A 106,744-nucleotide genomic window follows, 5' to 3' on the forward strand; every position below is an offset into this window, starting at 1 on the left:
GTTTGTAACCTCTACAGAGTCGCGTGTGGAATAAACAAGAGGTAGAAAAAGGCCCCGCTCGCGCACACATACAGTACACACTCGGAATGCCAAAGCTCTTTAAGTGCTCTTTACGCGGCTGCTACGCATTGCTATTTCTGGATTTAGATCTTCCAGCTGTTCGCCGGACATGTATCTCTTTCACAAGTTTTCAGATTGAGGGTCGGCGTTGCTGGGAAGTTTCAGACCGGAGCGCGAGAGAAACGCGCGTGGTGAGGAGGGGGAGTCAGTTGTTGACGGTTCGGTAGCCAAGAGACCAACTGCAAGCAACTGACATGAGTCTGTGCGCTATCCGACCCAGCCCAACCTCCTCTCCCTTCAGTGACAACCACGGGGAAATCCCAAAAAGATCACCAAATCCTTCTGAAATATACTCATGTAATGAGCAAAGAGCGCTTTAATTAGACTAGATTCTGATGCATTCGTGGAGCATGCAGCCGTGTAATTTACAACGGCCCATCTTTCACAAGCATCGATGCTTGTTATCTTTAATTCATCCAGTGATGCAGTCCAACCTTCTCGCCAACAAAGAAAAAGCGAAACTCCATCATGCACAGAGCTCAGTTTAAAACACAATTACCTGAGAGTAGTCGTTTGGCAAGCACCTTTCCGTATTGGGATTCTTGACTTCAAAGGAAAACAGAGAGGAGTCCTCCTGAAATCCGTCGGATAATGAGGGTTTGAGAAGAGAGAGGAACTCATCTTGTCCCGGTACGAGCGCAGCGCTCATCGCAAGAAGCGTAGTGGCCATAAACCCGTGGATGTGACGGAGAGAGCGTCCGTAAAATGTGTTTTGATAGACGTGGAGTAAAGGGAGATGAGTGTGTGTGGTGCATGGAATGACACCCGTGCTTGTATATGCGTGCGCGCTTTCGGTTCTAATGTCCCGTTTTGCCTCGCTCCGCTCCTGGGGCTCCGGCATATATTTATGAACGCTGACGGGGCGGGGCGTGTCTGTCAGGGATTGAGAAAGTGAGACGGCTACACCTTACTACAAACCCGTGAAAACGGAGGGCTAGCCTTAAATCTGTCAAGCCTTATACATGTTTTCTCGGTATTAGAATGACATGATGGCTGTGGAGGATAGTCTATAAACAACAGAGCTGGGAAAAAATCACTGAATGTAAAGATTATTGTGAATTTAAAGGATATTTTGTGACAACTGCTTTCAACCTTGTTAACCGATGTTTGCCCGCACGTCTGCTGTTACTGTTTACAAAGCTGGAAATTAGATCTTATTTAGGCTACTAATTGTAAATGTCCCCAAATAGAAAATACATTTCGTAAAACCATAAAACAAAAAAGTAAACATATCATGGCAAGTAAAAATATCCACCAGCAGCAGGCGAAATCAATGAAATGAATCAATAATCTGAAGCTCTCTGCCGCTGTTCGATCTTGTCGGACATTCAAGCCTGCCGCGCGTAACATTAAGATGACACAAATAAGCGCGCAATGCTGCTGCGATTATAGGTATGCACGCGCTACTCTATCTTTATCAACAGCGTGTCTCGCGTCTTACGGACCAAAACGGAAGGATACGTATGAAGGTAAAATAGTGCCTAAATGATTTGCATGCGCAGAGTAAAAATTGTAAAAGCGTAAATTATGTTGCAAGCGTGATAGAACAATCTGCATGCACAGAGTAAGATTTGTGAAAGCGTAAATCAAATTGCAAGCGTAAAAATAAATTGTATGTGCATAGAACGTTTCATAAAGGTGTAAATCAAGTTGCAAGCATAAGAAAAAAATATTAGCAATACTTTAATGCTTTGCATAAGTGTAATTCATGTGTTGCGAATCTGTAATTGCGTATATTAACACAAAGTAAATTTGGTGTGTATTCTTCTGACTTCCTTTTTTTTTCCCGCACTTACACTTTTGGCACTGTTTTTGTGCCTAAACATGGCCAAAAACATTTCAAACCTGCAATCAGCGATATGCAAGCATAGAAAGGGTGCAGTGAACAGCTAAACGTATTGACCGCATAGAATCAGTCTGTATGTGTAAAATAAACTACTGTAAACGTGTAAATGACTTGTGTTTGTGGCATAAATATTTTCCAGAAATAGTCAGATATACACTGTTCTGTCTTCCCTTTGTTGCACTCACACTTTTGGCATGAATTTCTCTATGAAAAGACTTTTGCAAGCGCAAGGGGGAAGACGGGTCTACCTGCTTCTAGTAACCAGTCAAATTAGGTTTTCGTTGACCAGTTTACTCTGACCTGATTGGTTTAATAACATGACAGACCGCTTCTTCATATGGCTCAGTGTTGTTCCTCTGGGTCTCTCTTCTCTCTTAAATAATAAACAATCAATCAGTTTTGCTGTTCATTACACCCTTTCTATACTTGCATATCGCTGATTGCAGGTTTGAAATGTTTTTGGCCATGTTTAGGCACAAAAACAGTGCCAAAAGTGTAAGCGCGAAAAAAAGGAAGTCAGAAGAATACACACCAAATTTACTTTGTGTTAATATGCAATTACAGATTCACAACACATGAATTACACTTATGTAAAGCATTAAAGTATTGCTAATATTTTTTTTTCTTTGCTTGCAACTTGATTTACACCTTTACAAAACGTTCTGTGTGCATGCAATTTATTTTTACGCTTGCAATTTGATTTACGCTTTCACAGATCTTACTCTGTGCATGCAAATAATTTAGGCACTATTTTACCTTCATAATACGGATCTTATTACCATCAAGTGATACATCCAGATATTTCATACAGAATTAAAAACTAAAACAGGTTGTAGGCCTATATTGTACTACTGCATATGGTTTGCTCATACCATCTTTTGTTAATTGAGCTAAAAACCTTAAATCATTTAAAATGCAATAGAAACAAGAACAAATTCACATGCTTCCATAAACAGAATAAAATTATTTATGGCTATGAAACAAATATACATAGTTTAGAGTTCACATTCTTGATAGCTACATAATAAAAATAAAAAAATAAACTGTGTAACTAGTTATGTAATAGGTTCTCTATAACAAACATACTTTTATCAGTGATTGCATGACAAGAAGCATCCTAACACTCTTAAACCAGCAGAACAAGTCTCTTATTTGGTTTTCCGTTTGAGTTTTCGGTACCACTCTGGAACCTCTTTATTGGTCTGTAAAAAGAAAAGAAAAAAAATCAGTTAACATACAGAATTCCTTGGACTTTGCTTGAGTAAATAATTTATCAAACTTGTAAAAAGTTAGGGTATTGCCACAAGTAAACAGCAAGCCAAATAAAAATGGAGATGAAATGTATCAGTAGTTCATAATATCTCTACAATGTGTCTCTTCTTTGTCCACAGAGAATACATTGTTTGTCATGCAATAGTGTTTAAAAGGCTCTTTTCATGGCCAGCCAGGTAAAACTTACAAACACATGGGGTTTTGGTCCGTCGTTGTTTTGCTCCTCAGTTGAGCTTTTTAACAATCTGGGTCTGTGAACTGCTGTAGTGGTACCATCTGTCTTGAGACCACCATGCTGCTGTGAGCGCATGCTGATCAGGACTTGTTTCATCACAGACAGTTCCTGCAACAGGTAAGAACAAATCAGTGGTAGCCTGATGGTTAAAGATTTCAGCTGATTTAACCCAGAACATGGCCCGGTAGCACAACCCCCTCCCCAAATGCATACCATCCATACCTCTGTGAGTTTTATATTTGTATTTTTTTACTTTTACTTAAAAAGTAATTTGTAGCTTGTTATTTAGCACTTTTTTTTTTTTCTTTTTTTTAAATAATAATAATAAAAAGAAAACCTCTTGGGGGTTCATGTACCCATTATTGTACCTCACTTAGAGGTGCAGTGGTAATAGGATGAAGTGGAATCTTTGTAATTTTTCCAATTCACGGGGTGTCATGTGAATACCTCAGGCAAACAACTCTACTGTAAATACATGTACTTCAAAATTGAAGGAAACGCCCTTTAACAACAAAGCATATTTTCACTACTCCAAAGTCATTGTATGCGTAATAAAGTTCTGGGAATGGATAAAAGTTACTTAAAATGCTGGTGCTTACCGCTGACTAAAAGATGGAGAGTAAAGAAAAAAATGCCCAGTATCCCATAATTTTTGAATAAGAAATATTTGTAGCATTATAGACCAGAGGATGTAACGTGGTCTGAAAACAGTGAAGATACAACATCACTTTATTGTCAAAGACAGCTCTGAGCTTTAAATATTCAAAATAAATAAATAAATAAATAATAATATATTTACAGTTGCAAACAAAATTATTCAACCCCCCTGACCAGCAATACATTCTGGTGATGTGAATTAAAACACATCAACTAAACCTCAGTAAACAGTCGAAGCAAGTTTTTAATACACATTTGAGTGATTTTGAGAACAAAGAGTTCAGTTTACCCAAATTTTAAAAGAAAAAATAACTAATTCTCTCCACAAATGTCATGTCAAAAATATTCAACCCCCAAAGTCAATCATTTGTGGAGCATCCTTTATCCTGAATAACAGCAAATAAATGTTTCAGGTAAATGTTCTCAGGCTTCGGACACCTCTCTATTAGAATTTTTACACATTTATCATGAGCAAAGGCTTCCAGCTTATTGACATTCTTTGGTTTCTGTGCTGCCACTGCTTCCTTGAAATCCCAACAAAGGTTTGCAATGGGATTTTAATGATGAACTGAAAGGGCCATTTAAGGACATTCCACGACCTATCCCTAAACCAGATTTTGGACAACTTGGATGTATCCTTGGTGTTTTTGTCTTGCTGGAAAGTCCAGTGATCCCTGAGCTTCAGTTTACACACTGAAGGCATCATATTTTTCATGCCAAAATGGCCTGATACCTGAAAGAATCCATGGTGTCAGTCACATAGTCAGGATAGCCATTTCCTGCAGCCACAAAACACCCCCATAACAGGACTGACCCACCTCCATGCTTGACTGTGGGGATGGTGTCGTTCTTGTCATCACCTTGTCATCTTACTCCAGACATACTGCTGACCCATGGGTCTAAAACTCATTTTCAGTTTAGTGTCATACATCTATAAAACCTTCTTCCAGGACTCCATATGTATTTCCTAATTACTTCTTGAATATTCAAATCAACATTTCCCTTGGTGAAGTTTTGCTTTCTTCTACACCCCAAGAAGGTTGCTGTTGTACCATATTTAAAAAATGTATGAATGATGCTGCCAACTTTGTCTATTGGAAATTGAAGTGCCTTGGAAATGTACTTTTGGCCACAACCTTTCTTGTGTAATGAAATAATCTCCTCTATTAGCTTTTGAGACAGCTTATTTTTAATTGCATTTTTTGCATAGAAATACATTTTTGCTGACAACGCTAAACTTAAATTTTAAAACTTAAAAAAATGCCATTGCAGATTGATGACTTAATTTTGTTTTAAAACAATTACTTGTGTAGCCTTACATATTTAAGAAACAGCTACATGCAATAGGGGTTGAATAATTATGACATGGCTGTATTTTAAAAAAATCCTGCTATTTAGAAATATTAGGTTATATATTCACACTATGACTTTGAATGTGTCACTCAACTGATTTAGATGTAAAGTTTTAAAATTCCAGGTCATCAGAAAAGCTTACCTTTGTAAATCTTTACTGTCTTGGGGGGGTTGAATAATTATATATATATATATATATATATATATATATATATATATATATATATATATATATATATATAAAATTTAAAAAATAATCTGAATATTATAATAACTGCATAAAACTAAATTAAATCGCAGTGAACTTTTGATAAATTTAACTAACTGTAATTAAGAAAATAATAAATATTTAATTAATTAAAGGGGCATTCAGTTGTTCTCAAGCTAGCGTTAGCTTTGCTCATCTTTGTGTACTTTAAGTACCGATACAACAGTGGTGTTAGCCCCCGCCAGCTTTGGAATATCATTTGCATCTGGAAAATGTCGTTTGAGGTAATGTCGAGTTTGAGGTAATTTCTAAAGTTATTTATTACTACTGTAATTAATTCAGAATTCAAGCAAACAGACTTCTACAGTTAAGGACAGATTATTATTATTCCCTCATATCAATAATCTTTGAGACTGTCTATGTTTCATGTTATTTATAAAGACAGTTATTACCTTTATTAGAGAACTGCTTAGAGGGAAATAAACCTAAATTATCTAGCGATACAGTAAAGGAAAGATTAGAATGGTTTTTGATGATCAAATTTAGCATGTCCATGAATTCTGTATTTGAAGAACTCTTTTTGTTCCCAAGCAAACCAACATCATTGTTTACTCAAAATCCACAACAATCGATGTGCCAAGCTACTAAATGAATGAAGACGTATGCCATTTCAAAGAGGTGGGTGTAGATGGGCCTCCCTTACTATAGCTGTGATAACAAAGAAAATAAAATTACATGTTGCATTCCGGTTGCATTTGTAAACACAGATGAAAACTGTCCAATACTAACATACACCGACCACCTGCCTAATATTGTTTAGGTCCCCCTCGTGCACCCAAAACAGCGGCAATTATTCTGAGATGATATTCTTCTCTACACAATTGCACAGAGCGGTTATCTGAGTTACCGTAGACTTTGTCAGTTCGAACCAGACTGGCCATTCTCTGTTGACCTCTCTCATCAACAAGGCATTTCCATCTGCAGAACTGTTGTGTGTAAAAATCTCAGGAGATCAGCAGTTACAGAAATACTCAAACCAGCCCGTCTGGCACCAACAATCATCCATGCGATTACATAATCAGACAATCATGTGGCAGCAGTGCAGTGCATTAAAATCATGCAGATATGGGTCATTATTAATGTTCACATCAACCATCAGAATGGGGGGAAAAAATTATCTCAGTGATTTGGACCGTGGCATGATTGTAGGTGCCAGATGGGCTGGTTTGAGTATTTCTGTAACTGCTGATCTCCTGGGATTTTCAACAGTCTCTAGAATTTACTCCGAATGGTGCAAAAACAATAAACATCCAGTGAGAGGCATTTCTGCAGATGGAAACGCTTTGTTGATGAGAGAGGTCAACAGAGAATGGCCAGACTGGTTCGAACTGACAAATTTTACGGTAACTCAGATAACTGCTCTGTACAATTGTGGTGAGAAGTATAGCATCTCAGAATGCTATTCTGAGATGCGGGTTGGTGCTGTTTTGGCAGCACGAGGGGGACCTACACAATATTAGGCAGGTGGTTTTAATGTTGTGGCTGATCGGTGTACGTTGACTACACATGTAATTTTAAAAAGTTTGAGGAAAACTTGTATGAGTTTTCTGTAAATTCCACTGATACTATTTTAGAGAGTGGTCTCAACAGTTAATAATGTCTTACCTGTCCAACAAAAAAAAAAGCAACATCGGCATCACTACTTGTGTTTTTCTCCGTCATCAAATCTTTCCACTTGTGTATGCCATACCGATGTTTACTCCAGATTTTTTGCCTTTGCCAGTCTTTCTGTCTTCTTGCTTCTGACCTTTTCGCTTCTTCGGCAGTACAGCTACTGAATCTCCCATTGTCTCCGCCGCTACAGCACGATAATAAGTATGTTCCATTGTATTCTTTTTGCTCTTCGCATCACCAAACAACACTGTGCTAAGCATAGCCAAGCATATCTACATAGGCGGTAGCCAATGAGAATGAGGATTTTCTTCTTCAACGTTTAGTGAAACACAGCGGGCCATGTCATTTCAAAATTGTGAAACACATTGAAGGGGTGACCCGCACCATGTATAATAGAAACGCTTTTTACAGAAAACTATTATGAGTACAGTCTTCATCTCATGTGAGTGTATACCATTCAGCTCACTCTTCACAAAAACACAATTCATTTATAAACGTGTAAAACATTTTAAATTAGCCCAAATTACTGAATGCACCTTTAATTAAAGATTTATTATTATACAATTCTTATGATATTTTTATTATTTCATTTAATTTGTTATAATGTCACAGATCTGGTCGGTACATAACATTTCTTGTTAATGACTGATCTGGTTTTGTACTGTAGAGTTATAATTAATCCAAATACAGCTACTTGTTGACAACTGTGTATTAATGAGTTAATTTATGTTTATGATTCTTGTTCAACCACAGTCTTGTCTCAACTACAACTTATCAGCAATTTGTGGCTGCATTGAAGAAAAATCCCTTCATGCTTTTACCTGACTTGTGTGAATATATTAAATGTGTTTAGTGAAAAAAAGAGTTCACAGCAAAAGTGCAAAATCGTGTTCCAACATGCTGCTAAAATCATGGATGGCATAAGCCTTTAATGAAGAAAAGTAGAGGATATACACTTCATCTGTCTCACAAATACCGATTAAGTGATTCAAGGTTTGAAGCTATTTTACACAAAAGTGCCTCATTTTATTTTTCTCCTGTAAACTAACTGACCTGTATTGCTCTCAGAGTGCAACACTATCTCTAAAAAAAAAAAAAAAGTGGAAAAGTATAATGAGTCCGATAATGAAAGTTTGGAAGAACAAGCTGATCGACCCGAAACACCTTCGCAAGCACAACTTGAGCAGGACGTTTCACAGTTGTAAGTTTTAATTTTGTAGCTTTCTTACAAGTACACTGTTGATTATTGTGAACCTAACAAAGCTTCAAGTAAAAGACACATAGTACATCTAAGTTAGTCATCTTTTGCTGGAATGGGTGTAGCCGAACTTTTTTTTGCCAGATATATGAACGGAGAACAGAGGCCTACTCCCGGTTAGTGAGCAAGTTAACCGTGGACTACCGTGGATAGCAGCCGTAACATTAAAGCTTATAATTATATAATTATATAAGACTCTTGAGATTGACCATTTTGTTACACAGTTTTAGGAAAAGCCGGCCCACCGCTGAATAGTAAACCCTTACCAAAACAATAACATTACATAGTAAGTTAGCCGAGCACTACCGTGGATTGCAGATTACCGTTTGTAAAAATAAATCCATCTCCACACTTTACACTATTCATGATAGTAAGAACGACAAACACTCTGCAAAATGTACACAATTGTGGTAAAAGAGGGCCCACAGCTGATTAGCAAACCTATTTCAACACAATAACATTAGCTAGCAGGTTAGCAGAGGCCTACAGCTGTGCACTGGGTGTACACCGTAGCTACAACACAAAACTCCGCATTTGAACTCTCGGTAGCAGATAAATCCACAAATAATCAAGCATACTTACAGGTTGTGATCCTAAAGCGCCAGATTGTCCCAACAAAGTGGGAACTGCACCATCTTTCAGAAGTAACCATCTTGAAAATCCACCATTGGTTGTGGTTGTACTGCTAAATAATTAAAATAAATTGTAACCACTGATTCTTCAATTTTTCTGCCTTTGGAAGTCCAAACAAAGAGGTTTTGCTTTCTCAGTGAAGAAAACAGCACCTTCTCGACATAGTGACAACACTAACCCAACTCATGCTTGCCTTGACTATAACTATCTTTGTTTGAGGGCAGGCCAAAGTAGCACTTAGTCGTGCATTATGCAAATGTGTTACATAGTGATGTAGATACTTTATGTAAGAAATGGCTGGACTATAATCCAGCCATTTCTTGTAGTTCTTGAACAGTGTTGTCTGTGGGAGAGAATAACCCCCTTTTGCGTGGACTTTGTGCTTTGTAACTTTGCAAACCTTTTACATGCACAAACAGCTATATTACACACTAAAGGAAAGGTAAAATCCCAAAAAGCATAATAGGGCCTCTTTAAATCATCTTATTTGTGAACGGTTACTATTCATGCATAGGAAAGTAATCTAAAATATCTCCTGCTAGCACATGGCACTCCACTTCAGCAGTGAATGTAGATCAGCCCAATGCATACTCAGTCCGAGTCATTCAATATTTCTATTTATCACTGCATGGCCATATGCGCTGGCATGCAAAAAAGCGCCAGAGAGGAGCAGCTGTCTGTGAGGATTGCATGCTTTCTGCCAACATGCCACTGGAAGTTGTGAAGTCGGCACAGTGTGTGCCAGCAGAATTTGGTTGAAAATAGCTGCAGATTTCACCAGCGCTTCATCAGTTACGCCCTGCCCTTAACATCCTGAGAGTTCAGAATGTCAGAAGAGGTGTAATGTACCTTCACATACCTTTCAATAGAGCAGAAATAGGCTCACACCATTCATTTAATACAAACACAGCTAAAAAATAAATACCTAAAATTTGTAAATCCAACCTAAATTAATTAAATTACCACAAGTGTAATTTCATGCACAGACTGCTGGTTTGGTAATTCATGTCTTTCAAAACACAAAATTCAAAACCCATGGGTCAAGTAGATTTGACTTCACACATCAGTTCCCCACAATGAGGCAATCTACTAGCTGACTGTCAGCAAAAAACCACAAACTACAAGGCTAATACTAATCTGACGATTTGAGCATGGGAAACAGTTGACCTGAGACACCTGAGAGACAGGATTTTCTAGTTAGTTAATGTATCTCTGAAACTTCAAGGAAAGTGCTTGTCAGAAGATGTACAGAAATATAAAGAGCATCCTAAACACAAAGTTGAGGCATACATGGATTAACTGCATGAGTCGCAGCTTCTTAATTTGCCTAAGAGCCATTTAAAAAAGGGATTACTTGTTTAGACAGTAAATTTGACATGATGTGACCACTGCTTGAAATTACAGTCTCAGGTGACTGGATGACAATGAAAGACGACACATCTAAACTACTAGACTGTGTGTTTGTCTTTCTATTGTATGTGAGAATTTCCTTCTCACACTCTCATGTGGACACCTTTAATGGACAATGTAAATGTTAAAATTGTAATACCTGACCTAAGCTGAAAAGCACAGAGTCTGATTACATAGTGGTCACTCACTCTCAAATGGCAAAAAGTGTGGTGTACTCAATTCCTGTAGAAAACTAAATATGCCTTAAAACATTTTAAATTATAACTTATAATAGTATAACAGTATAAATGATCATATTATTAATATTTACAATTATTCACATTTTGAAAGAGCATGAAAACATCACTCACGTCACTGCTCTAAAATGTGGAGTTGAGATTTTTTTTTTCCCCATTTTAACCAAAAAATTAAAAGTAGCAAAAAATATTCATACGTTTAAATAATTAAGAAAAAGTAATAAAATAATATGTAATAATTTACATGGAATCGTCATGAATGTCACGTGAAACAACAAATTTTAATGTCACTGGTGTTACCACAATAAAAATAAAAACACCAAAAGAATAAAAACAATTAAATTGTTTGGTCACACTTTTAGTTAATGTAGGGCCTTATGAAATAGGTTTTATTTTATTTTTCCAAATTCCAATTGATTTGTTTCCAAAATCTGTGTTTTCCTTATTTTAAAGTTTAATCAAATTGTATCATCAAATTGTCTTCATAGAAATTTAATCAAATGATAACAGAACCATTATTTTTCATTATTACCATTGGATTATTTTTATCAGATGAAGTGCCTCTATACAGATCCTTACAGCACAATCCAAAACACAACATTACATTTTTTGTTGTTGTTGTCAAATACAGTGCTGCATCACAATACTAATGAAAGCACCAATTAACATATTTATTCAATACAACAGCATACTTGCTTGTGAGATCTTGCTTAAATATAATGAAATTATTATTTATATTATTATTATTATTATTATTATTAATATCATTACTACATTGAATAAAGCTTTTTTATTTTGGCGGAAAAGCAAATAAAGGACTTTTAGTTTGTATGTTTTTAATGGCAGCTACTGACCTCTGGATAAGAAAAAGGCAAAACACATTTATTATTTAAGTCCTCCAATTATTTAGTGTAATGGAAGTAAGGTAGGTTTAAACACTGTTAAAGTATTGTTAAATTACTTTTTTTGAGAATAAAAAAAAAAAAAAAAAACCTAATAAAACTTTGCCTTTTTCTTATCCAGAGGTCAGTAGCTGTCATTAAAAACATACAAACTAAAAGTCCTTTATTTGCTTTTCCACCAATTCAGTTACAATTATTCAATGTAGTAATAATAATAATAATATATAAATAATAATTACATTATATTTAAGCAATATCTCACAAGCAAGTGAACTTTCATAAGGACAAGTACAATTTAGAATGAAAGGGTTTAAAGCCTGGACTTCCATGAGTTATAGACAAATTATTGAGAAAGTTTTTTCTCCTGTTCTAGTCCACTCCTGTTCTGACTGGCCATGTTTGCCTTCAGATATTCAAGGAGATGACTGAAATCATTAGGCCTGCATCCTTATTCAGATATTATGTCCAAACAAGTGCATGCAGTTACAGTCTCGAGTTTAGCTTTATCACTTTTTGTGGAATGGGGGATTTTGGCTTGTGAAAATGCTGAATGGCTAGTGACTTTAGAACAGCACTAGCCACAGTTACCGGTGAGCCAAGAAGTTAATGTCAAGCCTTGCTTAAAAGTAGTCAGGTACAGCAGAGTGTCAAATAGATGTAAATAACAGAAAACTCGTAATGAAATTCTTTTTTTTTAATTTTTTATTTGTAACTAAAATCTAATATATATAATAATGTATATTCCCTTATTGTTCCCTAGTTGATGCTAATTTAATTACATAGATAGCAGATTAAAAAATGTTTTAATGAATTGATCATATTCTAGTATTTTACATAAAACAATGACAGTGACAAGACACAAGACAGTGTGTTTTTTTTTTAAGGTTAGAAAAAAAAAGTGCCACAATTAAGGTAAAAATGCCCCTTAATAAAACAGCTGATTTCCGACACCGACCGAGTAATGAGTGGTGACAAACAGCGTGAGAAGTCTTCTCCATCTTTTAGGTAGTAGGTATTTAGCCCAAAGTATGCAATATGATAGTCCATTTTTACAGAATTACCTACAACCCTTCAAATAAAACCAATCTGAAATCAACGACTAGGGTGACCAGATGACCATGACAAAAAAATCGGGACCTATTATCATCTGGCCCTCCCCAGTTTTTGGCTTCAAGCACATGAGTAAACTTTTCTAATGGGCTGACAGACAGCAGCAGAGGTGGGAGGGGGTGATAATTATGGGGCAAAGTTTAGCACAGTGAAAAAAAAAAACCCCAGCTGATTTTGAGACTGCGGGAATGAACGATTCTCTCATTATCCATTGCAAGTTTTTCAATACAGGAAAAGCACGAAGCACAGCAACGATCATTTTCGTAAAACATTAGGCTAAGACTGATTATTGGGTCAAAAGACGTCCCGACTGTAACTCCGTCAGGACGTGAGACACAACTCGTAAAATTGGGACGTCTGGTCACCCAACCAATGACTGACAAACGAATCACATACACCTATTATATATATATATATGCTTTGAATCAGCATGATTTATATTTATCAGCACAAATTCATAGTTAAAAAACAATGTACATTGTATTTTGCAATTGTCACTTGAGCTATGCATAAGCCAAGAACATACATATAAATGTAGACAGGAACCATTGCAACCATTGTTACAAAACAATGGAAATGCTTTTACAAAGACTCCACCTTTTCTTTAAAAAATAAAAGCTTTGTAACTGTCTCAAGTGTTGTTTCGTCGATGACCGGATGTATCCCTAAATCCGTAATCTGTGTCCCTTTTTATAAAACATGACGCACTAAATGACTTTGACGATACAATAAATGTGTGAAGATTTACTTCCACCCTTACCTCACTTCCTCTTTAAACCGTGTCAGATGCTCTTTCGATGTGTGGATTTGAGTGTCTCTTTGCCGCACGGTCTCAATCAGGTAGCTGTGTGGCTGCTGGGCCTGCTGATGAAGCTGGTTTGCCGCCTCCAACTGGAAGACATAAAATAATCAACACAGACAGATCAGCCATTTTTGGGTGACCTATTAACTTAGTTAAAAATAATTCACAAAAGCAAATAAGAAGGATTTAGCTAAATTATATTTATTTATTGTTAAATACATGAACTGGTTATGCTCAATGAAAGAATTAATCTAAAGAACTGTCCTTTTACCAAGCAATCATTAATCTCATCTTTGTTTCACCAAAATATACAATAAATTCTCATTATAATGTCAAGCCATCAGTCAGTGACTGTCAAGGAAGATAAGATGGACCAGTTCACAGGTAGGATCTTGCTATCTTTAGAAGCATATCTGTGCAGCAGTGGCAGGGTGGGGCTCTTAAAGTCTGCATGCAACAATAGGTTGCAGCTGTGTGGGTGGCTAAGTGAGCAATCTACAGGATTTTTGTAAAGAAAACTTGGTTTTCTTGCTCAGTGTATTACAAAGAAATTCAAAGTGCCAATCAGTCATGTCTGACATAGTAAAGGTCTGTTTGCTAACAGCGGAGGCCACCTTCATGGTAAACTCATTAACATTGCTTAACAGCTCCTCCAATTGGCTGAGGTTAAGCCAGAGTGTGCGTCTGATAGGGCAAAAGAAAAGGGTGATTACTTCAGTCCTGCTTTTTTTTTTTTTTGTGCTGCAAGAAAGTGAAAGAGATGAAACATGCGTCTGGGGAACGTGATGTGTGCAAACACGGTACAAGAGCCAAATACAATACATCAACACAGAGATGTTTCAGGGCTTTGTGAGAACACCAGGCATGACAGTTATGGTCTGCTTTAATCTTTTCGTGAGTATTTTAAATACCCTCACCTCACGTTATGTCATTTTTAGGCTGGTGTGCCAGACAAACAGATCACACAATAAAACCATTCAGTACTTTATATTCTTACCCACCTAATAAGACAATGTATAAATATCACCATTTAAAGAGTCGATCTTCTATATATTTATTCTTGAATCAATTAACTCTTAAGTCGAGAACAGCATGTACCAGGGTTAAAATGTGGTGAAAAAGGGCAGAGAGGAACAAGCATAGACTTGTGGTGCGTCTGTAGAAAAAGTTGATCCTAACTAATCCGAAGACTCTCTCTGTCTCTTATTTACAGGATTTACAACATATCACTTTCTATAGACAGTCAATTTTCGACAGTAAATTTTTGCCAACTGTATTTGTCATGAATTTTGACTACTTTAGTTCACACATAGATGGCAATTTGAGAAATCTCTACAAACCCTCCCCTGACCTCTTGAAGAGGGAGGGTAATGACCTGACCAAGTGGATAAATCAACTTCTTACCTTGGTGGAACTTTGTAGATGTAATCAAAATCATTATTTTAGCAAAATATAATTTTGGTCTCTTTTCAAAAGGGACTTGAGCAGGAGTAGTTCTTTGTTTGGAACATTAAGGATATAATTTTGATGTTATTTGAGCAACTTAAATAGAAATATTATTAATGTTATAAGGATTTTTTAGACTTTCTCAGGGTTAAACCCAGTTATCCTGTGTGACTTACATGAAGCAATGTTTATTCGAATTGGCCACTCTATAAAACCATTTATTTTTTTATGATTGACAATTTTTATTGATAATACATTTGTTCAGAATCAACAATTTCACCCCTTATATTATCAACAACTACATTTATCACAAAACCATAGAGCATGGGCTAAGTCTCCATCCTCAGTTGTGCATCACCAGCATTATGGTGTGTTTTTTGAACCAAGTCTAAACAATCTAGAAGGAGTCCAGTAGAAACGATGCAGGATCTTGAACTATAAAACCATTTCTTGAATGTAGCTCTCAAGTCAAATCAGTCTGTAGCTGAGCCACACAAATCCAAAACTATGCGAGTAGGATATGGGTAGAAGCATTATTGAGAGCTCTATAAAGAGATGGTGTGACTTTGAATTGCAAGTATGGAATAATGAAATTTTAACTTCTGGCATCGGCTTTGTATCATAATGTCCAGATAACAAATTTAACACCAGAAATTCACTATGATCTTATTTTACACTGTACTTGGTCCTGGACTCCTGCCCTAAAGAATATAGATTTTGCAAGAGGTACTGTATGCAACATCATTGTCTTTCCAGTAGGCCTAGATATCTAGGTATGTAACACTTCTCAGTGGAAGGAGGAGGCGAAAAGCAGATTTCCTGGTTCAGGTAAGCATTTTATTCTCCTTACTGCAGCAAATGCACTCGTTCAGGGCTCTTACACTGTTCAATGACTCTAAAAATACACAAACTACTTCACAAAAATAAACTCTTAACTCAATAATAAACTCTTGGCTTCACAATTGGCTCTCTGGTGCCCAGGCTCTCTCTCTCGTCTACCTGCGGTGTGGCTCTATTTATGCCGCTCTCCCTGTGCTCACTGAAATTAGAGACAGGTTTTAGACATAATTTAACTAAGGTGTAAGCGCCCTTACCGCTTTCTCTCTCTCTGGAGAGATGCTTGACCACTCCCCCGCTGCCACATATCCCCACCGCCCGACTCAGGCCGGGGCGGCATCCGGCCTGCCTACCACACACCCCCCCCCCCCATTCCTGGAAAGGAATGATAAAGTCGGCGACAGCCATCTGCGCTCCCGGTCTGTGGAAAACCTTGAACTTAAACGGCTGAAGAGCCAGATACCAATGGGTGATCTGGGCATTGGTATCTTTCATGCGGTGGAGCCACTGGAGTGGGGCGTGATCGGAACAGAGGGTGAAGGCCCGCCCCAACAGGTAGTATCGGAGAGTGAGGACCGCCCACTTGATGGCGAGACACTCCTTTTCCACTGTGCTTTACTTAGTTTCCCTAAACGAGAGCTTACGGCTAATGTACACCACCGGGCACTCCTCCCCTTCCACCACCTGGGAGAGCACGGCCCCCAGCCCCCTGTCTGAAGCATCTGTCTGTAAAACAAAAGGGAGAGAGAAGTCAGGTGAATGTAAAAGCGGCCCCCCGCAAAGTGCGGCTTTAACTTGCGAGAACGCCAGCTGACACTGCTCCGTCCATTGGACCGAGTCTGGAGCTCCCTTTTTAGTGAGATCAGTCAGCGGGTTGGTGATGTCCGAATAATTAGGAATGAACCTTCTATAATAGCCAGCCAGCCCCAGGAACTGTCTCACCCCCTTTTTGGTCTTGGGCCTCGGGCAGGTCGCAATCGCCACTGTCTTATCAATTTGGGGACGCACCTGCCCGTGGCCCAAGTGGAACCCCAGATACCGTACCTCCACCTGCCCAATCGCGCACTTCTTTGGGTTCGCTGTGAGTCCCGCTCAGCGCAGCGATCTCAGAACCGCCCTCAGATGTTGCATGTGCCGCTGCCAATCATTGCTATAAATGAAGATGTCATCTAAATAGGCAGCGGCGTAAGCTGAATGCGGTCTGAGGATTCGGTCCATGAGACTCTGAAACATAGCCGGGGCTCCAAACAAACCGAACGGAAGTGTCACAAATTGGTGTAATCCAAACGGTGTGGAGAAGGCAGTTTTCTCACGGGAAATTGGTGTCAAGAGGATCTGCCAATAACCCTTCGTCAAATCCAATGTCAAATAAAATCGAGCAGTGCCCAACCGATCGAGCAACTCATCAACGCGAGGCATTGGATACACATCAAATTTAGACACCGCGTTGACTTTCCTATAATCCACACTGAACCGTACAGACCCGTCGCTCTTAAGCACTAGCACAACTGAGCTGGACCAATCACTGAGTGATTCTTCTATTACCCCCATATCGAGCATTGCATCCAATTCTTCCTGAACGATTTTCTTCTTGTGTTCGGGTAATCTATAGGGGCAGCTACGTTCCACGACACCTGGCTCGGTCTCGACGTGGTGATGAATGAGGTTTGTACGTCCCGGTAGAGGGGAGAACACATCCGCAAACTCCTGTTGCAACCTAGCAACCTCCACGAGTTGACTCGGTGAGAGGTGGTCTCCGCAAGTGACCGGGGTGAACTGCTTATGTTTTGAACTCACCTCCGGTCCGAGCTCCGCCTTCTCGGGAACTACCATAGCCAACGTCACGGGAACCGCCTCCCTCCACAATTTCAGGAGATTGAGGTGGTATATTTGACGTGCGCCCCCTCTATCGGTTCGTTTAACCTCAAAATCGAGATCTCCCACTCGTCGTGTGACCTCAAAGGGTCCTTGCCACTTGGCGAGTAATTTAGAGCTCGATGTGGGAAGCAATACAAGCACTTTATATCCCGGTGCAAATTCCCTTAGCTGAGTTCCCCTGTCATACAGTCAGCACTGTTGTTCTTGAGCTTGGAGCAAATTCTCCTGTGTTAGCTGCCCCAAAGTGTGGAGTTTTGCTCTAAGATCAAGAACGTATTGAATTTCATTTTTACTGTTTGAAGGTCCCTCCTCCCAGGCCTCTCGTAATACATCAAGCACACTGCGTGGGTGTCGCCCATACAGTAGCTCGAATGGGGAGAAGCCAGTGGAGGCTTGCGGGACCTCTTGTACTGCAAATAACAGGGGGTCGAGCCATTTATCCCAATTTCTAGCATCGTTGTGCACGAACTTACGAATCATGTTTTTGAGGGTTTTATTAAATCATTCCACCAGGCCATCCGTTTGAGGATGGTATATGCTGGTGCGAATCGATTTAATACTTAACAACTCGTACAGTTCGCGTAGTGTCCATGACATAAATGTTGTGCCCTGATCGGTGAGGATTTCTTTCGGAATCCCCATCCGGGAGATTATTTTGAAGAGTGCCTCCGCAACACTGCGTGCTGAGATGTTGTGAAGAGGCACTGCTTCCGGATATCGCGTTGCATAGTCCACTAGGACCAATACAAAGTGATGTCCGTGTGCTGACCATTCTAATGGCCCGACGAGGTCCATTCCAATTCTCTCAAAGGGGACCTCGATCAAAGGAAGAGGGCGCAATGGCGCTTTTGGGGTGGCCGGTGGGTTAACCAGCTGGCATTTGTGGCATGCCGCACACCATCTGCGGACATCGCCGCCAATGCCCGGCCAATAGAAATGGGCTATTAGACGGTTCAGTGTCTTCCTTTCTCCCAAGTGACCTGCCATGGGATTATAATGAGCCGCCTGGAATACCATTTTCCGACGGCTCCTTGGAATCAAAAGTTGGGTTGTATCCTCTTTAGTCTGAGCGTCCTATGTCACTCTATACAACCGCTCATTTATAATCACAAAATAGGGGTATGAAAGGGCGATCTCCGGCTGGAGTCGTTGACCATCGATGACTCTCACTTGGTCGAAGGCGTGTTTGAGGGTTTCGTCTCGCGACTGCTCCAAAGGGAAATCCCCCTCAGGGAATTCCCTGAGAAGGGGAGGGGCTGCAGCCTCTCCCCCTCTCTCGTCATTATGACGTGGAGCTGTCGAGGATGGCCCCGGCTCCGCCTCCCCTGCCAGAGCATCGCACATTGCACATCTCCCTAACTTCATACAGGACCCATCTGCACAAATTCCCTTTAATAAAGCTCTAAAATCAGGCCAATCAGTCCCCAAAATCAGCGGATGAGTGAGGCGGGAACTAACCGCGGCCTCCACTCTATGCTTTTTCCCCTGGAATTTAATCGTCAGGGTCACCACTGGATACTTGTGAATATCCCCGTGCACACATTTCACCCTCACCGTTTTAGTTGTGTCCAATGCCTCAGGTTGAACCAAGCGTTGGTGGATAGTGGTTTGATTACACCCGGTGTCCACCAACGCTTGATGAGTACCCCCCTTGACACTTACTGGTATCCGGTACGCTCCGGCTCGGTCGGGGGCAGCCTGTGGGAGGTCAGAGACCTGCACCACCATCCCCGGGTCCCCGCACCTCCAGCAGGCTGGCCCAGGCACTATGCCCGCACTTGCGTCGGCTGAGGGGGAGAGCGGCAGGACATCGGGATAGGGGAAGGTGTCGGCTCCCACACCTGGGGAATTGGTCTCAGTGGCTGAAGTCCTCCTTGTCTGCGTGGGGCAGGAACGGGACCTGGAGTGAGAGCAGAATGAGAGGAGATAGGGGAGGGGAATGAGACAGGGGGAAGAGAGAGAGAGTGGGAGGGCTCTTCCGCCCTCAGGATCGCCGCCATGTGGTCCTCCACAAGCCTGATGGCTTCCTCCAGTGACGCCGGGCAGTGGCACTGGACCCACTCTGCCATCCCTTTTGGCAGTTGATGTATTAATTGCTCCAGTACCACCTGGTCGATGATCCCGTCGACACCGCGGTCCCCCGCTAGCAACCATCTTCGGCAGGCATCATGGAGTCATTGGGCAAAGGCAAACGGGCGGTCGGAGTTCTCCAGCTTCAGGCTCAGGAAGAGTTGACGACTTTCTTCCGGACTCCGACCAACCCGTTGCAGGATGGCTTTCTTTAAGTCTCCGTAAGCCAGGAGGCTCGTCGTGGTAGTTGTTGAGCCACGAGCTGGGCTTCCCTGGACAGCAGCGGTATGAGTAGGGCCGCCCACTGGCCGAGCGGCCAGCCCCAGATCTCGGCGGTGTGCTCGAAGAGATCCAGGAACACCTCTGGGTCGTCCACCGCCCCCATCCGGGGTCACGGCTGGGGATGCCTCCTGGCTGAGGAGGCTCCGGATCGCCTGTCGGTCCTCTGCTTGAGCACGCATAAGCTCCACAAACCGGCGGTCTTGATCTTGCTGGAGCTCAAGCAGGGATTGCTGGTGGCTCCGATGCAAGCCAGCGAGGGCTTGGAGGATCTCAGCCAACTGGGAGGACAATACGGGGCGACTTCTGTCCATCTTCAAACCTTTTTCCCGGGTTTCGACACCAGTGTAACACTTTTCAGTGGAAGGAGGAGGCGAGAAGCAGATTTCAAATCAAATCAAATCACTTTATTGTCACAAAGCCATATACACAAGTGCAATGGTGTGTGAAATTCTTGGGTGCAGTTCTGATCAACATAGCAGTCGTGACAGTGATGAGACGGTACCAATTTACAATAACATCAAATTAACAGCACAATTTAATCATCTGATATACACATAATTACACTCAACAATATACAAATAATAACATACACTGTACAGTATACAATACGCACTATATAGATGCACATTATTCAATAAAAATAAAAATATATAAAAAAGTATATATAGTATATATAGAATGTACAGTATTGTACTGTACTGACATTCAGGCTGTCAGCTGATAGTCAGTTGTTAAGAGAGAATATAATATAATAATAATATAATTTATGACAGTCCGGTGTGAGATATAAGTGTAAGGGTAATAAAGTGCAGTGCTGATGTATTTTGATTGTGGGAGATCAAGAGTTCAGAAGTCTGATTGCTTGGGGGAAGAAGCTGTCATGGAGTCGGCTGGTGCGGGTCCTGGTGCTGCGATACCGCCTACCTGATGGTAGCAGTGAGAACAGCCCATGGCTTGGGTGGCTGGAGTCTCTGATGATCTTCCGAGCTTTTTTCACACACCGCCTTGTATATATTTCCTGGAGGGAGGGAAGCTCACCTCCGATGATGTGTCTGGCAGTTCGCACCACCCTTTGCAGTGCTTTGCGGTTGTGGGCGGTGCTATTGCCGTGCCAGGCGGAGATGCAGCCAGTCAGGATGCTCTCTAGAGTGCAGGTGTAGAACCGTGTGAGGATGTGGCGGTTCATTCCAAACTTCCTCAGCCATCTCAGGAAGAAGAGGCGCTGATGAGCCTTCTTCACAACGACTTCAGTGTGGATGAACCATGTGAGTTCCTCAGTGATGTGGACACCCAGGAACTTGAAGCTGCTGACTCTCTCCACTGGTGCTCCATTGATGGTGATGGGACTGTGTTCTCTGTCTTTTCTTCTGAAGTCCACCACAAGCTACTTTGTCTTACTGACGGTGAGGGAGAGGTTGTGCTCCTGACACCAGAGTGTCAGAGTGTGTCAGAGTTTCATCATTGTCAGTGATCAGACCTACCACCGTCGTGTCATCAGCAAACTTAATGATGGCGTTGGAGCTATGTGTTGCCACACAGTCATGTGTGTACAAGGAATACAGTAGTGGGCTGAGAACACAGCCCTGCGGGGCTCCAGTGTTGAGGGTCAGTGATGAGGAGATGTTGCTGCCTATTCTAACCACCTGGCGTCTGCTTGACAGGAAGTCCAGGATCCAGCGGCACAGCGAGCTGTTTAAGCCCAGAGCCCGGAGTTTCTCATCTAGCTTGGAGGGCACTATGGTGTTGAATGCTGAGCTGTAGTCTACAAACAGCATTCTCACATAAGTGTTCTTTTTTTCAGGTGGGAGAGAGCAGTGTGTATTGTAGATGCAATGGCATCATCAGTGGAGCGGTTGTTGCAGTAAGCAAACTGCAATGGGTCAAGAGAGAGAGGCAGCACAGAGCAGATGTAATCTCTGATTAGTCTCTCAAAGCATTTGCTGATGATGGGGGTCAGAGCAACAGGACGCCAGTCATTTAAGCAAGTTATTTTTTATTGCTTTGGAACAGGCACAATGGTGGATGTTTTAAAGCATGTGGGGACTACAGACAAAGAGAGGGAAAGGTTAAAAATGTCTGTAAAAACACCAGCCAGCTGGTTCGCGCATGCTCTGATGACGCGGCCCGGAATGCCATCTGGGCCCGTGGCTTTGTGGATATTCACCCGTCGGAAGGATCGGGTTACATCCGCTATAGAGACGGAGAGTGAACTAACCTCTGTAGCTTCAGCCGCGAGAGCTCTCTCCGCGAGGGTGGTGTTATTTCCCTCAAAACGAGCATAAAAAGTATTTAGCTCATCCAGGAGAGAGGCAGCGGTGTTCATGGTGGAGTTTTTATTCTAAGTCCGTGATGATGTTAATTCCCTGCCACATGCTTCTAGAGTTGGTGGTGTTAAAATGTCCTTCAATCTTGCTCCTGTACTGGCGTTTTGCAGTTCTGATAGTTTTTCGGAGGGCATAACTGGCTTGTTTATGCTCCTCCGCATTCCCGGAATTAAAAGCGGAGGTCCGCACATTAAGTGCCGTGCGAACATCGTTATTTATCCATGGTTTCTGATTCGGATAGATCCATATTGTTCTGGTCAGAACCACGTCCTCCACGCACTTTTTGATAAAAAACATTACGCTATCAGCGTAAAGCTCGATGTCGTCATCAGAGGCGGACCGGAACATCTCCCAGTCCGTGTGATCAAAACAGTCTTGTAGCGTAGAATCTGATTGGTCCGACCAGCACTGGATCGTTCTGAGGGTGGGTGCTTCCTGTTTCAGTTTCTGCCTGTAAGCGGGCAGAAGCAGAATGGAAGAATGGTCCGATTTGCCAAATGGTGGGCGGGGGAGGGATTTGTAGCCATCCCGGAAGGGAGAGTAGCAATGGTCCAAAACCCGATCCCCTCGTGTGCTGAAACTAATGTGCTGGTGGTATTTTGGTGCGACTGATTTTAAACTGGCTTTATTAAAGTCCCCGGTCACAATGAACGCGGCCTCAGGGTGTGCGGTTTCCTGCTCACTTATACTCTCATACAGTTCCTTGAGTGCCCGGTCTGTGTCGGCTTGTGGGGGAATGTACACAGCTGTGATAATGACCGCTGTGAATTCCCTCGGTAGCCAGAATGGTCGACACAGAAGCATAAGAAACTCCAGATCAGGAGAGCAGAAAGACTTGACAGAATGTACATTCCTCTGATCACACAGGATTTGTTGATCATAAAACATATACCACCTCCTCTGCTTTTACCTGAGAGGTCTTTGGCTCTGTCCGCTCGGTGCACAGAGAACCCCGTGGGTTCGATGGCTGAGTCTGGAATCTCCGCAGACATCCAAGTTTCTGTAAGGCAGGTAATGCAGCAGTCCCTTGTATTTCGTTGGAAAGAGATCCGCGCTTTCAGCTCGCAGAGCTTGTTATCCAGAGACTGAACATTTGCCAGTAGAATAGTGGGTAGCGGGGGTCGATTTGCGTGGCGTCTTACTCTGATGAGAACGCCGGCTCTGTTTCCCCTTTTCCTTTTGCGTTTCCGCGGCCATGCTGCCCAGACAATGGGCTCCGCTTGCGTGTTTGTAAACAGCGGGTCGGCATTGAGAAATTTGCCGTGGGGCGATGGCAATTGCATTGCATTAATTGCATTGTAAATTGCTAAAATACATTTTAGATGACAATCAAATTCAGTTGGTCGTTAAAAGTTGCTGGACAAATATGCAGGACATAATGCAGTTGTGATGACAATGCTTTAGATTAGATGATTGTTCAAAATAGCCTACTGAATATCAAGAATATATCATATGTAAACCCTGATAATACACTGCATACATTTTTCTGTAATAGCTGTGCACACAGCATATACACATAGATGGATGGTCCTTATCCTAAGACTGAAAGTTTCCCTCACTACTTGGTGCAGGTTGCCAGCTTGAACAGGGCCATGACGATTTGCTTTCGGGTCAGAACCGGTAGTAACCTGCGATAGGCGCAACATCATGAGGACCAATATTACAGTCCTATCAGAAGGGCAACTGCTCCCTTTTGATTGCAATTCCTCCTCTTCTGATTGCATTTATTTGTGAAATTAAAATGACAGTAAGCTGGCTAATTTCAATGAATTGTCTCAACACTCTCCCCATTTTACAAAGACTTTGGAGGGAAAAAATTAGGGACATCTGGAAGGTGAATAGGTACACAATTAGCAATATATACACATTTCTGTATCGAAACAGCTTAAGGGCAGATTTCTTTAGCGATAAACCAAAACTTATGTGACAAAGTGCATGACGTCATCACGCACAAATTTTGCAAAAAAATGTTTACGCATTTTCACTTTGTCGATAACAAAATAGTGCGAAAAGTGGATGGAAACAAGGTTTATCAGACCTGCCCAAAAAAGATAAATTAGGCAGGTCTGATAAACCTAGTTTCCATCCACTTTTCGTGCTGTTTTGTTATCGACAAAGTGAAAATGAACCTATTAGATCTTGTGTCCCAGTATGGGGTGAGGATGAGTACTTTCTCGAGGCAGTCAGGTAAGCCCTTAAATGGGAGGAATTTATCACAGCCGGTGCCTCGGAAGACTTCCCAGACTCATCCCAACCCGAGGACGAGGGCACTCCACACACAGAGGTGGACGCCTCGGCCATTGCCCCCGCACCTCAAAGGAAGAAGAGGAGAAGGGAGCACAGCCTATTGGCTGATTCCACCACTACCGACCACCAGTAGATGGCAGCCATTCCTGCTGCTGACCACCAGGAGGCGAAGGCTGTCACAGCAGCTTCCCTCCGCCCGGAGGGAAATTTATATCTTATTTGCTTTATGATATGTCTGCATAACCATACAGTATATGCTACCTAAATCACTATCTTTCCTCCTTTTTCTACATTGAATTAGATTTATTTTTATGTAATGTGTAGTGTAAAAAAAAAAAAAAGAAGAAAAAAAGTTCCTACTCTTGATTCCTGCATCAAAGGACTCACAATCAGTGAAGGTGATGGATTGATTTAATAATGTCTACTGAGTCTAAAGGGTTTATAGTTTTCTTTTAAGGACAGTGCAAATCTAAGTGTATAGGCACCTTGACAATGTAATCTAATCCATGGGTTTGGGTTAGTCTGAAAGAAAATAAATGACTCTGATTTTGCAGTGAGTCTGTGATTAACTTGCAGTATGTTCCAGTCACATGCAAATCATAGAAAATAGTATGCATGTTATCACAAATACTACACAATTTGATGTGTAAACTAAACATTTAGCGTATTTATCATAGGCAATATATCATATCTATGTAATAAGCAGCTGATGTGCTTTTAATCACCCACTGAAACCAATAACGTGTTCTTACTGATGACTAACAGCTCAAAAGTGCAAGGGCTGGACCATTTAGTAGCTTCTGTACATTTTAACAAGTCATTATTAAACTGGTATTTAATTTAGATGTGTATAGTGCCAAAACTGAGAAATGTCAAAAAAAAAAGTTTTTTATATAAATATGTTCAGTAGGTGAAAAACCAAAAGTTTGTCAGTGGTAAGAATAAGGGTTGCTGCACAGTTTGAAAAATCTAATTGAATGCTTTTTAAAACCTGCCTTCTAAGACCTTTTACTCAAACAGGCTCTGGCAAGGCTTTCGAACTTTGACTAGGCCTTAGAGCTTATAACATACTGTTTGACAACCAAATAAACAGGACAACCAAAAGCAAATAAGCTAAAAGCTGGACTTTTTGGGTACGTTCACACAGTCAGTGTTTGGGATTGACAACTGTATTTACTTACAGGTGAGTCTTGAATTGTCCCATTCATACAACAGTGTATAGTAGCAGCTTAAATGCTGTCTGTATGAACGAAAATCTGAAGTCACGTCCGTATTCTAACAGCTCTAACCATAGTGACAGTGGCTAAAGATGGCGATGTCCATAACACCGGCATGTCTTATCACAATTATTAAATAAATGCATCCAATCGAGGTGCAAGCTCATCCATCAAATCAAAATTAACCGACAGGAGCTTTGAATTATATTTAACCGCGGCACGCGTGCAGAGCGTAGCTTTTTTGTCGCACATCTTTGGATGACATGCAGCCCATTTTCTCTGTCTCCGTGAGTTAACAAAACCCCACATGAAACACACGACCCACACATGTACAGTGCAGCGTGTCACTCACTGTACATGATATATCTAACAACTAGTTGTCCAGTACGATTCAGTTCACACAGCACAAGGTTTGCTGAGAATGCGGTTGTGAGACCTGATAATAACCCTCCTGTGTGTGAATGTAACCATATTAAGCACTCAAAACTGGTCTGACAACTGTATTCTGCTGCTGTGTGAACGCAGCCATTCTGTCACTGTTTACTCACGCTCATGTAGTCCTGTATGATTCTCGTTTGCTTTCCATGCAAGCTTTCTTTTATTAAATGGAGTGATACCAAGTTTGCCTAAATATGTGGATTTGTGTAAAGTTAAAATATAGATATTGTGTGATTAGCCTACACAAAATCGTAACTCCTTAATAAAGTAGTAGTTCAATTCTAGTTATAACTTATTGACATACAGCCTAACTATCTATGACAAGGGTCGGCAACCTTTTTGACATGGAGTGCCATTTTTTATTTTCCTGGTCAATGGCTGTGCCGATAAACTCCCTTCCCAAATTATTTTTTTTCATTACAAATGATATTATCAGCATAATTATTATATAATCATGATCCTGCATGTGAATTTTCACAGAGCATCTTGTGAAAGTGCTTTAATGAAAGAAAACCTGTCCTTTTGTACAAAATGAGTTAACAGTTAATGTCACAAATTTGTGTAGGGCTTTACTGGTTGTTTAGATCAGTGTTACTATCAGAAATAATTAATAATTATTTCTGTAGTTAGTAATTAATATTTAAATTAATTAATTGGATCTAACTCATTAAAACCTCATATGGGGCTCCAGTAAATGTAGTGTGCTACGTTTAGAAGCAAGTTTGGTTATTAGCAATAATTAATAATTATCAAAGATAATTACTAATTATTAAAATCAATAGAACATTGATGAGAATCAATGTTAGCTTTTTTAATCCTTTAAAATCAACAATTATCAAAGATAATCGTTAATTGTTAACATCGATGAAACGTTAATTAAAATTAACACTAGCTTATTGATCATTCAAATTCAACAATCATCAAAAATAATTATTAATTATCAAAAATCAATAGAATATTAATTAGGATTAACATTGACGGGGCACCACCCTGGAATTAGGGACTAATAACCAAATAGTAAAACAATCTCAATATTAGATTGTTTTCTTAGGAAAATCGACATCCGAAGAATATCGATTTTCGAATAAAAAAAAAAACAATGAGTGAAGGTTTGAATCCGAGCACTGACATCCCGTCAGCATGACACAGGCGTATGCAAAACAAACCAAAACACTTCTCTTTGTAATATAAACAAAGTTTATTTATGCAGTAATATCAATTAATAATTAATACAATGCAGTCAATAAACTTCCGACTTACAACTACAAACTAAACAGTGATATGATTAGACATGGAAATCAAAATAATCCTATAACACATAAGGTGTGTGTGTGACAGTGTGTGTGTGTGTGTGTGTGTGTGTGTGTGTGTGATTAGTAAGAGAGAGAGAGAGAGAGAGAGAGAGATGATAAAGTGACAGCCCTAAAGCCGATTTCGCGATAGTGGGAGAGAAAGCAGCTGTGTTCATCACTCAGAGACGTGGTTTTACGAGCGGGGCTCGTAAAAGTCCTGCGTTATTTGACTCTTTAATGGATGAACTCAGTTTCTGTCTCACCCGCGATGGCGAAATTGCACAATCCAATTTGGTTGGACCACAATACAGCAAAACAAATTTAAGATAATTAATACCCTGAGTATTAATAATGAGCGGACATGGCGGTCCGTAAACTGTACAAGCAAAAACCTTGAAACACAAGAATAACACGCTATAATATTCTATCTCTGCCCAGACATAAACCTCTTAATTGAATCGCATGAGGACACAGGTAGAATGTGTTTTCCTCCATCCTTTAACTCTGACCCGGTTCCTTGAGGCTCGGGTGATGACGGGAGGCCGTTTCCTCGCTCTATCGGCGGACGGTATGGCTGTTTATTGTCGGCGGGTGGTACGGCTGTTCATTCTCGGCGGGCTGGCGGAGAACTCAGAAATGTCGACTTGATTGAAGATGGAAGAGAAATCTTTAATCTCTTCACTTCTGTAGGCAAACGGATGAAGATGCAAATTGCTCGGCGGTCTCCTTCGGATCCGTTAGAGTGTTCGGTTGAACACAGAGTAATCTCAACTCGTCCAGCGAGATGGAGATTGTATGGCCACAGTTTCAAGTCGGACATTACTTCCTTGTGCCACGAGGTTGTACCTGAGAGCAGCAAAAAAGCTACGTCTATATTCGGTGAACGAAGTCGCTGGAAGAGAATTCTGGAAGCATTTCAGAGGTATTTCAACTCCTGATGATGTCATGTTTGAGGGACGTTCTGTTGTGTGCCTCATCCAATAGGAGTTGAGAGTTCGATCCTTTAGTGAGCAAGGCTTCATGGATTTGTAGTCTGTTTTGGACTCCCTTTGTTTGATTTTGGCGCGATTTTTATCAGTAAAATTTACGACATGGAATGTGTGGGCTTGAGTTAGGTTTTTACGACTGTATTAGGCCTGCCTTTGTCTTCTATCTGAATACATGAGGCCCAACATTTGCTTATTTGATTACTGATCACGAAATTGTGTGGAATCTTAAATATTTCTTATACTATGTCATACATTTTACTAAATCACACAGAGCTGGGTAATCACTAGCACGCAAGCAACAACGAGAGAAGAGCAGGCTATTTTATGTATATGAAGTTTTTCGCACCTGCATTCCAGTTTACATTTTGATGTAATCCTTCCTCATGATCACGCAGCGTTTTCATCACAATGGGAGGCTAAACAAAAAGTTAAAATGTGACGAGACTCGTGATGCGCGTGCAGTCCATTCGCGCATCACAAGCCGATCAACAAGTTGATCATTTAGCCCTTTTCGGTGAATCACACCTGCAAAATCCTAAAACTGTATTTCCAGGTTTAATTTATATTTTTAATAGACTCAGATTTTTGAACCCCATGATGTGGGTTTATGTTTTCTCTTTTAATCATTTAATGTAGTTTTGAATGTGACTATGGTTTAATGAGGGTGTAGGCTACCTGTATGCTGGGTTGGAAATCTCAAGGATTAATAGTGGTGTTTTCCTTATTACATCACGCGTTGTTCTGAAAGCAAAAAGAAACAAATGAAACACGGAATGGGGGCTGTCATCCGCTCATCCTGACCGAAGCAAAGCGGGTGTGTTTACTCGCACGATTGACCAAAAGTGAAGGGCTGTCATGATTTGCAAATGGCTTGCACGCTTTGCACGAGTCTGTTGAGTATACTGCAGTCTCGTCACATTTTAACTTTTTGTTTATCCTCCCATTCAGCTCATAACAACACGCTACGTGATCATGAGGAAGGATTACATCAAGATGTAGATTGGAATGCAGGCGCGGAATTTATATAAATAAAATAGTCCAATCCTCTCTCACCGTTGCAGGCCTGCCACTGATTACCCCTCCGCGTGCCATGGGTTGTGACCCCTGATCTATGATTTTACAATTAGACGTAAATCATCATCTTAAAATGTAATGCCTTGTAGAAAAAGAAATATACATTTAAGACATTTTATGACCTTAATTTTTAAAGATTCTGTTTTCATAAGTTTTAAGACTTTTTAATGATCTCTGTAAGAGTAAACTCTATTTTTCTTTTAATATTGACAAAATTATATTGTGCTTTACCCTTGCTGTTTGCATTGACATAAATTATGTGATCATCTAAAATGTAGCTGTTAACATGAAAAACATTTTACTATTTTAAGTTAAGAACAGGCTACAAATGTCTCTAGTCTTTACTAGAGTTGAGTAGAGATATAACCATATGAATCAATCCATGTACAGCATTAGGCTGGAGTTTGTAAAGCACTATTTTAGATGAAAGGGAAAGCTGATCCTTCTGGTAGCCTAAAGCCAGTAGAACTTTCTGCTGTGTATTAAAACCACACAATTGTACAAATTAACAAAAATACTGGAAGGCCCTAAAAGTGTTTCTAAATCCAAATATAACACAAAAATTATTTAAATAAAGAGAACTCGAAAACAAAGAACAGACACTGTGCCAAGTTAAATGTAAACCCTGTTCTCCATCTTATTTCTGAAAGGTTCCAAAGTTTCAACATGTTCCTCAAACTCTAGGGAAATATTTTCTTCCTTAGAGAATTTTGTTTTTTGTAAGCTTTGGCCCAGAGCTAACAAGAAGACATATGCAAATAAAACAGATCTGGAGTGAAACTGAAAACTGAAAGGTAATTAAGCATTAGAACAGACTGTGTGTATCACTGTTTACAAGGAAATAAGCAATTTAAAAACTTCACCTTTTCAGTGAGAATTATAGCTTCAGAATTTGCTGTAATTAGTGGCCATTTGTAGACAAAGCATGGTGGATGTATGCATATGGATGAATAGTGTTTACCTTAAAATCCAAGGTCATGCAGACTTTTCTTTAATTGCTTTTATTATTTATGGACGATGGATGGACGGACGAATGGACGGATGGGAAGGGATGGGATTGGATGGAGATTCCATTTTTGTAAGCATCTGATGTTTTTATATTTTGTTTATTTCATGCAATTACAAGTGAAAATGTGACAAAAAACACAGTTTACAAATTCTAAACTCTGTGCTTTTTTCTTAGGTCTTTTATATTTTTGGTGTGTGAGTGTAACAATATTAGTTGTATTCTAATCGAGACCATTCGATCTGTATGATGTTTTGACTGTATGTTTGACAGTATGATGTACAGAAAATGATCATTTTGCATAAGTTATGAAAACTTAACTTATTTGTCAGCAACACCAATTTTGTTTTGGACAAGCAAGTAGTTATCAATTAATTTGATGTTTTTCTACAGCACAGAGTGTCAAATGTAAGCCAAAATATGTATTTATTAATTTTTATGCAACATGTACATATTTTGATGAACTCATTTTTAATGCTACCATAATTTAATAAATACTTTTAAATCCACAAATTGCATTTGCCTTTGCTTATTTATGAAATTTATAGTTATTTTAGAAATGAAGGAACTTTCTCTCAATATAATACTAGCACTTGGCTGTGTACTCACAGAACAACACAGACACACCAACACAGATCTATAAATGCAAACCACTGCGTTGGCTACTATGCGGAGCCTACTGTGTGGGTTTGGCACAGAAGTATAAATCGGCCTCTAGGATGAAAACTTATATTAAAACATTTTATTGCTTGTTGCTTAAATGCATAACATGTGGTTAGGACACAGTGCAACACAGAGCAAGGACCAGTGCAAACCTAGTCTACTCAATGGTGAGACATAATTAAAACTAATTTATTTACCTCTCACACTTAGTAAGAAAAATGAAGCAAACAAATCGATTTGTCTGTTTCTTATGCTTAAGCATAACATTTACGGTTTGCACCGACTATTGTTTGTATTGTCTGCTCTCTTTAATACAGATGTGCTTTCAGCATTTTCCAAAGCCTTCCTCAGAGCAGGTTTTAGAGCATTCAGAGCATTGTGCAAAAAGTGAAACTTAGCACCTGTTCAGAGATTTGACTGCTGTGCGCTGTCTGTCTGTCCAGGTCTCTCCAAAGCAGTTTGTTCTGTTTCTCCAGCTGCAGAACACTGTGTGCCAAGTAAACACTACACACACACATTCAGAAACCTATGATTAGACTCATACAGACATAAAAACATCATCAATAAACACAAAGATGAGCTTCTGGTTTTCAAAGAGGAGTGACCTCCTAAGACTTCACCTTTGCTTCAGTCTTCTCTTGGCCGTTATTGGAATGTTTGCACCATAACCATATGAAAACAGCACCCTCTCTGCTTCATCTTCATTTTCCACAAAAAAAAAAAAAAAAGGAGGAAAAAAAAGTGTGTTTAAGAGTAAGCATGTCTTTTAGACCACCCAACTCGCAACATGGCCAGAAGGGAGAGCACTACAAGGACACTAAACAATGTTCTATCTTCTTACAATGCATAGGGAGGTGTGTATATAAATGATGTGGTTTTTAAACAATAAGGCCTAGGGACTCGACCAGGAGCATGCTATTACAACCAAATAAACATTCAAGAGTGTGAACCAAAATTACATGCAATTTGGGAGAAAAGAAAGTAAAAAGACAGAGGGGTTTGACTTGAAGCACAATCTTGTTATAAAGGCCTGCATGCAGTACCAACCTGCATTCCTTTCTCTTGACATTCTTTTGATGTTAGATCTTTGTGGATTTTAATGTGGATTTGAGCATATTCGCTTAATCAATACTTAAGCAGATGGTTTTCAAAACCTGTTGTTAACCTACTTAAAAACCTGGCTTGATCGGTTTTTCACATCACCTTAGCTCAGTGTCAGCATATTCAGTAACGTTCCAAAGAGGGTTGTTTAAGGACAGGGCCCTAAGGGTATTTTGTCAAAGAATCTTTAGGTCTGATAAAGTGTGGCATTATGAACATGCAAAACTGTTTAGCTGTGGAAAAACAGACATGCAACATATTTAACATGGTTTAAATTCAATGGCTGTGATAATTAATTTAATGATAATGGCTTTTTTGTGGTAAAATAGTAAGTACATTGCACTTATGTGGTTTTAGCAGAAGAAAGTTTCACAAATAGTTATAAAACAGATTCTTCAACAGCACTCATTTGACCTTCTGCCTTAATTCTGGGAGCTTTTCGACATTTCCTTTATAGACAAAATAGTGAGAGGACAAGAAATATCAGAGAGAAGATAGGGGAACGAGATAAGAAAACAAAAGACAGTGTTCTCTTTTCAAGGCACATTTTTACAGGATATTTCCAGGACATTTTATGTGCCCTACAAGTGTAATATTAAGCAAAAACACATGCGTCCATTTAAATCGAGCTTTTATTTTGGTGTTTCTGTGTTTTTGACGGTAGTGTCTCACCTCCAGATAAGTAGTTGGCTACATGGCCAAGTGTGATTATTAATCCCTGTAAAGCTGTGATTTAATTAAATAAATACATAGTCTGTATGTGCTGCGCACTTCAGAGTATTCTACTCTACATCATCTCACACACACAAGAGCGCTCGTGATATTCATGATGAGGCGTTTTCAGTGTATGAGCGGCCGGCTTCACACATTAATTTTTAAGCGTGTATCACTTGCAGATTGTATATTTATTCAATTAAATCATAGATTTTTGCAGTTTAATTATCACACTAGGACAAATCACAGTTTTAATTTGATTAATTGTGAATTCAAACATTCATTTCCATCCAAATATGTCATATTCCATGACATTCTGTGTTTCATAGCAAATGCCATTTGTGAATTTGTTCTCAAAAAAATCAGTGGTCAGACAGTCAATGTTTATAACTCAAATGTTTTTGTGGTTAACACAACAGCAATGTTGGAATGAAAAAAAATATCTTATTTTGTACTATATCAATACTTAAAACTATTTTAAGCAGAGATGAGCACAAAATGTATGTGACAGGGATTTGTTCAAGACAGTTAACCGTTGGCGTTGTTTCACAATACGCAGTCACTGGCATTGACAAAACGATACAAATGTGTATTTGAGTTCTGACCATTACCATATTTTTGTACATGTAACAAAAACCTTGTTAGCAAAGCAGTTAAACAGTTCGCTTATACTTAAATATTTTCCAGGACAAATACTTATTTTCCAGGACATTTCAGTATTTTTATTTTCCATGACTGGAAAACTGTACTGCAAAATTCCAGGTTTTCCAGGACGCATACGAACCCTGAAAATGACTATAATCTACATCTCCTGAATTAGCAACATGATTCAATGTGTTTGGAGTATGTGTGCTAACCGTTATATCACAGCTTTGACCTCATTAATTGTACAGAATCATTTTTGCAGAAAAAAGACCCCAACGACACATAATATATGGAAGATCTGGATGAAACCTAACAGACCATGCAAATGCAGATCACAACCAACCCCCTCCCCCACTTTTTTTTTTTTTTTACACGGATCATTGCATCGATCTCAAACCACTGGTGATCAGGAACCACCACAACAACAACAATTACGTGAGGGATTCACATCGATCTCAAACCCCCGCTGATCAAAAACCACCACCACAACAACAACAAACAATTGCGGTAAGTCATGGCATCCACTCATATTATCGTTTCGTGAAGTGAGGGATTCACACGTGATGAATGTAAGGAATTAGTCAGGCTATCTGAGAAGGTTTATGAGTTAGAGACACACATCCGAATGCTGGCGGAGGACAGTGAGAAAGAGAAGCTGGTAGAAACTGTTTCAGATGCAGAAAGCACAGCAAGCAACACACACACTTTGGTTCCGGCTATAGAACCCCTGCAGCTGGGCATTTGGGTGATGTCTCGGTAGCATACTCGACACCACTAGGGCAAAGCGACACCACTCTCCCATTCCTGTTAGGATTTCCAATCGATTCTCCCCACTCAGTGATGCACCCACTGAGAATCATGTTGAAAGTGCCCTTGTTATTGGTGACTCTATTGTAAGGAACATGGAAATAGAGACTCCAGCCACTATTGTTAAATGTATTTAATGTTCCAGAGCGTCTGACATCAGATCAAATTTACAAGTGCTGGCTAATGCTAAATGTAGATTTTCTAAGATTGTTATTCATGTTGGCACTAACAATGTCTGGCTTCGCCAGTTAGAGATCACTAAAGATAATGTTAAAGAGGTGTGTAACCTTGCAAAAATGATGTCAGACACTGTAATATGCTCTAGCACCCTCCCTGCTCGTCATGGTGATGAGGTTTATAGTAGATTAGTGTCACTGAATGGCTGGATGTCTGAGTGGTGTCCGGAGAATAGCACAGGATTCATAGACAATTGAAAGAGTTTTTGGGGAAGACTTGATCTGCTAAAGAGAGACAGACCCCATCTCTCCAGGGAAGGTACCGCTCTCCTCTCTAGTAATATGGCTCATAATCTTCATAGTGATAATATTTGACTAATTGGGACCCAGGTCAGGAAGCAGACAAACTGGCTAATCCAAAAATCTGCTAGCTGTCTTGAGACATCACACAGGTTACATAAACTACAACACATAGAGAATGAATCACCTATACAGTATATCACATAGAGACTGTCTGTTCCCCAAACTACCAAACAAGATTAAGTCATTTAAAAAATGTTTTTTATTGATGTCAAACTTGAAAATAACAAGATAAACACCATATAAAGGTAGGGCTACTAAACATTAGATCACTTTCATCCAAACCACTAATTGTAAATGAAATTATTAAAGATCATAGTTTGGATTTGCTCTGTTTGACTGAAACCTGGATTAAAACAGATGAATATAATTTAAATGAGTATACTCCCTCAGGTTATTGTTATAAACATGAGCCTCATCTGAAAGGTTGAGGAGGAGGTGTTGCTACAATTTACAGTGCTATTTTCAATGTTACTCAAAGGTCTGGATATAAGTTTAATTATATTGAACTGATAATGCTTAATGTGACATCGTCAGATATAAATAAGAAATCTTTGTAATCTTTTGTTCTTGCAACAGTATATAGACCACCAGGGCCATATTCTGAATTCCTTTGAGAATTTGCTGATTTTCTGTCAGATCTAGTGGTTGCTGTGGATAGAACTTTAATCGTTGTTGACTTCAACATCCACATAGATAACGAAAATGATACACTGGGATTAGCATTTATTGATATTCTCAACTCTGTTGGGGTTAGACAAAATGTGACAGGTCCAGCCCATAGGCAAAATCATACACTAGATCTAATTTTGCCATATGGAATTGATGTTGATAATAGAAATTCTGCCGCAGAGTGATGATTTCTCAAATCATTGCCTCGTCTCTTGTATGCAGCGCTTAGCAAAGGTAACTCAATCTACGCAACATAATCATTCAGGTAGAACTATTCTTTCAACTACTAAAGATAGCTTCACTAATAATCTTCCAGACTTGTCTCAAATACTCAGTATGCCAAAAAGTTCAGAAGAACTTGATGTTGTCACAGAAAATACAGATAATGCCTTCTCTAGAACCCTAGATATTGTCGCCCCCCTTTGATTAAAGAATGTTAAAGAGAAAGATGCCGTACCATGGTACAATTATCACAGTCATGCCCTTAAGAGAGCAGCTCAGAAAATTGAGTGTATGTAGAAGAATACAAAATTAGATTACAAATTTTTGCTCTAAAAACTGCCAAGTCTGCATATTTGAGTAAACTCATAGAAAATAACCACAACAATCCTAGGTGTTTAGTCAGCACTGTGGTTAAATTGGTTAGAAGTAACACTTCTATTAAACCAGATATTCAATCGCAGCATAGTAGTAATGACTTTATGAATTCTTTACTGATAAAATCTAAATCGAAAACAAAATTGGAATTATGCCTCCGTCTGCCACAGCACCCCAGAAGACTAAAATTATTCCCTATGAGCAACTTCAATCCTTCGCTATTATAGGTCAGGAAGAGCTAACAAAAATGATCAAAACATCAAAATCAACAACATGTTTACTATATTGCCAAAAGTATTCGCTCATCTGCCTTTAGACGCATGTGAACTTAAGTGACATCCCATTCTTAATCCATAGGGTTTAATATGATCTCGGCCCACCCTTTGCAGCTATAACAGCTTCAACTCTTCTGGGAAGGCTTTCCACAAGGTTTAGGAGTGTGTTTATGGGAATTTTTGACCATTCTTCCAGAAGTGCATTTGTGAGGTCAGACACTGATGTTGGACGAGAAGGCCTGGCTCGCAGTCTTCGCTCTAATTCATCCCAAAGGTGCTCTATCGGGTTGAGGTCAGGACTCTGTGCAGGCCAGTCAAGTTCTTCCACACCAAACTCGCTCATCCATGTCTTTATGGACCTTGCTTTGTGCACTGGTGCGCAGTCATGTTGGAAAAGGAAGGGGCCATCCCCAAACTGTTCCCACAAAGTTGGGAGCATGGAATTGTCCAAAATCTCTTGGTATGCTGAAGCATTCAGAGTTCCTTTCACTGGAACTAAGGGGCCAAGCCCAGCTCCTGAAAAACAACCCCACACCATAATCCCCCCTCCACCAAATTTCACAGTTGGCACAATGCAGTCAGACAAGTACTGTTCTCCCGGCAACCACCAAACCCAGACTCGTCCATCAGATTGCCAGATGGAGAAGTGTGATTCATCACTCCAGAGAACGCGTCTCCACTGCTCTAGAGTCCAGTGGCTGCGTGCTTTACACCACTGCATCCGACGCTTTGCATTGCACTTGGTGATGTATGGCTTGATGCAGCTGCTTGGCCATGGAAACCCATTCCATGAAGCTCTCTACGCACTGTTCTTGAGCTAATCTGAAGGCCACATGAACTTTGGAGGTCTGTAGCGATTGACTCTGCAGAAAGTTGGCGACCTCTGCGCACTATGCGCCTCAGCATCTGCTGACCTTGCTCTGTCATTTTACGTGGCCTACCACTTCGTGGCTGAGTTGCTGTCATTCCCAATCGCTTCCACTTTGTTATAATACCACTGACAGTTGACTGTGGAATATTTAGTAGCGAGGAAATTTCACGACTGGACTTGTTGCACAGGTGGCATCCTATCACAGTACCACACTGGAATTCACTGAGCTCCTGAGAGTGGCCCATTCTTTCACAAATGTTTGTAGAAGCAGTCTGCATGCCTAGGTGCTTCATTTTATACACCTGTGGCCATGGAAGTGATTGGAACACCTGAATTCAATTATTTGGATGGGTGAGCGAATACTTTTGGCAATATAGTAAACATGTATGTTATACCCAATATCGACTAAACTCCTAAAAGTTTCCTGTAATCTCAGAACCTCTTCTTAATGTTATTAACTCCTCATTATCCTTAGGGCATGTCCCAAGAAATGTTAAACTGGTAGTTATCAAACCGCTTATCATGAAACTACAGTTTGATCCAGGATAATTGGCTAATAATAGACATATTTAAAAATCTCCCATTTATGTCGAAAATACTAGAAAAGGTAGTGTCCTCCCAACTATGTTCATTTTTACAGAGAAATTGTATATATGAAGAATTTCAGTAAGGATTTAGGCCCCATCATAGAACAGAGACTGCACTTATCAGAGTTACAAATGACTTGCTCTTATCATCTGATCACGGCTGCATTTCCCTTCTAGTGCTTTTAGATCTTAGAGCTGCCTTCGACACCATAGATAATGACATTCTCTTGGATAGGCTTGAAAATGATGTTGGCATTTGTGGACAGGCATTAGCTTGGTTTAAGTCCTATCTCTCTGACCGCTACCTCTTTGTCTGTGTAAATGAGGAACTTTCTGATCAAATTAAAGTTAAGTATGGAGTGCCACAGGGATCAGTTTTAGGGACTCTGCTTTTCTCCCTATATATTCTCTCCCTGGGAGACATTATCAGGAACCATGGAATTAGTTTTCACTGTAATGCCGACGATACCCAACTTTATATTTCTTCGAATCCCAATGAAATTTCACAATTTTCCAAATTAACAGAATGTATAAATGATATCAAAGAGTGGATGGCTAGAAATGTCCTTCTACTCAATTCCAATAAAAATCAAGTACTAATTATTGGAACAAAAATGGAAAAAAAATAAAATAAAAAAATAAGACGTTAAAATCAGGGACCAAAATGTCGAAAACATTTTTTTAGCAGAACGTAACCGAAAACCGGAACAAAGTGAGTTTCAGTTGTTCCGGAGTGAAAAGTTATTTTTAAATGCTGGTAACCAGTTATAACTGGTTAATTTTGTTCAGATAATTTTTTCATGAAACTAAAGGCCAAAGGGTTTATCACAGTAAATTTTTGGAACTACATCACTTCATGTTGCCCGAAAAAATGAAACATATGCTTTGATGCTGAAGGAAACTGCTACATCACACATTTCTTTGCCTAATTGCCCATAGTGGATGTCGCATTCTGTGAACAACTATAATTACTACATATACATGCACAGCTAATCCAGATACAAGGAAAGCATTATTAGAGGTAAAAACTACATTTCTCAGTTGTTTCCAAGTCTTCACTGAATTACTGTTAGATATGATGCATTAATACAGATTTGATGCTGCTGGGTTTTGACTCAGAAGCAGATCTGTAAAAAAAAAAAATTATACTTTACAGTTAATTAACTGCTTGTGATGATTTCTATTCCGATAAATCCACCACACAGGAAAATATTTTTTTTGGGCTTGTTTTTCCAGACCAGGTCACTTGTTTCTCTTGCGAGATCTGGCAACACTGTAATTGGTATTTCACCCACCCCATAGCACAGAGTACTGTCATATTATAAAGAACGTTATTAACCACTCTTTTATTTTGTTCTAACCGGTAACCTTTTGGAAAGGAGACTGCGGGATTTCTGAACTGGAATGAAAAAATACCGTTTTTGTTCAGAACGAACCGAAATGAAAAACATTTAGTTTTTAGTCCCTGGCTAAAATATAACCTGACTCTTGATGGATGTACTGTAACATCAACTTCTACAGCAAAAAATAAAATTTTGGTGTTTGGTTGATAGCAATCTAACCTTTGAAAAACTTGTAGAACTGCATTCTTCCACCTCAGAAATACTGCTAAATTACGACACATGCTATCTGTTTCTGATGCCAAAAAACTGATTAATGCGTTCATGACCTCAAGACTAGATTATTGTAATGCATTATTAGGTGGATGTCTTGCAGGTTTAAATAAAAATAAATAAATAAACTTCAGTTGGTTCAAAATGAGGCAACGAGAGTGCTAACAAGAACTAGCTGTAGCTTAGCAGGCTGCACTCATGACATGTGGTGCTGATGCATCGTGGGTGACCTGAGTTCAAGTCCTGGCTCATGAGGTCCTTTCTTGATCCCATTCCCACTCTTCTCCCTCTGATTTCCTATCACCTCTCTACTTTCCCTATCCCATTAAAAAGCCAAAAGATAAAAAAATTTGTTTAAAAAATCTTCAAACAGTCAAGCTCCAAAGTATTTCAGTGACCTTCTATTACACTATATTCATCACGCTCACTACGATCGCAAAACTCTGGCCTGTTAACAATACAAAGAATATCAAAATCCACAAGAGGGAGATCATTTTCATATTTGGAAATGCTATGGAATAGTCTTCCTAGCAGTGTTCGGAAGTCAGACACACTCTCTCATTTTAAGTCTAGACTAAAGACTTATCCATTCAGCAAGGCATACACCTAATTTATCCCTCAATTCATAGTTATGCTGCTTTAGTTAGGTCTGCTGGAACCAAAAACACTTCTCTTATTCTTTTTTTTTCTCCCAATTTGGAATGCTCAATTCCCAATGTGCTTTTAAGTCCTAGTGGTCGCGTAGTGATTCGCCTCAGTCCGGGTGGCGGAGGACAAATCCCAGATTATCCCTCCACGTCTGAGATCGTCAACCCACGCATCTTATCACGTGGCTTGTTGAGCGCCTTGCCACGGAGACATAGCACGTGTGGAGGCTTCACGCTTTCCACCACGGCAACCACGCTCAACACACCACACGCCCCACCGAGAACAAACCACATTATAGCGATCACGAGGAGGTTACCCCATGTGACTCTACCCACCCTAGCAACCGGGCCAATTTGGTTGCTTTGGAGACCTGGCTGGAGTCACTCAGCACGCCCTGGGATTCGAACTAGCGAACTCCAGGGATGGTAGCCAGCGTTTTCACCACTGGAATCTACGCTAATTTTATTCTATTTCTTTCCCTGTCTAAACCTCTGAATTATATCCAGATCCATCTCCTGTCCTGCCTGATGTCCGATTCCCACTGTCACTGAGTGATGATGACCAACTGCAGCACTTCAATCTACTAAGATGGACTTCACAGAGGATGAATTGATGCAAACTCAAAGACATGGGATTCTTCATGAGCCACTGCCTGAAGCATGGGCTCACCAAAATTACCTGTCACAAGCTTCCAGCCGGACTGCGATGCTCCTCACTGAATGATACCTATATCAACTTGGTCAAAGGAAGGACATCACTCTTTTAAACTACATAGAAAATTAATTAACCACTAACAAAAGCCTTCATTGGCCAAAATCAAAGGACAATGCATCTACGTGTATTTCCTCAGTTAACTTGGGATGACTTCAAGGTCTTTAATACTAAAACTTATAGTTCATACAAAATCATTTTGTTTAATCGTTGACCTGCGACACTTAGTTTACTAATTTTAACCACTAATAGTTCTAAACATAAATAACTAATATTGGCTTTATATTCATAAATGCTTTGAAACAATGCCTGTTGTGAAAAGTACTATACAAATAAATTTGACTTGACTTGGCTCGATGTGCTGTTTTTATCTAATCTTTGGTCTTTTCTTTGGTATTCAATTACACTGACTCATGATCACTGCAGGAGGATAACATCTGACACTGGATGTGTCTCCTGTCTTACTTTCTGCAGCCTGCATTGTGACATCGTCTAGCTCCTTTTCCAATCGCTCGTATGTCTCCAGTCGTGCTTGCTGCTCAGAAGTCTGGGCCTGCAGTTCAGTGATGCTTCTCTGATGAAGTCTGTAGCCTGTAAAACTATTCTGTTAGAAACTCTCCAAGGATAAAGACAGAGAAACTAACTAACAAGGGTGGTGACATAACATCCTGTTCACAAAGGTTTTATGATACTGAAAAATATGTATTTTAAATAATTATTTTCAGGGGTGAGATTGGGTTTCTACCCTTGCCTAGTGTTTAGCTGTTTGCTGTTTGAATGGTAGCGAGGTTAAGATTAAGTGTGGTGCTCATTTTAAGACTTTCACATTCAAATTTTAAGGTGAAGGTGAAATTATAATACTATAAGTAAAATAAATAAATAAATAAATAAATAAATAGGTTGATTCTCAAGCAAAGTCTAAGCATTCTGGCACTGTGTTGCTTTCAAAACAGTACTCTGTTCATTTGAGCATCTCGACCAGGCTCAACCAATGCTGTCGTTCTGTCCGACCAATGCCAGACAGACGAGTGTTTGAACCCATTTTGTCAAAAAACTTTTTGCAATTCTGTTTTGTGGTGCAGAAATTACACACTTGACCTTTAAATCTATGATGGCAGACTCTAATTATAAGATAATGATAATTAGATAAGCCACAATTAAATTAAATCATACTAATTGGGTTTTGTGTGCATGACATCTTGATGGATTTTCCTATACAGGTTTAGCCAATGTGAGACATTTATTTGTAATTCCTTGCCTCCAGTTTTTTCTGGTGTTTTTCACATTCAGTTTGACAGAGGCTGAAGTTCCTGGCCATCTCCTCCTGGACCATCTGGGCATGCTCTGACATTTTCAGCTTCACCTGGTTAAGCAGTTCTGCCACTCTGCTGTCTGAAACCATCTGTACTGCCTGAACCTGGACAAAGGCACCAGAGGAATGTAAGAGCATCCATATTCACCAATTCTACACACAGTTTATCCATTTATCCATCCATCCATCCCAGCAGAAGTAGCAAAGATTCTGCAAATTTGCCCATGCAAACTTAAAGGGATAGTTCACCCAAAAATGAAAATTCTCTCATTATTTACTCACCCTCAAGCCATCCCAGATGTGTATGACTTTCTTTCTTCAGCAGAACATGCTCCAAAAAGCACATAAAGGCATCATAAAAGTAAGCCATACAGCTCCAGTGTTTTAATCCATATTTTCTGATGCTATACAATAGGTGTGGGTGAGAAACAGACCAATATTTAAGTAATTTTTTTGCTTGAAATTCTTCTCCCTGCCCAGTAGGGGGTGGTATGCTTGAAGAATATGAATCACCAAAAACACAAGAAGAAGAGTGTGAAAGTGGTCTGTTTCTCACCTACATATGGTCATATGGATTACTTTTATGCTGATTTATGTGATTTTTGGAGCTTCAACATTTTGGCACCCATTCACTTGCATTGTATGGACTGAAACAGCTGAGAAATTCATCTAAAAATCTTAATTTGTGTTCAGCAGATGAAAGAAAGTCATACCCATCTGGGATGGCATAAGGTGAGAAAATGATGAGAGAATTTTCATTTTTTGGTGAACTATCCCTTTAACTTGAAATCAGAATTAAACTATTTATCCAAAATTAAATAGACTAAAAAAAGTTTGTTTATTTCAAAAGTTTTAGATATGGCTGTGATAAAAAATTAAAAAAAAAAAAAGACCTAGGCTTGAAAATTCTGTACAGTCGATTTAATACATTCTGTATAAACTTCACTGTATAACATCTCTGCTCTGGCTCTCCTTAGGCTAAACTAAGCTATTACTGAATCATTGCAATGCAAAGCTTAGATGTGGTTGCTTCTGACATACAAAGTATATTTCCTAGGGCTCAAAGTCAATGTTTTATCTTGAAACCCTAAATCTTAACATGCCCCAACAAACTGAGTGTCGTTTGCATCTTCCTACATTTACAGCTCAGATCTCAGAAGGATTAAACCATTTTTACTGAAAGTGGGAGAGCTCCAGGGGTTTTGGTTGAAACCATCACCACACCTATAGAGGGGCCAAACTGGCAGGTCAAGATTTTCTTTTGTTTGTGCTGTTGCAAACATGCAGCCAAATGCAAGCATTTTTGTAAAGATTTAAAAGAAAATGTTACCATCATAATAACCAACACCTATAGAAATATTTGTGATGAAATTGGTGTGTAATTTGACAACTCCCAATCATTTGTTGTACAATAAAATAGGATATTGTTTAGATATTTAATGGTATAAAGTCAATTAGGGTTGGTTGTTTGTATAAATTCAGAAAAAAAGGAAGGGTGAGGATGCAGGCCGTTGGTTTACAACAGTGTGTTGTAAGGCGTGGTTGTCTGAAACTGAGCACTAGTAAATATTTTTGATTGCACAATTCACTTTATTATACAAGCATGCCATCTTGGAATCACATCTCTGATTTTTTTCCTGGAACCCTGAAAATACATTTGGCACAATTGGAAAAACTTTTGATTCTTGGGATGATGCATTGCAATGCAACACTTATTTCTATTGTCCCTTCCCCCAATTCAATTTGCCCGCCCAAAAATAGAGTCGCTGGACAACATGTTCACGGACCGTAGACTCGACCTCTCAATAGTGAGGGGTAAAGGAGCATCTGTCATTTTTGCCCTCAATCCAGCTTCTCTTTGAATGCAAGCAATCCGTTCCCTGGTGCTGAAAAACGCAGGGTATGCCCAACAGCTGTGCACAGAGTATCTGCTGGTATGCAAGGCATGTGTCTGGAGCTCAGTGGCACCCTGAGCCTCTGACATGGGCAAATAAGGGCTGACCACTCAGGAGGAAGGGGAGGGGCAACAATCAGTACGTCTAGACACCTATTTGAGTCAATTTCTTTTTTCTTTTTTTTTAAGTGGGTGCCTGTAAAAAGGTAGAGATAACAAAATTAAAAATAGAGATAATGCAGAGGAAAAAGAAAACAATGACAGACAAAGAGATAACAAAGAGAGAATGACAACAAAGAAAAAAACATAGAAAGTAAAAAAAAAGAAAAAGACAAGGAAAGAGAAAAGGACAAATAAAGAAAAGAATCATTGCCGAATTAAAACTAATGATAGGAAAATGGACGATATCTGGTTATTATGAGATGATCTATAGTGGTTGATGGATACAGGTTTTTCAGTGGCCAATGACAACTGAATTCTACATTAGTATTGGGATCAGCCATTAAAAACCCATATACTATAGGCTGACCACTAATCATAAGCAATTTTCAGAGATAAATCATCTATTGCTCATATTACACTGGCAGCCAAAATTTGGAATAATATACAGATTTTGCTGTTTCGGAAGGAAATTGGTACTTTAATTCACCAAAGTGGCATTCAACTGATCACAAAGTATAGTCAGGACATTACTTATGTAAAAAAAAACAGCACCATCACTATTTGAAAAAAGTCATTTTTTATCAAATTTAGAGAGGCCCCATTTCCAGCAGCCATCACTCCAACACCTTATCTTTGAGTAATCATGCTAAATTGCTAATTTGGTTCTAGAAAATCACTTGCCATTATATCAAACACTGCTGAAAGCCATTTGGTTCATTAAATGAAGCTTAACATTGTCTTTGTGTTTGTTTTTGAGTTGCCACAGTATGCAATAGACAGGCATGTCTTAAGGTCAATATTAGGTCAAAAAGCGCAAAAAAGAAACAGCTTTCTCTAGAAACTCATCAGTCAATCATTGTTTTGAAGAATGAAGGCTATACAATGCTTGAAATTACCAAAAAACTGAAGATTTCATACAAAGGTGTACACTACAGTCTTCAAAGACAAAGGACAACTGCTCTAACAAGGACAGAAAGAGATGTGGTAGGCCAGATGTACAACTAAACAAGAGGATAAGTACATCAGAGTCTCTAGTTTGAGAAATAGATGCCTCACATGTCCTCAGCTGACAGCTTCATTGAATTCTACCCGCTCAACACCAGTTTCATGTACAACAGTAAAGAGAAGACTCAGGGGTACAGGCCTTATGGGAAGAATTGCAAAGAAAAGGCCACTTTTGAAACAGAAAAACAAAAAGAAAATGTTAGATAAAGCAAAGAAACACATAATTGGACAACAGATAATTGGAAAAGAGCGTTATGGATCTTAACTCCATTGAGCTTTTGTGGGATCAGCTAGGCTGTAAGGTGCGTGAGAAGTGCCTGACAAGACAGCCACATCTATGGCAAGTGCTACAGGAAGCATGGGGTGAAATGTCACCTGAGTATCTGGACAAACTGATAGCTAGAATGCCAAGGATATGCAAAGCTGTCATTGCTACATGTGGAGGATTTTTTGATGAGAACTCTTTGAAGTAGTTTAATTTAGTTAATTTTTTCAAATTGTATTAGTAATTTTTCACATTATTATTGTCCTGACTATACATTGTGATCAGTTGAATGCCACCTTGGTGAATAAAAGTACCAATTTCTTTCCATAAAAGCAAAATCTGTACATTATTCCAAACTTTTGGCCGCCAGTGTACATCCAACAGCATAGAATCCATGATGTCTCCTTGCTCCCTAGATGTGCATGTCTTCACAAAATCAGAACTGCAAACAGTTTCTCACTGCAAAGATCTGATCAGCACATAAACAGTATCTATATATTTTATTTTATTTTTTAATCTTAGTTTAGTCTGTTGGTTGTGTTAAGACTACAGCAGGTCTAAATGTATTTTTTTCAAACTGCAATTTTTCAAGCCTTTGCTTCACTGTCACTGCTTCTGTTTTGGTTGTGTACACAGACATGCACCTGTAGAGCATGCAAAAATGCAAATACTGTTTGTGTCTTGTTTTTTTCTAGACTGCTTAGCATGTTTTCTTTCACCAATGGTATTTACCAGTACTAGTCCTGCTAAAACCAAAGCTCAGAAACCACATTAGCCTGTGAGAGACACACCCTCACTGGGCTGCACTGACTCACTGCTAATGTTTATGTACTTGACTAGAAACTACATTAATTCAAATGTCCTAACTAGCCACATCTATCAATGTTTAAAATCATCTACCACAGCCCAGTGTCCAGAATCTGATATTGCTCTTTTTCCAAGTACCAATCTTCACAGTTTCATCACAATGGAGTGATTAACAAAGGCATGTTTGACACCTCTGACACAGTCACTCCAAAGCTGTGGGAAATGTACTGTTCTACAAATTCCTCACTGAAGAACGCAGGCTCCAAAAATAATTATAGCAATTATAACCAGGAGAACAACAGTCAGCATATTTTAAAATCTTGGCTTTGATTATTTACTTGTCACAGGCAGGTATTTTTTACATAGACAAGATTTAATGTTCACAATGTAGAACACTTTCTTTTTTCTCAAGGCAGAAGTTGAAATACTATATGTCTCCCCGCAACTCCTGTCATATCAAATGCTTATTACTGTACACAGTGGCGAATTCTCAGGGCCAGCAAAGCCTTCTCTGCTGGCCTAATATGCCAAATAAATAAATATTTTTCATCCTTTCATTCTCAATCACCTTTTTGCCTATGTATTTGTAATCACTTTCCATTCTTAATTAATCTACAAACAAATAGAGAAAAACTAAAAGTTTAACCAGTCAGAATTTATTCCTTGATGCTTACAAGCGAAGCGAGACAACTTTTTCACAAATCACATGCCCAAAGCCAAGCTCATTAGCTGAAGCAGCGCGTGAGTTTGAGCTCCATCCCGTCAGGCCTTCAGAATTTCTACAGAATCCCTCAACAGTGCAAAAGAATGGGCAACTAAAGTCAGATTGTCAGATTCATCAGCCAATCAGATTGATTTATTTGTTCTTGGTGGGTGTGATCTTTAGGATATGTCCTGGTCGAGGCCTTCTAGCTGGCCTTGAGTGATGCAATCATGCTTTAAGTAACGTAATTTGAAAGCAAAGAGCGCGAGATCTTGCTGACGAGTTGACTGTCATTACTGCCGCTATCGCCATTGAGAAAGATCCTTATGGATTTACAAACCTGAGATGTTCTGCATGACTGTGTGATTGCTTAATTTATTAATCATGAAAGGAGAACTGATTTTCACTTCAAGCAAATTGGTAAGTGCTTTTAGCATTGTTATAGCAACATCAGGAGTTTTCTAAGTGTAAATTAGGCTGCTGGAGCATTCAGTGTCAGATCAAGTTTTGAAAAGAAGTGGTGCATTCCATTCAACTCGGAAAGTCGGATTTTACAACTTCCTACTAGGAAAAGTTCAAAGGAATGCATCTTGAGGTCAGAATTACACCTTGTAGGCTCGTGCAGAAATTCTCAACTCCGATTTCACCGAGATGCAGGTGCATGTTGTCACACAAACATGTCGACACTCAGGGAGATATACAAACTAAGTGATAAACATTCACTTTATTAAGTAATATCGATAAATGAGTTTGTTTACACATTACATGATATTAAAGCTTGTTTAACAAACGCCTTCAGAAACAGGTGTATAAAACATTATAATCTCTTTTGATAATCGTACACCTGAAGCACAAATGCTAGCGCTGCAACATTGTTTATCAGCTGAGTTGCTAGGAGAAATCTCTAATGAGAGTCAAACCCCTGCTAAGCTAACGGGAGTGTTGCAGTTCCGAATATCGGGGAACGGAATGCATTTATGGTTGGAGATATCAAGAGGAATATCCCACATCCAAACTGAATGGAACGCAGCATAACCGTGTACCCTGACGAAACAAAAATGTATTGCAAGCAACATTTAAATCGCAAATATTATTAGATAGATTTTTCCAGGTATTATAGACCTCCTTGGTAGATTCATATGAAAAATTATGATTTTTTAATGTCTGTTCGGGAGACGCTCATTTCACAAAACAGTCATGCTGCAGTTAAAATTAGGCTTGCTTGAGTATTAAGTGTCATTTCAAGTTCTGGCTTTCGTGCATGGACGTGTTTTAAAAATGTCAATTGGTATTACTAGATAGCTGCGACATAATGTATGATGCCCAAAGGCATAGGGTGTCTTATTCATTGTGAAACTGTGTTTTCTTAATGGCATGAATCACACTGAAGGCCTAGACCTTTAATGCACAGCCCACCACTGTTGTACACAAATATCAAAGTAACAGCTAAACACCACTACACCCACTTTTACTTACAGTGACAATATAAGGTCATGTCAGTCATCAGTTCATTCAAAGACTACTTGATTAGGTCTTGGAGGAATCCAGTCAAGCTTGAAATGTAAGGCTCAAAAAACAAACACAAGTTCTAAAGGAAGGTCATTTTCAGTGATCTAAAAAGTACATGCAAAGACTAGAAAAGTGTGTGCCACATCTAATGTGCTATGTGCTTATTAACATAAACATATGTTTATTTTATTACATTTTTTATTGCAGTAACTTTTTCAATGCTCAAATACTTTCTCCTATTTGAGCTTAATATGTAAGACAACTAAGTAAGACATACAGTTGATGTCTTCGAAACCTGTATAGATTTACAACTTTATGAATATTGTACAGTATGATTTAAGCACAGTAAGCTGTCACGCTTATTTCTACTGAACAATGACACAGTTGTGAAAAATTTCTGCAAATGCATTTACTCAGTACTTTTCAAACACTGAATGAATGGTAGAGAAAAGATCAGGACAGCCAGAGATTATGATGTATACTGTATGCTCTTGGGGTGTTTAAGAACTCACTGCTCCAGGAGTTGATCATATTTGGCTTGGGCATCTCTTTCTGCATTCAAAGCTTTGTCTTTTCCAATGACAGCATTATCTCGGGTTTCAAAAAGATTTCTGTTAGAATAGCAAACACATACACATTTGGGTTTGTATTTTGCTAAAACAATACTGTACATTATGCAGCACAGGTTTAGGTTACTGCATTACAGAAGTCCTGGTGGAAGTGTCATTTGCAGTCTTGTTATTTGACACTAAGAATGCAGATTATGAATGGTCATTCTTTGTTATTATTACGTATAACAAACTGGGTTTTATTTCAGTATTTCATTGTCATTTGATTCTGAGTAATATCAGAGACTACTTAGCAGAGACAGGCCACTTCTATTAAAATGAATGGGAGAAATTGGAATGCCCAACGGTCAATGGATGATCAATGTAGAAAGGAAGTCCCGCCTTACAGGTAAAAGAGCCAATCACCTTTTAGATACAGACATCACCTGTCAATCAACTCAAGAATGTGCATGCCCATTAGCTAAACAAGCCGGGAAAATTGCGTTTTTCAGTGTAATCTGAGGTAAAGAAGCACAATTAATGGTACCTTTGTTGTATGATTTTACTGCTGATTTAAAATATATTCTTTGATCGTAATCTTGACCAACCGTTTTTGAGATTTCAGTGTTCCGCCATTCAAGTAGATAGGAGCTGCACTGTCACTACTGGAAATACCCTCCAAGGAGTGTTCTAAAGATGGCCGACAGTGGACTGACTTGCTAGAAAGACTTTGGTAGTATACTTTACTAATTTAAATCAAAATAACTGCATTGATTTAAATGTTCTTAAAGGAATATTCCAGGTTCAAAACAAGTTAAGTTCAAGAATCAGCAATTAATTTTGACTCGTCCCTCATTTTCTTGAAAAAATAAAAATAAAAATAAAAATCGAGGTTACAGTGAGGCACATACGATGGAAGTGAATGTGGCCAATTTTTGGAGAGTTTAAAAGCAGAAATGTGAAGCTTATAATTGTATAAAAGTATACATTAATTCTTTGTTAAAACTGGTGTGTTATTTGAGCTGTGAAGTTGTTTAACGGCACTTTTCATACCACTGTCTCCTTAAGATGATTCGCTTATGTTTTCCTCTTTTGTAAGTTGCTTTGGATAAAAGCGTCTGCCAAATGAATAAATGTAAATGTAAATTATCATTTTTACAGTCATTTTAGGTTTTGCTTACATTAAATCATGGCAACGATGTTGTAATATGGTATATAACTTTACACAGAAAATGTTAGTAAGCACTTTTATCACATTAAAATCATGTTAACACACATATCGTTTATGTCTTGTGGCTATAATTCTGAAACTGTAAGTACGTTCATGGACTGGCCTCATTGAGTTCTATCGTAAGTGCCTCACTTGTAACCCGGATTTTTGCTTTTTATTTTTTTTTTTTTTTTTTTTAAAGAAAATGAGGAGCAAGTCCAAATTAATTTTTTGTGGTAATCAGTATTATGCCACAAGTACTATTGACTGAGCTTAAATTGTATTAAAACCGAAACATTACTTTAGTTTCTGTAGCTGGATGACAATTTTAAAATAAAGAAAATAAAGTATTGGACAAGCAGTAACAAGTCTCTGTTTTCAAGGATGGAAAGAATTTGATCATCCCCCACTTTAATTGGTCAGATGAAGGCATGAACTCACCTGTACTCTCTCATACATCTCTTTAGATGCCCTCTGCAGGCTTTCAATCTCATGACTGGTTTTAAGGCGCATGCGCTACAGTTCATCACACAGTTTGTTTTCATACTCTGTCTTATAGTGATCTCTGGTGGAGGGATGCATTTGTTACATAGTGTTACACTGTAATGATTTCAAGATTTAAGAGTTTTATTAGATCTTGGATATCTATTGGAAATACAAGTATACTGAGGTTCTCGTATGGTTACATAATCCTAGTTTAACGTCCCATAAATGCTAGATTTACGAGATCAAAGACGTTTGACATTGTTCATCTGTGACCATCATATTATTAAAGGCCAATGACATATTATCCACAAAAATGGACAACTGAGAAAAGCTTGATTTGCATTTCCAGAGGAAATACCAGTGCTTGCAAGACAGAAAAAGAATAGTGTTTTCACTATTTCACTAAGTGTTCAGTAAGCTTATGTTTTTAGGTATTGGCTCAACCTCTTTACCATTATTGGCCATACAGCCATGCGCTGACAAAACCCATTAACTACAAACTACAGCTACAATTCAAAATTGAGTCATGTCATAAATCAGGGCTCTTAGACTATGATCTGTCTTTTGACAGACAGTACTGGCTCAACTATGCTCCGATTTAGAGAAATGGATTGTGAAAATTTTAGTAACAGTTTCAGTGTTGGTGTAGTTACTGCTGCAGGCCAGTTTAGATGATTAAATGGATGCAAGGAGAAGGTCAATCACAATTCAGTATGCAAAGGAATGTACGAAAGAAGACTAATTGGAAATCATATGCAAATATTATGATGACATCCTTGTTAATGTTGAACATTACATCAAATATAAGTCAATGGATTTGGATTTTCACATTTTCATCTAAAATTTCTTAGTTTAAAAAATAAAAATAAACAAATAAATAAAAATAGGTAGCACACCTAAGGCATCTACAAAATAAAGTCTGAATGGAGTATGTATGTTAAGGGGTTTGGACAGGCTCTGTATTTATCATACACACACCTAAATGCCACATATTTTTCATAGGCATCTTCTCTGGCCTTTTTGGTATCCTCAAGCTGGGTCTGCAATCTGTCCAGACGGTTTTCTTGATGAGCACAACACACATTATGCTCCATGTTCTGCCTGTTTAGATATTCCTTATCCTTCTGCATCAATGTTACTGACTGCTGAAGAGTGGCTACCTGAATATGAAGAGAAGAGTGTGGAAAGAAAGATGAAGCAAGTAAAAGAGAAAATTTGTGACAGACAGATTTATAGGCTGATTTTCATCCTATAGTTGACATATGTGCTCGCTTGACCAAATAACAAATGCGTGCTTGTTCCAAAATCTACTAGCAGACAACTTGCTCTCCAGATACTGTCAATTGAAAAACAGTCGAGCAATAGACAAAATAGAGTGCCAGGAAACACAAGTCCCTAAGATCTTGAGTAATGGTTGACCGATATGGGTCTGTCAGTGGCAAATGGTAACTGTACATTCATTGATCTTGTAAAAGATTGTTGTTTTTTTTTTTATTTTTTTTTTTTTTTGGCCTTGCAAACTTTGGGAATTGTGATTGGCCAATGAAAATTGTCAGGGAAAGTAAAAACTAAAATAATGGCCCAACTGGGCCAGTAGAAAAAAACCTTACTATGGAGTCCTGTTATATATAATACAAATTTGTTGAAGCATCAGAAATGCACTTCTAAATAAGGGGGCTTAATTCAATTTAATTCAGAGTCAGTGATCCACAAGATGTCTGTAAATAAAATCCATTTATTTTTGGCAAAAGAACACTGCACACTACACCAGGGGTTTTCAAACTGGGTTCAGGGGGCAAGGGGGTGATAGTAGGTCCACAGAACAATTTAGAGAAATGTTTTCCAAAATGTATAATATTAAACATGTAAAAACTTATCTGCAAATGTATTGTTAATTTCTAGTTCCTTGCAACATATATATGTTCATAAATAGGTATGAACATATACATATGTATTTGTACACGTTGTATGTATATATTATCTTTCTAGGGATTTTTTCATCAACACTGTTGTTCTTAGCTTGCTCACTGGCTGAATGGATATATTCCTGTAAAGCTGCTTTGGAACAATAATTACTGCAAAAAATTCTAGACAAATATTAATACATAAATACTGTATAATATAATATGAAAAAAAAAAACACACTAATAATCACATTTTATTTTCTTATTTATACTCTGCAGGTGCTTGTCTGTGTACACAACCAAACTTATTTTCTTATTTATTAATTTAGTAAAAAATAAAAATAAAATATTAAGTACTTTAATTACTTGCCACATGACATTTTAATAATCTGTTTTGGCTTCAGCACAACAACAACAAAAAAATCATCTTAATCTTAAGGTTGATTTATACTTCTGTGATTTAGGCTCTGCGTAGTGGCCAACAAGTTGGTTTGCATTTATAGTTCTGTGTTAGTGAGTCTGTGTCGTTCTGTGTGTACACAGCCAAAATTCTAACTGTATGTTTCATAATTAAACAAAAACAATGCACGCATGTCATTTCTGGATTCAAAGTATGTATTAAGTTATTGTAGCATCAAAAATGAGTTCAAAGTATGTGAACATGTTGAAATGTAGGTACATATTTTTTATTATACATGTTGCCAAAGGCGTGGTGGGAGGTTGAGCAAGACTGGATAACAGTATCAGTGAGATTTCATATATTTCATTGCATTTATGCAGTATATATAAATACAGTTTTCGCTTTCAGTATATCTGTCATTTATGTTAATAAAGATCGCATCCTGTTTCGGAGAGCTTTGTCATGCTTGTGGGCAGGGCTCTGACAAACTGAAGAGAGCCCTTGTGGTGGTGAAGCATACTAGTGAACTTTCAGTGAATACTAGTGAACGTTCTCCCTTTTTTCCTTTTATTTGTACAAAAGCAAAAAAGTGATTGTTAACAATGAAACAGTAATTTGACAATAAATTACGATTAAACTGTGTTATTGTATCAGTGCTGTTGTTTAATAATAAATAGTGTAGTGTAATATTACAGTTTATATGAATAAAAAATAAAAATAAAAAAATTCCAGAAAAATTGTGTGCTTTACTAATGTGTAAGCTCATTCTTTGAAATGATAATAATTTACAACAACAACAAAAAAGTTAGAACTTTAGTGTTCTCCTGTTTCGTCATGATCATTGACACCTTGGATATTGAAAATCTCATGAAGACATTTATTAGCAACACCCCTGAGCGCAAGGCCACATTGGGGTCTTCAAGTAACAGGTAGGGCATTTCTTAATAGCTTAACATTTTGGCATATGGGTTCATTTTAATAGCTATTTTGTCTGAACAATTATATTGTGTTTTACGGTTAATCTCACTTCACACTGACACGACAACAGTTTTGAATGTGGTAGAATGTAACTAATGCATTGGCTGGCTTATTCAATGAAAACGTTGCATTGCGTTTTGTGTAATCCCCAAGGAGACAAGTGGTTCTCTAATGCCCTCCATGCGATTGCATAATCGTCCGCCTAAACTGCAGCACCCTTTGCAAAAAATTTGTTCCCGCACCTATGCATGTTGCCTGTATTACAGGCAAAAAATAAATGAGGGAATTACAGTATGCTTGCTCGTGTCGCTTAAATAATAATACATAAATATTTTGGCATAGTTTTGACATTCTGTGCTGAAAAACGTCAAATGAATTAGTAACTACTCACCTGAATAACACAAAATGTGTCATTTTATAGACTTTACAATGAATATAGGCATTATAACAAACTCTTACCATCTGCTTTTTAATTTATGCAATATGATTATTTACTAAACACATACAGTCAAATATATGGTAAAATCATTGTGCTGATCGGAAAGATCTTGAGTAGAATAAAAAACATATTCCTTCACTCATATATCCATTAATATGAAGTAAAGACCCAGAGAAAAAAGCTTTTAAAGTTTTAAGCAATAAACAAATATCGTTTGCTGTGTTTCGCTTGTAACTTCATGCATAAAAAAACAAAAAACAGCAGATGCTCCAGATTGAGACAACTGTTTTAATGATCACAAGTCCAAAATACAATGTGATCCATAGATATTAAAATAATCTTGGATATTAATCTTGGATAAAATGTGATGCTCCCTCAGACATCCATGTTATCATCCTGGGGGGTGGTCTTTGGTTAAAGTGGACCAATCACTGCTGCTGTGGTCTGCGTCAACGCAACGTGCAGTTACATTTTTGAATAGGTGCACATCAGGCTACGCTGTAGTTTCGGCGCAAAAGTAGAAATCAGCCTTAAAGCTAGGGTGTGCAATCTTTTCCAGAAACATTTTTGTTATACTGGTTCAAAGTCTCTTCACATCCTGATAGCAATCAATAATTTAAGTGGTCTAAATGTAAAAAATAAAAAAAAATAAAAAATAATAATATATATCTATCTTCTGTGGAAGGGACAGGACTAAAAAATGATCGACCAATCATTGCATTCGGTCCGAATGGAATGACAGGATGTCCTTCCTGTCTGTCAATCTATATTTGCAGGAAGGCGAACCGCAGCTACCTTATGTTCCTCCTGAACCACCAGTAAAAGGAAACAAGAAAAGAAAGACCGTGTTAGAAACTTCAACAACGAAAAAATGTCTGGATCAAGAGTGTGCTAAAAACAGAATTAACTCTGCTCTGTGTGTGTGTGTGTTCATGTGTGATAGAGGAGGTGTGGCTTTGGAGACACCTCTGAAGCGAGGGCAGGCTCTATGCTTTCAAAGCTAGCTTGCGAACTGCTAGCCTCTCTGGATTACACACCCTAGCTTTAAGTCTTAATATCACTATTTTTCCTCAGAGAGTATCGGTTTGCATAAAAATGTATATTGTAACAGCCTTTATATTTTAGGAAGGGAAACAATCACATTTGGTGGTCTATGGAATTAAGAAATTTGAAAACCGCTGCACTATACTGCGGCTGAGAAATTATTTCACTCCTCTGGCCCATTTCCTTCCCCATTCACATAAATAATACAAACAAATTCATAACCATAGCTCCATTTTTTTGTAATATAAAAAACAAAACAAAAAACAGATGGTAGCTCAGCGAGTATTGACGCTGACTACCACCCCTGGAGTCACGAGTTCGAATCCAGGGTGTGCTGAGTGACTCCAGCCAGGTCTCCTAAGCAATCAAATTGGCCCGGTTGCTTGGGAGGGTAAAGTCACATGGTGTAACCTCCTCGTGGTCACTATAATGTGTGGTTCTCGCTTTCAGTGGGGCTCATGGCGAGTTGTGCGTGGATGCCGCAGAGAATAGCGTAGGCCTCCACACGTGCTACGTCTCCGCAGTAACGTGCTCAACATGCCACGTGATGAGATGCGCGGATTGACGGTCTCAGACGTGGAGGCAACTAATAATTCATCCTCCGCCACCCGGATTGAGGCGAGTCACTACGCCACTACGAGGACTTAGAGCGCATTGGGAATTGAGCATTCCAAATTGGAGAGAAAAGGGGAGTAAAAAAAAAAAAGAATTCTCATCACTTTTCAAAATGCTTTATTCAAAATAAACAAAAATGTATTTGACCGATATATTGACTAATCTGAGTTCAGTCCATCTTACCTTATTAGTTAGGTGATTCCTCTCTTTAGTCATGGCAGTGTGTGTGAGGTCCAGCATCTCTAATTTCATACCCATTTCTCTCCCTGAAGACTCAATGGAACTGCTATTATTTTTATATACAGTATCTATAAAATATAGATAAATATAGATCCATCCATCAATCTACAATATCCATCTGTCTAATCTATCTATCCGTCCATCCATCCATTCATCTTTCTACACCCACACACACGCGTGCACAATCACAGCTTTAAAGGATTAAACATTAGCAGATTTTATTAAACTTAGATACACATGAAAGCAAGGTCTATACTATTTAAATAGGTGAGCTGACGTAGCAATTAAATGGGGTCAATGTGGGTCTCCCACTTCAGGTCCTGTGAGATGGTAGTGCCCAGGAACCTGAATGACTCCACTGCTGCCAAAGTGCTGTTTAGAATGGTGAGGGGGGACAGTGTTGGGGGGTTCCTCCTAAAGTCCACAATCATTTCCACCGTTTTGAGCGTGTTCAGCTCAAGGTTGTTTTGACTGCACCAGACAGCCAGCTGTTTAACTTCCCTTCTGTATGCAGACTCATCGTCATCTCGGATGAGGCCGATGACAGTATGCAGTCGTTGGTGTAGAGGGAGAAGAGTAGTGAGGAGAGCACACATCCCTGGGGGGCACCAGTGCTGATTGTACAGGTGCTGGAAGTGAATTTCCCCTGTCTCACAAGCTGCTGCCTGTCTGTCAGAAAGCTGTTAATCCACTGACAGATAGACGTGGGAACAGAGAGTTGGAGTAATTTAGTCCGGAGAATAGCCAGGATGATGGTGTTGAAAGCCGAACTGAAGTCCACAAAAAGGATCCTTGCATATGTCCCTGGTCTATCCAGATGTTGCAGGATATGATGCAATCCCGTGTTGACTGCATCATCCACAGACCTGTTTGCTCGATAAGCAAATTGAAGGGGATCTAGAAAGGGTCCAGTGATGTCCTTTAGGTGGGCCAACACCAGTCTCTCAAATAACTTCATGACCACAGACGTTAGGGTGACAGGTCTGATTAAGTCCTGTGATTTTTGGTTTCTTTGGGATGGGGATGATTGTGGAATGTTTGAAGCAGCATGGGACTTCACACTGCTCCAGTGATCTATTGAAGATCTGTGTGAAGATGAGGGCCAGCTGGTTAGCACAGGAACTAAGGGGGCTTTCACACTGGGCACATTTGTTGCGGTCCGATTCCGAGTGCGATTGTTCCCGGTTCCCCCCCGCAGCTCTGGTCTGGTTTCACACTCACTTGATTTTATCGAACCCCAGTCCATTTGATCACAAACACGCATGGAGAACACAATGCAACTCATCATACTTTTTGTTTTTTTGTTATTTTGGTGCCATTATGCACAGCAGAGTGAACGACAACTGTTTACACTGCACGCTTACTCACGCTCGTGTCCAAAGTGAAGTTATCGCCACTGTCATCTCCTATTATACCCTATATTTAAAACTTATAATAGTATATATATATATATATATATATATATATATATATATATATATATATATAGTATTTATAAGGTGTATAGATAGATAGATAGATGTCATCATCGGCTAAAACGCATGCGCAGGTTACTTTACTTCCTGAACAAGTGCGCACCCAAGTCCGAGTTGCTTTCACATTCATGCGAATCACGCTACAGTTCCATTGCAACCGAACCCAGACCACCTCCTACAGGTAGTCTCAGGTTCGGTACCGCGGTGCACTCCCCGGTCCGCATGACAGCTTTCACATTACCAATTTTTAATGTGAACCATGCTGTGTTTCGAACTAAACTGCCAGTGTGAAAGCACCCTAAGACATACAGGTGAAACGCCATCTGGACCCTGTGCTTTCCTTATCCTTTGTTTTCGAATGTTGCGGCTCACATCATCTTCACAGATCTTAAGTGCAGGTTGAGTAGCAGGAGGGGGGAGGAGGGGGGCTGCAGGAGGTGTTGGTGTTTGTGTGAAGTGAAGGTCAGAGTGGGTGTGGGGTGTGAGATTGGGCCTTTCAAATCTGCAGTAGAACACATTCAGGTCGTCAGCCAGTTGTTGATCCACCACAGGGTTGGGGGTAGGAGTCCTGTAATTCGTAAGTTGTTTCATGCCACTCCACACTGATGCAGGGTCGTTAGCTGAAAACTTGTTTTTCAGCTTCTCAGAGTATCTTCTTTTAGCCATTCTGATTCACTTATTCAGTGCGTTCCTGGCCTGATTGTACAAGACTTTATCCCCAACTCTGTAAGCATCCTCTTTGGCCTGACGAAGCTGCCTGAGTTCCACTGTAAACCATGGTTTGTCATTGTTAAATGTTAAATATATCCTAGTAGGAATGCATATATCCTCACAGAAACTGATAAATGATGTAACAGTATCTGTGAGCTCGTCCAGGTCTGTGGCTGCAGCCTCAGAAACACTCCAATCAGTGCAGTCAAAGCAGGCTTGTAGTTCCAGCTTTGCTTCGTTGGTCCATCTCTTTACAGTCCTTACTACAGGCTTAGCAGATTTTAATTTCTGTCTGTAGGTTGGAAGAAGGTGAACTAGACAGTGATAAGATAGTCCCAAAGCTGCTCTAGGAACAGAGTGATATGCATCCTTTATTGTTGTGTATATTTCTGTCTCTGGTTGGGCATGTAATGTGCTGTTTGTATGTGGGCAGTTCACGTGTGAGGTTTGCTTTGTTAAAATCCCCAAGAATAATAATAACTGAGTCCGGGTATTGTTGTTCTGTGTCTGTGATTTGATCAGCCAGCTGTTGCAGCGCGCCATTCAAACACTCGTTTGGCGCGATATACTCACTCAACAGAATAAACGAGGAAAACTCACGCGGCGAGTAGAACGGCTTATAGTTAATAAAGAGCGCTTCCAAATTAGGATAGCACATCTTCTTTAACGCTGTTACATCTGTACACCAACTTTCATTGATGTAAAAGCATGTTCCACCGCCTATCGTTTTACCGTTAACTCCGCGATGTGATCCGCTCTGAACAGCTGAAAGCCCGGCAGATGTAACGCGCTGTCCAGAATGGTTTCACTCAGCCAGGTTTCTGTGAAGTACAAGGCAGCAGAGGTTGAAAAGTCCTTGTTTGTGCGGGTGAGGAGAAGTAGTTCATCCGTTTTGTTAGGGAGAGAGTGGAGATTCGCTAGATGAACGCTCGGCAGCGTTGGTCGAAAGCCCCGCCAATGGAGTTTGACCAGCGTGCCTGCTCGTCTCCCTCGCCTGCATCTCACAGCACGTTTAAACAACACAGCCGACTTCGTTGCCATAACACCTTAATGCCGAAATCATTTTTTTTTTGTAGTAATCACCATTATGCCACAAATACTGTCGATTGTGTTCAACTTGTACTGAACCAGAATATTCCTTTAACTGAATTTGTTTCTCATTATCTAAAGGCTTATGCTTAAATGCTTGAAATTAGTTTTATACATAAACATAAACTGCGCCTACTTATTTCTTTAAAAAATATATAATTTAATGGAAGAGTTGGAATGGGTTGTGAAGGAAAAGCAGCCAAAGTGAGCAGCATATATGGGAATTATTTCAACACAATTATAAAGCATCCCAGGTCAATATCTCATAAATGTGGTTGAGAGAACGCCCAGAGTGTGCAGAGCTTTAATCTAAAGGTGGCTCAATTTAAAGAGTTTTAATTTGTTTAACATTTTTGTTACTGCATAAAAGTACTTACCTTTTTGTAATTTCATAGTTTTGTTGACTTAACTATTATACTAAAATGCAGTTTATATTAAGAATACAGAATGAGTAGGCGTGTCCAAATGTTTAACTGGTAGTACAGGTGTTCTTTAGAATTTCCTGGGCTTCCTGCCCACTAGTTAAGGTAGGACTTTTACTATAAGGAACCCAAAGCATTAATGAGTATATCTGACTAAACCTCAAATTCCAAATTAAGCTTCATTCAGTGCTCAACACCACATATTCAGGGATGGAGAGTTTGTCCTCAGGGAGTTCCTTCAGCTCGGCGTACTTCTCCTCAGACAACTCCAGGTCCCTCAGACTCCTGCGGAGGTCTCCTGCTTGTTCACACAGCTGATGGTTTGTCTCTTCCAGCTGTTTCTGTCTGAGCATAATGGTGTCCATCTCCTGTTTCCTCAGGGCTTGCTACTTCCTGTATAACTGACACAATCAGAAGCCAAATTTAAAGAGATTTATACAGCAAGTGATGATCCTGCATCTAATGTACTAGCTCAACATGACAGTGGTCTTTAACCACAGCCTAATCAAGGCCAAATTTTTCAGTTACCGATGGCAATGTAGAAATGACCAATTCAGAGTCAGTCCAAACTGTCCAACAAGTGTTCATCTCAACATGTTAGCCCCCATGAGGCATGTAGAATAAAACTGCTTTTAATTGGCCACTGATATGACTGGAGTCTTCAACTCATGTGAGTGTACATAAGTTTAACATATTTGCCATAAATACTATTCATATATTCATGTGTAGAGCTTTTTAAAGAGAGGAAATTTACTGAGAGCACCTTTGTCCAATTTGTTGCATCACAGTTTGGAATGCTCTAATGTTCTTTTGTCTTTCTATTTGTATGACAACAGACCTGTTTTCATCCTGCTGCAGTTTGAGCTGGCTGTCCAGGCGCAGAGCTAGCACCTGTTTATGATGGAGAGCATCGTTCAGCCTTTCTTCCAGCTCTTCTATCTATACTTGAATGTGCAAAACAATCATTTTAACAACCACAGATAATCAAGAAGTACTTTTTATACTTATATACTTAAATACTTTTCAATTGTTGGTACTTTTTTAATATAATTGAGCAAAATTGCAAAGACACTTTTACTATCTATGTCATGGGTTTTCAAGCTTTTTGATGCCAAGGACCCCCAAATATCATGATCCGTATGCAAGGGATCCCCTTTCCTTTATATTTTAATGCATAAAAACCCATTTACAATATATTATGCATCATTAAGACAACATGTTGTTTGCTAAATGAAATAATTGGATTTTATATGATCGTTTTACTAAAGCTGAAAGCATTTCTTCTATTAGTCATATTAACTGAAAGATTTTCAGTTAAATTCATAAAAATTTTTTAGTTAAATTCAGGCTTATTTGTCTAGCACTTTTCACAATAAATTTTGTTCCAAATTGGTTAACAGAGAATATTGCTTTACAAACCCCAATGAGCAAGCTACAGTTGACAAAGGCAAGAAGAAATTCCTAGAAAGATACAAAAGTACAAACTATGTATTTATTGCTAAGAAATAGAGATGAACACTTAAAATAATAATAATAATAACATTCACAAAGCTAAATGCAGATTTGTTTTTATTTCTTACTATTAAAAACTAGGGCTGTCAATAGACAAAAATAATCACAATCTTAATTTCCAACCAATCTTAAAGCAGAATTAAACAGTATACACTCAACAAGCACTTTATTAGGTACACATGTACACCTACTTATTCATGCTATTATATAATCAGCCAATCGAAATGCCTTGTTGATGAGAGAGGTCAACAGAGAATGGCCAGATTGGTTCGAGTTGACAGAAAGGCTACGGTAACTCAGATAACCACTCTCTACGATTATAGTGAGCAGAACTGCATCTCAGAATGTACAACATGTTGAACCTTGAGGCGGATGGGCTACAACAGCAGAAGACAATGTCGGGCACTTTATTAGGGCCACAGTGTTCCTAATAAAGTGCTCCGTGAGTGTAAATGTTACCTTTTTGCTTTTCCCCATTTCAAACTTTTTACCCCTGAAATTTTCCACTTATCCCCTTGCACCCCCCTGTGGCCTCCCATGGGACCCCAGTTTGAAAACCCCTGCTCTATGCAATAAATCACCCCTTGCCTTAGTCAAGTGGTCCACTTTGAGGTTGTCTATGGGCAGATTTTTCTGTGACAGCTCTATCTTCAGTTTTTAAAGGTTGTGGAGGAGCCCTTTTCTTTCCAGGAGCTCTTTTGTGAACTTCTGTGCGCCATCTTTCTCATCCGAGGACGAGATGTCCTCTGTGGGTTCTGTCGTCTTCAGACTTAAGTCCTCAGACTCGATGGAGCTGGAGATGTTTGCTGTGGGGTCCTTCTGCTTCTTGGGTGGCATCTTGACAGATATACATGACAAAGCTCCAGTAAAACTTTATCATGTGGGACCATCACCTAATGCAGAACAGAAGGCATCTTCTCAGCACTTTTACTTAATCATGGTTCCGTTCCTGAATTAATATTCAGATTTAAATAGACGCACGAAGCTGGTCCAATATTACTGAAAGTAGTACATCAGTAGGTCAAGCGTCAGGACAACACCTCTTTATCTCACCAACTGTTGTTTTTAAGCGTCCCGCCGCCCATGGAAACAACAACAACGGCTGACAACAAGTGAAGTGAAGTTTGCGTTAAAGAGCGTCTCCTCTAGACAACGGTTGGTTTGTGATGGAAAACGTATTGCCACCTACTGGAGTTCGCCTGGAGAGGACTCTTATTTTGAAATTCACCCAAAATTTGCGACCGGAAATAAGTGAATGGTTTCAATAAGCCGTGGATATTTTTCATCTTGTGAACGACTAAATGTCTGTTTGATTTTTTATGGGATGAAAATTTGTCGATGTCGAACCAAAACACAATTGGACCCGCTTTGCCACCGACTATGGGAAAAAGAAATAGTGATAATTCAGATGAAGAAGCAAGTATGTTTAGTGTTTACACTCACGTTTGTTTGCTCCTTTGTAAACTGCTAAATATTACATTTCTGTTCATTCTGTATTTGCATAATTATAACAGAACTGTGAAATGTTGCTTTACTTTACTTTTTTTTTTTTTTTTTTTTTTTTTTTAAACAGTTAGGCCATTCTTGCTCTGAGTTTTGACTAGAAGGCTAAATAAAAAATACTTAGCCTTGTCTCCAGTCATAGGTCCAGCTTTGCCTCCACTGTATAAAGCTGCAGACTCCTCCAGCTCATTTGAGGACAGTGATAAAGAAGAGCTCGTGTTCAAGAGGGCCAAATACTCATCATCTAGAAACCGTCCTTCTTCAAAGTATGATTATTGATGATTTCAATAAGCACCAAATGTTTCTCAAGGATTCATAGTTAATTAAATGTTTGGGATGCCACTTTATTAATGTTTTAATAACTAATTTATGATGTACAACATATAACTGGTAATACTGTTTGCCATATGGCTTCATTTATCTTGGATGAAAAAGCGCTCACTTCTGCTGTTATGCTCCTTTAACAGCAGCAGAGACTTAGTGGCTGAAGGGTTGGATAGAAAGCAGACTGAAGAGGAGGATGAGGAGGATGATGATGATGGTTTCTTTGGTCCAGCTCTCCCCCCAGGATATCAAAAGCAAGACATATCACCTGAACGGTAACAGGCATTTTCCTGTTGGTGCATGAAATGCATTGAAATGGTTTTAGGTGTAGTGCTCTTAGAAACAAGTCCAAATTAATAGTAAACAGCTATAGTATCCCATATGGCCATAGCCATATTTAAAGCAATTTCTGCATACAAATCTAAACTAGAGGTAGACCAATATATCGGTTTTACTCATTAATCGGTGCAGATAGTTGCTTTTTGGAACTATCGTTATTGGCAAAAATCTATGACTATAGTAGCCGATAGTTTTTTCATCATTTAGTCATTTCAAAATAAGAGTCCTCAGTGTGTTTCGGATTGTTTATACTTAAAGGTCCTGCGTTATGCATTAAATAAAAAAAAAACGATTTGGGATTTTGGTTGAACAATATCTGCATCTGGGATTTTATTCATTTAGGACTCTTTGTCTGTCCCTGTCATAATAAGGAAAGAATAAGAAATTTTTTGACATTCTATAAATACATTTTTTAAACTATCGGCCAATTGATCGGTTACCGGCCTTTCCCCCACCACCTTAGTTATCGGTATCAGCAAAATTGGTTGACCTCTAATCTAAACCTTGATGAAATAAATCTTTTTGCTTTTCCAGGCCACTTGTACTAGGACCTGCACTCCCTCCAGGATTTAGAAGAAAGGATGAAAGTGAAGATGAAAATGGGGCAAAAGATAACACCAGAGGGTTTTTAGGGCCAGCTCTACCTTCAGGATATCAAAAGCAAAAGGGATCACCTGAACGGTAACAGGAATTGTGCTATGGATGTATGCATAAACTGCATGTATTGATATAATTTCAAAACTCCCATAAGGTAAAGAATTATTCATCACAAGCCATTTTTATTGTGTTTGTGGTGGTAGTATCACACACTGCCATGCTTAATCTAATTTTTACATCAGAATGTAAACTTTGATTGAATATATTTAAAAAAACAAAAATGCATTGTTGTTTTTTTGTTTTGTTTTGTTTTTTTCAGGCTACCTGTTGTAGGACCTGCACTCCCTCCAGGCTATAAAAAACAAGATGAGGATGAAGAGGGAGAAAAAGATGATGCCACAGGTTTTTCAGGGCCAGCTCTGCCACCAGGTTATGAGCCAGAGTTGTCAAGCAGTGAAGAGGAGGATGATAATGTCATTGGACCCTTGCCAGCAATAGGAATTGCCCAGGACTCTGTGGCATTGGACTTTGAAAGAAGAGCTCAAAAGATGAAAGACAAACTTACAGGAGTGGATGTAAATGTGTTTTATGTACTTTGAGGAGTTGTCATTCATGCAGCTTGTATGTTAATTTAATTTAATTGTAGCATATTAGTTTTGTTCACCACTCACCAAAAGAGATATCGCTCTCCTAATGCCTGTTCATTAGGTTTATCTAATGCCAAGTACGTATACTTAAAACTTTCAGAAAGCTCTTTATGAGGGTGATTGACTCCTTACCAGCAATGAAAAACAATGAGACTGAACAATCTCTTTTTAGACTGGCCCAGCAGTGCTCACCAGAGAGAGCTGGATGACCGAGTTGCCTCCTGAGCTGCAGCATGTAGGCTTGGGTGCACGCACTTTTAAGAAAAGATCAGGCCCGGAGAACAAAGACCGCACAGTCTGGACTGACACTCCCGCTGACCGTGAGCAAAAAGCCAGGGTTAGTTGGCAAAAACAGTGATGGAGTTCAAATGTCAAATGTGTAGATGATGTAATGCGTAGCATCCTGGACAAATTATTTTCCAGTGATGTTATGTGATTTTTACAGATGGTGGAGGCCTTACCAGCATTAGAATGTTTTGATATTATTTCTGAAATTATTAGTGTTCTCTGCAAAGGATTTAGATTTAAATGACTTTGTTTACATTGGGTTTTGTAAGATAGGGAGTTTAAAGATTAGAGATTGAAATTGCCTTCTTGTTTTTTTTTTTCTTAGGAGCGACTAGAGGCTAAGGAAAAGGGGGAGTCCGCCAAGGATGATGGCCCTCGTCTCTCTCGGAAAGAGCTTGAGATGGCTGAAAAAGTTTCAAAATATAATGTAAGTTCAGCAAACTGCATTTTTCAACTCTTTCTCTAAATGTGATCATTTTAAAGAAATGTTCCTGGTTCGATACAAGTTAAGCTTTTCGTGGCATTATGTGGATTACCATGTAAATGGTACTTCTCAAAAAAAAATTGTGATAACAGTAAGGCACTCATAATTGAGGTGCATAGGGTCAGACAATAAACATTACACACACTGTTTAAAAAGGTGAGCTACATAAATGCAATAAAAACATTATATGTGTTGACATGAGACTTGTTTGACAGAATCGCTTACTGACAATGTCTGTGTTAGATCCAGTTTTTTAACTCCAGTGTTTTAACCACGTAATGCTGGTAAACCTGATAACTTTTGCATGATATGATGGAAATTAATTTACCTAGACAAAGATTCCCACTTCACAGATTATTTAGACAACCTTACAGCTCAAATAATAAGCAGGTTTTATTAAATAATTCATAAAAGTGCTTTAGCAAGATTGTCAGCATTTCGTTTTTGCTTTTAAAACCCCTTTTCCACCGAAATTGCGGTGGTTTTCATGCCAAGCCTGTGCTCTGCTGGTTCACTGCCGGGGCAATCTGGAGCCTATCATAAACCAGTCTCGCTTTTCCGCTGACTTGAGAGCCGAACGGTGACGTAACGGGTTACTGTCTATGTGGTAGTTTCACGTGACTACCTCAAACATAAGCAAACATGGCACGCCATAGTGTGTTTGTGTACAGCTTTTACTCTTGTTTTTGAAGGCATATTTAAATATACAGATTAATGCAATCCATTGTTATTACATTGCTCAACAAGATTGTCAGTGACAACTTCTACACTAAAGATGACAGTTAATGTAATTACATTATATTGTATGAACTATAGCTTAACTTGCTAAGTTCTGTAAACTGTTACAGTGGAATCATTATTAACATTGGTGTAGCAGATTTTTGCCATAGCATATAATATTATTGATTGAGAATCCCACCATTTTACTTAACAGATAGCTGCGATCTTCCAAACTTAGTGAGTAGCTGGTCAAAAATCCCCTTACAGAACAAAACAATGCACAAAATAAGATGACAACAGTGTAAGAAAAGCTAACAAAGTTGGCAAATATAGCAACTTACTGAGATCAGCTGCAGAGGACATGGCGATTCACTGTTTATCACGAGTAATACTGGCTGAATTCAATGCCCCGGTTAGTTAACAGGCTGGTCAGTGTCCGAGTCCAAAACATTGTTGCTCCATCCACTGTCGCTTTTACTTATGTCCTTCTTATGGTCCCTGTATACTCCCTTAAGTGTTTTTCAATTTGTTTATGATTTGGTCAGTTGTCCGATTTAAGGCGGCGTGCCATAAATAGGACATACCATAAATACATTTTTAAACTATCGGCCAATTAATCGGTTATCGGCCTTTCCCCACCACCTTAGTTATCGGTATCTGCAAAATCGGAAGGCGGCGTGCATCATTTCGTGCTGTATCTTCGTTCTCGTAGAATATTTTTTTTTCCTTTGCGATCTCTCTCTAGTTTATCTTGGATCTTCGTAAATACCATATCCCAAGTAGAGCACTCATTTCGTCGTGTTACCTGAACGCTTTTGATGTCTGATAATTTTGTGGGTTGTTTATTGTTGTTTAGAGCGAAGAAGTACTCCTTGCTGCAGACGGTAGATACTGTTGTTGTTTGGGAAAACTTTACCATGGTGACAACATTATCCCACCCTCCGTACCCTGACATAATCGGTTCCTGCCTAGAGACCAGCCCCGGAGCGGCCTTTTCTGTGGTGGAAATGCGTGGAAAATTTAGAGAATTCGCACCTCCGCAGGAACTCGCACCCAGACCATGTCGGTGTAAAAGGGCTATGGACTGACTTTGTCAGTCATGCTTATAGCAGTGACAGGATCCTGATACCCATGTTCTGTGTTTTCATGTTCAGAGCATGGTGTCTGGGTTCTGACTATTCAGCCTAGTTCGGTTTCTGTTCTGGGTCGGGATCCGGACACTCATGCTCCATGTCTTGTCTTTTGTGAGCACATGGCTTCGGGTACGTTCCTCTTGCCATGCGCGCTTCTGTCAGTTTTGTGTGAGCGCACATGGCTTTGTTTGGTCCTTCATCACCACGTGCACTCGTGTCTGTTGTAGTCTCTTGTGTTAGCACATGGCTTTGTGTTTGTCTGCTATGTGCTTCCCTGACCCTGCCTCCTCATTACCCTCATTACTCTCCCTGTCTAGTCCTTGTCATGTTAATTGCCTTCCTGTTACTCATGTGCTTTGCCTCTATATATTTTGCCCTCTTCCCTCTTGTATTTGTCAGATCGTTTTGTGAGTTGGTTTGTTTGTTCCTGTCGTGTTCCTGTTTCCAGTCGGTTCTTGTTTATATCTTTTTCTGTTTTTTGTTTTGTTTGTTTCTTCTCCCCCATGAAAGTTTTGTTTTGCTTCGCTTGTTTGTTTTCTGTTGTTTAATAAAATCATTTATTTTTCACTCATTCCTGCATTTGGTCCTTATTCCTGACACATTCCGTGACAACAATCTGACCAACCGTGGACCCAGCAGGAATTAGTTTTTCTTTTTGTTCACATCCTCCCGCACGTCATAGAACTATGCAGTCCAGGAAGCTCTTTGATCTTCAGCAGGAGGATAGGTCGGTAAGGGGGTATGCATTGGAGTTTTTGGTGCTGTCCTTGGGTCTGGGTTACAATCAAACCAGCCTTATGCAAATCTTTAGGGCTGGTCTGAATGAGCCCGGTAGCTCTTGTATCCCAGAGATGGGTGAAGGGGGAAGTCTTGCTGCTACCATCAAGTTAGCCATGAAGTGGGATGAGTTTATTTCAGGACTTCCTTCCTTCATCCCAGCCCGAGGACAACAATACTCACTCACCGGCAGTGGACGGGGTGGCCGCTCATCCTATCACTCGCAGGAGAAGTCGGGCTGCTGCATCCAAGCCCGCTGTGGACCGCCAGGAGGCGGAGGAGCCCGCTGCGGAACGCCAGGAGCTGGAGGAGCCCACTGCTCTTTCCATCCACAAGAGGAGGAGGAAGAGAAGAGGGGTTCCTGCATCCGAGTCAAATGCGGACCGCCACGAGGGGTCCAAGTCCGCTGCTGTTCCCTGGGCGGCCACTAATGTCCAGTTGTCCGTGGCCGTCGACGAGTCTGTCCTGTCCCCTTGGCTATTGACGAGCCTGTCCAGTCCCCCGTGGTCACCACCGGTCAGTCCAGTTTTCTGCGGCCGCCACCCAGACTGACACCTGTCCAGCGGCCGCCATACAGCTGGACCCTCATCAGCGGTAGCCGCCCAGCCTGACCCCACACCAGCGGACACCGCCCAATCTGACCCCACACCAGTGGCCGCCACCCAGACTGATCCCAGTTTTGCGGCCACTGTCCAGTCTGACCTCTGTTTGGTGGCTGCTGCCCACTCTGACCCCCGACCCTGCCCCTTACTTGGAGCCATCCCCCTGGTTTCCTCAATCCTCCCTCCCTTGGTTGGTACTTCTTGTTCCTCCGGTCCTTCCCTGGTCTGTGCTTTCTGTCTCACCCTGGTCCATGCCTCCAGCCCAACCCTAGTTTGTGTTTTTGTCTGTTTTCTTTTCTTTTTGATGTCCCCCTTTTTTGGGACGCCAGGTGTCATTTTGTAGGTCATTCTTATAGTAGTGACAGGATCCTGATACCCAGGTTCTGTGTTTGTATTTTCAAGTTCGGAGCATGGTGTCCGGGTCCTGATTATTCAGCCCAGTTCGGTTTCTGGTCTAGGTCGGAATCCGGACACTCGTGCTCCATGTCTCATCTTTTGTGAGCGCATGCCTTCGGGTTCGGTGCTCTTGCCATGTGTTCTTCTGTCAGTCATGTGTTCTGTGTGAGTGCACATGGCTTTGTTTGGTCCTTTATCACCATGTGAACTCGTGTCTGTTGTAGTCTCTTGTGTTAGCGCATGGCTTTATGTTTGTCTGCCATGTGCTTCCCTGACCCTGCTTCTTCGTTACCTCATCATTCTCCCTGTCTAGTCTTTGTCATGTTAATTGCCTTCACCTGTTCCTCATGTGCTTTGCCTCTATATATTGTGCCCTCTTCCGTCTTGTATTTGTCAGATTGTTTTGTGAGTTGGTTTGTTTGTTCCTATCGTGTTCCTGTTTCTGGTCGGTTCCTGTTTATATCTTTTTCTGGTTTTTGTTTTGTTTGTTTCTTCTCCCCTGTGAGTTTTGTTTTGCTTGTTTGTTTTCTGTTGTTTAATAAAATCATTTATTTTTCACTCATTTCTGCATTTGGGTCCTCATTCCTGACACATTCTGTGACACTGGAACACTGTCACCCTTTACTTCTATTTTAAGAGTGTTATAGTCATCACGATTTTTGTTTTAAAAAACAAAAACTGATGGACGAGTCAAGATTATTCCTTTGGTAACTGATACAGTATTATACAACAAATTCTGGTGAAGGAGCTTACCTTTATATTGAACCTGAAACATTCCTTTAAGATCTAGGGTACATTTAAATCAGAATTGAATATAGTACCTCACTCCAATAGTCCCTTCAAATGGATCACACCCTTAGTTTGCTAAATGCAATTGTGATTAAAGTCGTACTTGAGCTAAAAAATATTAATTTAAAATGCCCTTGTCTTATTAGGAGTCCAAACGTGGAGAATCTCTCATTAGTATGCACACTAAAATTATGAAGAGGAAAGCTGAGGAGGATGCCAATAAGCCTGTGGAGAGAAGACCCTTTGATAGAGACACAGATCTCCAGGTCAATCGCTTTGATGAGGCTCAGAAAAAAGTCCTGCTCAAGAAGTCACAGGAGCTGAACACACGCTTTTCACATAGCAAAGACCGCATGTTCCTATGAGGGACATTAACCAAATTTATCTAATTGTTTTTAAAGAACATTGTACTACATTGGATTCATCACCTTGGAAGTATTATCAATATATTATCAATCATGTTGAAAAGTATATGTAAATGTGCTGGTCTAATGAATCCTTCTATTTTAAGAGAAATTGTTTTTCTGTAAATTTGTAATTATTCTGTAAGTGTATAGGGCACCTGTTTTGTACTAATACTGTGATACAGAACGATTGTTCATCCACAATAAAAATCTGTAATTTACTCAACCTCATGACTTACTCAATGCCTAAGAGTTTTTTTCTGTTTCCATGGAACATAAGGAGATTTTAGACAGAATGCCTTTTACTTCACTTTCACTGTATGGAGAAAAAAAAAAGATGCAATGGAAGTGAAAGCTGACTGAGGCTAGCATTCTGCCTAACAACTTATGTGTTCCATGGAAGAGCTTAGGACAACATGAGGGTGAGTTAATGATGGCACAATTTTCACAAAAGAACTATTCTTATAGTAATGAGGAGTGACCTGTGTCCAGTGATATCCTAAGATTGTTGCATGCATCATTCTACTGAATTTAAATCTTGCTACTGACAGTTTTTATGTTCAGGGATCATGTATTACATAGCAGAGTATGCTTATCAGGGCAGCCATAGTTTTCAGGTAAAACACTGATTCCCAAATCATTTGTTTCTGTTAAGCATAAATCACATATTGATCAATGTTACCAATAACAGTGGGCTGGCTGAAGTTTGGCAAATACAAGCTCAATCAGTAGCGGATCCTGGCATAAGCAATATAGGCAGGCACCTAGGGCGGCAACACTCTCTGAGGCGGCATGACGGTTCCTGATCAATCGCCCCTGAACAGAGCTCGCAAGATCGCGATGGGAGAAAGGTACCCCTGAATTGTGCCATCCTGCCCCTGGCTCCCAATTGGTGAAAGGTGCCTTAAATCGTGCCACCCCGAGCTCAGTGGGAGAGAGGTGCCCCAAATCATGCCGTCCCACACAGAACTCGCAAGATCGCAATGGGGGAAAGGTGCCCCGAGTTGTTTCTGACAGGCTACTCAGCCTAAAAGGCTCTAAATTATTAGGATTATAGATGTTCATAATGCATTCTTACATTCTGAACAAACAGAAGATAACCATAATCAACAGTATAGGTACACCGTGACACAGGATCGACTCAGTGGTCTTGAGAAATTAAGTATCAACCATGTGATTGCTGGGCAGATTTGTCAAAGTCATTGATGATTTTGCATCAGTGAAATCTAGGAGGTGAGTTTGAATTATATGTAATAGCACAAGCAGCAATCTGTAAGTATTCTGCCATTTTATTTACTGACTCTGTAATTTAATTGTGCAGTTTAAGTTCTGTATATATAATGTACACGTTAATATAATTCGCCATATATATATGTGTGTGTGTGTGTGTGTGTGTGTGATTTTTGTAGCTTCAAATTTCTAACCAACATTTAAGCCAGAACCGCCACTGAGCTCAATTTCATTGTTTGATATCTGTATTTATGCTTTTGTAAATGTAATCTGTTAAGATCTGAAATTAAAGTGATTTCAATAAATACATCTTAAAACATGTTCACTTTAAAGGTGCACTCAGTAACTTTTTGTTTGTGTCATCTTGGACAGTGACACCTAGTGGTGTGGATGCAGCATCATTCAAAATCAGTAGTTTTTAGTTACAGGTGCCACTGTAGAAATGCACTATTCACAATCAGCCATGATTACTTTAATTCAAGAGTGAAAGTGTCCAATAACAAGACGGTTACTGAGATTAAGTGAGAAGTATTCATTTGGTCATGTGATTCTAACATGGCAGCCACCATGAGGGCGTCCCTCCCCCATGTAAAGCAGATTTTATAAGGTTACTGATATGACTACAGTCCTCACCTCATGTGAGTGGTAATGATTTTATACATATGTTTCAAAATTACAATTAATTTATTTAGGAGTAAAACTTTTTTATTTGGAAAAATTAATGAGTGTACCTTTTACCACATTTGGGTAGTATTACTGTATTTTCTCACAAAATATAAAGATGTATTCTCTGAAAAGTGAGATACATAAAGGCATTGTTCGTATAATTCTACCTTGTCCTAATTAATCTAATACGTAGAAAATGTCTTATTTATTTGTTAACTGTTTCTCAAAATTAGGGGTTATGTGTAACTGCGTAGCAGCCTAATTAACCGTTTTCATCAACGTAACTTTTGGTCATAAGGGGCCACCGTACATCCGACTGTGTTTTGGTGGTACATTAGCAAATCGTTTGTGCGGCGTGACAGAGGAGATCCATTAAAATCCACATTAAATAACCCGCTTTTAAATATAAAAATAATAACAAGAATGGCAGATAAAGGAGAGGTGGATTTAACTGGGACAAAACAAAACACGGGTGTTTGGCTGGTCAAAGTAAGTGGTTTATAAAGCTCGACGAAGAAGAGCACGGAAAGCTAGAGCTAATGCTTTTAAAAAATATATATATCTTACTAATAGCATTTGTTTCGTGTTGTTGTATTGTTCGTTGTATGGCTTCACCATCTATAAATGCCGTGCAAACCCAGATTATGTATTTATATGGCTCTGCAGTGTGAGTAAGTAATTTAAACTGAGTTACAGGGTTCCTACAGCCATGTAATATCAGGGAAGTTTAAATGTGTTATTTTCATGCTTGGAAAAGTAATCATTAAAATCTTAACATTTCTAAGTCAATACACATTTTGTCTGCACATTGTTAGTCAATTTAATGTATGTTTTATTTAAATTATTATTGAAATTACACTTTGTGAGTGCAATCTCTATAAAATGTTTTTTATTATTATTTTTTGTATTTATTTATTTTTTATAATCCTTATACTAAAATCTCAAAAGTCAGGTAAGTCATGTACCCTGGCTGCTACTGAACTGAGCTTCATTTGACTCACAGGTCCCAAAGTATTTGTCACAACAATGGGCCAAAGCAACAGGGAGAGGAGAAGTTGGAAAGCTCAGAATTTGCAAGTATGTAGCAAAACATTATGCGTCTACATGATTCAGAGTTCTTCATGCACAGCTTAGAAATGTTTTTGAATCAACACTTTGTTGTTCTTGCTTGTACAGGAATCAAGGCAAAGCAGAGGTAACAACAGTGTCTTGAAACATCAGTCTTCTATTTTGGGCTTGAAGCGGATTCAGTTTATTTCTGATTGTTTGAATGCTTCATGCACTAACAGGTGTCCTTTACACTCAACGAGGAGCTGACCACCATAGACGGCATAGGGGATAAATCCTCTAAGGTACGAGCCCCTAGAGAACATCCATTCACTCTGCAGACTGTTGGTGGACAGACCCTTGCTGTTTTTACTGAAAATTCTTCAGGTGAGAACCAAGATCTCACAGAATGTAAAAAATTATTGGAATGTTTAGTCAAAAGACAGAAACTAATTTGTGAGAAGAATGTATTTAAAATTTGGTGAATTGGGAAGTTATTAGTTGATGGGTCACTGACAAATAAGGTTGACCGAGGGGATAAAAATGAGAAATCGTTTAAAAATTTAGTTTACGTTTGTAGATGTAATCTTTCAGTCCATGTTTGTTTCACAAAGTTTTGAAAACCTTTATAGCATTTTCTGCAAGTAATTGATTTAATGACTTAAAAAATCTCATGTGGTGTGACCATCAAGTAAAGGGTATTAAAACGCTTTCCTTGAATTTTAAACATGAGCGTGTACAAACCTTAAAAGTAATAATAATTTTCAAGGTGAAATACATTATTTTATTATTATAATATTATTACATTATATTATTTTATATTTTAAATACAATATGACAAAATAATGTTTTTTTTTTTGTTTTTTGTTTTTTTTTTTGCCAAAATGGCTACCTAGCTGTTGGTTACACCACATGGCTTTGATCTGGTGGACAAAATTGTTTTCAAATATTAATCATATTTTTAAATACAATTGTTTTGGTGCTTAATTTTCTCATGCCTATATACAGTTCTGGAAAAAATTAAGAGACCACTGCAAAATTATAAGTTTCTCTGGATTTACTATTTATAGGTATGTGTTTGAGTAAAATGAACATTTTTGTTTTATTCTATAAAGTACTGACAAACTTTCTCCCAAATTCCAAATAAAAATATTGTCATTTAGAGCATTTATTTGCAGAAAATGACAAATGGTCAAAATAACAACAGTGTTTTCAGACCTCGAATAATGCAAAGAAAACAAGTTCATATTCATTTTTAAACAACACAATACTAATGTTTTAACTTAGGAAGAGTTCAGAAATCAATATGTGGTGGAATAACCCTGATTTTCAATCACCGCTTTCATGCATCTTGGCATGCTTTCTACCAGTCTTTCACACTGGTGTTGGGTGACTTTATGCCACTCCTGGTACAAAAATTCAAGCAGCTCGGCTTTGAAATTTTGTTCAGTGGGGTTCAGGTGTGTAGATTGGGCTGGTCATGACAGGGTCTTGATCCGGTGGTCCTCCATTCACACATTGATTGACCTGGCTGTGTGGCATGGAACATTGTCCTGCTGAAAAAAACAAACGAATCTGCCCAATTCCAGCCTTGCTGAAGCACCCCCAGATCATCACCGATCCTCCACCAAATCTGTGTGCGAGACACTGTGGCTTGAAGGCCTCTCCAGGTCTCCGTCTAACCATTGGATAACCAGGTGGAGGATCGGTGATGATCTGGGGGTGCTTCAGCAAGGCTGGAATTGGGCAGATATCAGAGAAACTGATCATTTTGCAGTGGTTTTTTTACATTTCTGTATATTTTTTAAGAATTTCAACTTTAATGTTTTATTTTTTTTATTTATTTTTTTATAACTATCTCCAGATGGTTACTTCACATGACATTTTTTTTACTTTAATCCCCAGAAAAAATGACTTGGAACTCAGTGAACATGTTCATCATAGAAGTAATTGTGTTGTGTGAATTGAATTTGTAATGTATTTTTGAATAACAGATCTGGAAAAAAAAAAAAGAGCGTCTCGTAATTGACCCTGATAATGTTTGAAAACAATTGAACATGAAACTTATGTTATATTGTTAAAAGTAGATTATCTTATGCACAAAAAAGTTTATGGAAGCATAATGAGTAAATAAGTTTAAAATGCAATTCTTTTCTGTAATATAGTCTAATAACTTTCATTAAAGTCATTAACAAAGGTTTTACTAATCCTTATGTAATTCTTTGCAGTTAATAAATAGAATGCTTAGAAATATAAAACTTTGATTCATGTGCTTTAATGTAATATTCATATGTCAATGACTTTTTAATGAAAGTTATTATAACATGTCACTGTTTTTTCTTGTTAAAACTGAACTTTTGCTTTCAAAAAGCTCATACAGTAAGTCATTCTGTGCGATCTTCTGGGTGTCCTGCTCATCCAGTAATTCAATTACCTCATGCTTTGTCAAATTGCTTTGTCTTTCATTGTTTTCTTTACAGTTCTTTCAGTTTGTTTTTGAATTAGATATTGGGGTGTATTAGCGTTGATCTTGTCTTTTAAGCTTTTGCTGTTTCCTGACCTCTGCCTCTCAATCAATGTGTGTGTCTGGTGTTTTGATAGATGCAGACATTAGAGTGGGCCTTCAAGTTTCCCTGGTTTCTGGAACCAAATCTACTCAGTCTTAATTGTTCCTTGATTAACATGGAGTTGTTTTTGTTATCAGCTTGGGTGGTGCCTATGCATGAACAACTCCATTTACTTTGAATGCAAATAATTTTTTTTCTATGGTGACATGATAGGATCAGGTGATTTCTTATACCAGTTGCTTTTATATATATAAAAAAAGTAATTATTAGATTAATTAACTAGCCTTTTGGCCAGCAGCTTAGATGCTTGTTATTTGTCATTTAGTGGACATGTTCTGTCCAAATTGACTAAAGCCGGCATCACACTAGCTGAATTTTTTAGGTGTAAGCTTCATTTACATGATCGCCGGCCAGTAGGTGAAGACGGAGCGCGCGTGAGTGTCTGCAAGCAGGATCGTCTGGACTTGCTGCTAAGTTAACGGTTCCAGTATTTGTAAAAGCACATCAAAATGGTTAAACAATTGTTTCTGACAAAATGCATCCTACGGCAAACATTTTGGGAGTAAATACACAATCACAAAGTAAAGTTACTCCATGAATCATCCTAAATCACTCTATCACAATTGTTTATGTTCACGCAGTATTCCTGTTGTTATTTCGGCAAGTGACGGAGAGGGAGTCAGGGGAGTCGTTATGTCTGTCACCCCTCAACCATTTTGTATCGGCAAGTGTGACATACCTCCGACTAAAGAGAGCGAGATCTCAGCCAAACAGTCGGCAACTGTAACACACTTGGCCAAAATAGTTGTTTGAAGTCAGCTAGTGTGATGCTGGCTTAACAGAATTCTTACAACTGGAAAAATCCTTGTGGAGAAACAAAGGGTTACTATTATTACTTTGCTCAAGGGTACAGTGGTGATCACCTCAACTATAGTTTAAACCTATGACTTCTTTGGTTAACAGCCCAGATGTATAACAACTATGCTAATGATTATTTTTAAAGAATCATTAGTTTGTCTGTTGGTTGATGGATATGATTTTTTCAATGGCCAGTACTGGTAATTATATCTAGAAAACAGGTTGGTCGATGACTGATGTAATGCCAAAATATATTTCCCAATACAATTTAATTAAAGGTGCGCTCAGTATTTATTTTTTCCTCAAAGTTTTACTCCTTAAAGAAAAAAACTTAATTTTGAAACATTTGAAAAACATCATGACCACTCACATAAGATGAAGACTCCAGTCAAATCAGTGACTTTATAAAAAAAAAAGCTGTTTTTTTCTACATGGAGAGGGTCCCCTCATGGGGGCAGCAATGCTAAAATCACATGGCTTGCTGAATACTACTCGCTTAATCTTATTAATCGCCCTGTTTGACTCTTTGATCACATTTACTTTGATCACATTTACATCTGGTATTAAGATGCATCTTGGGTGATCCGATCACATGTGGTCAGGCGAAAACGCATCACTGTGTCTCCTGTGACCACTTGTGATCGGATTTGAAGGGGAGGGACTCTGTTTCATGACGACATGCATCAATCACTATGTCATTGTGTTACTGCATGACATTAAAGCGTAACAAAGTCAGAAAATACTTTGACCCAGATGCAGCTGAAATTTAATCTAAACACAAGCAACATTTTGAGCAGAATTGTCTGTTATTATAGTGGATTACCTGTATTAACCTGAGCTGCAGATGTTCAAGCTTTTCATGTGTCCGTGTTGGGTGGCCTGGGTAGCTCAGCAAGTAAAGATGCTGACTACCACACCTGGAGTCGCAAGTTCGAATCCAGGGCATGCTGAGTGACTCCAGTCAGGCTTCCTAAGCAACCGATTGGCCCGGTTGCTAGAGTGGGTAGAGTCACACTGGGTTAACCTTCTCGTGGTCGCTATGATGTGGATCTCGCTCTTGGTGGGGCGCGTGGTGAGTTGTGCATGGATGCCGCGGAGAATAGCGTGAAGCTTCCACATGCGCTAGGTCTCCGCGATAACGCGCTCAACAAGCCACGTAATAAGATGCATGGATTGACGGTCTCAGATGCGGAGGCAACTGAGATTTGTCCTCCGCCACCCAGATTGAGGCGAGTCACTACGCCACCACAAGGACTTGGGCATTCCAAATTGGGGATAAAATAAATAAATAAAATAAGTCTCTGTGTTGATGTCAGGCACACTGAAGAAGATCCGTGAAGTTTGAGTTTTCGAGTTTGTGTTTGTTTTTGCTTTTGTAAATTTTCTGATCACACGGTTATTTCCTTTAAAAGCCGCTCGTGACCAGCAAAGTTTAATCTCTTGTTTTAGCGCTGCAGTTGATTGACAGGTGAGGCGCTTTGCTGCTGCCAGGACGCATGCAGAACGTGATGCGGTTACATGCGTTTTTGACCACATTCGTGTGTGATTTTTGTGATCCAATCACAAAATGTTTTAGATCCCGTTTACACCTGTATTTAGCGCAAACCACATGTGATCGGATCACCAAAAAAAATCTTAATACCAGGTGTAACCGTGTCTTTTACTCATGGATTAAAGTAATCATGGCTGACTATGAATAGTAAATTTCTACAATGGCATCTGAAACCGGAAACTATTGGTTTTGAATGATGCTGCATCCAAGACACAAGGTGAGTTATAGATGACACAAACAAAAAAGTTACTGAGTGTACCTTAAATGATAAGATAAGATGTAAAAAAATAATAATAATTTGAAAAATGCTTAAACAACTGATTTACACGTTTTGCAGAATAAGTACTCTGTACTCAGAACTAATATATATATATATATATATATATATAAAAGTGCGCACTTTTGATTTTTGGACTGACACTGGGCAGAATGACACTTAATAATTGGCCAAGCAGGCTGATGCCGATAGTCCCAAATTGGCCTTGTATCAGCCGATAAATTACCCTGTCCGACATGTCAGTTTATCACTAATACCTGTATTCTAGTGAGATTTTTATGCCACAGAAATGAAAACTTCCTGTGGTCCATCAGTTCACTGTCCTGAAAAGTCTTTAGAGAGCTCAAGAATAGGGCACTTTGGTGTGATTTTTGTATAAGGCAAAGCATACCTTTCTTAATTAATCATTGGTTTCCATAGAGCTAACTCATTAACTAATTGATTTCGGGGGTTGGGTGTGGCTCGCTGGTTGTTTGTGCGTGGTTTGTTTGTGCGTGTGCTTCCGCTGATTGCTGTTTAAGGAGCTGCCGTAAGGCTTGGCGTGCCGTGATTATTTGCCGTGTAGTCCCCCTTGTTCTCATGTTGCTATCCCTCTCATAGGGCAGTCAGACGCTGAGGCCAGCGGCTCAGTTACAGGTACAGGCCCAGGTGAGTACTCACCGTCACCCCTTACTTAAGTGGAGGTCCAGGAAGGAACAGGCAAGCCAAGACGTATGCAGAATGACCATAATGATTAAATAGTCTAATGGCTAATAGTTAATAGTCTAATTGATAAGACATGAAGCTGCTAAAGATAAAAAAAAAGAACATGCAAGAATATCCTCTGTGTGGTTATGGTTTTGTCACTAACGTTGATGCAAATATTGAACCTTTGATGGGACAAACATTCATCCAAACGTCACATAAAAACATCCATTCTATAGCTTCATTTAAAGAGTTGGTGTGTTAGATTTGTGGTTGCTTTTTACCTCACAGCCCAACAAACACTCACCACAGCCTGCACAATGTGGTTGCAGCAGCGACTGCGCAGTTATGACTGCCATTGAGTGTTATGTCTCTTTTCTCTCCCAAAGACAAAATTGCACTAGAAGGAGTGGTGGTGCAAAGAGCTGAATGTAGACCGGCAGCTAGTGAGAACTACATGAAGCTTAAGAGGTATGTTCATAGTGTACACTGTATATGTACACAGTTAGTGCATGCTTGCACAATTTCACACACACTTACATTTAACTAGCTGTCTAAATGAGAACATATCGTAGACTTCTGTTGTCGTTTAATAAAGCTATTTATGTTGGCTTGATAAAACCAGCATTCTGTTATACAAACTTAGTTTTGGGGTTTTTCAGAATCCTTAACCCAAGATTCAAATTTCTAAATCAAACCCATCCTAGAGTTTCACTTGGGCTGTATTTTCTTTTCTAAATGATTGGACTAACGGTTTTTGGATAAAAATTCTTTAGACTTCCATTGACAATTTCAAACTCTTTTGTCCCAGTGCTCAAAAATTCCATAGACCGATACTGATTAAATGTTTGTTCTGTCTAGAAGGCCTATATGACTTTTAAACCTTTAAAGAAAGATTTTTAAACTATTTTAATCATGCAAAGATTGTTTGGGTGAACTCTCCTTTTTTTGTTATAATTACAAAAGACTAACACTAAAAGAAAACCTTTTGCATTTTTACATTTATTCATTTGGCAGACGCTTTTATCCAAAGCGACTTACAAAAGAGGAAAACATAAGCGAATCATCTTAGGAGACAGTGGTATAAAAAGTGCTGTATTACAAAGTATCACTAGCATCATAATAGTATTCAAAACAGAATAAAGTGCAACAGAATTTTTTTTTTTAATGACTGGTCAAGTGTTCATGGAAAAGATGTGTTTTTAGTCGTTTTTTGAAGACAGAGAGTGGGTCAGCTTCACGGATGGAGTTAGGAAGGTCGTTCCACCAATGTGGTATGATGAAGCTGAAAGTCCGGGAAAGTGTTTTGGTGCCTCTTTTTGTTGGTACAACAAGGCGACTTTCCTTAGCCGACCTCAGGCTTCTAGTGGGTGCGTAGCTCTGCATAAATGATTTTAGGTATGCTGGAGCAGACCCAGTGACTGTTCTGTATGCCAGCATCAGAGCCTTGAATTTGATACGTGCATCAACCGGCAGCCAGTGGAGAGAGACAAGGAGTGGTGTAACGTGCTCTCTTTGGTTCATTAAAGACCAGATGTGCTGCTGCATTCTGGATCATTTGGAGGGGTCTAATTGCACACGCAGGGAGCCCTGCAATGAGAGCGTTACAGTAGTCCAGTCTAGTTATGACAAGTGACTGGACAAGCAGTTGTGTGGCATGTTCAGAGAGGAAGGGTCTTATCTTCCTGATATTGTAGAGTGTAAATCTACATGATCTTGTGGTCTTTGAGATGTGGTCTGTGAAATTTAGCCTGTTGTCGATGGTTACTCCTAGATTTCTGACCGATTTGGAAGGCGTTACTGTAGTTGCACCCAGCTGCACGGTGATGTTGTGTTCAACAGCAGGGTTGGATGGAAAGACAAGGAGTTCAGTCTTGGCTGGGTTGAGCTGTAGGTGGTGCTCCTTCATCCAGGCCGAGATGTCCGCCAGGCAGGCAGAAATTCGAGCAGTCACTGTGGTGTCATTGGGCTGGAAAGACAAGTAGAGTTGCGTGTCATCAGCATAACAGTGGTAAGAGAAACCATGTGCCTGAATGATGGGTCCCAGTGATGTTGTGTATATAGAGAAGAGAAGTGGCCCAAGCACTGATCCCTGAGGTACCCCAGTAAGTAGCTGATGTGGCTTGGATACCTCACCTCTCCAGGCTACCTTGAAGGACCTACCTGAGAGATAGGAATTAAACCAGTCAAGCACAGTTCCTGTGATGCCCAGCGAGGAGAGGGTAGAGAGTAAGATCTGATGGTTTACTGTGTCAAAAGCTGCAGAAAGGTCCAGCAGAATCAGAACTGATGATCTGGATTCAGCTTTCGCCCATCTCAGCGACTCAGTGACAGACAGCAGGGCAGTCTCGGTGGAGTGTCCACTTTCAAAGCCTGACTGATTGTCATCCAGCAGCTTGTTCTGTGAGAGATTTGATTGAAAACTGCCCTTTCAAGTGTTTTTGCCATGAATGGGATGAGAGAGACTGGTCTGTAGTGTTCTATTTGTGTGGGATTAAGTGTGGGTTTCTTCAGCAGCAGGGTTACTCGAGCCTGCTTAAATTTAGTGGGAAAAGTGCCTGTAAGTAGAGATGTGTTAATTATGTGTGTGAGTGCAGGTAGGATGGACGGAGAAATGGCCTGGAGAAGGTGAGAAGGAATGGGGTCAAGGGAGCAAGTAGTGGGGTGGTTGGAGAGGAGGAGTTTAGAGACCTCAGTGTCAGTCAGAGGAGAGAACATAGAGACAGAAGAGCTGCATACAGGAGACACGTGTTTGACAAGGTGTGGTGCTGAGAATGTATTGCTGATGGTTGTAACCTTATTAGTAAAAAAGTGGCGAAGACATCTGCTGTCAGTGATGTGTCAGGCGGTGGAGGGGGAGGGCAGAGAAGTGTGTTGAATGTTCTAAACAAGCTGCGAGTGTCTGTGGTGCTGTTGATCTTGTTCTGGTAATAGGTTTTTGCAGATTTAATGTTATCTGCAAAAGTTGCAAGCAGGGACTGATATTTACCTAGATCTGCTGGATCTTTAGATTTCCGCCATCTCCTCTCAGCTGCCCTGAGGTCAGTCCGATGTTCACGAAGGACGTCAGACAGCCAGGGGCTGGGTGGTGTAGCACGTGCTGGCCTAGAGGAGATAGGACAGATGTTGTCTAGACAGGTTGTTAAAGTAGAGCTTAGTGTGTCTGTAGCAGTGTTTACATTAAGCGTGGTAAATACATTTTGTATAGGAAGAGATGTAGAGACAGCAGTGGAAAGGCGAGAGGGTGAGAGGGAACAGAGGTTACGGCGAAAGGAAACCAATGGTGGAGTCTTGTTTTAATGTAGATGGGAGGGTCATGTTGAATTGAACAAAGTAGTGATCAGAGACATGTAAAGGAGTAACAAGAATATTTGAGTTGGTACAGTTACGTGTAAAGATGAGGTCCAGCTGGTTGCCCGATCTGTGAGTTGCTGTGGTGTGTAGTTTTTCCAAGTCAAATGAGGCCAAATGAGGCCTGTTCAATTCAGTGGCCTGGGGCTTGTCTTGGTGTATGTTGAAATCACCAAGAACCACAAGTGGCCTACCATCCTCCAGCAAGGAGGACAGCAGGACATCCAACTCCTCAAGAAAGTTTGTCAGCTGACCTGGAGGGCGATAGATGACAACAACATGTATTTTTGTGGGTTGCATTGTAGTAATAGCATGGAATTCAAAACTAGTATTGTTACATAGTGAAGAGTGTGGTGAAAAAGTCCAGTTGTTATGAATGAGCACACCTGTTCCCCCGCCCCTACCGGTGTGTCGAGGGGTGTGAGAGAAGTTGTTGGAGAGAGCAGCAGGTGTTGCTGTATCCTCTGGACGTATCCATGTTTCTGTCAGTGCCAGGATGCTGAGGGTGGACTGCATAGCAAAGGCTGGAATGAAGTCAGCTTTGTTCACAGCTGACTGGCAGTTCCAGAGTCCTTCTGAGAAAGAGAGCGGAGCAGGTGCTGAAGTGCAAAGTGGCCGTAGGTTGTGTGGGTTGCGTTTGGTCTTGCATCGATATCATGTAAACGGTCTGTAACAGATAACAGGGATGTGTTTGAAGACATGTGTTATTCGTGAAGTAGACATGTTAGTATATAGAAGGAAAATAATAAGAGATACAATAACAAGATACTTGCGTGCTATGGTGAGTGGCGCCTTGTCGGTGTCCTTGCTCGGTGGACTCGCACAGGTAGACTCGCTGGTCTTTACACAAGTAGGTCTTCACACGAGGAGGGCTTTACACGAGGGCTACCACTTTCGCTGCCGCTTCCGCGTCAGCATTCAAGTCAAATATATACGCAATGATAATGAGCCGTTCAATGAAAAAGCTGCAGACTGCAGACTCCTGTAGATAGATTGCTTATCCTGGATGACTATGGATCCAACGGTTTAAATATCTTACCTGGCGCTGGACACGCCTTAATGCTACTTAGCACAACAAAGCTAGTCATGTGGTCAACAGAAACTAAGGGTCGCGCGAGGTGACAAGTGCGACTTCCGTGCACTGCAAATAAATTATGCTGCACTTTAACAATAAATAATACCCTAAAACAAGTGAAGCACTGTTTATAAACACTAAAAACCACGATAGTTTTACACACACTGGACAATTAATGCTAAATCTAGCAGTGAATAACCTGGGACAAGTCAAAACAATATAGCACACACACCAACCTACGTATAAGCGACGCGAGTTCAAGACAGTAAACAAACAGCACAAGTCTAGCAATGAATACAACTCTTCAACAAAGTAAAACAATGAAATAAACACACACGCAACTGCAGACTCCTGTAGATAGATTGCTTATTTTTAGAATTAAACAAAAAATATTTTTTACCTTTTTAAAGGAATTGTTCACCCAAAAATGAACATTTTCATCATTTACTCACCCTTATGCCATCCCAGAACTTTTTAAGAATTTCTCAGCTCTTTTGGTCCATACAATGCAAGTGAATGGGTGCTAAATTTTTAAGCTCCAAAAATAACATAAGTCAGCATAAAAGTAATCCATAAGACTCCAGTGGTTAAATCAATATCTTCAGAAGTGATATGATAGGTGTGGGTGAGAAATGGTTCACTTTTGTTTTCTTCTTCTTGTGTTTTTGATTCACATTTTTCATGTATATCGCCCCCTTGTGGGCAGGGAGAAGAATTTCAAGCAAAAAAGAACTTAAATATTGATCTGTTTCTCACCCACACCTAACATCTCATTTCTGAGATATTAATTTATCCACTGGAGTAGTATGGATCACTTTTATGATGCCTTTATGTGCACAATTTTGGCACCCATTCACTTGCATTGTATAGGCCTACAGAGCTGAAAAATTGTTCTAAAAATCATAATTTGTGTTCTGCAAGTCATACACATCTGGTAAATAATGAGAGATTTAAATTTTTGGGTGAACTATCCCTTTAAGGAAAAAATCCCCCAAATCATGTTTTTAACACATTAACAAGGCATATGGCCAAATTAAGTTTGAAAAGTTCTGTAAGCCCCTAATGGGGGGTACACACAATCTTTTAGATATCTGCATTGTCATTGGTAGTCAGGTGCCTATAGGTTCTTGTACTGTTGTAGTGTAAATCCAATTAGATTAAAGAGGTCACTACATTAAACACAATGTTAAGTTCATAGCTAGAGCTCAGAAAGTATATTGTTTTCTGTTGCAGACTGCAGATTGAGGAGTTATCCAAACCCCTCAGGTTCTCTCAACAGCTCGAGAAGGCTGTTACCACCAATTACAAACCTGTGGCTAATCATGCCTATAATGTAGGTCAAGCTTTTGCATTATCGTACAGATGTCTGTGTATCTAGTGTGTCATTGAATGCTGATATACAGTACACTCTCTGTATTCCCTTTCTGTCTCAGCTGGACTATGAGAAGAGGAAGAAAGAAGAAGGAAAGAGGGCAAGAGCGGATAAACAGCAGGTCTTGGACATGCTGTTCTCTGCGTTTGAGAAACATCAGTTTTATAACATCAAGGATCTAGTGGACATCACAAAACAGCCTGTGGTGAGTAACACATGTAGGGGCACAGGTTAAACATTAAAAGGACTGTATTCTTGTTCTGCTCTGTCTAGTTGTTTTACTGCCATCATCAACAACCATTTTCAGATGCAGCTGATTTAGTTTTGATCTCAAGCCAATAGTTGCTGTTTAAAGATATTCACTATATGGTTTTCATTGCCTCTAGATTTGTTATAATGATGCAATTTCAGACGCATAAGAGCAATCAACTATTCTATGTAGTTACTGCATAATTCTAACACATTTTGCAGTGACATCACCTTTCCTGTTTTTCTGTCTTATAACCCATGATGTCATTTCAACTTGTGTGGCTTTTTTCTTGTGCAAAACAAAAACTTGTAATGAATATCCTTGTCCGTCAATTGTCAATACAATGGTAGCTTATAATGGATCCAAAATATCATAAAAGTAGTCTTTTGAAAGTCTCTCTTTTTGTTTTCCTCATTTTCTGTAGGTTTACTTAAAAGAGATTCTTCATGACATTGGGATCTACAATATCAAAGGCACTCACAAAAACACCTGGGAGCTCAAACCGGAGTACAGACACTATCAAAATGAAGAAAAGAGTGACTGATTGTTTTTTTTGTCGCGTTGATATACAATTTTATACTATTGAACTCCGTGACTTTCAAAACCTGTTTTGAACCATTACCCTACCAAATAAGTACACAATGTTGTTGTTTCTGGATTTCTTCAAGAATTATTCCATTACTGTTTTTAGAAGTGTATTGGAAACATTTTTGGAGTTTTCCAAAGCTAAGTTTTATTATGATAACCCTTATATTTTTGGATTCATATGAGAAACCACAATATAATCTTTAGTCATCATGACTGAAGGTTTAAAGAACCTCTAACCTTCACCAGTTCAGACTTGGTGTGTATAAAACAGGTGATGTTATATGCTTACTGATAATGGTAAACTTATTTTTTTGTTGATAATTGTTTAACAGGCTTTTATTTTGTATGGTATATCATTTTATTAAATGCTGTTGAAATAAAGGATTTGGTACCAAAAAGTGATTTATATTTCTTTCAGAAATCCAAAAGCTGAAGACAAAATTCGCTACAAGATAAACATTGTTCTGCATTGCAGGTGGCACTACTGGGGTTAAACATTCAAATCAGTAATTTCAAGATTTAATTTTTAAGTATTAAACATTTTGTTTAAGCTCTATCACTATTATTAAAATATATTAGATGTTCTTAATGCCGTTCGTTTATCCTCGACAAAGGAAAGATTGGTCTCTATATGTATAGAGCCTTGAAAGACAATACCTAATAAATAATACAATGTCATTATAACACTGTAAGAGAATTTAAGTACACATAATACTGTCAAAACCATTAGATTAACAGCCAGGTGCTGCTAATAAGACACACTTGATTTGTTGATCAATATGAAGTCTACTTTTACAAAAGCAGATTTTTTGACAATGTGTTCATATGGAGTATTTAGGTGTATGTAATGTTAAAACGAAAGGGCACTAAGCAACAGCCTCAAAAAAGCAGTTATTACTGCTCATTAGTCAAGATTGGTTGGCTACAAGACCAAAGTGGAACTATTTGATTAAAATAAATAAATAGTTTACCCAAAATGAAAATTCATCATTTACTTACACATCTGGGATGGCATGAGGGTATGACTTACTTTCTACTGCTGAACATAAAGAGTTTTAGAAGAATATTTCTGTAGGTCCTCACAATACAAGTAAATGTGTAGGGTACAATGGGGCTAAAGATACCCCTTAAAGAAACGTAGCTTTTTATCTGGTCTCAAAATGTGTCAAGAGAGAAAAAAAATATTTTTATTGACTATTGATGGAGCAACATAATTTGTGTGAAAAATAATAACAGAAGGTTTTCAATTAAAATTCAATTTTTAAAAAAAGGTGGTGAGGGAGTCTTTTACACCGCACTTGGGGTAAAGGGCTCCCTCACCTGGGGTAAAAAGGACCCTGAGGTTTAAAGTGGTATTGTGTAGATATAGGGGCAATAGTTATTATGCAATATTTGTCAACTAATGCAAATAATTTTGAGGCAGCAAGATGCTTTTTTGAGCAATAAATTGAGATGATGCTTGCTTGAAATAACCACTTCAGAAAAGTCAACCATTTCCTGTTAATCTGAAACACATTTTGCATTTTATTACATCTTATTACACTTTCTATCAAACTAATCTCTATTATGATTGGATGAGTCAATGTGAGCCCACTTTGAACATTTTTCATAATTCTATTCACCCCACTTAAGAAAAACAATGTTTAATAGGGGCCATTAGCCCCTGCAACAGGGGGGCTTTTTACCCCAAATACTATCCTTCACTTACTGGAGTTATTTAAATTTTTTTGATTTAATGACCTTAAAACTGAAAATGATAAATAAGGATTTTGTCTCAAAAGAAATGTTAATTTCAGAGATTTTCATTAGCTACATAAATTTGCAACATTTAAAAAAAAAAAAAAAAAAAAAAAATTTCAAATTGCTTCAAAATCAACCTTTAGACATTACACGCAAAGATCTCATGGAACAGTTAATTTTCCAGTGCATAGTGACAAACAGGTGTTTAGGAAAGTACTGTGGTAGTTTTTGATGCTATATAGTGTTTTGGGAGAAAAAAATCAATGGAGCCTTTTACCCCGCAGAGCCTTTAGGCCCATTGTACCCTACCAAAAATTTGAAGCTCCAAAAGCATAAAAGTAATCCATTTGACTCCAGTGGTTAAATCCATATGTTCAGAAGCAATATGATTGATGTGGGTAAGAAACCTCAATATTTAAGTCCTTTTGTACTATAAATCTCCACTTTTACATTCACGTTCTTCTTGTGTTTTTGGCGATTCGCATTCTTCGTGCATATTTCCACCTACCGGACAGGGACGAGACTTTATAGGAAGTTCACTCAAAAATTAAAATTCTTTCATTTACTCACCCTCATGCCATCCCAGATGTGTATGACTTTCTTTCTTCTGCAGAACACTAAACAAAGATTTTTAGAAGAATATTTCAGCTTTGCAGGTCCGTATAAAACAAGTGAATGGTGGCCAAATCTTTGAAGCTCCAAAAATCACATAAAGGCATCATAAAAGTAATCTATACGACTTCAGTGGTTAAATAAATGTCTTTTGAAATGACCCAGTTGGTTTAGGGTGAGAACAGACTAAAATGTAACTCCTTTTACACTATATATCTTGGTTTCAAGCTTGATCACACTTCCTATAGCATAATCGAACTTGAAATCATGATCGTGCCTAGAGGCTGCAATGATGAGACGTACAGTGAAAAAGTTATATTTTGATTTGTTTTCATCCAAAAACCGTTTGGATCGCTTCAGAAAACATTGATTTAAATCACTGGAGTATGGATTACTTTTATGCTGCCTTTTTCTGATATTTGGAACTTCAGAGTTCAGGCCACCAATCACTTGTTTTGTATGGACCTACAGAGCTGAGATATTCTTCTCAAAATCTTAATTTGTGTTCTGCAGTATAACAAAAGTAATATAACTGGGATGGCATGCCGCATAAGGGTGAGTAAATGACAAATGTTTAACTTTTGGGTGAACTATCCCTTTAAATGTTTCCCACCTAAACCTATCATATTGCTTCTGAAGACATTTTACCACTGGAATCATTTGGATTAATTTTATGCTGCCTTTATGTGCTTTAAAATGTCAATACCCATTCACTTGTATTGTAAGGACCTACAGAGCTGAAATAAATCTTATAAAAATATTTGTTCAGCAAAAGAAAAAGGTCATACATATCTAGGATGGCAAAAGGGTGAGAAAAGAGAATTTTCATTTTTGGGTGAACTGTCCCTTTAGGCAACATATATGAATCACCACAGTTATCATTGTTTGGGCTTGATTTGCAACCACCTGAGCATCTTGCAGTCATCAATTATTAATTTCTCTTTATACCAAGTATCCTAAAGACACCTGGCCACCAACTAAAGCTTGGCTGAACGGACATGCATGAGGACAATGATCTTGAGAACACTAAATGACAAAAAGAGGAGTGAAGGATTTGGAACCAGGGAACCAAAGCTCAACCTCAACACCACTGCGAGACAGTGGAGCAACCACGGTGCATAAATGAATGCTCAAAAACATCAGTGAACTGCAGGAATGTTGGAAAGTCCGTAGATAAAAATTCCACAATGAGAGACAGTTGTTAATGAGACATCACATGGAGTTTTTCCCTACACCAACTAAGCTTGCTCGCTGGGGGCTTAATATTGAGGCATGATTACAATCAAGCTTTTTACTGAGGGCATAAAGACAGTAATAATGATTTGAATTGTATGAAACAGATTGGGTTCTCATTTTCAACAATTTCCATGACCTTTCCAGTAATTTGTGATAGTTTAAAAGGATCTTTTTCTTCTGCTTTTAAATCAGTTCCAATGGATTTAAATCATTCAGGCCAATTTTTAAACTTTCAAGTTCTACTCTACATAAGAGCAATATCTAGCAATTAAATATTTAATATTCACTGTTCTCAATCCTGGTCCTGTGCACTGTTGGGGTACTCCAGGACCAGTATTAATAACTACTAGTAGCTGGTTGATTACAAATGATACACTACCAAGAAACTGAATAGAGATCTTGAATAGGCTAAAGACTATGCCTTTGATTTGTTTGTCATTGTTTTTCAGTAAATGAGAGTACATATTCATAGTTTGAGAACTTACAGGACAAGTTTAGGCAGAACATAGACAACACTTTAATTAGCCAGCAGCTTCATTTTATTTTTCACAAATGGTGCAAGAAATCCTATACAATCCTATAATTCAATGGGAAGAGGGGGGAATTCAACTGTACATCTTCTGATACCAGAAGCTGACATGCACGGCCCATGAGAAGCCAGTGATCAACTTCACCTCCATGACGAAATAAGAAAACCCACCAAAAAAATATTTTGGCTTGGCTTGCCAAAAAGTCATTGTTTTTATTTTTATGAGGGGACCATCACGTCTTGGCGTGATGGACATACGCCAATCAAGAAATGAAAACAGAGGCCTCGTGAAATTAAAAGAGCCTCTGTTCCTGATGGTAAGAATGAGGGGGGAATGATTGGTTTAATCCACAGGCCCAATCCAGTGAGCAGAGGCCGAAGTTGGAGGGGTACTTTTAGATGCTTGAAGTTTACTGTGGAGATAAAGAAATATGGTGATTTATAAAAATCAAAATACCATCAAAACTGTTAACCTCCAAACTCCAGAGCTATTACATGTTGGCAATTTAAAATCAAGCAGATATGTATTAATCTTTTTAGATAATTGACCATATCATGCAACAGCAACGAGAACTTTCAGTTAATTAAATTTTTCTATTCTCCTCAATTCAGGTCAATTCCTGCCAACATTCAGATGGCCAGAAGACACGAGGAGGATTGCTGTCGCATCCATGTGCAAACCTAGAGGCCACCATTAGGCAACAGGACTATCAGTGGATGCTAAGTGCAAAGTTTTATTCCCTATACACTAGTGCTGATATTGATTCGACTAAATTGCATAATCTTAGGGAAGGTTGCACCAACAAGGCTTAATCTTAAATTTAGTTTAAATAAAGGTTTCTGATCATTTTGTTTCACCAAACTTTAAACTTCATTTAAAAATCAGCAGGGTTACATTTAAACCATTGTTTTGATATGGATTTATATTTCCCATAAATACAGTTTAACTTTAATCCTGCTGCCCCATTAAAGTTTGACTTAAATCTGAGTTAGGGATTAACTTTAAATTTGCAGCTGGTGGTTTAAGTAATAAAAAAAAAATGGACCTACAATTACAAATGAATGACTAGGTAAACGAACAGTTGATGTGCTGTCAGCCCTCTGAAAGATGTTTATAATTTTTTAAAGCTTATTATGGGCCGAAATCTATACGTGGAGCGATGACTCATCTCGGTTGTAGCACGGTTACCCACTTCCCCGTACATGCAGGGACACGGGACAGAGATGGATCTCTCAAAGAGAACACCAATTTGGCATTTAACGGGAACGGTAACAAGTGATTGCTATTGCTCCCCTCCTCTCTCATACTTCATTGAGAGGCTACAGGAGTGGCGCAAGGGGAGGCGGTTGACCAGAGCTCCGTGCCACTGGTTTCATACTACTGGTCCTTTTTTTCTTAAATTATGCTGCCATATTTTAAGGCTTGTGACATTGTACACAGTGATGCAACATTTTCTTAAACTGCTTGATCAGCCCGGTGTACTAGCCATCTACAGCTAGGTTCAGAATCCATCATGGCGGATTAAAATTTTAATCTCTTGATTTGTTCAACTACTTAAAAATAAGTGGTGCAACGCCTCTAAAATAAAACTTAGCTCATTGAACTGTAAACTCTGCTTAATTTAATCCTTATTGGTGCAACCCACCCTTAGTCTTTTAAATACCAATCTTCTCATGAACAACACTTTAAATCTGAAACAGGCAAAAAAATTAAAAAAATAAAATAAAAAAACTTACACATTTCTCGATCTCCAGACCATCCTTGAAGAAGAGCATGTATGGTGTGACACCATCCTCACGGAAGTCAAGGAGACCAATCATGCCATCTGGGTTCATGGACTCGCCAGTGAAAAACTGCAAGTATGAGCCGATACATAAGATCAGTTATTGGCCTTCAGGGTCTGTTCTGCCAGCCATGATGACCCTCTCAATGTTTTCAGAACAGTTGAGATGCTATGTTCATGTCAAAAGGGACACAATCAGCATTAAGTTTTTCTTAGGTAAAGTGGTGGATTCAGGGGTGCTCAAAGCCAAAGTATACTTTGGTTTTCCACATGCCGGAATATCTCATGGGTGACGCAAATTTCACTATCAGCACAGAATGGCGGACTGTGCCACATGCAGCCCAATTTCCTAGACAAGCAGTCAGTCCTTGTTTGTGCATGTACTCGGCGTCTATATGTGCGAGACGGAACAGCACGCAGAAAAGCAAAGTATACCTGAGCCCAACATCATCGTGTGCCTTCAATAGAACCGTTTCTCTACTAAAAGCAGATTGAAAAGTCCACCAGTTATTGTAGTATACCTGAAAGTTCTTGATGTTGGCTAGAATTTTCTTGACCTCAGCTGGTGCATTAGCCATGAAGGGGTCTACCCTGTCAGGTGCGGTTTCCTGTAGTTTGGCTTTCACTCTGTTATAGGCAAATTGAGGGGAAAAAAAAAAGGAAAGAAAATACAATTCAGAGCCACGTCCATAGCTAAATGCAGTTAATCAAGGAAATCAGAACATCTTGTTGTCCCCAGTTCAATCTTACAAGCCACTTACAGGGCAGGCAGAAAGCGCAAGGACTTTTAATTTAGCATCTTTATCTCTCAAAACCCAGGTGGCCACAATGCAAGACTCTGAGCTGTCAATGATGCAAAAATCCAAACATAATACCACGGGTATTGCACAGAGCAGAATAACTGAGCCAAACGGCTGGGTTAAATTAAAGTGAATGATATTTACAGTACACTGCCTGTGTTGCAAGGCACAACATGTTATGATCCAGGTGAGTTAATGGGCGGTTTCTATTGATTTCTTATTCCTTATACAACACTATCAGGTTTTGACCTTTTGCTTGCAAACACTGTAGTATAGTGCATGGAGATCTGTTGACATGGCATATGCCAAACACTTACGCCTTCATGTAGTCCTTGATGTAGGCTGTGTAAGACTTCTTGTCGTAGGATGTCTCCTGCAGTTTGTGGTTGAGAACAATATCCACACCACTGACAGTGGAAGACTCACAGCCCTCATCCTGAACTTCTGCTGATGCGTTGCCACCAATCAGTGCATCATCTATGTCTCCCTCTGACCTGCTGATCATCTACACCAAAGACAGACACAATGTCAGACTTTAGCTGATGCCACAGTCACTACGAGGGTAAACATCTCGGCACACGTCTGATATATTTCAAGAACCATAAATAATTTTAATTACAATTAGTCATATGCAAGTACTAGGCTTACAGTAAAACACTTGAAAATGTATAAAATCTAGGGAAACAGACAAAAAAAAAAAAAAAAAAGCACAGACAGAACGCAAGATCGCATACTGCGAGAACTGGACACATTGAAGAACTATGCAAAACAGATTGCGGTCAAATGTAGGCTTGTTCAATTATATGAGAATAAATAAAAAAAATTATTGGAGTTCTTAAGCCACTTTGTGTAACGTCTAATCATTGCTTTATTCATCTGCCACAATAATGCAATTTATTTCAAACTCAATTTCAGGGCATTTTCACACCTAGTTCATTCTAGCACTCCAAACGGTCTCAGAGCGTTATAACGTGTATGTGTACACAACCCAAATGATCTCAGACCTCCCTAAAAGGTCCCACAAATGAACCGAACTCAGACCACCTCAGGATCACCCATAAGGGTTCATGGGTTTAATCAGAGACCCATAACATAATGTTAAGGTAAAGAATTTAGGACAGAAATATATTACCATTGCATAATATTAATAGAATAGAACAGAATATAATTGTCTGGGTTATGTTATAAACTGTAAATGTCAAGTTGACCAAAAAGTACATGTTTTAAATATTTGGAAATATTTGAACATTGACAATATTATTTTTCATGTCATTCTATCCCTGTGCAATATTTTAAGCTGTTAAATCCTCAAGTTTTTAAGTTATATAAACATTACTTCCTTAAGGTAAAAGTGTATTCAGCACACATACACCTTAAGTGACAATTTATTGTCATAATCACAATTATATATACGCCGATTTATCGTTAGCCAAAAGACAAACAGATTTATTGTTAGCCACTGCCGTGGGGTCTGAGTTCTGAAGGAACTGTGGTATGAACAAAGGGTCTGAGCCTACATCAACGCAAAAAAAAAAAAAAAAACCTGGGTCCTCACATTGTGAACACCAAAAGCACCAAGGTCATTTCCAGCTGGTTCCCTTTAACTGAGCTGGGTTTGGTTCAGACTATGTGAAACCACCCTTAGTTTGTATTATATGTTATTGGCCCTACACATACGTGTGCGCACGCGCCTAATATATACATACACACACACACATTTTTAACTTCACAGATTTCGTATTAGCAAACTATAGTTTCGGCAAGTCATTTAGGACATCAACTTTGTGCATGACATGAGACAACTGTTTCACTTTTAACTATCACAATTCCAGTGGGTGAGAAGTTTACATACACTAAGTTAACTGTGCCTTTAAGCATCTTGGAAAATTCCCGAAAATGTTGTCAAACCTTCAGGCAATTAACTTCCGATAGGCTAATTGGAGTCAATTGGAGGTGTACTTGTGGATGTATTTTAAGGCCTACCTTCAAACTCAGAGCCTCTTTGCTTGACATCATGAGGAAATCAGAAGTAATCAGCCAAGACCTCAGAAAAAAAATTGTGGACCTCCACAAGTCAGGTTCATCCTTGGGAGCAATTTACAAACACCTGAAGGTACCACGTTCATCTTTATAAACCATAGTACGCAAGTATAAACACCATGCGACCGCGCAGTCATCATACCGCTCAGGAGACGCATTCTGTCTCCTAGAGATGAACGTAGTTTGGTGCGAAGTGCAAATCAATCTCCAAAGTTGTGGCAAAATGGCTTAAGGACAACAAAGTCAAGGTATTGGAGTGGCTATAACAAAGCCCTGACCTCAGTCTGATAGAAAATGTGTGGGGAGAACTGAAAGCGTGTGCGAGCAAGGAGGCCTACAAACACCAGTTCTGTGTGGAGGAATGGGCCAGAATTCCAGCAATTTATTGCGAGAAGCTTGTGGAAGGCTACCCAAAAAGGTTGACCCAAGTTAAGCAATTTAAAGGCAATGCTACCAAATACTAACAAAGTGTATGTAGACTTCTGACCCACTGGGAATGTGATGAAAATAACAAAAAGCTGAAATAATTACATTGTGAAATGTCAGAATATTCTTAAAATAGGGATCCTAACTGACCTAAGACTGGGAATGTTTCCTACAATAAAAAATAAATAACTGAGTTTAAATGTATTTGGCAATGGTATATATATAAAAAAATTTATTATATACACATACATTAATTACCAAGCATTATTTGAAGTATCTTAATTTGGGGGACTTTAAGCAAATAATGACATTTGTAATTAATCAGCATGTCATGTAATACGTTTACATTTAAATCGATTGACAGCTCTACTACTATTAATACGATACAATTACTATTTAATTTATATCTCACACCTGTGATGCTGTATTTCACAGAATTTGACAAAAATAACTTGTATTCTGCATAAAAAGCACTTCATTTGATGCACACATTTTGTTAAACTATTCTCATTTGATTCAAGTTCTTACAGGAATAGTTCATCTAAAAATGAAAAATCTCTCATTCACCATCCCAGGTGTGTATGATACTTTCTTCAGCAGAACACAAATTAAGATTTTTAGAAGATAGAGCTCTGTCAGGTCCTTATAATGCAAGTACATGGGTACCAGCACTTTGATGGTCCAAAAGTCACATTTAGTCAGCATAAAAAGTAGTCCACACAACTCCAGTCGATCAATGAATGTCTTCTAAAGCGAATCGATAGGTTTATGTAAGAAACAAGTTGATAATTAAACGTTTTTTAACTTTAAATCGGCGCTTCCATCCAGGGCACTGATGCCGTTTGAAATGGCCAAACTCACGTGACATTCGCTCTTCTGTTGTAAATAAGTGCCGATTCTGAATTCTTGCGTGAACTCGACGCGCTTGTCACACGACAGCTATGCGATGCGTCAACTGCAGGCAATAAGTGCTTTTTAAAAGTTAATAACATTTTAATTAATCACAAACGATTTGCGCCAGAAGACATTAATTGGACGACTGGAGTCACGTGATTACTTTTATGATGCCTAAATGTGACATTTTGACCGTCAAAGTACTGGCACCCATTTACTTGCATAAGGACCTTACAGAGCTCCATCTTCTAAAAATCTTCATTTGTGTTCTGCTGAAGAAAGACAGCCATAAACATCTGGGATGGCATTAGGGTAAGTGAATGAGAGAATTTTCATTTTTGGGTTAACTATTCCTTAATTCATTTATTTAAACACAAAATAAAAAACCTACTGAAATAAACTGTAAAAGGAAGTATCTGTACTCATTCTCAAAAAACTGGTAAAACAACATCCCTTACAAAATCTATAAAAAGTCATGTTTTTTGTACTATTCTTTCTATAATAAAAACAATTGCAAACACTTACAAACCTGATAGAAAAAAAATGCTTTGACAAATTTGCTTTACAGAAACAGGTTAGAGAAACAAAGCATGGGTCTCAAAAAAAAAAAAAAAAAAAAAAAAAAAAATACAGCCCCATTTTGCTACAGATCAGACACACGTACTCAGAATACTGGTTTGTTTCATTGGTCATAACCTCCAAAGGTGTCCTAAGTTTGTCATCATCGTACGTCTATGGGAGGGCTGTTATCTCAGAACTTTTATTGTTTGGCTAAAATATAAGTGATACCTTTCCCTCCACTTCAAGCATCATTCCATTCTCTGACTCTTTGACTTTGTAGATGTCCGAGAACATCTCGTCCCCTGTGAACAAAGAAAAAGATTAGATAAAAAAAAAAACAACTAACAAAAACAACGTTCAGCTTGTTCGTAGCATTCCAGCAGCCGGCATTTAAAGGCCCACAGCAAAGATGGCTGAGTGATGAGTAAACTAAACTGGCCTGGACCTATAACACGCCCTGTTAGCGCTCATTTCATCATCTCACAACTGTTTGTGAAATCAACTATGACAAAAAAAAAAAAAAAAAAAAAAAAAAACTCTTGGATGAACAAAATGATCGGGTTCTTTCATTATAAAAACATTCACAAAGAGGCGTTTATTTACCTACACGTGGTAATTTAGATAAGTATGTGTGTTAAGACAGTCAAACAGCACAACTTTTACCGTTGTACCAAACCGGCCAAAGGCCGACCGGCGTTTTAACTGAAATGCTAACACCCACTTAACTTCAGGTTTATTAAAACTTAACCTGCCATTAAAAAGGTATTAATCCCCCGTGTTGACAAAAACGGACGTAAACATAGCATACTTAAGGCAGCAGTAATACAACAGATGTCTCTTCAACTTTATAGCGTGATTAGCCACCAAGCTAACGGAATTCAACAAAGTTAGGCCGCAATGATCCGGGAAAGACTGGCCTTAAAAAAAACAACTCGAGAGCATCCAACACAAAAAATATCGATAAGAACATAACATTTACGTGTATTGAATTGTGTCAGAGGTCATTCTTACCTGTGATGATGTCCTTGTAGATGATCATTTTGTCGGATTGTGTTTGGGGGATATCAGGAGGCGAAGAGTGCTGGCTGTGACCTGATGGCGGCTCAGCTGAAAAGGGCGGTGTAGGGACTGAGCATCTTATATATGGGCTGACAAATACGGGCGCCCTCTAACGGTCAAACATGGAAACATCCCAAAGGCTTATCCAGATTCCTTAACTGCAGGAACAGGATAACTGAATTGCCTAATTACTGTAGCAAATATAAAAATTGTCATAGAGTTAAAACAGCAGACACATATTTTGACTTTTTTATTCTTATATCTCTTGTATATCTACTTTCTGTTAATAGACCACCACTTGATTGCATTGGTCTATTAAGAAAATGATTTATTATTCGGCATTCAAGTTTTTGTAGTCTAGCACCTTCGTAAATAGGGCCTCCACAGATGCAAATTCTGCTAAATTTTTCATTTATCTGAAACGCGGAAAACGACAAGCAGGTGTAGGTTATGTAGGCTGCCAATATTCAGCACACTGTAAACCACATTATTGACTTTGATGGTGAGTAATGGTGATACAGGCAGTATTGGGGAGAAACAGAACACATGTAACGGGATTACGTATTTAAAATACAAAATATTAGTGACTGTATTCCACTACAGTTACAATTTAAAAAACTGGTAATCAGAATACTGTTACATTCAAAATGTATTTTGATTACTGAAGAGATTACTTTATTACTGCATTTTATTGTCATATGTTTCATTTAATGTTTAGACTATTTAGTTGGAAAATATTTATACACAGAACCTACACAGAGCGTGAATCGATCATCTGTGTTTCGCGACTGCTTTCAGGTCCTTGAATAAAGTATAACGTGTGAGTAAGGGCTGCCGGTTGAGTTTCTGGTGCCTCCCCAGGGTAAGATGGTGCCCCTTTAGGGAGTTGGTTCCCTATGGGTGCGGCAGTACTGCTCTGTGGGGTTTTGAAGTTTGGAGCAGCAAAAATAGTTAACCTTGTTTAAATTGTCATGTGAACATTTAGCTTTATGCTAAGCTAAAATGTTATTTCTTGCCTTTACATGCATCCTTTACCAGGTGCGATTATATTTTATAATGAATTCTATGATGAAAATTCATGTTGGAGCATAACTTGTTTTCTCTAGTAAAACCTTTGATATTACAGCAAAGATGTACTGCTCTTTGAAAATCTTATTCTTCATGAGAATTTAAATTTAGTTTTTGTGTAAAAATATCTAAAAATCCTTAAAACAAGATACATTTACTTGAGTAGCAAAACTGTATAAGATATTTAAGCTTTTTTCAGAGAATTTTTATATATATGTTGTGCCTCATGTATATAGATAGAAGACAAAGGCAGGCCTAACAGTCGTAAAACCTAACTGAGGCCCACACACTCCGTCATAAATCTTACTGATAAAAACCGCGGCAAAATCAAACAAAGGGAGTCCAAAACAGACTACAAATCCCATGAAGCTTGCTCACTAAAGGATCGAACTCTCAACTCCTATTGGATGAGGCACACGACAGAACACCCCTCAACCATGACGTCATCAGGAGTAGAAATACCTCTGAGATGCTTCTGGGATTTGCTTCCAGCAACTTTGCTCACCGTGTGTAGTGTATTTCCGCCATCGTGGGTGAGACCGACACTGAGTTTATCCATTAAAGAATCAAAGACCACGGGACAGTTTACGAGCCATCCACCGCGTCTCTGAGTGATAAACTAACAGCTGCTTTCTTTCCCAAGATCGCGAAACCGGTTTTGGTGCCGCTACTTTATTCTCTCTCTCTCGTACTAACCACACACACACACATACACACACACACACACACACACACGACCCCTCACAAACATTCTCGCACACACTTTTGGCTAGTAGATAACTTCGTGATAAAGCTCAGCTTTGTCCCTAGGTTATCGTACAAGCGGAGACACGTGGTAAACTGGCAGACGCCATTTACCAGCTTCTCTCCACCCACATTCGCGGCAATATTCTCTGGCCAGAAATCTCGCGTGATGTACTCTCCACGAGAGTCACATCCGCCATTTTGTACGCATCCCTCCTTACACACACACACACACACACACACACACACACACACACACACACACACACACCCATTCTCTCTCTCTCTCTCTCTCTCTCTCTCTCTCTCTCTCTCTCTCTCACACACACACACACACACACACACCTTCCTCTCATGTGTTATTGAATTATTTTGGTTACCATATCTAATCATATCACTGTTTAGTTTGTAGTTGTAAGTCGGAAGTTTATTGACTGCATTGTATTGATTATTAATTGATATTACTGCATAAATAAACTTTGTTATATTTCAAAGAGAATTGTTTTGGTTTGTTTTGCATACACCTATGTCAAATGCTGACAGGATGTCAGTGCTTGGATTCAAGCCTTCATTGTTTTTTTTTGAAAATCGATATTCTTCGGATGTCGATTTTCCTAAGAGAACAATCTAATATTGAGACGGGTCGTGCCCCGACGATATTAATCCTTATTAATATTCTATTGATTTTTGATAATTGATAACTATCTTTGATGATTGTTGAAATTTGAAGGATCATTAAGCTAGTGTTAATTTTCATCAATGTTTCATCGATGTTAATAATTAATTATTATCTTTGATAATTGTTGATTTAAAGGATTAAAAAAAGCTAACATTGATTCTCATCAATGTTCTATTGATTTTAATAATTAATAATTATCTTTGATAATTATTAATTATTGCTAATAACCAAACCTGCTCCTGAACGTAGTGCACTACATTTACTGGAGCCCCGTATGAGGTTTTAATGAGTTAGATTCTATTATTTAATTTAAATATTAATAACTAAAGAAATAATTATTAATTATTTCTGATAGTAACACTGATCTAAACAACCAGTAAAGCCCTACATATATATACTGTATATATATATGTGAATTTTCCAAAATTATTTACTTTTTTATAGTCAAAACAAATGAAAAAATTTGCCGGTGCTGAAGAAGTAATCCAAAGTATTTAGATTATATTACTGACCTTGAGTAATCTAATGGAATACATTACAAATTACATTTTACAGCATGTATTCTGTAATCTGTAGTGAAATACTTTTTAAAAGTAACCCTCCCAACACTGGATACAGGACATGAAAATTGAAGGTATCTCACAATGTTGAAGATACAGAGATGGTTTTCATAACATTCACTTTCTTTGCATCTTTTTTTTTTCTTCTAAACACTGAAAGTAAATGATGACTAAGGCTGCAGGCAATAACATTTCTGCCTAACATCTTTTGTGTTCCACAGAAGACAGTGAGTCTTATGGGATTTGAACAAGAAATTTCAGAATTTTTATTTTCTTGAGGTATTGGCCCTGGGTTAATAAGTTAATAAGCTTAAATGCTTATCCAAATAACTCATCCAGGCTAGCTATCTAGGTTTATTCTTGCTTGTCGCATGAGCAGAGCATTTGAAAGTGTAATTGAGCTTGAAATCATGATCGCCAAGGAGACTGCTGATGTCAAGATTTATAGTGAAAAAGGAGTTGGTCTGTTTTCACCCAAAACTTATAGGATTGCTTCAGAAGACATGGACTCAAGCACTGGAGTCTTATGAATTAACTTTTTGCTGCCTTTATGTCCTTTTGGATCTTAAAAGATAGGTCCCCTTAAGTTCTTGTAACTGGATTAAATGACATTTTAAAATAATTTGTATAGCTTGCATGATTACATATTAACAAGACAACAGCAGTAAATTGTTAATAATTTATTGATCATCCTAATCATTCTCTTTTTTCAATCTTTTAAATTACCGCTGATATACACACGGTAAGTCTTTGAGTGTTTTCAGAAGAAAGGAGGAGAGGGAAGGTTGTGTGTATTGCACTCAGAACTGATACTTGCTAGCCAGCCAGGTGAAGATGGAGCAGTCTACCTCAGCATTTAACCACTGGATCTAGATAATTTCATTTTTAAGAATGAAATTGCACCAATGGTGTGCAGCTCACACATTGAACTTAATTGCTTCAAAGGATCTAGTGAATGCCATCTCTAAGGGTCCATGATAGTTCAACTGCAAAATGTGCAGCAATATGGAACAAAGCCTATCACTCTACTGTTGCTGCTGATAAAGTGTAGTCCACTGCATGAAACTTGACATAAAACTTGACACAACTGTTTCTTGTGTGACTCGGTGGATCTCTGTTGTTTTAAAATATTCTGCTCTTTTAGAATATTCTTGCTGTTCAAAAGATAATATCTTGCACCTTAGCTTTGGAATAGGTGATGGGCTATCAGTAAGCAGTAAGGGTTAAAAGTGTTTCAGTGTTTAGATGAAAGCTTTGACCTAGTAAAGGTAATGTTGCTGTTGATTTTATGGTCATTAATGTTCTTAACATTGATATTGTATTATGCACTTAAAATTAACTTGATGTCTTAGTGATTTGAATTATAAACTTTGGCCACATATCATTGCTGTTAGATTTAATGTTTATTTCATACATGTAATGTTTAATGCACTTTTTAAAAATGTCTGTGGTGATGGGGCATGGTCGTGTGTCTGTCTGCGGGAGAGAGGGAGTGGTGTGGCTCATCAAACTGGCTGACATGATTTCTAACAGCTGTTTCTCGTTACAGTGATAGTGGAAACATGACTTAAAACAGCGGAGCACGTCAGAGAAGGGAGAGAGAGGAGTGTGCAGCGCTGCCAAACTGCTGACATTGTGTGCACTGAAGCTGTTGAGTGTTTGTAAAAAGTTTGTTTATTTTCTGAGAGTGAATTATTGAACTGAGTAAAAGAACCTGAAAAGAGTGCATCTGCTGCACATTCCAAGGAATAAAACGTTACCTAAAGCATGTCACTGCTCCCCGTCTCCTCTTTCTCATACCTGAACTTGGAGTTATTGTTACACAAAACCCCGCTTCTGCCCCTCCACTTTCCATCCCATTCCTGCCCCCAGGAGGCTGGGCGGTCCAATGCCCAGGTTTCTTCCCTGTTTAGGGAGGACCACCCCCCAACACCCTGTTAACTCTGCCTCTCTCTACTATCCCACGGGTGTAGGAGGGGGGCCTGGGCCGGTCTGTTGGAGCTGCGGGATCCTGGGCATTTCCAGGACCATTGCCCCGTAATGGAGGTGGGCACTCTGGTCCGGATTCCCAACACTCCACAGGCTGCCCCCAATCAAGCTGGGGCATATTGGATACCGGTGAGTACCCAGGGGGGATACATATCAAGCTTTGGTGGATTCTGGCTGTTCTCAAACTCCATCCACAAACGGTTAGTACAAGACGTGGCATTGGGCACAAATAATCAGGTGAAGGTGCAGTGTGTGCATGGGGATATTCACACATATCTGGTGGTTACCATTGAGATACTATTCAGGGGGAAAAAACATAGATTGGAGGCTGCGGTTAATTCCCGCCTCACCCAACCGCTGATTTTGGGGACGAATTGGCCTGATTTTAAGAATTTGTAAAGGGAAATTTGTGCGGAAGGGTCCTGTGAAATAATGTCTCTGTGTGTGACGTGCGATGCTATGGCTGAAGAGGTGGTGCCAGGGCCGTCTACGCAAGGGGGAGGCCCCCGCCCTCAGGGAATTCCCTGAGGGGGATTTCCCACTGGGGCAGTCACTTGACAAGTCCCTAAAACATGCATTTGACCAAGTGAGAGTAATCGATGGTCAATAACTCCAGCCTGACGTCGCACTTGCATACCTGTATTTTTCAATTATCAAAGATAGGTTGTATCAAGTGATGCAGGACACACAAACAAAAGAAAATACAACCCAGTTATTAGTCCCGAAGAGCTGTTGGGAAGTGCTTTTCCAGGCGGCACACCATAATCCAATGGCTGGCCATTTAGGACAGGAAAGAACACAACCGAATAATGGCCTGCTTTTTTTGGCCGGGAATTTACAGGGACATTCGCAGGTGGTGTGCAGCATGTCATGAATGTCAGCTGGTAAATCCACCGGGCACCCTAAAGTGCCATTGCGCCCTCTACCATTAATCGAGGTACCCTTTGAGAGAATCGGTATGGACATCATTGGGCCATTAGAACGGACCTCATGCAGACATCGCTTTGCATTATATCTGGTGGATTATGCAACGCGATATCCGGAAGCAGTGCCCCTGCACAACATCTCAGCATGTAGTGTTGTGGAGGCACTCTTCGGAATAATCTCCCGAGTGGGGATTCCGAAAGAAATCCTCACTGGCCAGGGCACTACATTTATGTCACGAACACTACATGAACTGTACGAATTATTATGGATTAAATTGATTCGCACCAGTGTTTACCACCCATAAACCGATGAGTTGGTGGAACGATTTAATAAAACCCTGGAAAACATGATCCGTAAGTTTGTACACGAGGATGCTAGAAAATGGGATAAGTGGCTCAATCCCCTGTTATTTGCAGTGCAAGAGGTCCCGCAAGCCTCCACAGGGTTTTCCCAATTCGAGCTGCTGTGCGGGAAGCTTGGGAGGAGAGAACTTCAAACAGTACTTTCTTGATCTTTGAGCAAAACTCCACACTTTGGGTCAACTAACACAGGGGAATTAGTTCCAAGCTCATGAACGTCAAAGCCGGTTGTATGACAGGGGCACTCGACTATGGGAATTTGGGAGATTAAGTGCTTGTAGCCTATTACTGCCCACATCGAGCTCTAAATTACTCGCCAAGTGGCAAGGGCCATTTGAGGTCACACGGTGAGTTGGAGATCTCCCGAGAGGGAGGAGCTCGGGCCAGAGGTGATACGTAAACCTAATCAGTTCACCCCGGTCCCATGCGGCGACCACTTCTCATCGTCGCAGCTCACAGAGGTAGCCAAGTTGCAAGCTGAATTCGCGGACGTGTTCTCGCCTCTCCCCGGTCGCACGAACCTCATAGAGCACCACATTGAGAGGGCTGGGGGCAGTGCTCTCGCAGGAGGTGGAGGGGGAGGAGAGACTGGTGCAGTACATTAATCGTAAACTCTCGCTGAGGGAAACTAAGTACAGCACCATTGAAAAGGAGTGTTTGGCAATCAAGTGGGCGGTCCTCACTCTCCGCTTCTACCTGCTGGGGTGGGCCTTCACCCTCTGTTCAGATCACGCCCCACTCCAGTGGATCCACCGCATGAAGGATACCAATACGTAGATCACCCGTTGGTACCTGGCACTTCAGCCGTTCAAATTTGAGGTCATCCACAGGCCGGGGGTGCAGATGGCTGTGGCTGACTTCCTCTCCAGAAATGGGGGGGGAGTTGGCAGGCTGGATGTTTCCCTGGCCTGAGTCGGTGATGGGGGCGTGGTCATGTGTCTGTCTGTGGGAGAGAGGGAGTGGTGTGGCTCGTCAAACTGATTGACATGATTTCTAACAGCTGTTAAAACAGCGGAGCATGCCAGAGAAGGGAGAGAGAGAACGAGTGTGCAGCGTTGCCAAACTGCTGACATTGTGTGTACTGAAGCTGTTAAGTGTTTGTAAAAAGTTTGTTTATTTTCTGAGAGTGAATTATTGAACTGAGTAAAAGAACCTGAAAAGAGTGCATCCGCTGCACATTCCAAGGAATAAAACATTACCTAAAGCTTGTCACTGCTCACCATCTCCCATACCCGAAATTGGAGTTATTGCTACAATGTCATAAGGAGCTCTTTTTGTGAGGCTCTTTTTGTTTGTAATAAAGAATGGAATACATTTTCTTCCTCTTTGTACTTTTATGTTAAAATGATTATCCTACTCAAATGCATGTGACATAAAATAAAATAGAATGAGGTTGAAAGTAATCCAAAGGTAATCAGATTAGATTACCCCAAAGATTTTATCTATGAGATTACGTTACTAATTGAATCTTTTTTGTCATGTAAATTGTGATCAGTAACTTATTACAATTCACAAGTAATCCACCCAGCACTGTCTCCATCAAAATATCTTTGTATTTCACAGAAGAAAAAAAAAAAAGTCAAATGAGTTTGAGAAGAGAAATGATGAGAGAATTATCACTTGGCTGTGCTCCAGAACGGAACGCCACTAGTTTATTTTAAACTAACTGTGATCCATTTGGATTCTACAAAGTATGTTCTACTTTGAGGCACCTTTGAGGTAGTCAAACCTCTCAAATGGTTGAACAGCTTCGACATTATTAACAGCACTAATGAGGAAAAGAGGGGACATAAAGGTGCCATGTACCAACATAATACAAGACTTTTCAAACTACACATCATGCTTGATGTATCAAGTTTAAGACTTTATTTTTATTGCAGTTGTTAAAGTTGTCTTTAAATGTGTTTGGATTATATGTTTTTCCATAACAAATATATATATATATATATATATATATATATATATATATATATATATATATATATATATATTTTTTTTTTTTTTTAAACTAGCTACGTTGACATAACCATGGTAATGAGGAGCCACCCATCGTGTTTACCTGTGGTTGTGGCCTTATTAAATTCCACTGTCAAACAATATAAGAACAATGGTAAACTACAAGTACAATGAAATACAATGAAAGATGTCTGGACCTCCATTATGGACAGATTATGGACAAAGTTTTCCTCCTGTTCTAATAATTTATGATATTCAAAAAAAATGTCCATGTT

General features: G+C 39.1%; 4 protein-coding genes, 1 non-coding gene and 1 pseudogene across 9 annotated transcripts in view; 2 read left to right on the forward strand and 4 right to left on the reverse strand.

The window, feature by feature from the left end:
* The window catches only part of klf5a (Kruppel-like factor 5a), a 7,921-nt gene extending 6,999 nt beyond the window's left edge, over window positions 1–922 (reverse strand). The window contains exon 1 of the mRNA XM_051704405.1: window positions 620–922. Within this exon, the coding sequence (XP_051560365.1) occupies window positions 620–790 (171 nt within the window). The 5' untranslated portion in view covers window positions 791–922. The remainder of the gene's footprint in view (window positions 1–619) is intronic.
* A 2,561-nt stretch (window positions 923–3,483) lies between these two features.
* LOC127444757 (progesterone-induced-blocking factor 1-like) lies at window positions 3,484–63,077 on the reverse strand (annotated as a pseudogene).
* A 132-nt stretch (window positions 63,078–63,209) lies between these two features.
* On the forward strand, window positions 63,210–71,215 carry LOC127444841 (GPALPP motifs-containing protein 1-like). 4 transcript variants are annotated; one of them, XM_051704413.1, is made up of 8 exons: window positions 63,210–63,406; window positions 63,614–63,755; window positions 63,957–64,088; window positions 64,687–64,833; window positions 65,069–65,324; window positions 65,569–65,733; window positions 66,010–66,111; window positions 70,732–71,215. In XM_051704413.1, exons 1-8 carry the CDS (start codon window positions 63,325–63,327, stop codon window positions 70,948–70,950), a joined length of 1,245 nt encoding a protein of 414 aa, XP_051560373.1. In that variant the 5' UTR covers window positions 63,210–63,324; the 3' UTR covers window positions 70,951–71,215. The 4 variants fall into 4 exon arrangements, with proteins under 4 accessions (XP_051560373.1, XP_051560374.1, XP_051560375.1 ...); XM_051704414.1 differs by having other exon boundaries at window positions 63,960–64,088; XM_051704415.1 differs by having other exon boundaries at window positions 63,211–63,406; window positions 63,626–63,755.
* Window positions 71,216–73,194: 1,979 nt separating this feature from the next.
* LOC127444851 (general transcription factor IIF subunit 2-like) lies at window positions 73,195–86,915 on the forward strand. Of its 2 annotated transcripts, XM_051704431.1 has the most exons (9): window positions 73,195–73,374; window positions 73,889–73,962; window positions 74,062–74,080; window positions 74,175–74,319; window positions 79,787–79,834; window positions 80,260–80,341; window positions 85,530–85,629; window positions 85,730–85,873; window positions 86,343–86,915. In XM_051704431.1, exons 1-9 carry the CDS (start codon window positions 73,309–73,311, stop codon window positions 86,460–86,462), a joined length of 798 nt encoding a protein of 265 aa, XP_051560391.1. In that variant the 5' UTR covers window positions 73,195–73,308; the 3' UTR covers window positions 86,463–86,915. The 2 variants fall into 2 exon arrangements, with proteins under 2 accessions (XP_051560391.1, XP_051560393.1); XM_051704433.1 differs by lacking the exon at window positions 79,787–79,834.
* Window positions 86,916–90,610: 3,695 nt separating this feature from the next.
* On the reverse strand, window positions 90,611–98,294 carry LOC127444856 (translationally-controlled tumor protein homolog). The gene is made up of 6 exons (XM_051704442.1): window positions 98,140–98,294; window positions 97,357–97,430; window positions 93,525–93,712; window positions 92,929–93,034; window positions 92,361–92,477; window positions 90,611–91,036 (listed from the first exon to the last, which is right to left on the reverse strand). The coding sequence occupies exons 1-6, from the start codon at window positions 98,165–98,167 to the stop codon at window positions 91,034–91,036; spliced, it is 516 nt and encodes a 171-aa protein (XP_051560402.1). The 5' UTR covers window positions 98,168–98,294; the 3' UTR covers window positions 90,611–91,033.
* Window positions 97,227–97,297, reverse strand: LOC127445593 (small nucleolar RNA SNORD58). Its single transcript, XR_007898018.1, has one exon. It is a non-coding gene; the product is annotated as a small nucleolar RNA SNORD58 (small nucleolar RNA).
* Window positions 98,295–106,744: the final 8,450 nt, after the last annotated feature.

This window comes from Myxocyprinus asiaticus, chromosome 8 (genome assembly GCF_019703515.2).
Source record: "Myxocyprinus asiaticus isolate MX2 ecotype Aquarium Trade chromosome 8, UBuf_Myxa_2, whole genome shotgun sequence".
Taxonomy (NCBI): domain Eukaryota; kingdom Metazoa; phylum Chordata; class Actinopteri; order Cypriniformes; family Catostomidae; genus Myxocyprinus; species Myxocyprinus asiaticus.

What these genes read in the sequence shown, in the direction of transcription:
- LOC127444841 (XM_051704413.1), top strand. Translation starts at nt 63,325, where the DNA reads ATGTCGAACCAAAACACAATTGGACCCGCTTTGCCACCGACTATGGGA. An exon ending in CAAGACATATCACCTGAACG is followed by an intron (nt 64,089 to 64,686) that starts GTAACAGGCATT and finishes TTGCTTTTCCAG; the next exon opens with GCCACTTGTACTAGGACCTG. An exon ending in ACAAACTTACAGGAGTGGAT is followed by an intron (nt 65,325 to 65,568) that starts GTAAATGTGTTT and finishes ATCTCTTTTTAG; the next exon opens with ACTGGCCCAGCAGTGCTCAC.
- LOC127444851 (XM_051704431.1), top strand. Translation starts at nt 73,309, where the DNA reads ATGGCAGATAAAGGAGAGGTGGATTTAACTGGGACAAAACAAAACACG. An exon ending in TGGCTAATCATGCCTATAAT is followed by an intron (nt 85,630 to 85,729) that starts GTAGGTCAAGCT and finishes TTTCTGTCTCAG; the next exon opens with CTGGACTATGAGAAGAGGAA. An exon ending in ACATCACAAAACAGCCTGTG is followed by an intron (nt 85,874 to 86,342) that starts GTGAGTAACACA and finishes CATTTTCTGTAG; the next exon opens with GTTTACTTAAAAGAGATTCT.
- LOC127444856 (XM_051704442.1), bottom strand. Translation starts at nt 98,167, where the DNA reads ATGATCATCTACAAGGACATCATCACAG. An exon ending in CTACAAGGACATCATCACAG is followed by an intron (nt 97,431 to 98,139) that starts GTAAGAATGACC and finishes CTTTGTTCACAG; the next exon opens with GGGACGAGATGTTCTCGGAC. An exon ending in CCAACATCAAGAACTTTCAG is followed by an intron (nt 92,478 to 92,928) that starts GTATACTACAAT and finishes TCATACTTGCAG; the next exon opens with TTTTTCACTGGCGAGTCCAT.